The sequence below is a fragment of the Anomaloglossus baeobatrachus genome, chromosome 1 (assembly GCF_048569485.1).
Source record: "Anomaloglossus baeobatrachus isolate aAnoBae1 chromosome 1, aAnoBae1.hap1, whole genome shotgun sequence".
Lineage (NCBI taxonomy): Eukaryota > Metazoa > Chordata > Amphibia > Anura > Aromobatidae > Anomaloglossus > Anomaloglossus baeobatrachus.
In genome coordinates this window covers 13,752,830-13,871,970 of record NC_134353.1, presented here as the reverse complement: position 1 = coordinate 13,871,970, position 119,141 = coordinate 13,752,830, and the positions used below count along the sequence as shown (strand labels likewise).

Below are 119,141 nucleotides of genomic sequence, written 5' to 3'. Positions count from 1 at the left end.
ACACACTCCTCACATCCTGTATGGAGACACTAGTTACCTGCATTGCTCAGGTGGATTTTGGTCCATTCTTCCACACACACTCCTCACATCCTGTATGGAGACACTAGTCACCTGCATTGCTCAGGTGGATTTTGGCCCATTCTTCCGCACACACTCCTCACATCCTGTATGGAGGCACTAGTCGCCTGCATTGCTCAGGTGGATTTTGGCCCATTCTTCCGCACACACTCCTCACATCCTGTATGGAGACACTAGTCGCCTGCATTGCTCAGGTGGATTTTGGCCCATTCTTCCGCACACACTCCTCACATCCTGTATGGAGACACTAGTCACCTGCATTGCTCAGGTGGATTTTGGCCCATTCTTCCACACACACTCCTCATATACTGTATGGAGACACTAGTCGCCTGCATGGCTCAGGTGTATTTTGGTCCATACTTCCGCACACTCCTCACATCCTTTATGGAGACACTAGTCCCTGCATTGCTCAGGTGCATTTGGTCCATTCTTCCACACACACTCCTCACATCCTGTATGGAGACACTAGTCGCCTGCATTGCTCAGGTGCATTTGGTCCATTCTTCTGCACACACTCCTCACATCCTGTATGGAGACACTAGTCACCTGCATTGCTCAGGTGCATTTGGTCCATTCTTCCGCACACACTCCTCACATCCTGTATGGAGACACTAGTCGCCTGCATTGCTCAGGTGGATTTTGGCCCATTCTTCCGCACACACTCCTCACATCCTGTATGGAGACACTAGTCGCCTGCATTGCTCAGGTGGATTTTGGTCCATTCTTCCGCACACACTCCTCACATCCTGTATGGAGACACTGGTCGCCTGCATTGCTCAAGTGGATTTGGTCCATTCTTCCGCACACACTCCTCACATCCTGTATGGAGACACTAGTCGCCTGCATTGCTCAGGTGGGTTTTGGACCATTCTTCCACACACACTCCTCACATCCTGTATGGAGACACTAGTCACCTGCATTGCTCAGGTGGATTTTGGCCCATTCTTCCGCACACACTCCTCACATCCTGTATGGAGACACTAGTCGCCTGCATTGCTCAGGTGGATTTTGGTCCATTCTTCCGCACACACTCCTCACATCCTGTATGGAGACACTAGTCGCCTGCATTGCTCAGGTGGATTTTGGTCCATTCTTCCGCACACACTCCTCACATCCTGTATGGAGACACTAGTCACCTGCATTGCTCAGGTGGATTTTGGCCCATTCTTCCGCACACACTCCTCACATCCTGTATGGAGACACTAGTCGCCTGCATTGCTCAGGTGGATTTTGGCCCATTCTTCCGCACACACTCCTCACATCCTGTATGGAGACACTAGTCGCCTGCATTGCTCAGGTGGATTTTGGCCCATTCTTCCGCACACACTCCTCACATCCTGTATGGAGACACTAGTCACCTGCATTGCTCAGGTGGATTTTGGCCCATTCTTCCACACACACTCCTCATATACTGTATGGAGACACTAGTCGCCTGCATTGCTCAGGTGGATTTGGTCCATTCTTCCGCACACACACTCCTCACATCCTGTATGGAGACACTAGTCACCTGCATTGCTCAGGTGGATTTTGGTCCATTCTTTCGCACACACACTCCTCACATCCTGTATGGAGACACTAGTCACCTGCATTGCTCAGGTGGATTTTGGTCCATTCTTTCGCACACACTCCTCACATCCTGTATGGAGACACTAGTCACCTGCATTGCTCAGGTGGATTTTGGTCCATTCTTTCGCACACACTCCTCACATCCTGTATGGAGACACTAGTCGCCTGCATTGCTCAGGTGGGATTTGCCCATTCTTCCGCACACACTCCTCACATCCTGTATGGAGACACTAGTCACCTGCATTGCTCAGGTGGATTTGGACCATTCTTCCGCACACACTCCTCACATCCTGTATGGAGACACTAGTCGCCTGCATTGCTCAGGTGGATTTTGGCCCATTCTTCCGCACACACTCCTCACATCCTGTATGGAGACACTAGTCACCTGCATTGCTCAGGTGGATTTTGGCCCATTCTTCCGCACACACTCCTCACCTCCTGTATGGAGGCACTAGTCGCCTGCATTGCTCAGGTGGGTTTTGGCCCATTCTTCCGCACACACACTCCTCACATCCTGTATGGAGACACTAGTCCCTGCATTGCTCAGGTGGATTTTGGCCCATTCTTCCGCACACACTCCTCACATCCTGTATGGAGACACTAGTCACCTGCATTGCTCAGGTGGATTTTGGCCCATTCTTCCGCACACACACTCCTCACATCCTGTATGGAGACACTAGTCCCTGCATTGCTCAGGTGGATTTTGGCCCATTCTTCCGCACACACTCCTCACATCCTGTATGGAGACACTAGTCCCTGCATTGCTCAGGTGGATTTTGGCCCATTCTTCCGCACACACTCCTCACATCCTGTATGGAGACACTAGTCGCCTGCATTGCTCAGGTGGATTTTGGCCCATTCTTCTACACACACTCCTCACATCCTGTACGGAGACACTAGTCACCTGCATTGCTCAGGTGGATTTTGGCCCATTCTTCCGCACACACTCCTCACATCCTGTATAGAGACACTAGTCGCCTGCATTGCTCAGGTGGATTTTGGTCCATTCCTCCGCACACACTCCTCACATCCTGTATGGAGACACTAGTCGTCTGCATTGCTCAGGTGGATTTTGGTCCATTCTTCCACACACACTCCTCACATCCTGTATGGAGGCACTAGTCGCCTGCATTGCTCAGGTGGGTTTTGGCCCATTCTTCTGCACACACTCCTCACATCCTGTATGGAGACACTAGTCGCCTGCATTGCTCAGGTGGATTTGGTCCATTCTTCCACACACACTCCTCATATCCTGTATGGAGACACTAGTCGCCTGCATTGCTCAGGTGGATTTGGTCCATTCTTCCACACACACTCCTCACATCCTGTATGGAGACACTAGTCGCCTGCATTGCTCAGGTGGATTTTGGCCCATTCTTCCGCACACACACTCCTCACATCCTGTATGGAGACACTAGTCACCTGCATTGCTCAGGTGGATTTTGGCCCATTCTTCCGCACACACACTCCTCACATTCTGTATGGAGACACTAGTCGCCTGCATTGCTCAGGTGGATTTTGGTCCATTCTTCCGCACACACTCCTCACATCCTGTATGGAGACACTAGTCGCCTGCATTGCTCAGGTGGATTTGGTCCATTCTTCCACACACACTCCTCACATCCTGTATGGAGACACTAGTCGCCTGCATTGCTCAGGTGGATTTGGTCCATTCTTCTGCACACACTCCTCACATCCTGTATAAAGACACTAGTCGCCTGCATTGCTCAGGTGGATTTTGGCCCATTCTTCCACACACACTCCTCACATCCTGTATGGAGACACTAGTCACCTGCATTGCTCAGGTGGATTTGGTCCATTCTTCCACACACACTCCTCATATCCTGTATGGAGACACTAGTCGCCTGCATTGCTCAGGTGGATTTGGTCCATTCTTCTGCGCACACACTCCTCACATCCTGTATGGAGACACTAGTCGCCTGCATTGCTCAGGTGGATTTTGGCCCATTCTTCCGCACACACTCCTCACATCCTGTATGGAGACACTAGTCGCCTGCATTGCTCAGGTGGATTTTGGCCCATTCTTCCGCACACAATCCTCACATCCTGTATGGAGACACTAGTCACCTGCATTGCTCAGGTGGATTTTGGCCCATTCTTCCGCACACACTCCTCACATCTTGTATGGAGACACTAGTCACCTGCATTGCTCAGGTGGATTTTGGCCCATTCTTCCGCACACACTCCTGACATCCTGTATGGAGACACTAGTCACCTGCATTGCTCAGGTGGATTTTGGCCCATTCTTCCGCACACACGCCTCACATCCTGTATGGACACACTAGTCGCCTGCATTGCTCAGGTGGATTTGGTCCATTCTTCCACACACACTCCTCACATCCTGTATGGAGACACTAGTCACCTGCATTGCTCAGGTGGATTTTGGCCCATTCTTCTGCACACACTCCTCACATCCTGTATAAAGACACTAGTCGCCTGCATTGCTCAGGTGGATTTTGGCCCATTCTTCTGCACACACTCCTCACATCCTGTATAAAGACACTAGTCGCCTGCATTGCTCAGGTGGATTTTGGCCCATTCTTCCGCACACACTCCTCACATCTTGTATGGAGACACTAGTCACCTGCATTGCTCAGGTGGATTTTGGCCCATTCTTCCGCACACACTCCTCACATCCTGTATGGAGACACTAGTCACCTGCATTGCTCAGGTGGATTTTGGCCCATTCTTCCGCACACACTCCTCACATCCTGTATGGAGACACTAGTCACCTGCATTGCTCAGGTGGATTTTGGTCCATTCTTCCGCACACACTCCTCACATCCTGTATGGAGACACTAGTCGCCTGCATTGCTCAGGTGGATTTGGTCCATTCTTCCACACACACTCCTCACATCCTGTATGGAGACACTAGTCACCTGCATTGCTCAGGTGGATTTTGGCCCATTCTTCTGCACACACTCCTCACATCCTGTATAAAGACACTAGTCGCCTGCATTGCTCAGGTGGATTTTGGCCCATTCTTCTGCACACACTCCTCACATCCTGTATAAAGACACTAGTCGCCTGCATTGCTCAGGTGGATTTTGGCCCATTCTTCTGCACACACTCCGCACATCCTGTATGGAGACACTAGTCGCCTGCATTGCTCAGGTGGATTTGGTCCATTCTTCTGCACACACTCCTCACATCCTGTATAAAGACACTAGTCGCCTGCATTGCTCAGGTGGATTTGGTCCATTCTTCCGCACACACTCCTCACATCCTGTATGGAGACACTAGTCGCCTGCATTGCTCAGGTGGATTTGGTCCATTCTTCCGCACACACTCCTCACATCCTGTATAAAGACACTAGTCGCCTGCATTGCTCAGGTGGATTTGGTCCATTCTTCTGCACACACTCCTCACATCCTGTATGGAGACACTAGTCACCTGCATTGCTCAGGTGGATTTGGTCCATTCTTCTGCACACACTCCTCACATCCTGTATAAAGACACTAGTCGCCTGCATTGCTCAGGTGGATTTGGTCCATTCTTCTGCACACACTCCTCACATCCTGTATGGAGACACTAGTCGCCTGCATTGCTCAGGTGGATTTGGTTCATTCTTCTGCACACACTCCTCACATCCTGTATAAAGACACTAGTCGCCTGCATTGCTCAGGTGGATTTGGTCTATTCTTCTGCACACACTCCTCACATCCTGTATGGAGACACTAGTCGCCTGCATTGCTCAGGTGCATTTGGTCCATTCTTCCGCACACACTCCACACATCCTGTATGGAGACACTAGTCGCCTGCATTGCTCAGGTGGATTTTGGCCCATTCTTCCGCACACACTCCTCACATCCTGTATGGAGACACTAGTCGCCTGCATTGCTCAGGTGGATTTTGGCCCATTCTTCCGCACACACTCCTCACATCCTGTATGGAGACACTAGTCACCTGCATTGCTCAGGTGGATTTTGGCCCATTCTTCCGCACACACTCCTCACATCCTGTATGGAGACACTAGTCGCCTGCATTGCTCAGGTGGATTTGGGCCATTCTTCCGCACACACTCCTCACATCCTGTATGGAGACACTAGTCGCCTGCATTGCTCAGGTGGATTTGGGCCATTCTTCCGCACACACTCCTCACATCCTGTATGGAGACACTAGTCGCCTGCATTGCTCAGGTGGATTTGGCCCATTCTTCCGCACACACTCCTCACATCCTGTATGTAGACACTAGTCGCCTGCATTGCTCAGGTGGATTTGGGCCATTCTTCCGCACACACTCCTCACATCCTGTATGGAGACACTAGTCGCCTGCATTGCTCAGGTGGATTTGAGCCATTCTTCTGCACACACTCCTCACATCCTGTATGGAGATACTAGTCGCCTGCATTGCTCAGGTGGATTTGGCCCATTCTTCCGCACACACTCCTCACATCCTGTATGGAGACACTAGTCACCTGCATTGCTCAGGTGGATTTTGGGCCATTCTTCCGCACACACTCCTCACATCCTGTATGGAGACACTAGTCGCCTGCATTGCTCAGGTGGATTTTGGACCATTCTTCCGCACATACACTCCTCGCATCCTGTATGGAGACACTAGTCGCCTGCATTGCTCAGGTGGATTTTGGCCCATTCTTCCGCACACACTCCTCACATCCTGTATGGAGACACTAGTCGCCTGCATTGCTCAGGTGGATTTTGGACCATTCTTCCGCACATACACTCCTCGCATCCTGTATGGAGACACTAGTCGCCTGCATTGCTCAGGTGGATTTTGGCCCATTCTTCCGCACATACACTCCTCACATCCTGTATGGAGACACTAGTCGCCTGCATTGCTCAGGTGGATTTTGGCCCATTCTTCCGCACATACACTCCTCACATCCTGTATGGAGACACTAGTCACCTGCATTGCTCAGGTGGATTTTGGTCCATTCTTCCGCACACACTCCTCACATCCTGTATAAAGACACTAGTCACCTGCATTGCTCAGGTGGATTTTGGTCCATTCTTCCGCACATACTCCTCACATCCTGTATGGAGACACTAGTTGCCTGCATTGCTCAGGTGGATTTTGGTCCATTCTTACACACACACACACACACACACTCTTCACATCCTGTATGGATTGATTTTTTTGCCTGTGTAAATTGGATGGGTTGTTACCGACATCTGGTGATAAATTAACTTCAATTACACCTTTTATATATCTATATACCTGGATAAAGGTGTGTTAAGGTGACCACTTGACCAGTGCAGTGGATCAAGTGCATGCTTGAAAAATGACATCAGACACACACAGTCGGATATTCATCTTTCCTCGATCAGAGGTGGCCTAGAACTGAGTTTATTTCAACTGAAACATGCCTTTATATAAGCTAGGAAAGGGGCATGGTCGGCTCTACAGTGGGCATGCCCGGATGTGTTCATTGGTCAGTGGGTTGAACAATGTGTTAGTCCATGAGCTGATTGGTGGGCATCATCGTAGGCTGGTCTATGATGTCATCTGAGTGGATCTGCGGCGATGCTGATGGGCAGATCTATGACATCCTTTGCAATGATGCTGATGGGCAGGTCTATGATGTCATCGGGGGCCATCTTGGGTTCTCTGAAGACTGACTGGCTTATGTATAGAGAATCGATTTATTTGAACACACTTCTCACAGTGCTCTATGTCCAGAGGTTAATTAAGTATTTTATATAATGGCTCTCCTCAACAGTCTTATATTTTATATACACCTTTTCGAAACAATGTTTTCAACTTTTGATTTTCCGGCTCCATATCTCACCATCCTCTACAGCTTTGAGCGTCAGGCGACCTTCTTATAGACAATCATCTTGGCTTCTCAGACATAAATGTGACTTGCAGCTACTTAGCATATGATTAGTTATGCAGATTCTTCTCATGTCACTGCACTGTTACTGTTTTGCTCCTGAAAATCAAAATTGTAATTTTTATTATTTTGTTAGTATTTTGTAAATTCACTTTCGTCTTTCACCCCTCCTTAATCACTCTGGGCTCTTGATAAGATCCAGCATGTCTTCACTGAAATCTAATCCCAGGTCTCTTCTCCACGTTCCCAGTGTTGGTGTATACTGGTCAGGTCTCTTCTCCACGTTCCCAGTGTTGATGTATACTGGTCAGATCTCCTCTCCACGTTCCCAGTGTTGGTTTATATTGGTCAGGTCTCTTCTCCACGTTCCTAGTGTTGGTGTATACTGGTCAGGTCTCTTCTCCATGTTCCCGGTGTTGGTGTATACTGGTCAGGTCTCTTCTCCATGTTCCCAGTGTTGGTGTATACATGTCAGGTTTCTTCTTCATGTTCCCAGTGTTGGTGTATACTGGTCAGGTCTCTTCTCCACGTTCCCAGTGTTGGTGTATACTGGTCAGGTCTCTTCTCATGTCCCCAGTGTTGGTGTATACAGGTCAGGTCTCTTCTCCATGTTCCCAGTGTTGGTGTATACTGGTCAGGTCTCTTCTCCATGTTCCCAGTGTTGGTGTATACTGGTCAGGTCTCTTCTACACGTTCCCAGTGTTGGTGTATACTGGTCAGGTCTCTTCTCCACGTTCCCAGTGTTGGTGTATACTGGTCAGGTCTCTTCTACATGTTCCCAGTGTTGGTGTATACTGGTCAGGTCTCTTCTCCACATTCCCAGTGTTGGGGTATACTGGCCAGGTCTCTTCTCCACGTTCCCAGTGTTGGTGTATACTGGTCAGGTCTCTTCTCCATGTTCCCAGTGTTGGTGTATACTGGTCAGGTCTCTTCTACATGTTCCCAGTGTTGGTGTATACTGGTCAGGTCTCTTCTCCATGTTCCCAGTGTTGGTGTATACTGGTCAGGTCTCTTCTCCATGTTCCCAGTGTTGTTGTATACTGGTCAGGTCTCTTCTACACGTTCCCAGTGTTGGTGTATACTGGTCAGGTCTCTTCTCCATGTTCCCAGTGTTGTTGTATACTGGTCAGGTCTCTTCTACACGTTCCCAGTGTTGGTGTATACTGGTCAGGTCTCTTCTACACGTTCCCAGTGTTGGTGTATACTGGTCAGGTCTCTTCTCCATGTTCCCAGTGTTGGTCTATACTGGTCAGGTCTCTTCTCCATGTTCCCAGTGTTGGTGTATACTGGTCAGGTATCTTCTCCACATTCCCAGTGTTGGTGTATACTGGTCAGGTCTCTTCTGCACGTTCCCAGTGTTGGTGTATACTGGTCAGGTCTCTTCTACACGTTCCCAGTGTTGGTGTATACTGGTCAGGTCTCTTCTCCATGCTCCCAGTGTTGGTGTATACTGGTCAGGTCTCTTCTCCATGTTCCCAGTGTTGGTGTATACTGGTCAGGTCTCTTCTCTACGTTTCCAGTGTTGGTGTATACTGGTCAGGTCTCTTCTCCACGTTCCCAGTGTTGGTGTATACTGGTCAGGTCTCTTCTACACGTTCCCAGTGTTGGTGTATACTGGTCAGGTCTCTTCTCCACGTTCCCAGTGTTGGTGTATACTGGTCAGGGCTCTTCTCCATGTTCCCAGTGTTGGTGTATACTGGTCAGGTCTCCTCTCCATGTTCCCAGTGTTGGTGTATACTGGTCAGGTCTCTTCTCCACGTTCCCAGTGTTGGTGTATACTGGTCAGGTCTCTTCTCCATGCTCCCAGTGTTGGTGTATACTGGTCAGGTCTTTTCTCCATGTTCCCAGTGTTGGTGTATACTGGTCAGGTCTCTCTCTACGTTCCCAGTGTTGGTGTATACTGGTCAGGTCTCTTCTCCACGTTCCCAGTGTTGGTGTATACTGGTCAGGTCTCTTCTCTACGTTCCCAGTGTTGGTGTATACTGGTCAGGTCTCTTCTCCACGTTCCCAGTGTTGGTGTATACTGGTCAGGTCTCTTCTACATGTTCCCAGTGTTGGTGTATACTGGTCAGGTCTCTTCTACATGTTCCCAGTGTTGGTGTATACTGGTCAGGTCTCTTCCCCATGTTCCCAGTGTTGGTGTATAGTGGTCAGGTCTCTTCTCTACGTTCCCAGTGTTGGTGTATACTGGTCAGGTCTCTTCCCCATGTTCCCAGTGTTGGTGTATACTGGTCAGGTCTCTTCTCTACGTTCCCAGTGTTGGTGTATACTGGTCAGGTCTCTTCTCCACGTTCCCAGTGTTGGTGTATACTGGTCAGGGCTCTTCTCCACGTTCCCAGTGTTGGTGTATACTGGTCAGGTCTCTTCTCCATGTTCCCAGTGTTGGTGTATACTGGTCAGGTCTCTTCTCCATGTTCCCAGTGTTGGTGTATACTGGTCAGGTCTCTTCTCCACGTTCCCAGTGTTGGTGTATACTGGTCAGGTCTCTTCTTCACATTCCCAGTGTTGGTGTATACTGGTCAGGTCTCTTCTCCACGTTCCCAGTGTTGGTGTATACTGGTCAGGTCTCTTCTCCATGTTCCCAGTGTTGGTGTATACTGGTCAGGTCTCTTCTCCATGTTCCCAGTGTTGGTGTATACTGGTCAGGTCTCTTCTCCACGTTCCCAGTGTTGGTGTATACTGGTCAGGTCTCTTCTCCACGTTCCCAGTGTTGGTGTATACTGGTCAGGTCTCTTCTCCATGTTCCCAGTGTTGGTGTATACTGGTCAGGTCTCCTCTCCATGTTCCCAGTGTTGGTGTATACTGGTCAGGTCTCTTCTCCATGTTCCCAGTGTTGGTGTATACTGGTCAGGTCTCTTCTCCATGTTCCCAGTGTTGGTGTATACTGGTCAGGTCTCTTCTACACGTTCCCAGTGTTGGTGTATACTGGTCAGGTCTCTTCTCCACATTCCCAGTGTTGGTGTATACTTGTCAGGCCTCTTCTCCATGTTCCCAGTGTTGGTGTATACTGGTCAGGCCTCTTCTCCATGTTCCCAGTGTTGGTGTATACTGGTCAGGCCTCTTCTCCATGTTCCCAGTGTTGGTGTATACTGGTCAGGTCTCTTCTCCATGTTCCCAGTGTTGGTGTATACTGGTCAGGCCTCTTCTCCATGTTCCCAGTGTTGGTGTATACTGGTCAGGTCTCTTCTACACGTTCCCAGTGTTTTTGGATACTGGGTAGGTCTCTTCTCCACGTTCCCAGTGTTGGTGTATACTGGTCAGGTCTCTTCTCCACGTTCCCAGTGTTGGTGTATACTGGTCAGGTCTCTTCTCCGTGTTCCCAGTGTTGGTGTATACTGGTCAGGTCTCTTCTCCATGTTCCCAGTGTTGGTGTATACTGGTCAGGTCTCTTCTCCATGTTCCCAGTGTTGGTGTATACTGGTCAGGTCTCTTCTACACGTTCCCAGTGTTGGTGTATACTGGTCAGGCCTCTTCTCCACGTTCCCAGTGTTGGTGTATACTGGTCAGGTCTCTTCTCCGTGTTCCCAGTGTTGGTGTATACTGGTCAGGTCTCTTCTCCATGTTCCCAGTGTTGGTTTATATTGGTCAGGTCTCTTCTCCACGTTCCCAGTGTTGGTGTATACTGGTCAGGTCTCTTCTCCACGTTCCCAGTGTTGGTGTATACTGGTCAGGTCTCTTCTCCATGTTCCCAGTGTTGGTGTATACTGGTCAGGTCTCTTCTCCACGTTCCCAGTGTTGGTGTATACTGGTCAGGTCTCTTCTCCACGTTCCCAGTGTTGGTGTATACTGGTCAGGTCTCTTCTCCACGTTCCCAGTGTTGGTGTATACTGGTCAGGTCTCTTCCCCATGTTCCCAGTGTTGGTGTATACTGGTCAGGTCTCTTCTCCATGTTCCCAGTGTTTGTGTATACTGGTTAGGTCTCTTCTCCATGTTCCCAGTGTTGGTGTATACTGGTCAGGTCTCTTCTCCACGTTCCCAGTGTTGGTGTATACTGGTGAGGTCTCTTCTCCACATTCCCAGTGTTGGTGTATACTGGTCAGGCGTCTTCTCCATGTTCCCAGTGTTGGTGTATACTGGTCAGGTCTCTTCTCCATGTTCCCAGTGTTGGTGTATACTGGTCTGGTCTCGTCTCCACGTTCCCAGTGTTGGTGTATACTGGTCAGGTCTCTTCTCCATGTTCCCAGTGTTGGTGTATACTGTTAAGGTCTCTTCTCCACGTTCCCAGTGTTGGTGTATACTGGTCAGGTCTCTTCTCAATGTTCCCATTGTTGGTTTATATTGGTCAGGTCTCTTCTCCACATTCCCAGTGTTGGTGTATACTGGTCAGGTCTCTTCTACACGTTCCCAGTGTTTTTGGATACTGGTTAGGTCTCTTCTCCATGTTCCCAGTGTTGGTGTATACTGGTCAGGTCTCTTCTCCATGTTCCTAGTGTTGGTGTATACTGGTCAGGTTTCTTCTCCACGTTCCCAGTGTTGGTGTATACTAGTTAGGTCTCTTCTCCATGTTCCCAGTGTTGGTGTATACTGGTCAGGTCTCTTCTCCACGTTCCCAGTGTTGGTGTATACTGGTCAGGTCTCTCTCTACGTTCCCAGTGTTGGTGTATACTGGTCAGGTCTCTTTTCCACGTTCCCAGTGTTGGTGTATACTGGTCAGGTCTCTTCTCTACGTTCCCAGTGTTGGTGTATACTGGTCAGGTCTCTTCTCCACGTTCCCAGTGTTGGTGTATACTGGTCAGGTCTCTTCTACATGTTCCCAGTGTTGGTGTATACTGGTCAGGTCTCTTCTCCATGTTCCCAGTGTTGGTGTATACTGGTCAGGTCTCTTCCCCATGTTCCCAGTGTTGGTGTATAGTGGTCAGGTCTCTTCTCTACGTTCCCAGTGTTGGTGTATACTGGTCAGGTCTCTTCCCCATGTTCCCAGTGTTGGTGTATACTGGTCAGGTCTCTTCTCTATGTTCCCAGTGTTGGTGTATACTGGTCAGGTCTCTTCTCCACGTTCCCAGTGTTGGTGTATACTGGTCAGGGCTCTTCTCCACGTTCCCAGTGTTGGTGTATACTGGTCAGGTCTCTTCTCCATGTTCCCAGTGTTGGTGTATACTGGTCAGGTCTCTTCTCCATGTTCCCAGTGTTGGTGTATACTGGTCAGGTCTCTTCTCCACGTTCCCAGTGTTGGTGTATACTGGTCAGGTCTCTTCTCCATGTTCCCAGTGTTGGTGTATACTGGTCAGGTCTCTTCTACACATTCCCAGTGTTGGTGTATACTGGTCAGGTCTCTTCTCCATGCTCCCAGAGTTGGTGTATACTGGTCAGGTCTCTTCTCCATGTTCCCAGTGTTGGTGTATACTGGTCAGGTCTCTTCTCTACGTTTCCAGTGTTGGTGTATACTGGTCAGGTCTGATCTCCACGTTCCCAGTGTTGGTGTATACTGGTCAGGTCTCTTCTACACGTTCCCAGTGTTGGTGTATACTGGTCAGGGCTCTTCTCCATGTTCCCAGTGTTGGTGTATACTGGTCAGGTCTCCTCTCCATGTTCCCAGTGTTGGTGTATACTGGTCAGGACTCTTCTCCACGTTCCCAGTGTTGGTGTATACTGGTCAGGTCTCTTCTCCATGCTCCCAGTGTTGGTGTATACTGGTCAGGTCTCTTCTCCATGTTCCCAGTGTTGGTGTATACTGGTCAGGTCTCTCTCTACATTCCCAGTGTTGGTGTATACTGGTCAGGTCTCTTCTCCACGTTCCCAGTGTTGGTGTATACTGGTCAGGTCTCTTCCCCATGTTCCCAGTGTTGGTGTATACTGGTCAGGTCTCTTCTCCATGTTCCCAGTGTTGGTGTATACTGGTCAGGTCTCTTCTCCACGTTCCCAGTGTTTTTGGATACTGGTTAGGTCTCTTCTCCATGTTCCCAGTGTTGGTGTATACTGGTCAGGTCTCTTCTCCACGTTCCCAGTGTTGGTGTATACTGGTCAGGTCTCTTCTCCACATTCCCAGTGTTGGTGTATACTGGTCAGGCGTCTTCTCCATGTTCCCAGTGTTGGTGTATACTGGTCAGGTCTCTTCTCCATGTTCCCAGTGTTGGTATATACTGGTCTGGTCTCGTCTCCACGTTCCCAGTGTTGGTGTATACTGGTCAGGTCTCTTCTCCACGTTCCCAGTGTTGGTGTATACTTTTAAGGTCTCTTCTCCACGTTCCCAGTGTTGGTGTATACTGGTCAGGTCTCTTCTCCATGTTCCCAGTGTTGGTTTATATTGGTCAGGTCTCTTCTCCACATTCCCAGTGTTGGTGTATACTGGTCAGGTCTCTTCTACACGTTCCCAGTGTTTTTGGATACTGGTTAGGTCTCTTCTCCATGTTCCTAGTGTTGGTGTATACTGGTCAGGTTTCTTCTCCACGTTCCCAGTGTTGGTGTATACTAGTTAGGTCTCTTCTCTATGTTCCCAGTGTTGGTGTATACTGGTCAGGTCTCTTCTCCACGTTCCCAGTGTTGGTGTATACTGGTCAGGTCTCTCTCTACGTTCCCAGTGTTGGTGTATACTGGTCAGGTCTCTTCTCCATGTTCCCAGTGTTGGTGTATACTGGTCAGGTCTCTTTTCCACGTTCCCAGTGTTGGTGTATACTGGTCAGGTCTCTTCTCTACGTTCCCAGTGTTGGTGTATACTGGTCAGGTCTCTTCTCCACGTTCCCAGTGTTGGTGTATACTGGTCAGGTCTCTTCTACATGTTCCCAGTGTTGGTGTATACTGGTCAGGTCTCTTCTCCATGTTCCCAGTGTTGGTGTATACTGGTCAGGTCTCTTCCCCATGTTCCCAGTGTTGGTGTATAGTGGTCAGGTCTCTTCTCTACGTTCCCAGTGTTGGTGTATACTGGTCAGGTCTCTTCCCCATGTTCCCAGTGTTGGTGTATACTGGTCAGGTCTCTTCTCTACGTTCCCAGTGTTGGTGTATACTGGTCAGGTCTCTTCTCCACGTTCCCAGTGTTGGTGTATACTGGTCAGGGCTCTTCTCCACGTTCCCAGTGTTGGTGTATACTGGTCAGGTCTCTTCTCCATGTTCCCAGTGTTGGTGTATACTGGTCAGGTCTCTTCTCCATGTTCCCAGTGTTGGTGTATACTGGTCAGGTCTCTTCTCCACGTTCCCAGTGTTGGTGTATACTGGTCAGGTCTCTTCTTCATGTTCCCAGTGTTGGTGTATACTGGTCAGGTCTCTTCTCCACGTTCCCAGTGTTGGTGTATACTGGTCAGGTCTCTTCTCCATGTTCCCAGTGTTGGTGTATACTGGTCAGGTCTCTTCTCCATGTTCCCAGTGTTGGTGTATACTGGTCAGGTCTCTTCTCCACGTTCCCAGTGTTGGTGTATACTGGTCAGGTCTCTTCTCCACGTTCCCAGTGTTGGTGTATACTGGTCAGGTCTCTTCTCCATGTTCCCAGTGTTGGTGTATACTGGTCAGGTCTCTTCTACACGTTCCCAGTGTTGGTGTATACTGGTCAGGTCTCTTCTCCACATTCCCAGTGTTGGTGTATACTTGTCAGGCCTCTTCTCCATGTTCCCAGTGTTGGTGTATACTGGTCAGGCCTCTTCTCCATGTTCCCAGTGTTGGTGTATACTGGTCAGGCCTCTTCTCCTGTTCCCAGTGTTGGTGTATACTGGTCAGGTCTCTTCTCCATGTTCCCAGTGTTGGTGTATACTGGTCAGGCCTCTTCTCCATGTTCCCAGTGTTGGTGTATACTGGTCAGGTCTCTTCTACACGTTCCCAGTGTTTTTGGATACTGGTTAGGTCTCTTCTCCACATTCCCAGTGCTGGTGTATACTGGTCAGGTCTCTTCTCCACGTTCCCAGTGTTGGTGTATACTGGTCAGGCCTCTTCTCCACGTTCCCAGTGTTGGTGTATACTGGTCAGGTCTCTTCTCCGTGTTCCCAGTGTTGGTGTATACTGGTCAGGTCTCTTCTCCATGTTCCCAGTGTTGGTGTATACTGGTCAGGTCTCTTCTCCATGTTCCCAGTGTTGGTGTATACTGGTCAGGTCTCTTCTACACGTTCCCAGTGTTGGTGTATACTGGTCAGGCCTCTTCTCCACGTTCCCAGTGTTGGTGTATACTGGTCAGGTCTCTTCTCCGTGTTCCCAGTGTTGGTGTATACTGGTCAGGTCTCTTCTCCATGTTCCCAGTGTTGGTGTATACTGGTCAGGTCTCTTCTCCATGTTCCCAGTGTTGGTGTATACTGGTCAGGTCTCTTCTCCATGTTCCCAGTGTTGGTGTATACTGGTCAGGTCTCTTCTACACGTTCCCAGTGTTGGTGTATACTGGTCAGGCCTCTTCTCCACGTTCCCAGTGTTGGTGTATACTGGTCAGGTCTCTTCTCCGTGTTCCCAGTGTTGGTGTATACTGGTCAGGTCTCTTCTCCATGTTCCCAGTGTTGGTGTATACTGGTCAGGTTTCTTCTCCACGTTCCCAGTGTTGGTGTATACTAGTTAGGTCTCTTCTCCATGTTCCCAGTGTTGGTGTATACTGGTCAGGTCTCTTCTCCACGTTCCCAGTGTTGGTGTATACTGGTCAGGTCTCTTCTCCACGTTCCCAGTGTTGATGTATACTGGTCAGGTCTCTTCTCCACGTTCCCAGTGTTGATGTATACTGGTCAGGTCTCTTCTCCACGTTCCCAGTGTTGGTGTATACTGGTCAGGTCTCTTTTCCATGTTCCCAGTGTTGGTGTATACTGGTCAGGTCTCTTCTCCATGTTCCCAGTGTTGGTGTATACTGGTCAGGTTTCTTCTCCACGTTCCCAGTGTTGGTGTATACTGGTCAGATCTCTTCTCCACGTTCCCAGTGTTGGTGTGTACTGGTCAGGTCTCTTCTCCACGTTCCCAGTGTTGGTGTATACTGGTCAGGTATCTTCTCCACGTTCCCAGTGTTGGTGTGTACTGGTCAGGTCTCTTCTCCACGTTCCCAGTGTTGGTGTATACTGGTCGGGTCTCTTCTCCATGTTCCCAGTGTTGGTGTATACTGGTCAGGTCTCTTCTCCACGTTCCCAGTGTTGGTGTATACTGGTCAGGTCTCTTCTCCACGTTCCCAGTGTTGGTGTATACTGGTCGGGTCTCTTCTCCATGTTCCCAGTGTTGGTGTATACTGGTCAGGTCTCTTCTCCATGTTCCCAGTGTTGGTGTATACTGGTCAGGTCTGTTCTCCATGTTCCCAGTGTTGTTATATACTGGTCAGGTCTCTTCTCCACGTTCCCAGTGTTGGTGTATACTGGTCAGGTCTCTTCTCCACGTTCCCAGTGTTGGTGTATACTGGTCAGGTCTCTTCTCCACGTTCCCAGTGTTGGTGTATACTGATCGGCTGGGGGGGGGTGCGTGGCCTGGCTATGGAGGAGTGAGGACACACTTCATCTCGGCTGCCTAACCTGCCCTGGATAACAGCCGACTATACAGCACCCCAGGTCCCTGGCCCTGGAATATGAGCCACAGAAAGAGAGGGAGATTGGTCAGGCATCGGTCCTCTGAGGCTCAGACAGCTAGCAGTGGCATACAACGTTTTTTCACCAGGGCCTCAGAAGCTTCCTCCAGACAAGCTCCACCAAATATGGCTGCCAGCCTTCACAGCCACGAGGCAGCATACAGCCTAGGTGAGGCTCCACAGACCCGCAGCAGGTCCACTGATTTCCACCTGCGGTCCCACAGCGAGGGAATTTCCACCAGGGGATCAGCTCGGTCGGGAGACACAGTAGGAGGTTCAGGTATACCCCAGTCTCTGCCCTCCTTGGACACCCAGCACGGGAATACAGCCCTTGGAGAAGGTATAAACCTGTCAGCTCCAGTGATCCTCCTCCCCCCTCCTCCCCCTTGCAGCGAGGATGACATCAGTACTCCAGGAGGGGGCCTCAGAGATCCACAGCCCCAGCAGACATGTAACAGCTCCCTGGGGAGCCTTGATAATGGACCGGACATTGCACAGCCTCGGACATTGCACAGCCTCGGACATTGCACAGCCTCGGACATTGCACAGCCTCGGGACAAACAGCAAACACCAGCTCCTGCTACTGTTCCCCTCCACCTCTCTCCTGGCCCTTTACTGTGTACTGCTATCCAGGCTCAAAGCAGTTTAGCAGGGTCTACCCCACTTATCCTGGACTCAGAAGCACAAGGTACCAGTGGGGGATGGGAGGGTGAGAGTCTTGGGGAAATGATCCTAATAAATAGCCCTGCTGTGCCCCCTCCCCCTCCAGTGCAGAGTCTCGGGCATCAGCAGCAGGGGGCAACCACCTACACCAGGCCTGCAGCCCTAGCAACCACAGCAAGCTGTACTGATGCTGATAATTCATGTGCCTCACCTGTCTTGACTTCCCAGGGGATGGAAGTCCTGTCCGAATTAAAAGACCTCCGAGCCCGCATCAATACCATCCCCTCAAGGGAAGACATGGACATGATTGTAGCAAGGCTTGAAAAAGCGTACCGCGCAGAACTCTCTACTTTACGCGCCAATGTGCAGAAAATTGATAGCCAGGTCCAGGCTCAAGCCAATAAAATACAATCCATCCAGAGCGACGTTTTCTCTCACCAGCAAAGTCTAGATGCGCACGCTCAGCAAATACACTATCTCACAGAAGCATTAGATGATGCCGAGAATCGAGGCCGCCGCAATAATCTCAGAATCCGAGGCCTTCCTGAGGAGGTACCATAGTATCCTAGTTTTTAAGGTTGAAGGGAGACTCTAAGTCCATCTAGTTCACCCCGTAGCCTAACATGTTGATCCAGAGGAAGGCAAAAAAAAACCCCCAATGTGGCAAACAAGTTCCAATGGGGAAAAAATGTCCTTCCTGACTCCACATCCGGCAATCAGACTAGTTCCCTGGATCAATACCCTGTCATTAAATCTAATATACATAACTGGTAATATTAAATTTTTCAAGAAAGGCGTCCAGGCTCTGCTTAATGTTAGTAGTGAATCCCTCATTACAACATCATGCGGCAGAGAGTTCCATAGTCTCACTGCTCGTACAGTAAAGAATCCTCGTCTGTGATTATGATTAAACCTTCTTTCCTCAAGACGTAGCGGATGCCCCCGTGTTCCAGTCTCAGGCCTAGGTGTAAAAAGATCTTTGGAAAGGTCTCTGTACTGTCCCCTCATATATTTATACATTGTGATTAGATCCCCCCTAAGCCTTCGTTTTTCCTGTCTTGGTATTGCAGCCCCCCCATTCCTCTAATAATCTTGGTGGCTCTTCTCTGCACCCTCTCCAGTTCAGCTATGTCCTTCTTATATATCGGTGACCAGAATTGTACACAGTATATAAGTGCGGTCGCACTAGTGACTTGTACAGAGGTAGAACTATATTTTTTTCATGAACACTTATACCTCTTTTAATACATCCCATTATTTTATTAGCCCTGGCAGCAGCTGCCTGACACTGTCCACTAAAGTGAAGTTTACCATCCACCCATACACCCAAGTCTTTTTCTGTGTCTGTTTTACCCAGTGTTCTACAATTAAGTACATAATTATACATTTTATTTCCTCTACCCAAGTGCATGACCTTACATTTATCTACATTAAACTTCAATTGCCACTTCTCAGCCCAATCCTCCAATTTACATAAATCTCCCTGTAATATAAAATTATCCTCCTCTGTATTGATTACCCTGCAGAGTTTAGTATCATCTGCAAATATTGAAATTCTACTCCGCATGCCCCCAACAAGGTCATTTATAAATATGTTGAAAAGAAGCGGGCCCAATACTGACCCCTGTGGTACCCCACTATGAACTGAGACCCAGTCCGAGTACGTACCATTAATAACCACCCTTTGTTTCCTATCACTGAGCCAGTTTTTAACCCAGTTACACATATTTTCCCCTATCCCCATTATTCTCATTTTATGTACCAACCTTTTGTGTGGCACCGTATCAAAAGCTTTTGAAAAGTCCATATACACAACATCCACTGCATTTCCCTGGTCCAGGCTTGAACTTACCTCTTCATAGAAGCTGATCAAATTAGTTTGACAGGATCGATCCCTCATAAACCCATGTTGATACTCTGTCATAAGGTTATTTTTCTTGAGATACTCCAGTATAGCATCTCTCAAGAAACCCTCAAGGAATTTACCAACCGTAGAGGTTAAACTTACCGGTCTATAATTTCCCGGCTCAGTTTTTGTCCCCTTTTTGAATATTGGCACCACATTTGCTATGCACCAGTCCTGCGGTACCGACCCTGTTATTAAGGAATCTGAGAAGATTAAAAATAATGGTCTATCTATCACAGAACTCAATTCCTGTAGTACTCTGGGGTGTATGCCATCCGGGCCCGGAGATTTGTCACCCTTAGTGATTTCGAGGCGGCGGCGTACTTCCTGCTGGGTTAAGCAGGTAATATTCAAGGGTGAATTTATGGTATCACTGGTCATGTCATCTGCCATGGCATTTTCTTGTATAAAAACCGTAGAAAAAAATTCATTCAGCAGGTTGGCTTTACCCTCATCCCCTTCCACCATTTCACCAAGACTATTTTTAAGGGGGCCAACACTATCGCTTTTCAGTTTTTTACTGTTTATGTAGTTAAAGAATATTTTAGGATTATTTTTACTTTCTCTCGCAATGAGTCTCTCTGTCTCAAACTTAGCTAACTTAATTAGCTTTTTACATATTTTATTTAATTTTCTATAATTATATAATGTCTCATCACTACCTACCCTCTTTAATTCTTTTAAGGCTTTCTGTTTTTCTTTTATTGCTTCCCTTACAGCTCTATTTAGCCATAGGGGTTTCCTCCTATTTCTAGCATGTTTGTTCCCATAGGGTATATTTTCTGCACAAGCCCTATTCAGGATGCTCATAAAAGTCTCCTATTTGCTTTGTGTACTTTTATTACTTAGTACATCATCCCAGTTTATTGCACTAAGATCATCTCTGAACTGTTTAAAATTTGCTTTCCTGAAGTTTAGTGTCCTTGTAGCCCCTCTACTAGACATCTTACTAAAGAATACATGAAAACTTATTATTTTGTGATCACTATTCCCCAAGTAAAGCGCCATGGAATAAATGGCGCTATAATAATAAATAATAATAATAATAATAAGTAACCCCTAACTTGTATATTTGATATGCGGTCTGGCCTATTGGTTAGCACAAGGTCTAGTAGTTCTCCCCCTCTTGTGGGGTCCTGTACCATTTGTGAAAGGTAATTATCTTTCATTGTTATCAAAAATCTATTTCCTTTGCTGGAACTGCAAGTTTCTGTTCCCCAATTTATATCAGGATATTTAAAGTCCCCCATAATAATTACCTCTCCGAGACTCGCTGCTTTATCAATTTAGAGGTAGACTCCAGAGATCTCCCACGGGTTCTACAACGAGTGTTTAACAAAATTCTGGATGCTCCCCCTGCTAATGAGATAGAGCTGGATAAGGCTCACAGAGCTTTGGGGCCCAGATCGTCTGACACTAACCGTCCCCGGGACGTCATTTGCAGGATCCATCACTACGTGCAAAAAGAGGCCATCCAGCAAAAGCTCAGAGACAGCGCCTCAGCTCTCTTCCAAAAGGTCAAGCTCCAGATCCTGCCGGACCTATCCCGCCTCACCCTTCAGAGGAGACGAGCTCTAAGACCACTTCTGGATCTGCTTAGGGCACACAACCTCACTTACAGCTGGGGATTCCCGTTCCGCCTGCAGGTACGACATGACGGCCAAATGCATATTCTTCGTTCCCCTTGGGACATTGATTCCTTCACAGCGGCCCTCCGCATCCCGCGGATTGAGATCATGGACTGGCCGGGCATCCCTCTGGAGCCCGAGGGAGGCCTGCCGCGACATCGTTCCAGAGACCACCGTCAATGAGATAGATGAACTTTCGTGAAAAGAATCCCTGCTTCTCGGTTCCGTATAACTCTGGTTGTTTTCCTGAGTTATAGGGGGGGGGGGGTACTATCTCAGGGACTTTTCATTTTACAGTTTTGCCAATTGAGGTTGTGGCGTTCTACATTTGCCTGATTTTCACTGATGTCGATTAACTTTTTCTTTTAGGCTGTATGCTCTGCTGGTGTGTGGAGACTCTTATGCAGTATGAGCCCGGGAAGTCCAACTTGAGGTCCCCCTGGCCCATAAACTTGGGGACCAAGATTCGAATCTTGACAAGATGTCTTTCTCCTGATTCTCCCTTTCTCTATGCTTTCTCGCTCAATTCTGCTTCTGGGCCATGGCTAGTGGGCTTTCACTTCTGTATTGAACACCTTAATCCGGGGCAGCAAGGGGGGCCCCTCTCCCCTTGGTAGAAAGCCTAGCCCCCCACAGGGGTCCAACGTCTTTAGGACGTTTAACTTTTTTATCCCAGCTAGTGGACTGAGCCCATTAGTCCACATCTTTTTAGTGTTCTACTCTATCTCTACCTCCTCGATCCTCCTCTCATTTAACCTCTAATCCTTCCTTCTTTCCCTTTGTTTGTTTCCTGCTCTCTCCTCCTCCTTTGAATCCAATCTCCCTCCCTTTCCTCTCTCATCCCTCTTTTCTCTCTCCCACCCTCCTTGCCTCCCCCGTCCCTAGACTAAATACCTCATATCGTGGAGCAATGGCGCAGATTAATGTTGCCTCTTACAACACCAGGGGTCTCAACTAGCCTCGGAAGAGATCGCAAATTTTATTTGAAATGCACAAAAAACGGATCCACATACTTATGTTGCAGGAGACTCACTTCAAGGAAGGCCATCTCCCTGCACTGAAGGACAGGAACTACACCTCCTGGTTCCACAGCCACAACCCGGCTTCCAGGTCTGGGGGGGTCTCTATTACCCTTCACAGGTCTTTGACCCACACGATTGTGGATTCCTTGGCCGACCCCGGAGGTAGGTGTCTTTTTCTGAAATTATGCATTGGCTCCACCGTATATACAATTGCCAACTGGTATCTCCCCAACAGGGATCCCTCTCGGGCCTGCGCCTCTATTCTGTCCCGTCTGGCTGAATTTCCTGAGGGCGTGTTAGTAGCTGGTGGAGACTTTAACCTCACACTGGACCCAGACATAGACACCTCGTCAGGGCGTCATTTTATACCACGCAGAAAACTTAAGGCCCTTAAACGTGACATTCAAAATATGCAGTTGGTGGATGTATGGCGTGCCCTATACCCCACCACAAAAGATTACTCCTACTACTCCCCAGCCCATTCATCATATAGCCGCCTCGACATGATCCTCCTGAGCCAACATGTCCTGACGTGGCAGGTTGGAGCGTCTATTGGGAACCTTTCTCTCTCCGATCACGCCCCGGTCTTTGCTCACTTCACTCCTCCAAATAGCTCACAGCGCCCATGGACTTGGCGCCTCAATGAAAATTTGCTTAATGATCAATTGTGCTGTAGTGAAATATGGAGCCACATATCTGAATTCTTGGAAAATCATGCCAGCGACCCGACTCCTCTTCCGACACAATGGGAGGCGCTAAAGTGTGTAGTTCGAGGTTTATTAATTAAACATGGCTCTAGATTGAAGAAGGAGAGGTCTTCCCTTATCACAGAGCTCCTACAGCAAATTGCCTCTTTGGAAGCCGCACACAAGCAATCCCTTTCCGCCACGGTTTATGCGGACCTCACAAAGGCTAGGGAGGGGCTGAGGGACCTTCTCGATCAAAGGTACAGGAGACGAAGGGCCAAGTTAAGTCGATATTTATATGAGCATTCAGACAAGTGTGGGAGAGCCTTGGCTCGTTTTCTGCACCCCAGAAATGCTATTGGCCATGTTCCAAAAATCCAGACCAGGGGGGGGCCCCGACCCAAGATCCCATCCAAATTGCAAACCTGTTCCGTTCGTTCTATGATGACCTCTATAATTTGAAGGGGCAGTTTAGAGATTTCCAGTGTAAAGTTAACGAATATGTGCAGCAAACTGCACTTCCTCGGATCTCTGAAAGGGATGCGGTAGCCTTGGAAGAGGACTTTTCCACAGAAGAGATCCTCGCCATAATTAAAGCCTCCCCGAATGGTAAGAGTCCGGGTCCGGACGGATTTACCTCCAAATTTTATAAGATATTTGGTGACCAAATTGTCCCTTTCCTCACGAGGGTTTTTGGCTCTGTATCTGGAGACTCCCCCTTTGTCGCCCAGTCCCTAGAAGCACATATTAGTGTTCTACCCAAACCGGGGAAGGATCATTCATCTGTCTCTAACTACAGACCCATCTCCCTCATCAATGCTGACATCAAATTTTTTGCCAAGGCTCTCGCCAATAGACTGGCTCCACTTCTTCCCGGTATTATTCACACTGATCAGGTTGGCTTTGTATTGGGTCGTGAGGCCAGGGACAATACCAACAAAACCCTTATTCTTATGGCGCGGGCTAAGGCCAGAGGTCTCCCTACGTGCCTTCTCTCCATTGATGCAGAGAAGGCCTTTGATAGAGTCAGCTGGGAGTTTGTGATGTCCTCTCTGCGGCAGGTGGGACTGGGAGACAAATTCATTGAAAGGGTCTCTTCCCTTTATAGGAATCCCTCTGCCAGGGTCAAAGTCAATGGGTTTCTCTCATCACCAATTGCAATACATAATGGTACACGTCAGGGGTGCCACCTTTCCCCCCTACTTTATGTCCTGGTTATGGAACACCTTGCCGTGGCCATCAGAAACAATTCCAGTATCCACGGGATAGGGGTGGGGGGTGGAAAATGCAAGGCAGCTCTTTACGCAGATGATCTACTTCTGTTCATTTCACAGCCTCGCCTTTCCTTCCCCTCACTTATTCAAGAGTTTGAAAAATTCAGTCACCTCAGCAACTTTAAGGTCAATTACTCCAAATCCGAGGCATTAAACATATCTCTCCTTGATGCTGAGGAGGATCATATCAAGAAAAATTTCCCCTTCAAGTGGCAGGACTCCGCCATTACTTACTTAGGGATAACAGTCCCCATGGATCTCTCAAAACTATATCAGCTTAACTACCTTCCCCTTCTGAACAGGACAAGAAAGGATCTTACCTCATACAATAGTAAAAGACTATCCTGGTTTGGACGAATAAATGTTATCAAAATGGACATTTTGCCTGGCTTTTTGTACTTGTTCCAGACGGTCCCCTTGGTTCCTCCTGCGGCCTTTTTCTCCAGCCTGCAGTCAGTTATCACGTGCTTCGTGTGGGGAGGTAAGCACCCGAGGATAGGCTTCACTACCCTTTGCAGACTTAAAAGCCAGGGGGGGCTGGATTGCCCAACCTTAAACTCTATCATAAAGCGGCTCTACTGATGCGATTACTAGATTGGCAATATCATGGGGCCACAAAGCAGTGAGTAAGCCTAGAAGAAATGGACCACGAGATCCCCTTGCGTTACCTCCCTTGGATTAGCTCGGGCTCCAGGGGCCAGCCTCTCTCTGAGGCTGATCTCTTGAGGGCGACATTGAGGACGTGGGATTTAGAAACCAAAAGGGGTCGTCTGTCCAGGGGGCGCGGTCCCCTCTCCCCTATCTTTTCAAACCCAGATTTTGCCCCGGCAGTTGGGGCCGATGTTTTCCTATGCCGGAGGAGGAGCGGGGACGAGCGCTTCTTTCACATACTCCAGGGATCCCCATTGCCCACATACGACTTGCTCTCTGCCTCTGCCTTGGGAGGGGCCATACCTTGGTTTGAATACTTCCAGATCAGGTCTTTCTTGACCGGATCAGGCCGGGAGGCACTTTATGCTGCCCCCCCCTCCTCGTTTGAAAAGCTCTTTCTTTTAGAAGAGGCTCCGGGACATACCCTGTCCCTTATCTATAACCTTTTGATCCAGAAGGGGGATGTGGATGAGCTCAAATTTGTGAGGGGATGGAGTAGAGACTTGGGCGTGACTATCCGGGTTGAGGAATGGAGGACTGCTTTTCTTTTCACTCACAAATTTTCTAGGGCTTGTTCGGTCCAGGAAAAGGGTTATAAAATTCTCACCCGCTGGTACCGCTGCCCTCATGCTTTACACGCAATCTTCCCTTCAGTGTCAGACAGATGTTGGCGGTGTAATCAGGGGATATGTTGCATATATGGTGGAGCTGTAGCCTCATTAAGCCTTTTTGGAGTGGGGTCTTCTCGGCATACAATAGCATTAGTGGGTTGGCCCTCTCTGGTTCTCCACAAATCGCTCTCTTATCTATCCTACCGGGGTCTGTGAAATCTCAGAAAATGGGACTATTGCGGTTTTGCCTAGCGGCTGCCCGAGCCGTGATCCCCAGACACTGGAGGTCAACCCGTGCCCCCGCCTTGGATGAGTGGCTTGAGGAGATGGCCTCCCTTTACAGAATGGAGAGTCTCACTGCTGAAATTTAGGACGCTACTGAAAAATGTATTAAGATCTGGAGTCCCTGGGTCATGTTTTTGGATTCTCCGGACTTCAGGTCCCTCTTTGGGGCGAGTTGAGACTCTACCTAGATTTTCCCTGCTAGTTATTCCCGGCCCTTTCTTGCCCTTCCCCATGATCCTTTTCCCCGTCATCATTCACTTTGTCTACTTCCCTCTTTCTTTCTCTCTTTATTTCTTTTCCTTCGACTGACCATTATGTGCCTCTATGGTATGAAAATCTTTGCTGTTTATGGTATAGTTTATGGATTTTATACTTTTATAATGGTTCAAGACAGAATGATATAAATGTTCTTAAATGTTCTTTATTGTAATAAACTGTATATGGCTGCAATCATGCAAAGCCTTTCATGTTTCATTGCATTCTTGTTTTTTTTTGTTTTGTCTCTATTTGGGGGTTTGCCTTGGTCTGCAGCCCTGCTTATTGTAACCAACCTTAATTTTTCAATAAAAAAGAGATTAAACATATACGGATCGGCTGTCTTGGAGATGTATACATATTTTTTTCACCTACAAGTGTTGGATTGGGTTGAAGTCTGGGGACTGTGAGGACAATTCAGCTCCTCTACTTCATTGTCATTGACCCATTTCTTCTCCAATCTCGGCGTATGCTTCGGGTCGTTCTCCTGCTGGAACACTATGTCGTCCTTTTCATACACATAGTACTCGAGTGTATGAAGTAACTTTTCTTGTAGGATCCTCACATATAGCTAAGCATTGAGACCACCATCCATGCTGGTCAAGTGTCCAACGCCTTTGTAAGTGAAACACACCCATATCATCAGGCTTCTTTCACTTGACAGTTCCTTCAATTTCTTGATCCGTTAGCCCCTGTTTCCCTTGTTTCTTCCAGACCCATTTGCCCCCATCAAAGCTGTCTATTGAGTTTTTTCTCATCGCTACAAATCTCCCGCTTCCAATCTTCCACTTTTCATTATTCTTTGTAATCTTGAGCTGACGCTTCTTATGATGATATTGCACTCGCGGTTTCTTCACCTTTTTTCGGGTTACCATTCAAGACTTATGTAATTTCCGTCGCCCAGTGGTTGCATGGACGTCTGTGATCTTACTATTATGGAGCGTATGAGCCACCACCACTGCCGGGTGTTACCAGAGCTGATAGACCTTGTGATGAGCGACTTAGTGACTGATATTTTGCCTGGACGTCACCTCTTGGCTTTTGAATGGATGGACGGACTTCGTTTCTTATTCTTCCTCCTGTCATGACCTCACATGATGCAGTTTGGCAATATTCTTGGCCGAGACACCACTATCGATGAGCTGGGTGATGCAGTATCTCTCTTCTTGGGAAATCAACTTTATATATGAGATAGTCAAGATGATTGTCTATAAAAGGAAGGTCGTCTCCCGCTCAAAGCTGTAGAGGATGTTGAGATATGGAGCTGGAAAGTCAAACCCCTTTGCTCATCAGTATATATATATATATATATATATATATATATATATATATATATATATACACAGTTCACAGGTGTATCAATATAGTATATAACCCGCATAGACTCTCCTTCTATGACATACATGGATCTGTAGGACATTACCAGGTCACAGCGTCACCATGTGGTACCAGCCAGGTAGAAGACTTGTCCCTCATTAGCTTTGGTGACTCATGTCACTGATTACAGCTCAAAGGTTTATATTTATTATTAACAAGTGCATGTCCAATGTCATTGGGACTCAACTATATACCTGATAAGTCAGGGGGTCCACTATAATTCAGGGGGTCTCACCTATACATTTCATGATTCAGGTGGTATCAGCTATGAGTTCTATAATTCAGGGTTCTCAACTATGAGTCATATGTGTCAGGGGGTTTCAATCTCAACAGTTTCAGATTAGTCAGGGGATCTCAGCTACCAGACATGGGGTCTTAGCTATGCGTCATAATATTTTGGTCACGTGAGGCTTCTAAATTCTTTACAACAGAGAGTTACCATGCATAGAGTAATGGAGGTATGGATTTCCCGGAGCTCACTGTCTCTATTGTATGACCCCGAAAACATCCCGGACTACAGAGGAAGCTAAGTGGAGTTGTCGCGGGCGGAGGAGGGGACGCTGCGCTCTGCCACTGCTCGGGTCCGGATGCTGCTGCTGCTGCTCGGTGGTGGCTCGAGCGGTGGGCCGGATCCCGGGGACTCGAGCGGCGCTCCTCGCCCGTGAGTGAAAAGGGTGGTTTGGTGTGGTTTGGGGATATTGTCCGTGACGCCACCCACGGTTGTGGTGAGGTTGTGACACCACCGCTGCTCTGGACGGGGATCCCGGGAGCGATGACAGGGAGCAGCTTGGATGTTGGTTCTCCCCTCCGTGGGTAGGGGGTTTGGTTGTCCCGGGGCCCGGTGAGGGGTAGGGATGGATGGCAGGCGGATTACGGGCCCTGGTAACGTGCAGGGTCGCGGGGGCAGCGCTGTGCCGCACGGCACGGTGGTACTCACTCAGCCAGTAATTCACACAGAGTCTCTGGTCAAACAAACGGCTGGATGGACGGGTCCCACAGACGGCTGCGGTGTTTCTCCTCCCGGCAGGTTGATGGTGACTGCCTTTCCCTGCACCTGTGTAATGTACTAATGTACACGGTTCCAATGGGTTCCCACCAGTAACCCGCTCCCCAGCTTTAAAGGTTGCCAAAGGAGCCCCTTTTGCCCGCAAGCTCTGGCCCTGGGAACTGTAGCCTTGGCGGTGACTGTGTTTCCCTCTAACGGTTGGATTGTTGCCTTCAATCGGGACTTGGCTGCTGGGAAACCCAGGAGGTTCCCTTCGCTAACGGATTTGACAATTTCAGTGGCGACTCCTAGCCTTGTCGGGGTCCGTAAGCCCTGCCGGTTGGTGCTGGCTTCTCTTTCCGTACCGGTCCGGTACCGCCGGGCCACCGCCCATCCACGGTCCTTACGGCTAGCTCCAATAAGCGTCTTCTGCAGACGGTCACCACCGTCTGCCAACCTTGCTGTACCGTCCGGGCCACACACCCGGACGCTGTCAGACTGCTCAACTGCCACTTCACTTCACTCCAACTCTAAACTAATCTGCTTTTCCCGCCTCCAGGACTGTGAACTCCTCGGTGGGCGGGACCAACCGCCTGGCCCACCCCCTGGTGTGAACCTCAGCCCCTGGAGGGAGGCAACAAGGGTTTTTGTTTGACTTAGGTGTACCTGACCGGGATGTGGGGTGTGTTGATGTAGTTCCTGTGACGTCCTGGCTTGTCCAGGGCGCCACAGAGACTGTGAGGACATGGACTTTGTCAGTGCTTAGCAGGGGTTAAATTTCTTAAAATTCAGCCAGACATGAAGATAATTTGTTTATAAACAAGGGATAAGCCCCTCATTGTTTTTACAAGCCTCTTGTTGACTCATGTTATTGCCTTGGCTAATGAAGGCCAGACACACAGATAAATCAATTATGCGCACTTCCCATTGTATTACTAAGGGTACCGTCACACTATAGCGACGCAGCAGCGATACCACCAGCGATCTGACCTGGTCAGGATCGCTGCTGCGTCGCTACATGGTCGCTGGTGAGCTGTCAAACAGGCAGATCTCACCAGCGACCAGTGACCAGCCCCCAGCCAGCAGCGACGTGGAAGCGATGCTGCGCTTGCAGGGAGCCGGCGTCTGGAAGCTGTGGACACTGGTAACCACGGTAAACATCGGGTAACCAAGCACTTGTTACCCGATATTTACCGTGGTTACCAGCGCACACCGCTTAGCGCTGGCTCCCTGCAGTCGTAGCCAGAGTGCACATCGGGTTAATTTTACCCTATGTGTACTTCCGACTACACGTGCAGGGAGCAGGGAGCCGGCACTGGTAGCGTGAGAGCGTCTGACGCTGGTAACAAAGGTACATATCGGGTAACCAAGGAAAGGGCTTCTTGGTTACCCAATATTTACCATGGTTACAGCTTACCGCAGGCTGCCAGACGCCGGCTCCCTGCTCCCTGCACATTCAGGATTGTTGCTCTCTCGCTGTCACACACAGCGATGTGTGCTTCACAACGGGAGAGCAACAATAAAAAAATGAACCAGCGGTGTGTGTAACGAGCAGCGATCTCACAGCAGGGGCCAGATCGCTGTTCAGTGTGTGACCGAGATCGCTAATGAGGTCACTGCTGCGTCACAAAAACCGTGACTCAGCAGCGATCTCGCTATGTGAGAAGTACCCCTAAGTGAATTGCTAGATGTGATGTAACTTACCTGTCTCTCGCTTGTCTCTGGATATTTGAATATGGCTTGAAATCTAGCCAATAAGAGCCCAGTCTTTTCCACCAATCGCGAAGACCCCAATGGTCTGAAAGGAGAGCTCAGGGGTATAAGAAGGAGGACTGTCCATTGCCCAGAGAGACTCTTGCTACATGCTACCAATCTAGGATCTGCGGATCCGATTGGCAAGCCGAACCAGGATTATAATACTACATGGACCTCAGCATCGAATGCAAGGATTCGGCTGAGCTATCAAGAACTACCTAAGGAAGGAATCCAGCTTGGGACTATACAGTCACTGGACTACAGACTTTGCAGACCTCGGCCTGCTTCCTAATTCTGGCGTTATTCCATTCTCGGTGGGTGCCCGCCGAAAGCGGGGTCCTGCTGGATTGGAGTAAGTAGCCCTGAAAGCTCTAAGGCACGGACATTCCAATCCCTGGTGAGCCAGCGGAAGGGTGAGACTCTGTTGCCTGTTACATTTGTGTTTTGCTGGTTATGTGTTATGTGCTGTTAATTGTTTGGGGATCCAATAAAGTTTTAATATTGTGATTCCCTCACCCTGTGTTGTCTGAGTAGTGTTCCGCCCACGGTTAAGGAGTTCGGGCGTTCAGTTGGGATGAGCCCTGGGCCACGCTGTCTTTCTAAAGGCGGCCGGGCCAGCGGACGAGAACACCCACTGACCCCCGTGTCTCCACAATTGGTGGCAGTGGTGGGATACTACTCAGCCTGGTTTATCCAGGGGAGCTGCAGCGGACTGGTGTTCTCGGACACCGTCCAGGGCTCAACAACAAGGAAGGCACATAAACATACCTAGCGGGCCATAGGGGAGGGATTCAGGTTTCGGAAGCGGCTATGTCCAACCCCACCAGCTCAGCCATGGGACAAAGACAGGAGAGGAGTTACGGCCACAGCAGTAAATTGATGCTACAGGTTCTGTGCCAGAGGCAAAAGATTGACTACAGGGATGCTGACATTCGGTCGGACTTGATCCAGAAATTAGTCCGTCGGGATGCCCAGAATGATGCAGAGGATGATGAGGACCCCGCCGATATTGACCCAGAGGATTTAAACTATGTGCCACATCATGGATCTAGTGACAATTGGGAATCAACTTGGTCCCAAATAGCCCGAGCCACAGAGTTGTTGGCCGCATTGGGGCCTAAATCCTCAAGAGAAGAGAGGGCTTGTGTTCTGGAATTTGTTTATGGGGTTCCAGCTGCCGTACTGCTAACACCAGCCGCTCGAGAAGGATGGTCCCGCTACCCAGCAGAATCTGCACCAAAACAAAGGTCTACAAACAGAGCCTGTGACTTGCCCAATCTACGGCGCTGTTATACATGTAGGCACCTTGGACATATTGATAAAGATTGTCTCCAAAACCAAGGCCCCATGCTTGGATCCCATCTGCCAGCTCAGCCGGACAAGAGCCAGGGACTACGAGACACTGGTTCCTCCATTTCCCTGGTAAGCCCAGTTATTGTTTCCCCAGAAGACCATTTACCAGATTCCCAATTATCCATCTCCCTGGCAGAGGGCCAGCGCTCGGACATCCCTCTGGCATGTGTGCAGTTGGACCTAAGGACCGACCAGGGAGAGGTCGAGGTGGAGCTTATGGACAGCGTCCCCACACCAGTTATTTTGGGAAATGACCAGGGAGAGGTTGATATGAGACTTGTGGACAGCCTCCCCACACCTGGTATTTTGGGGACTAACCAGGAAGCGATCGATGTGGGACTTGTGAACAGCCACCCCACACCTGGTATTTTGGGGACCAACCAGGAAGCGATCGATGTGGGACTTGTGAACAGCCTCCCCATACCGGCCATTGTGGAGACTGACCACAGCAAGGCTGATGTGGAGCTTATGATCAGCATCCCACACCTGTTATTTTGGGGTCTGACCAGGAAGAGCTCCATATGGAGCTTATGGGCAGCCTCCCCACACCTGTTATTTCGGGGACTAACCAGGAGGTAATTGAAGTGGGGTTCATGGATGGCCCCACCAAGCCTGTTGTTTCGGATACTACACAGAGGGAAGTGGAAGTGGGGTTTGGGGATTACCTGCTCACACCAGTTATTTTGGAGAATGACCTAGGACAAGGACTATCCAGCCAGTTTGTAGCAGCCATCACCTACTTCCAAGCCAAGCAGGACCCTGATGTGGATCTTTCTAACAAGGATAATTCACATTCCCAGTCTCCATCATCCACTTCTGAGCCAACAACCATGAGTAAGCCTAACCAGACTGTGGCTATTGACTGGGGGAAGATTGATAGTAAGAAATGTATGCAAGCCCAACTCATGGATTCCACCTTAGTGCTTGTCCGCAATATGGCTGCTCAACCTGGGGGAGGTAATCAGGGGGTGGTGTATAGATGCGAGCCTCTGTTGCTGACCTCACCATCAAAAGGGACAATGCCGTCAAGAGGAGAAGGATGATCGGAAGCCTATCCTGTCTGGCTAATATTAAGAAGTGGGAGGAATGTGACGACATGGACTTTGTCAGTGCTTAGCAGGGGTTAAATGTCTTAAAATTCAGCCAAACATGAAGATAGTTTGTTTATAGACGGGGGAAAAGATCTCATTGTTTTTACAAGACTCTTGTTGACTCATGTAATTGCCTTGGCTAAAGGTGGTGTCACACACAGCGACGACGACAACGACGTCGCTGCTACGTCACCATTTTCTGTGACATTGCTAGCGATGTTGCTGTGTGTGACATCCAGCAATGAGCTGGCCCCTGCTGTGAGGTCGTTGCTCGTTGCTGAATGTCCTGCTTCATTTTTTCGTCGTCGCTCTCCCGCTGTGAAGCGCACATCGCTATGTGTGACAGCGAGAGAGCGATGAAATGAAGCGAGCAGGGAGCAGGAGCCGGCGTCTGGCAGCTGCGGAAAGCTGTAACCACTGTAGACATCGGGTAACCAAGGGAAGACCTTTCCCTGGTTACCCGATATTTACCTTCGTTACCAGCCTCCGCCGCTCTTGCTGCTAGTGCCGGCTCCGGCTCTCTGCACATGTAGCTGCAGTACGCATCGGGTAATTAACCCTATGTGTACTGTAGCTAGGAGAGCAAGGAGCCAGCGCTAAGCAGTGTGCGCGGCTCCCTGCTCTCTGCACTGTGACATGTAGCTGCAGTACACATCGGGTTAATTAGGTCACAGAAAATGGTGACGTAACAGCGATGTCGTTGTTGCTGTCGCTATGTGTGAACCCAGCTTAATGAAGGCCAGTCACACAGATAAATCAATTATGCAAATTCCCATTGTATTACTAAGTGAATTGCTAGATGTGATGTAACTTACCTGTCTCACCCTTGTCTCTGGCTACACGTGCAGGGAGCAGGGAGCCGGCATTGGCAGCGTGAGAGCGGCGGACGCTGGTAACGAAGGTAAATATCGGGTAACCAAGGAAAGGGCTTCTTGGATACCCGATATTTACCATGGTTACAGCTTACCGCAGGCTGCCAGACGCCGGCTCCCTGCTCCCTGCACATTCAGGATTGTTGCTCTCTCGCTGTCACACACAGCGATGTGTGCTTCACAGCGGGAGAGTAACAATAAAAAACTGAGCCAACAGTGTGTGTAACGAGCAGCGATCTCACAGCAGGGGCCAGATCGCTGTTCAGAGTCACACACAGCGAGATCGCTAATGAGGTCACTGCTGCGTCACAAAACCCGTGACTCAGCAGCGATCTCGCTGTGTGAGAAGTACCCCTAAGTGAATTGCTAGATGTGATGTAACTTACCTGTCTCTCGCTTGTCTCTGGATATTTGAATATGGCTTGAAATCTAGCCAATAAGAGCCCAGTCTTTTCCACCAATCGTGAAGACCCCAATGGTCTGAATGGAGAGCTCAGGGGTATAAGAAGGAGGACTGTCCATTGCCCAGAGAGACTCTTGCTACATGATACCAATCTAGGATATGCGGATCTGATTGGCAAGCTGAACCTGGATTATAATACTACATGGACCTCAGCATCGAATGCAAGGATTCGGCTGAGCTATCAAGGACTACCTAAGGAAGGAATCCAGCTTGAGACAATACAGTCACTGGACTACAGACTTTGCAGACCTCAGCCAGCTTCCTAAATCTGGCGTTATTCCATTCTCAGTGGGTGCCCGCCGAAAGTGGGGTGCTGCTGGATTGGAGTAAGTAACCCTGGAAGCTCTGAGACACGGACATTCTAATCCCTGGTGAGCCAGCGGAAGGGTGAGGCTCTGTTGCCTGTTACATCTGTGTGTTTTCCTGGTTATGTGCCATTAATTGTTTGGGGATCCAATAAAGTCTTAATATTGTGATTCCCTCACCCTGTGTTGTCTGAGTAGTGCATATAAGGAATAACGTTTGGAACTCCATTCTATGTCTGAACTGGGTGCAAAAACCTAAAAAAAAATCACTATATGGAGATAAGGTATGTACACCAGTGACTATGTAAGGGGAATACATGTAATAGCAGAAACTGCTGTGTGAATACTGACATGAAAAATCCAATAGCTATATGTAAGAGTGAAAATGTGAAAAATGGAATCTGCATTACTGCCATGAACATATGAATCAAGAGAAATTTAGCTACTGAATTGATCAATGCAATAGAGCCCCAACACTACGCCAAAGTATTTCTCTACGTTGGGGTCCCTAGCTTGTGTGTGTCCTCTCATGCAGTTAAAAAACTTACCGTGTATGGGACGCTGAGACCCAGGCTATTTATGCGTATGATATGGATTGGCAATAGGTGTGAGTGGGGAGGGTTCACAAACGAAAAACTACTAACAAATAGGAATAACGTTTGGAACACCATTCTAAGTCTGAACTGGGTGCAAAAACCTAAAAAAACATCACTATATGGAGATAAGGTATGCACACCAGTGACCATGTAAGGGGAATACATGGAATAGCAGAAACTGCTTTGTGAATACTGACATGAAAAATTCAATAGCTATATGCAAGAGTGAAAATGTGAAAAATGGAACCTGCATTACTGCCATGAATATATGAATCAAGAGAAATTTAGCTACTGAATTGATTGATTTGTGAACCCTCCCCAACCACACCTATTGCCAATCCACATGATACGCATATATAGCTGGGTCTCAGCTTCCCATACACGGTAAGTTTTTTAACTGCATGAGAGGACACACACAAGCTAGGGACCCCAACGTAGAGAAATACTTTGGCGTAGTGTTGGGGTCTGTTGCATTGATCAATTCAGTAGCTAAATTTCTCTTTATTCATATATTCATGGCAGTAATGCAGATTCCATTTTTCACATTTTCATTCTTACATATAGCTATTGGATTTTTCATGTCAGTATTCACACAGCAGTTTCTGCTATTACATGTGTTCCCCTTGCATAGTCACTGGTGTGCATACCTTATCTCCATATATTGACTGAGTAGTGTTCTGCCCACGGTTTAGGAGGTCGGCGTTCAGTTGGGATGAGCCCTGGGCCATGCTGTCTTTCTAAAGGCGGCCGGGCCAGCGGACGAGAGCACCCACCGACCCCCGTGTCTCCACAGAGACTGTGTGGAAGCTTAATGGGGACTGTGTGGAAGCTGAGTGGAGACTGTGTGGAGACCATGTAGAAGCCGAGTGGAGGCTGTGTGGAAGCTGAGTGGAGACCATGTGGAAGCTGAGTGGAGACTGTGTGGAAGCTGAGTGGAGACCAAGTGGAAGCTGAGTGGAGACTGTGTGGAAGCTGAGTGGAGACCAAGTGGAAGCTGAGTGGAGACCAAGTGGAAGCTTAGTGGAGACTGTGTGGAGACCAAGTAGAAGCCGAGTGGAGGCTGTGTGGAAGCTGAGTGGAGACCATGTAGAAGCTGAGTGGAGACCGAGTGGAAGCTGAGTGGAGGCTGTGTGGAAGCTGAGTGGAGACCATGTAGAAGCCGAGTGAAGGCTGTGTGAAAGCTGAGTGGAGACCATGTGGAAGCTGAGTGGAGACCATGTGGAAGCTGAGTGGAGACCGAGTGGAAGCTGAGTGGAGACTGTGTGGAAGCTGAGTGGAGACTGTGGGGAGACCATTTAGGAGTCGAGTGGAGACTGTGTGGAAGTTGAGTGGAGACCATGTAGAAGCCGAGTGGAGACTGTGAGGAAGCTGTGTGGAGACCGAGTGGAGACAGTGTAGAAGCCGAATGGAGGATGTGTGGAGACCGTGTGGAGACAGTGTGGAAGCTGAGTGGACACCGTGTGTAGACTGTGTGGAGACCGAGTGTGCATGGCTCACATCGAGGTGACTTCGGGAGACTCACAGCTTATTCAGCTAATATACAAGTGAATTATTTAATGATTTACTATGAATTGCTCAAAGGTGAACAGGTTTATTCCATGTGTGTGGTCATTTTTTTAAAATCAGGTTTCCCCCTGCTCACCCGTCTGTACAGGGGCCTGTCTCCTTCTGGGGTCCTCCATACTGACGTAGGAGGGTGATAACTTCTGGGGGTCAGTCTTTGCAGTGGGGCAGGTTCTCCCTGCAGCCTCTGTCCCTCAGGCCGGACTGATTATAGGGTTGTACTTCCAAACTTTCTTCCAGCACCAACACTAAAATATGGCGTCTATATACTGGAGCCAAACAGCACCCACATAACACTGCGGCGGATACAACAGCTGGCGATATTTTATACAACCTTCTGTGCTGCATGTGGTTGGTGGGGGAGCCCCTCCGGTAATAGCCCCTTTTGCCCCTTCTGGGATATGGACATGGAACAGGCTTCCTATTACTACATTTATTCGACTTATAGGAATTATCCAAGACTACAGCATTGAAGTCTGATCCTTCTAATGGGGCATTATTGTGTGATGGAGGGGGTCCGACCTCTGAGACCCCCACACTGTGCGTCCCTTCCCTTTATTCTTAGGCAGGTGCAGTGGTGAGTCCAATTGGGCAGAGGTTCCTTGCTGCTGTTGATCTCCCCATTATTTCCTGGAAAATGGACCTCTATTTATAAATATTTATGACCAATTTTAATAATGTCTACCCCCATGGAATCATCACAAGATCTTCTACTTGGTCATGTTGGCCATTGGATTGAATTGTATTTTGCTAACGGTTTGGCCAGACGGTGCGCATGGCTGCACGATGCCGATAAACCACCCTCTGCGACGGTGTCATGTTGCACTATCATGGTTCACTGTGAGCTAGCAGAGCTTTGGCTCATGGATGTCACACCGTCGCCGCACCGCCTGGCCATGCCCTTCTAGTCTGCCTTTTCCTCCTCACTCAAGTGACAGACGTTCCTCCTGATTTTTAGGATCTGACAACCCCTCTCGCACACCCTTTGATCCCTCTGAAATTTCTTACTTTGCACACTAAGAACACAGGAGTTTGTTATTTCCAGTGTTTAATGGTGAATAATAAGAATAATTTCTAGGAGCTCAGGTGCTTCCATGTCGATCTCTAGAATAACCTCCTAAGTCTTCTGCCGTTTCCGTACTTTTCACCTGTGGACAGGAAGGTCGTACTGGTAGAACAATATTGTAAAGCCGATGAGTTTTGCCACCAGTTCTGGGGCAAAGAAGGTTCTCATTCTCCTGAAACCCATCTTCTCATACAACCGCCAGGCATCAACTTGAGGGTATGAGGTCTCCAAGATCACCGCCTCACTGCCTCTCCTCCGGGCAAAGTCAATGACCGTCCTGCACAAGGCCTTGGCGATTCCCTGGCCCCGGTATTTTCTGGGAACAGACAGTCTCTTCAGTTCCACTTGTCTGTCTGCCTGGTGATGATTTGGTGGGATCGCTGCCACCATCCCTGCTATCTCTCCTGAAGACTCCGCCACCCAGAAGCAGTAACCATCTCTCTGAAGGTAATATTTCGGAATATCCAGCATGTCGTCGTCCAGACAGTGCTGAACATAGGACACATAGATCAACTTATGCAAAAGAAACACGAATCCTATGTCAATGATCAAAGCTAAAATGGAAACCAGTAATGACCCAGTGATCTGTGAGAAAAGAAGGAACGTAACCAAAAAGAAGGCCCAGACACGTGGGAGACGAAGTGAAAAGTGGAAAGCTTTGGCGGTATGTTCCTTTATGCCATCAGCAAAGATCTCTCGAACCTTCTCATAGTCAGAGTCCTTGTAGAGCCGGATCCGATATTCAGACATGATCTCCTGCAAGAGAAGGGGACATTAAATAACATAACAGTCATGTACCACAGAAGCCCACAGATATACATACATGGGTGTGCCCATACATTATACTGTCACATTGCCATTCAGTTTCCAGATATAAGTGAATGTAGAGACTACCACAGATGAATGGCGCCCACTGCGTATAGGTGTCATATGTTACCCTCAGAGGGTCATACTCTGTCCACTAAGTTAACGCTGCATGTTACCATGGTCTATGTCTACTATCCTCTTTTTGCAGAGAAGGGTGGACACATTAGTGACGTCTCCCCTATGTGTGGACCCTTCTCTTCTGCACATGTTCTCGTGAACTAACAAGCAGTCAGATATCTACAAATTCATATTGTCTCTTCAGGGAGGAGGAAGGAGACAAACTCTAGTGCCACCTATTGGAAGTAGCAATCCTAAAAGTCAAAAGTGACCCTTTAACGAGCCATTTCATATGACCTAGGATTGTTGCCAGATCAGAACCTCAATTTGCAGACATAGTGTTTTGGGGTGATTGCCCCTCATCAGTGCAAAGTATGAGATCTGACCTGGCTGTATGAGAAGCTATAGTGGGGTCTAAGGGGAACATTTTTGTCCTTGTGGAGACTGACAAACCAATTTGGCTGTCAGTGAGGAGGCTAATAGTTGCAGTGCTCCTCTGGGAAATATCCAAATTGTCTTTTCAAGGAGGAAGGAGATGAACTCAAAAATCTTAAGTCATATGAAAAGGCTTGTTAGGCCTAAGCCACACGGCGAGAAAATCGGTGCGAGTGGAGTGCGATAAAACATCACACTCCACTCGGACCAATTCTAGCCTGTGTGTTGTGAATGTTAGTTATGCTTTGGCTGCTGGGAGGCTCCCTCTGGTGGCCAGGAATGGTTTGGACTTGGACCAGGTGTGTTGTGCAATGGGTGTTTCCTTTGCTAACTCTCTGCTTATTTAAATCCTGGTCTGATAGCAGGCTATGCTGGATGTCAGTTGTTCTTTGTATCACCAGCCTGCTTCATTCTGCTCCATACCACATCTACCCCAGATAAGTGCTTGCTCTTTATTTATTGTTTGGTTCTTTTGCTCTTATCTGGGTTTGTCATTTTCTGTGGTTGTTTTCAGTTTATTTGCATGCAGGGATTTTCCCCCTCAGTTGCTTGGCTGGGGAACTCCCTGCAGTTCTGTTTGGAGTATAGCTCCTTTGGGTCCATGTGTTTGTGGCTTGTTGAATTTGTTATGATTCTTGTTTTCTGTTCATTGGTATGACAAAGGCACCTGGTATAGGACAGAGTTCAGATCGTGCGATCTGAGGGCCTTTTTGTACTATCAGGAATTTGGAATTTTGCAGGGTTTTACTCTGGCCACCATCAGTCCCTTTCCTGTCCTTTCCTATTTTAGTCAGTGGGGGCCTCACCTTTTGCTAATCCTGTCATCTACCTGTGTATTGTGTTTTCCTATATCACCGCAGTCTTTGAATGTGGGGGGCTTGCTATTCTTGTCTATTTTCTGAGGCAGAGAGTTATTCATCTTTCCTTCCTTTAGGATAGTTAGTTCTCCGGCTGGGTTCGCGGTGCACAGGATGTTAGTGCACCCCTCGGCTACTTCTAGTTGTGATGGTTAGTAAGGGGATGGCGGCCAGATTAGTTGCCAATGCTCTTGTCACCTTTTACCAATGATTTGTGGTGGTCTTCCATGGTTCCGGATCATAACACCTGTGTGTCAGCACACATGAGCGATTATTTTCTCAGCCCTAATTGGACCGAAAAAACAATCGCAGCATGCTGCAACTGTAATGCGAGACTCATTTCTCTCGCCCCATTCAAATGAATGGTGCGAAAGAAAAATCGTACTGCACTCGCGGTACACCGGTGTACCGTGTGTGCAGAGCGAGAATCGCAATAGCCAGCTACGAAGGAGAGAGGGAGAGAAATCCCTCCCTCCCCTCCGCAGCACCTGCCCGCCCCCCACAGCTGAGGTCCGCTCGCATGATCGGAACGCAGTCGCAGGGATACTAGCATGACACTCGGCTCCTGCTGTGCTGCCAGTGTGAGCCGAGTGTCAAGCGAGCATCGCAGTAGTGCCCCGTGTGGCCCCAGCCTTAAAGGGTCTCTTTTGACTTTTAAGATTGTTACTTCCATTAGGTAGCGCTAGAGTTCGTTCACTGGCGGCCAGATTGGTTTGTCAGTCTCAGCAAGAAGAAAAGTTTTTCCCTTATATCTTCAATTAAAACTAATGGCGTGAGACGCCTCTGTTGTTTAATTGTGTCTACAATCAGGATAAAGCAGACTGAATACAAGGTGCGCTGTCAGCAAAACTCACCCGTGTGTATCAGCTTGTACTGCAGATACTCCGAAAGTGACCAAAAAGTATAACAATCAGTGTAAGAATAACAGCATTACTAATAGTCAGTGCCATCTTTGTAGACAGATTGTTCTTCTGCGACTACCTCCCTACAGGGAATGGGGGTCTCTGTCAGGATGGGTGGGGGTATCAGCAATCAGAGAGATCAGTGCTGAGATATCACCTAAAATATATTACCTCCTAGGAAACCCCTAAATCTCCAGTCCACTTTATAAAAGCACCTATCAATTTAACTTTCAGTTGGATTATCTCCACTGCTGTCAGTCATTATGGATTGCTCCTTCTTGAAGTATCTGATATTCGTGAACACAGGTCTACACTGAATTCTTCTAATCCAGCAGTGTGAGCGTCCATGACACGGCGATACCGCTGCCTGATCACATTCTGTCCGCTTCTAATCCAGCAGTGTGAGCGTCCATGACATGGAGATACCCGTGCCTGATCCAGCAGTGTGAGCGTCCATGACATGGCGATACCCCTGCCTGATACTCACATGTGTGATTACATTCTGCCCAATATACGTTTATGCTCAAACCCTATAACACTGCCCTTCACTTCTCCAAACAAGTGACTCCTCTGACCTCCTCTCCTCACTACAGTGGGGATACAAGTATTTGATCCCTTGCTGATTTTGTAAATTTGCCCACTGACAAAGACATGAACAGACTATAATTTTAAGGGTAGGTAAATTGATGCGGTGAAGTAGTCCTGTGCCCTTAGCAGAGAATCATCCCCAAAGCATAATGTTTCCACCTCCATGCTTGACAGGGGGTATGGTGTTGTTTGGGTCATAGGCAGCATTTCTCCTCGTCAAAACATGGTGAGTTGAGTTAAGGCCAAAGAGCTAAATTTTTGTTTCATCTGACCACAGCACCTTCTCCCAATCACTTCAGACGGACAACTGCACATGGCCTTCTTCAGACAGGCCGCCTGCACATGTGCATTCTTCAGACGGGCCGTCTGCACATGTGCCTTCTTCAGACGGGCCGCCTGCACATGGGCTTTTTTCATACGGGCCCGCTGCACATGGTCCTTCTTCAGACGGGCCGGCTGCACATGTGCCTTCTTCAGACGGGCCACCAGCACATGGTCCTTCTTCAGACGGGCCGGCTGCACATGGTCCTTCTTAAGACGGGCCGGCTGCACATGGTCCTTCTTCAGACGGGGCGGCTGCACATGGGCTTTCTTCAGACAGGCCAGCTGCACATGTGCCTTCTTCAGACGGGCCGGCTGCACATGGACTTTCTTCCGACTGGCCGGCGGCACATTGGCTTTCTTCCGACTGGCCGGCTGCACATGGTCTTTCTACAGACAGGCCGGCTGCACATGGTCCTTCTTCAGATGCGCCGGCCGCACATGGGCCTTCTTCAGATGGGCCAGCTGCACATGGGCCTTCTTCAGACGGGCCAGCTGCACATGGGCCTTCGTCAGATGGGCTGGCTGCACATGGGCCTTCTTCAGACAGGCCGGCTGCACATGGGCCTTTGTCAGATGGGCTGGCTGCCCATGGGCCTTCTTGAGTAGTGGGACTTGCGGGCACTGCAGGGTTTTAAGCCATTATGGCATAATGTGTTATGAATGGTTTTCTTGGTGACAGTGGTCCCAGTTGCCTTGAAATCATTAACAAGTTCCCCCGTGTAGTTTTAGGCTGATCTGTCACCTTCCTCATGATCCTGGAGACCCCACGAGGTGAGATTCTGCATGGTGCCCCAGATCGATCGCGATTGACAGTAATTTTGTATTTCATCCATTTTCTTACTATTGCACCTGCAGTTGTCTTCTCACCCAGCGTCTTACTTATGGTTTTGTAGCCCATCCCAGCCTTGTGCAGGTCTATGGTCTTGTCCCTGGCATCCTTACAAAGCTCTTTGGTAGCCCATGTTGTAGAGGTTGGAGGCTGACTGATTAATGGAATCTGTGGACAGGAGGCTTTTATACAGGTGACAATGTAAGAGCCGTCTGTAATGCAGGTAACGAGGTGATTAGGAGCGTCTAATGTCTGTAGGAGCCAGAACTCTTAATGGTTGGTAGCGGGATCCAATACTTATTTATCTCTGCAAAATGCAAATAAATTTATATAATTTATACAATGGGATTTTCTGGATTTTATTTTGGATATTCTCTCACTGTTAAAATTAACCGACCCTTAAAATTATAGACTGTTCATGTATTTGTCAGTGGGCAAACTCACAAAATCAGCAAGGGATCAAATACTTATTTCCTTCACTGTATATGACAATCCTACACTGCTTACACTTCTCACTCCCTCCTCGGTCCTAAACTGCCGGCCACAATTACCAATGTCAGCGCTGACTACCGGGCCAAATACTCTCCACCATTGTACCAGGACACTTCATCCAATCCCCCAATATCACGGCTCCCCTTCCCTCCTGCACCAAGTTCACTTTCTACCTTTGAACTGGTCACAGAAGAGGTTACCAGGCTCCTCACATCTTCTCGCCCTATTACCTGCACCAGTTACCCTATTGCCTCTCACCTTCTTCACGCTTTCTGCCACCACTCACCTTACTTAAAATATATACAGTAAGCTCTCTCCTTCTCCCCTCATAATACCCCCAGCTAGATCTCCCCCTATCTCCTGAGGGGTTGAGAAGGCATAAGGGAAGTTTGAGGTGTCTGTCTCTGGTGAGAGTGGGAAGATCGCGGATGGCCACAATCAGACCGAGGAGGAAGCAGCCATCTTGAGCGCATGAGAGTGAGAGACGCCAAGGAGGAAGAGTGACGAAGCCATGAAGCTATGTACCTACCGGGGGCACTGAGGGTCCCTCTGCTCTGACCACATGGCCATCGGAGATAGTCTGTTGAGCAGAAGCCGAGGCCTCTCTGATGGAGATTCATGGTCCGGTCACAGTGGGTACTCCCCTATGGATATTGCCACATTCAGGTGAAATTGTGGGGTCTTTTTGTTAACAATTCCCCTTGTGAAACTTGGAAATCTGGGGTTAAAACAACATTTTAGTGGTAAAAATGTAATTATTTTTTGTACACCGCCCAATATTATAGTATTTTGTGACACCCCTGTAGTGTCAGTATGCTCACTGCACACCTGGATGAATTCATTGAGAGGTGTAATTTGTAACATGGGGTCACTTGTGGGGGTCTCTGCTGTTCTGGCACCTCAGAGGCTCTGCTAATGTGACATGAGACTCGCAAACTATTCCAACTAAATCTTTACTCCAATATGGCGCTTCATCCCTTCATTACCTTGCTCTGCGCCTCAAAAGTAGTTTTCAACCACATATGAAGTATCAGCATACTCAGGAGGAATTGCACAACAAATGGTATGGTTCATGTTTTCCTGTTGCCATTGTGTAAATGCATAAGATGGGGCTAAAGAAACAATTTTGTGGGGAAAAAGTAAAATTTTCATTTTTTCCTTCAACATTGCTTTGGTTCCTGTGAAGCACTTGAAGGGTTAATAATCTTCTTGGATGTGGTTTTGAGCAGTGTGAGGGGGACAGATTTTAGAATGTGGTCACTTTTGGGTATTTTCTGTCACCTCGGCCCCTCAAAGTCACTTCACATGTGATGTGGTCCCTAAAAAATGGTTTTGTAAATTTTGTTGGAAAAATTAGAAATTACTGATGAACTTTAACCCCTTGTAACTTCTTAACAAAAAAAAAAATTATATTTCAAAAATTGTTCTAATGTAAAGTGACGAGCGGGAAATGTGATTTATTAACTATTTTGTGTAACAGAACTCTTGGATTTATGGGTATACAAATTCAAAGTTTGAAATTTTCTATTTTATTTTCAAAATTTCCGATATTTTCACAAATAAACATAAAAAATATCGTCCTAAATTTACCACTGACGTGAAGAACAATATGTAATGAAAAAACAATCTCAGAATCACCGGGATCAGAAGCTCCAGAGTTATAACCTCATAAAGTGATACCGGGCAGAATTGAAAAAATTACCCGGTCATGAAAGTGAAAACAGGTCGGGGATGAAGGCGTTAAATACATCATCATAACCCCTTTACTACAAAAAACATCCCTGGAGCAGAAGTTCACTGCAAATTACAGACCGGTCTCTAATCCCCCTTCATCTATAAATGTAATTTATCAGATAATTCTCTTCTTGACCCTCTACAATCCGGTTTCGCTCCTTACACTCTACAGAAACTGCTCTTACTAAAGTCTCTAATGATCTACTAACAGCTAAATCTAATGGTTATATACTCCCGGATGATCCTCCTGGATCTCTGCTGCATCTCATAATGTGGATCACCAGCTCCTCCTCACTGTACTCTGCTCTATTGGGCTCAAAAACACTGCTTTCTCCTGGTTCACATCCTACGTCTTCTTCACTGGATCATGTGCCGGCTCTTCCTCCCCTTACTGTCAGTGTTCCTCAGGGTTCAGTCCTAGGTCCCCTCTTTTTACTGTCAGGGTTCCTTAGGGTTCAGTTCTAGGTCTTCTACTCTGTTGGCGTTCCTCAGGATTCCAGGATTCAGTCGTAGGTCCCCTCCTCTTACTGTTAGGGATCTTTAGGCTGTGTGCACACGTTGCGTTTTTTACCGCGGAAACGCTGCGTTTTGAACCGCAGCGTTTCAGTGGCAAATTGCATGCGTTCAGCTTTCCCAGCAAAGTGTATGGGAAAGCTGAAAAATCAGTGCACACGCTGCGTTTCTTTCCGCAGCATTTTGGATGCCAAAAATCGGTGCGGAAAGAAAAGCAGCATGTCACTTCTTTTGTGCGGTGTAGCTGCGTTCTCTCCCCCATTGAATCAATGATGTGGGGTCAGAACGCTGCTACACCGCATGGACCTGCTTTTTTGTTGCGGTCCGCGGGCTTTGTCGGCACGCCAGAACGCAGGCATTTACCTGGAAGTGAGGTCAAGAGGTTTCCTGTTGACCTCACTTCCTGGCAAAGCCCCCGGTGTCGCCAAAGTGCCCGCCGCGACCCCCGACCCCCCTCCCGAAAATCCAACATGGCCGCGCGCACAGTAGCGCACCGGCCGCCCTGCTCCTATGTTATCTGTCGCATGTGCCTTGAGACATGCGACAGAAAAATGCACCCAGGCCCTGCCCGTTCACCCCAATTCCCCCCGGTGTCATACATACCTGTCCGGTCGCAGCGCTGATCCCCCGCGGCTCCCTCCTCCTTCACAGCAGACGCCGGCCGGTCACATGTTCCGAGCAGCTGACAGCCAGCACTGTGTTCAGAGAGCTGTGCTGGCTGCTCGGCAGTCTGCAGCTGTGACCCGGGGAGAGTGGGTGCAGATTTTTGCACCCACTCTCCTCAAATGGAGGGTCTGCCCTCCTAGAAAATGGGGGATACGTTCCCTGAACGTGCCCCCATATTCTAGAAGGTCCAGAGGCGACGTGGGACATCCAAATGGATTTCTGCGGACCCATTTTTTTTATTAAATTGGAGAACAAGGGAATGATTTGGGGAGTGTTTTTTCTAATAAAAAATTTTTTGTTGTCTTTTTTTGCTTTGTTTACTGTCAATTAGTTATGTCGGGTGTCTGATAGACGCCGTGACATCACTAATTGCTGGGCTTGATGCCAGGTGACATTACACATCTGGTATCAACCCCATTTATTACCCCGTTAGCCAACGCACCAGGGCGCGGGATGAGTTGGGGCGAAGCGCCAGGATTGGCGCATCTAATGGATGCGCCACTTCTGGGGCGGCTGTGGCCTGCTATTTTTAGGCTGGGAAGAGTCCAATAACCATGGCTCTTCCCACCCTGAGAATACCAGACCTCAGCTGTCAGCTTCACCTTGGCTGGTGATCTAATTTGGGGGGACCCCATGTTATTTTTTTTTTATTATTTTTATTTATAAATAAAAAAAAAAAAACCTGGGGAACCCTCCAAATTGATCACCAGACAAGATGAAGCTGCCAGCTGTGGTTTGCAGGCTACAGCTGTCTGCTTTACCCTGACTGGCTATCAAAAATAGGGGGGACCCCACGCCATTTTTTTTTTTTGTTTTTGTGATAAAAACTAGGCTAGGCACCCTTTAGTGCCACATGAAAGGTACTAAAGGTGCCAGCTTAGAATATGCAGGGGGGGTGGGACGTTGTATATAAATTTGACCTCCATTGACGCTTTTTAGGCTGGATGCCCACAATCGGGGTTTGCAGCGTTTTGGGCGCAGATTGTTTTCCCTGTGTCCATGACGCTGCGTTGTGCAGTAGAAGCTTGAGGGGTGCAGATTCCAAAATGGGGTCACTTGTGGGGGTTTTCTGACATATAGGTACCCAAGTCTTAAAAAACGCACCTAAAAAAAACGCATGAAAAACGCATGAAAAACGCATGAAAAACACATGCGTTTTCGATGCGTTGTTTCTCAAAAAGCATTGTTTACTATTCTCCCCTCTGCCAGAGGGTGCGTTTTTTTCCGCGCGGAAAAAAAAGCAACGTGTGCACATACCCTTAATGTCCATTCCTAGATCCCCTCCTCATACTGGTAGGGATCTTCAATGTTCAGTCATAGGTCTCCTCCACTTACTGTCAGGGTTCCTCAGTGCTCAGTGCTACGTCGCCTCCTCTTACTATCAGGGTTCAGGCCTAGATACCCTCCTCTTACTGTCAGGGTCCCTCAGGGTTCAGGCCTAGATACCCACCTATGACTGTCAGGGTTCCTCAGGGTGAAGTCCTAGCCCTCCTCCTTTTACTGTCGGGGTTCCTCAGGGTTCAGTCTTAGGTCCTCTCCACTTACTGTCAGGGTTCCTCAGAGTTCAGTCCTAGGTCCCCTCCACTTACTATTGCCTCCGGTTACCATTCTTCCTGTTCTCTCCACAATGATGCACTGTCCTACATCTCCAACAAATTTTTGTTTACCACCCTACTTGTCCTCTCCACAGTTCTGCACCGCTCTACATCTCCTCGCTCATCTGTGTCTATCACCTGCCAATCATCTCTACAGTGCTGCACCACCCTACATCTCCTTCTTCATCTCTGTTTTTCACCTACCTGTCCTCTCTATCGTGCTACACAGCCCTGCATTTCTTCATCTCTATCACCTAACCATCATCTCTACAGTTCTGCACAACCCTACATCTCCCTCTAATCTCTTTCTATTACTGACCCATACTCTCTACAGTTCTGCACCACCCTACATCTCATTTCTGTCTATCACCTACCCATCCTCTGTACAGTTCTGCACCACCCTACATCTCCACCTCCTCATTTCTGTCTATCACCTACCCATCCTCTCTACAGTTCTGCACCACCCTACATCTCCTCCTCATCTCTATCATCCTACATGTCCTTTCCATTCAGCAACTGACCTAAGTCTAACATCCCCCATAATTCGAAATTCCCACTCCCGTTTCTACTAATTCTCTCATGCTGCACCAGTTTCCTGGAATGCACTACCCCAGATAATCTGGTGAATTACAGGTATCCATAGTTTTATCTCTTTAGACAGGCTTGTCACCTCACTTTCTCCCTTCCTAAATTTCCCTCAGAATCTGGTCCCTCCTATTCAACTGTTTCCACACACTCTGAGCTCAGTAGCACTTTGTATCTGTACACATATTTTCTGATGTAATGCTATTTGAATGCCCTATTTATTATACTGATCACTGGAGCGTACATGACAAGCACTTTATTTTTACCTTTTGAGTCCCCCAATTTCCTCACAGATTGTCAGTTTGTGATCAGGAGCCTCACTCCTCTTGAGAATTACTCTATAATGTCTTATTGTATTTGTGCATGAACACACTGAATTGTAATGTGATGTGAAATACGTTGGCAGTATAGAAATAAAAATTATTATCTCTTTACACTTCTGAGGTACAGTGATGGGATTTAATATTGCCCCATTGTATGAAATATGTCATTTGTCCTTATGGAAGAATCTTGTGTATCTATTATATTCTTATATGTTCTTTTTAATTTAAATAAACTCCCATTTAATACTTCTACCAAAGAAACATATGACATATGTGGAGTTCACTTAGATTGTCACTCAATTAGATTACTGCTGTTCACAATTCAGATTTACAGGTAATAGTCAACATCTTTAGTTTGACCAAAAATCCATTTTTATTCCTTCACATGGCGTCCTGATCACTCACAATATGTGATGACATTCTTGTCACTTTTCTGCTGTTCAAGGTACAATAATGGGGTCCAGTCTCGCCCCATGAAAGGGATTGATTTCATTGAAGAAGCTTGTCTATTTTATTTTGATATATTGTTACAAAATTGCATAAAACCCAAACGAATTCTTCAACAATCTCATAGTAAGTGATAGAAAAAAGGAGGTTCAGCACCAAAAAAGCATGCATAGGCATCTCTGAAACGCGTAAGGCGGGGACCTTATTAGGGCCACATCATGGGATATATTTGATTTTATCATGTATGTGATTTCTCAATAAAGAAGACAGAATTTTTTATGGAAAATGTTGGTGCTGTACCTTTCCTTTTTTCTATTTGACTTCTGGTAGCAGCCACATCCACGCACCTTGGGTCTGCAGAACTAACAGTGAGCTTTCTCCCCACCACTGTTTCCTTTGGATTACACATCATAGTAAGCGATGCAGGTTTGGTTTTCACATTCTTCAGCAGCAATGGAGCAGGAGTGTCCATGTGTGACCACTAGAGATGAGCGAACCGGTCGCGGTTCGGCTCGAGGTTGGTTCGCCGAACGGACCTCCCGTTCGAGTTCGGTTCGTCGAACGTTCGACGAACCGAACTCGAACTGCATAGGAAACAATGGCAGGCAATCACAAACACAGAAAAACACCTAGAAAACACCCTCAAAGGTGTCCTAAAGGTGACAAACAACTCAAACACATTGGAAAGTGACAAGGACATATACTCATGCGAAAACAAAACAGCTGGACAAGGAAAAAGAGGAGGACACACAGATATAGGCATGGCACGCCCTTCTAAAATCATGTAAAACACCGCAAGGTGACTCCAAGCGGAGTCTCCCTTTTTTCCAAAAATTGGGCCACACACACACCCACCCCTTCAGTGGCAGCAGTTGTGCCCTAGTTGTACACTTCACAGCTACATTTGCATCAAGCACATTCAAAAATACGCCATTCTTATCCGTCCCCAGGATGACACCGGGGTAGGTAGCAAAGTCTTTCCTGATCCCAGCTCTGTTCATCTTGGCTTCTTTTAAAAACAATGTAAGCAAGGGTTACTCCAAGCGGAGTCTCCCTTTTTTCCAAAAATTGGGCCCCACACACACCCACCCATTCAGTGGCAGCAGTTGTGCCCTAGTTGTACACTTCACAGCTAGATTTGCATCAAGCACATTCAAAAATACGTCATTCTTATCCGTCCCCAGGATGACACCGGGGTAGGTAGCAAAGTCTTTCCTGATCCCAGCTCTGTTCATCTTGGCTTCTTTTAAAAACACATCAAGCAAGGGTTACTCCAAGCGGAGTCTCCCTTTTTTCCAAAAATTGGGCCCCACACCCACCCACCCCTTCAGTGGCAGCAGTTGTGCCCTAGTTGTACACTTCACAGCTACATTTGCATCAAGCACATTCAAAAATACGCCATTCTTATCCATCCCCAGGATGACACCGGGATAGGTAGCAAAGTCTTTGCTGACCCATGACTTGTTCATCTTGGCTTCTTTTAAAAACAATGTAAGCAAGGGTTACTCCAAGCGGAGTCTCCCTTTTTTCCAAAAATTGGGCCCCACACACACCCACCCCTTCAGTGGCAGCAGTTGTGCCCTAGTTGTACACTTCACAGCTACATTTGCATCAAGCACATTCAAAAATACGCCATTCTTATCCGTCCCCAGGATGACACCGGGGTAGGTAGCAAAGTCTTTCCTGATCCCAGCTCTGTTCATCTTGGCTTCTTTTAAAAACACATCAAGCAAGGGTTACTTCCAAGCGGAGTCTCCCTTTTTTTCCAAAAATTGGGCCCCACACACCCACCCATTCAGTGGCAGCAGTTGTGCCCCAGTTGTACACTTCACAGCTAGATTTGCATCAAGCACATTCAAAAATACGTCATTCTTATCCGTCCCCAGGATGACACCGGGGTAGGTAGCAAAGTCTTTCCTGATCCCAGCTCTGTTCATCTTGGCTTCTTTTAAAAACACAGCAAGCAAGGGTTACTCCAAGCGGAGTCTCCCTTTTTTTCCAAAAATTGGGCCCCACACACCCACCCATTCAGTGGCAGCAGTTGTGCCCCAGTTGTACACTTCACAGCTAGATTTGCATCAAGCACATTCAAAAATACGTCATTCTTATCCGTCCCCAGGATGACACCGGGGTAGGTAGCAAAGTCTTTCCTGATCCCAGCTCTGTTCATCTTGGCTTCTTTTAAAAACACAGCAAGCAAGGGTTACTCCAAGCGGAGTCTCCCTTTTTTTCCAAAAATTGGGCCCCACACACCCACCCATTCAGTGGCAGCAGTTGTGCCCCAGTTGTACACTTCACAGCTAGATTTGCATCAAGCACATTCAAAAATACGTCATTCTTATCCGTCCCCAGGATGACACCGGGGTAGGTAGCAAAGTCTTTCCTGATCCCAGCTCTGTTCATCTTGGCTTCTTTTAAAAACACATCAAGCAAGGGTTACTCCAAGCGGAGTCTCCCTTTTTTCCAAAAATTGGGCCCCACACACACCCACCCCTTCAGTGGCAGCAGTTGTGCCCTAGTTGTACACTTCACAGCTACATTTGCATCAAGCACATTCAAAAATACGCCATTCTTATCCGTCCCCAGGATGACACCGGGGTAGGTAGCAAAGTCTTTCCTGATCCCAGCTCTGTTCATCTTGGCTTCTTTTAAAAACACAGCAAGCAAGGGTTACTCCAAGCGGAGTCTCCCTTTTTTTCCAAAAATTGGGCCCCACACACCCACCCATTCAGTGGCAGTAGTTGTGCCCCAGTTGTACACTTCACAGCTAGATTTGCATCAAGCACATTCAAAAATACATCATTCTTATCCGTCCCCAGGATGACACCGGGGTAGGTAGCAAAGTCTTTCCTGATCCCAGCTCTGTTCATCTTGGCTTCTTTTAAAAACACATCAAGCAAGGGTTACTCCAAGCGGAGTCTCCCTTTTTTCCAAAAATTGGGCCCCACACACACCCACCCCTTCAGTGGCAGCAGTTGTGCCCTAGTTGTACACTTCACAGCTACATTTGCATCAAGCACATTCAAAAATACGCCATTCTTATCCATCCCCAGGATGACACCGGGGTAGGTAGCAAAGTCTTTGCTGACCCATGACTTGTTCATCTTGGCTTCTTTTAAAAAAAATGTAAGCAAGGGTTACTCCAAGCGGAGTCTCCCTTTTTTCCAAAAATTGGGCCCCACACACACCCACCCCTTCAGTGGCAGCAGTTGTGCCCTAGTTGTACACTTCACAGCTAGATTTGCATCAAGCACATTCAAAAATACGCCATTCTTATCCGTCCCCAGGATGACACCGGGGTAGGTAGATAAAGTCTTTGCTGACCCATGACTTGTTCATCTTGGCTTCTTTTAAAAAAAATGTAAGCAAGGGTTACTCCAAGCGGAGTCTCCCTTTTTTCCAAAAATTGGGCCCCACACACACCCACCCCTTCAGTGGCAGCAGTTGTGCCCTAGTTGTACACTTCACAGCTAGATTTGCATCAAGCACATTCAAAAATACGCCATTCTTATCCATCCCCAGGATGACACCGGGGTAGGTAGCAAAGTCTTTGCTGACCCATGACTTGTTCATCTTGGCTTCTTTTAAAAAAAATGTAAGCAAGGGTTACTCCAAGCGGAGTCTCCCTTTTTTCCAAAAATTGGGCCCCACACACACCCACCCCTTCAGTGGCAGCAGTTGTGCCCTAGTTGTACACTTCACAGCTACATTTGCATCAAGCACATTCAAAAATACGCCATTCTTATCCGTCCCCAGGATGACACCGGGGTAGGTAGCAAAGTCTTTCCTGATCCCAGCTCTGTTCATCTTGGCTTCTTTTAAAAACACAGCAAGCAAGGGTTACTCCAAGCGGAGTCTCCCTTTTTTTTCCAAAAATTGGGCCCCACACACCCACCCATTCAGTGGCAGCAGTTGTGCCCCAGTTGTACACTTCACAGCTAGATTTGCATCAAGCACATTAAAAAATACGCCATAATTAACCGTCCCCAGGATGACACCACGGTAGGTAGCAAAGTCTTTCCTGATCCCAGCTCTGTTCATCTTGGCTTCTTTTAAAAACAATGTAAGCAAGGGTTACTCCAAGCGGAGTCTCCCTTTTTTTCCAAAAATTGGGCCCCACACACCCACCCATTCAGTGGCAGCACTTGTGCCCTAGTTGCAAACAGGATGTTTTGATTTGCATCAAGCACATTCCAAATCAACAAGCATTTACTCTCCCCAGGATGACACAGGGGTAGTAAATTCCTTCTGGATCCATGACTTGTTCATTTTGATGAACGTCAGTCTGTCCACATTGTCACTGGACAGACGCGTGCGCTTATCTGTCAGCACACACCCAGCAGCACTGAATACACGTTCAGAGACAACGCTGGCAGCTGGACACGACAAATTCTCCAAGGCGTAAGTTGCGAGCTCTGGCCATTTTTCTAGGTTTGAAGCCCAAAAGGAGCAAGGCTCCAGTTGCACAGTCATGGCATCGATGTTCATTTGGAGATACTCCTGTATCATCCTCTCCAGCCGTTGACTATGTGTCAGACTTGTTGTCTCTGGTGGCCTTGCAAAAGAGGGTCTAAAAAAATTATGAAAAGATTCCATAAAATTGCTGTTACCGGCACCAGATACGGTCCTACTGGTACGGGTAGACTGTTGAAGATGACGAAACCGTCCCATGTTTGTCAAGTTACAACTGGGAGATTCACTCCCTGCACCTGCACGGTTGTTTGGTGGAAAAGCGGATCTAAGATCGAGTAACAGCTTCTGCTGATACTCCTGCATACGTGCGTCCCTTTCTATGGCTGGAATTATGTCACAAAATTTGGACTTGTACCGGGGATCTAATAGTGTGGCAATCCAGTAGTAATCATCACTTCTAATTTTGACAATACGACTGTCATGTTGGAGGTAGTGCAACAAAAAGGCACTCATGTGTCTTGCGCAGCCATGCGGACCAAGTCCACGCTGTGTTTGTGGCATAGAGGTGCTACCCGTTCTTTCTTCCTCTGACATCTGACCCCAACCTCTTTCAACTGAAATTTGACCAAGGTCTCCCTCATCCGCTGAGTCTTCCATGTCCATGGACAGTTCGTCCTCCATTTCTTCATGTTCTCCTGCACCTTGCTCAACATTTCGCCTGCTACTATGCGCCCTTGTCGATCCCTGTCCCCCTTGGTCCCATGCCTGCCGCGTTGGTGATGATGAACGTCTGGACCTTGGTGATGTTGTTGTCCCTTGCGCATATGAATCCTCCTGTAGTTCCTCCCCTTCATGTTGTCCCACCCCCTGACTCCGAATAGTGTTTAGCGTGTGCTCCAGCATGTAAATGACTGGAATCGTCATGCTGATAATGGCATTGTCAGCGCTAAACATATTCGTCGCCATGTCGAAACTGTGCAGAAGGGTACATAGGTCCTTGATCTGAGACCACTCCATCAGGGTGATCTGCCCCGCCTCTGCATCTCGTTGGCCCAGGCTATACGTCATGACGTATTGCACCAGGGCTCTGCGGTGCTGCCACAGTCGCTGTAACATGTGGAGAGTTGAATTCCAGCGTGTCGCCACATCGCATTTCAGGCGATGAACCGGCAGGCCGAAAGACTTCTGGAGCGATGCAAGTCGCTCAGCTGCGGCGCTTGAACGGCGGAAGTGAGCAGACAGTTTTCGTGCCCTGTTCAGAAGGCCATCTAGGCCGGGATAGTGTGTTAAAAATTGCTGCACGACAAGGTTCAACACGTGAGCCATACAAGGTACGTGTGTCACCTTGCCCAGGCGAAGGGCCGCACCCAGGTTTGCAGCATTGTCGCACACGGCCTTACCAGGCTGCAGGTTGAGTGGAGACAACCATTTATTAAACTCGGACCGCAGAGCTGACCACAACTCCTCAGCTGTGTGACTCTTATTACCAAGACATGTCAAGCTAAAGACCGCCTGATGCCGTTGCGCTCTGCTGCCAGCATAGTAATGAGGGGTGCGTGATTCCTTCTGCGCAGTGAGAACGCTGGTGGCCTGACCAGGCAGGCTTGGGGCGGAGGTGGAGGACCCAGATGAGGTGGAGGATGCAGAAGCAGTGGCGGAACTTGGACAGACAGAGGATTGACACACAAGTCGTGGGGACGGCAAGACTTGTGCAGCAGACCCTTCACCATCTATCACCATAGTTACCCAGTGCCCAGTCAGCGACATGTAACGTCCCTGTCCATGCTTACTGGTCCAAGTATCGGTGGTGAAATGCACCCGTTCACACACAGAGTTTCTCAAGGAAGCGGTGATGTTGTGTGCGACATGCTGGTGTAGCGCGGGCACACCTTTCTTAGAGAAGTAGTGGCGACTAGGCATCTGGTACTGGGGCACAGCGACAGACATAAGGTCTCTAAAATCCTGTGTGTCCACTAGGCGGAAAGGCAGCATTTCGGTAGCCAACAGCTTACAGAGGGATAGAGTCAACCTCTTAGCTTTGTCATGGGTCGGAGGAAGTGGCCTTTTATTTGACCACATCTGAGGGACAGAGATCTGGCTGCTGTGTGTAGACGGTGTTGAGTAGGGTGTCCCTGGAAAAATGCAGGTTTGTGAGGAAAGTGCAGGCGGAGACATGATGTTGCCTTCATCCAACGTTGGTGCTATCGATGTCTGAGAGAGCTGTACACACTCACTTGTTTCCCCTTCCAAACCAACTGACGACCTTACAAGCAAACTGCCTGTTGCGGTTACAGTGGTGGAAGTTTTGCGTGGAAAAACAGGTGTGACAGCTGTCCCCACAGTCCTAGAAGATGAAGAGCGCGCGGATGCACTGGAAGGGGCGGGCGGTGGATGGTTCGCTCCGCTAGGCCGCATTGCAGCATGGTGAGCTTCCCACCGGGACTTATGATATTTAGTCATGTGACGATTCATGGAAGAAGTTGTCAAACTGCTGAGGTTTTGACCTCTACTAACAGAATCATGACAAATGTTACATATCACATGAGTTGGGCGATCTTTTTCGATGTGAAAAAAGGACCAGGCTAGGCAAGGCTTAGAGGCCATGCGACCTGTTGATCCACCCCGAATAATGCTCATAGGCAGAGTGGTGGCTGAGGATGCAGTTGTAGACGTGCTACCAGTGCTCCGACTCTGTCCAGGAAGGCGCAAGGTAACTTCGTCGTCGGTTGCATCCTCCTCCACCGCCTCTGTTGACCTCCTCGAGTGCCTGACTGGGGGTTGACAGTAGGTGGGATCTAGAACGTCATCATCAATTGTTGTGTTTGCACTCCCCTCCCCCTCAGACCGAGCCTCTTCTTGCCCTGACCGAATATTTAAGTTGTCATCCCAATCGGGTATCTGCGTCTCATCTTCATCAGTATGTTCCTCATTGTCTATAACCACAGGTGTTACAGTTTGTGACAAAGGGTCAACATTATGCTCAGAAACTTGGTCCTCACGGCCTGAATCAGAGTCACAAAGGTTCTGGGCATCACTGCAGACCATTTCCTGTTCTGTACTCACTGTAGCTTGGGAGCAGACCTCTGATTCCCAGGCTATAGTGTGACTGAACAGCTCTGCAGACTCAGCCATCTCAGTTCCACCATACTGTGCAGGGCTGATGGAGACTTCAGAGCTGGGAGAAATCAAGTGTGATTGGGATGACAACTCAGAGGACTGGTGTTTTTTGGATGCGGTACTTGAAGTGGCTGAGAGGGCACTTGTTGGACCACTTGAGATCCATTCAAGCATTTTCCTTTTTTGCCCATCATCTACCTTTGTTCCTCTTGTTCGTGTCCGTAAAAAAGGGAGCACATCGGATTGTCCACAATAAGTAGTAGACATCTTACTTTTGCTAGTAGATGGTCTATCTGCAGCAGATGATAATGGAGCTTTGCCACCTTCCCCACTGACAAAACCTTTTTTGCCTTTTCCACCACGCCTCTTCCCCTTTCCACCAGCATCTGTCATTTTGCCACTCATGTTGATTGCGACAAGATTGTGGACTGAAAATGTGGTAGTAAAAATTGAGAGGTGGTGAAGATTGCAGTGGTGGTCTAGCTTTATTAACAGCAGAATAATAAAGAATAAATATCCCTGACAATGTAACTTAGTTATAATTAGTTGGAGTGTGCAACGCAGGCAGACGTGCTGCAAATGTCTTGGCACTAGTGGGACTAAAGCAAAGTCCAATAGCCACGTATAGGATGCCACTAGGTACACTGAGTGTTTGCTAGTATAATGGCTTAGTTATAATTAGTTGGAGTGTGCAACGCAGGCAGATGCGCTCTGCAAATGTCTTGGCACTAGTGGGACTATAGCAAAGTCCAATAGCCACGTATAGGATGCCACTAGGTACACTAAGTGTTTGCTAGTATAATGGCTTAGTTATAATTAGTTGGAGTGTGCAACGCAGGCAGATGCGCTCTGCAAATGTCTTGGCACTAGTGGGACAAAAGCAAAGTCCAATAGCCACGTATAGGATGCCACTAGGTACACTAAGTGTTTGCTAGTATAATGGCTTAGTTATAATTAGTTGGAGTGTGCAACGCAGGCAGATGCGCTCTGCAAATGTCTTGGCACTAGTGGGACTATAGCAAAGTCCAATAGCCACGTATAGGATGCCACTAGGTACACTGAGTGTTTGCTAGTATAATGGCTTAGTTATAATTAGTTGGAGTGTGCAACGCAGGCAGATGCGCTCTGCAAATGTCTTGGCACTAGTGGGACTATAGCAAAGTCCAATAGCCACGTATAGGATGCCACTAGGTACACTAAGTGTTTGCTAGTATAATGGCTTAGTTATAATTAGTTGGAGTGTGCAACGCAGGCAGATGCGCTCTGCAAATGTCTTGGCACTAGTGGGACTATAGCAAAGTCCAATAGCCACGTATAGGATGCCACTAGGTACACTGAGTGTGTGCTAGTATAATGGCTTAGTTATAATTAGTTGGAGTGTGCAACGCAGGCAGATGCGCTCTGCAAATGTCTTGGCACTAGTGGGACTATAGCAAAGTCCAATAGCCACGTATAGGATGCCACTAGGTACACTGAGTGTGTGCTAGTATAATGGCTTAGTTATAATTAGTTGGAGTGTGCAACGCAGGCAGATGCGCTCTGCAAATGTCTTGGCACTAGTGGGACTATAGCAAAGTCCAATAGCCACGTATAGGATGCCACTAGGTACACTAAGTGTTTGCTAGTATAATGGCTTAGTTATAATTAGTTGGAGTGTGCAACGCAGGCAGATGCGCTCTGCAAATGTCTTGGCACTAGTGGGACTATAGCAAAGTCCAATAGCCACGTATAGGATGCCACTAGGTACACTGAGTGTGTGCTAGTATAATGGCTTAGTTATAATTAGTTGGAGTGTGCAACGCAGGCAGATGCGCTCTGCAAATGTCTTGGCACTAGTGGGACTATAGCAAAGTCCAATAGCCACGTATAGGATGCCACTAGGTACACTGAGTGTGTGCTAGTATAATGGCTTAGTTATAATTAGTTGGAGTGTGCAACGCAGGCAGATGCGTTCTGCAAATGTCTTGGCACTAGTGGGACTAAAGCAAAGTCCAATAGCCACGTATAGGATGCCACTAGGTACACTAAGTGTTTGCTAGTATAATGGCTTAGTTATAATTAGTTGGAGTGTGCAACGCAGGCAGATGCGCTCTGCAAATGTCTTGGCACTAGTGGGACTATAGCAAAGTCCAATAGCCACGTATAGGATTCCACTAGGTACACTGAGTGTGTGCTAGTATAATGGCTTAGTTATAATTAGTTGGAGTGTGCAACGCAGGCAGATGCGCTCTGCAAATGTCTTGGCACTAGTGGGACTATAGCAAAGTCCAATAGCCACGTATAGGATGCCACTAGGTACACTGAGTGTGTGCTAGTATAATGGCTTAGTTATAATTAGTTGGAGTGTGCAACGCAGGCAGATGCGCTCTGCAAATGTCTTGGCACTAGTGGGACTATAGCAAAGTCCAATAGCCACGTATAGGATGCCACTAGGTACACTAAGTGTTTGCTAGTATAATGGCTTAGTTATAATTAGTTGGAGTGTGCAACGCAGGCAGATGCGCTCTGCAAATGTCTTGGCACTAGTGGGACTATAGCAAAGTCCAATAGCCACGTATAGGATGCCACTAGGTACACTGAGTGTGTGCTAGTATAATGGCTTAGTTATAATTAGTTGGAGTGTGCAACGCAGGCAGATGCGCTCTGCAAATGTCTTGGCACTAGTGGGACTATAGCAAAGTCCAATAGCCACGTATAGGATGCCACTAGGTACACTGAGTGTGTGCTAGTATAATGGCTTAGTTATAATTAGTTGGAGTGTGCAACGCAGGCAGATGCGCTCTGCAAATGTCTTGGCACTAGTGGGACTATAGCAAAGTCCAATAGCCACGTATAGGATGCCACTAGGTACACTGAGTGTGTGCTAGTATAATGGCTTAGTTATAATTAGTTGGAGTGTGCAACGCAGGCAGATGCGTTCTGCAAATGTCTTGGCACTAGTGGGACTAAAGCAAAGTCCAATAGCCACGTATAGGATGCCACTAGGTACACTAAGTGTTTGCTAGTATAATGGCTTAGTTATAATTAGTTGGAGTGTGCAACGCAGGCAGATGCGCTCTGCAAATGTCTTGGCACTAGTGGGACTATAGCAAAGTCCAATAGCCACGTATAGGATGCCACTAGGTACACTGAGTGTTTGCTAGTATAATGGCTTAGTTATAATTAGTTGGAGTGTGCAACGCAGGCAGATGCGCTCTGCAAATGTCTTGGCACTAGTGGGACTATAGCAAAGTCCAATAGCCACGTATAGGATGCCACTAGGTACACTGAGTGTGTGCTAGTATAATGGCTTAGTTATAATTAGTTGGAGTGTGCAACGCAGGCAGATGCGCTCTGCAAATGTCTTGGCACTAGTGGGACTATAGCAAAGTCCAATAGCCACGTATAGGATGCCACTAGGTACACTAAGTGTTTGCTAGTATAATGGCTTAGTTATAATTAGTTGGAGTGTGCAACGCAGGCAGATGCGCTCTGCAAATGTCTTGGCACTAGTGGGACTATAGCAAAGTCCAATAGCCACGTATAGGATGCCACTAGGTACACTGAGTGTGTGCTAGTATAATGGCTTTGTTATAATTAGTTGGAGTGTGCAACGCAGGCAGATGCGCTCTGCAAATGTCTTGGCACTAGTGGGACTATAGCAAAGTCCAATAGCCACGTATAGGATGCCACTAGGTACACTGAGTGTGTGCTAGTATAATGGCTTAGTTATAATTAGTTGGAGTGTGCAACGCAGGCAGATGCGCTCTGCAAATGTCTTGGCACTAGTGGGACTAAAGCAAAGTCCAATAGCCACGTATAGGATGCCACTAGGTACACTAAGTGTTTGCTAGTATAATGGCTTAGTTATAATTAGTTGGAGTGTGCAACGCAGGCAGATGCGCTCTGCAAATGTCTTGGCACTAGTGGGACTATAGCAAAGTCCAATAGCCACGTATAGGATGCCACTAGGTACACTGAGTGTTTGCTAGTATAATAGCTTAGTTATAATTAGTTGGAGTGTGCAACGCAGGCAGATGCGCTCTGCAAATGTCTTGGCACTAGTGGGACTATAGCAAAGTCCAATAGCCACAGATAGGATGCCACTAGGTACACTGAGTGTTTGCTAGTATAATGGCTTAGTTATAATTAGTTGGAGTGTGCAACGCAGGCAGATGCGCTCTGCAAATGTCTTGGCACTAGTGGGACTATAGCAAAGTCCAATAGCCACGTATAGGATGCCACTAGGTACACTGAGTGTTTGCTAGTATAATGGCTTAGTTATAATTCGTTGGAGTGTGCAACGCAGGCAGATGCGCTCTGCAAATGTCTTGGCACTAGTGGGACTATAGCAAAGTCCAATAGCCACGTATAGGATGCCACTAGGTACACTGAGTGTTTGCTAGTATAATGGCTTAGTTATAATTAGTTGGAGTGTGCAACGCAGGCAGATGCGCTCTGCAAATGTCTTGGCACTAGTGGGACTATAGCAAAGTCCAATAGCCACGTTTAGGATGCCACTAGGTACACTGAGTGTTTGCTAGTATAATGGCTTAGTTATAATTAGTTGTAGTGTGCAATGCAGGCAGACGTGCTCTGCAAATGTCTTTGCACTAGTGGGACTATAGCAAAGTCCAATAGCCACAGATAGGATGCCACTAGGTACACTGAGTGTTTGCTAGTATAATGGCTTAGTTATGAGTTGGAGTGTGCAGAGGACAAGAGGGTACAGTGGCAGGATTGTGGTGCTCTGGGTAGAGGAATGGAAGCCTGCCTTTCTATTCCCTCCTAATGGTGAAATGCAGGGAGGAAATCCCTGACCTTGGCTACACAGACGCTGGCGCTGTTTTCAGGACCTGTCACCTTAACTCTGACCCTGCCGGTTTGAGCCCTTAAAAAGGACTGCTATAAAGTGCTCTCCCTAAGCTGTCTAACGCTGTGTATGCAGCGCATACAGCTGTATCAGCGATAGGACTCAAGACGGAGCTGCGACAGTGATGTCTGACACCAAAGACGCAGAAGGCAGATAATGGCGTCCGTGAAGAAAATGTCCGGTTTTATAATGCAGGGACATGTGACATGCAGATCCTATCACACATGCCGTTGCTTCTCTGGCTCAAAGTCCACTTAGCTGTGTGTGTGTCTGTGATTGGCTGACATGCTGGCCCGCCCCACAAGACGCGCGCGCTTAGGGAAGGAAGACAAGAAAAAAAAAAAAAAAAATGGCGATCGCCATTATAGAAACAGCAGTGATCTGAAGGCGCTGTTCACGCACACTATACACTGAAATGTGATAATAGTTTGATTCACAGAGTGACTTACACTATTACAGCAGAAACCAAGCTATGATTTAGCTGTTTTTTGGCTGCTAGAACCGTTCTCGAACGTTTCTAGAACTATCGAGCTTTTGCAAAAAGCTCGAGTTCTAGTTCGATCTAGAACATGCCCCAAAATCACTCGAGCCTAGAACTGGAGAACCACGAACCACGAACCGCGCTCAACTCTAGTGACCACCACCCTAAGGATAACTACTGAGCACCAATTATTCACCAACTATGAACCACTGTAGCAATAGAGATGTAAGAAATACTTCACTACCAGAGACAAATAATAATGCACCTCCAGGCAGATTGTGAAGGTTACATGACCATCAAGAATAAAGTTCAACAGGGAAATGATAACACGACTTAATCACTAATATTAATGAAACAAACAACCAGGCACAACATGATTGTGAGTGGAACACTTGGACTTTTTAGAAAATGACCCCCTCTACCAGACCACAGAGAATATCTATGAAGCCTCCAGCCCATCAAGGATCCTGGCTTCAGATTCCACTTTGTAAAAAGCTCAAAACCTCACAATGACACCGGCGCTTGTAATGAAGAAATATAGAATAAAATATTGGAAGACACTGGAAGATTTATCATTGTATCCTTGTGAAGTGGGGTACATAGGCACGAAGTGTCCGGACTTTGTGAAGTGGGGGACATAGGCTCCGTGTTTCCGGGCTTTGTGAAGTAGGGTACGTAAGCTTGGACTGTCTGTACTTTGTGAAGTGGGGTACGAAGGCTCAGAGTGTTCGGACTTTCTGAAGTGGAGTACATAGGCTCCGTGTTTCCGGGCTTTGTGAAGTGGGGTACGTATCGGAGTGTCCGGACTTTGTGAAGTGGGGTATGTAGGCTCATAGTGTCCGGACTTTGTGAAGTGGGGTACATATCGGAGTGTCCAGACTTTGTGAAGTGGGGTACGTATCGGAGTGTCCGGACTTTGTGAAGTGGGGTATGTAGGCTCATAGTGTCCGGACTTTGTGAAGTGGGGTACATATCGGAGTGTCCAGTCTTTGTGAAGTAGGGTATGTACCCTCAGAGTGTCCGGACTTTGTGAAGTGGGGTACATAGGGTCAGAGTGTCCAGACTTTGTGGAGCGGGTATGTAGGCTCGAAGTGTCTGGACTTTGTGAAATGGGGTACATAGGGTCAGAGTGTCCAGACTTTTTGAAGTGAGGTATATGGGCTCGAGGTATCCAGGCTTTGTGAAGCGGGGTACGTAGACTCGAAGTGTCCGGTCTTTGTGAAGTAGGGTACGAAGGCTCGAAGTGTCCGAACTTTGAAGTGGGGTATGTAGGCTCAAAGTGTCTGGACTTTATGAATTGGGGTATGTAGGCTCGAGGTATCTGGACTTTGTGAAGGGAGTATGTAGGCTTGAATTGTCCGGACTTTGTGAAGTGGGGAATGTGGCCTGGAAGCGTCCTACTCAAGGTGTGTATCACTGTGAAGCTGCTGGGATGTCATACTGGTAGGCCAGGATCCTGAAGTCTACGACTCTGCTCAGGAGCTTCGGATAGTAATAGTTATCTGTGAGCCTGAAGCCGAGCTTGTCATACAGTTTGCAGGCGTCTCTTTGTGGTAACGTGGTAGTCAGGACCACCGCCTCACACCCTCTTTTCCGAGCAAAGTCAATGAGCCTCCTGCACAAGACTTTGGCGACCCCTTTGCCCCTGTGCTGCTTGACCACCGAGAGTCGTTTCAGTTCCAGATGTTTTTCTCCTCCGGGGTTAGAAGAAGGCAGAGCGGCGATCATCCCCATGAACTCCCCTCTTGCCGACTCCGCCACCCAAAAGCAGTAACCGTCGCGCTGCAGGTAATATTTATCAATGTCCAGCATGTCATCAGAGAGAGCATGATTTATATATGATGTGTACATGTAACGGGCAGAAAACCACAGGGCGACTAAAGCCAGAGCAAATGCAAGGATGAGCGTAGTGATAGACATGAGGTTCAGCATAGGAAGGGTTAACATGGCCAATGCTGGAAGCCAAACGTGCGTCAGGCCCAGAGCGTGCCGAAAGGCTGTATTGATGTGCTCCTTAAGTCCACTGGCAAACAGGTCCCTGGCCTCATGGTAGTCAGAGTCCTTGTAGATTCGGAGAAAGTAGTCAGACATGTTGGCGCTCTGTAAGAAAGGAACGTAATACTTAAAGGGCCGGCTCATCTCATCTAAATATCATCGTTGGTCTATCACTTTTAATACACTTTGCATTCTGTTTGCTGTCACTGATCGGGAGTCTTCTTGTGAAGATCTGAAGGTGGGAAACCCATCTCGAGCTAAGTCTTGACGATCCTCTTTGAGATAACAAGCCTGGACCCTCGGCTATCAGAACAGGTGGGCATGAGTATGGCCCTATTCACGCCTGCTGTCGATCATTGCCTTACAGTCAGGTCTATGCTACGGGGCAATAAGACATGTATATTTTATCGTTGGCTATTAGTACTGCCTGTGAAACGCACATGATGGGGGCTTGTGAGTAGTTCCCGGGGACTCTATATATAACACCAGCACATTCACGCAGGAGGCTATAAGGGCAGTAACACAACACGTGTCTGGCCTCTACATATCAGGCCTCAGGAACATGGAGACTTCACAAAAACACAACCGATCAGTGTTACCATCTGATCTACAGATGCAATCCTCAGGAATACAGAGAATTGCCAAACTGCTTCACCCCCTTCCTCTCGTCTATGGGTCGGGATCCGGCTCCTGAGCTCTGAGCAAATACTTCTAGGTGACAAGCCCTGCCGATGACAATGAAGTGACCACGTACCTCTCCCTGGATGCAGGGGTCCCGGTCCTAAACCCTGCCCTGGAATGAGTAGCCCGGACCCTGAGAGTCGTAGTACCTGAGGCTCGGCCTCTTCTCTGCTTCCTCCCTGTATTTGATCTGCTTCCTCTCTGAAATCTGGGGCGTCTGCCAGAAAATTCTTTCATCAAGGAGGCCACAGGTCAATCAGCAGGAAACATGACGGATTAACCCCATAGAGACACGATGAACGTACACAACCAGAAAGAAGCTCTAAAGAAACCAAAAATCCACATCTGGGACAATTACATGGAGTCCTTCACTAAGGCGGGCTTTGCACACTACGACATCGCAGGTGCGATGTCGGTGGGGTCAAATTGAAAGTGACACACTTCCGGCATCGCATGCGACATCGTAGTGTGTAAAGGCTCGATGATACGATTAACGAGCGCAAAAGCGTCGTAATTGTATCATCGGTGCAGCGTCGGCGTAATCCATGATTACGCTGACGCGACGGTCCGATGTTGTTCCTCGTTCCTGCGGCAGCACACATCGCTGTGTGTGAAGCCGCAGGAGCGAGGAACATCTCCTACCGGCGTCACTGCGGCTTCTGTAGGATATGCGGAAGGAAGGAGGTGGGCGGGATGTTTACGTCCCGCTCATCTCCTCCCCTCCGCTCCTATTGGCTGCCTGCCGTGTGACGTCGCAGTGACGCCGTACGACCCGCCCCCTTAATAAGGAGGCGGGTCGCCGGCCAGAGCGACATCGCAGGACAGGTGAGTCCATGTGAAGCTGCCGTAGCGATAATGTTCACTACGGCAGTTATCACAAGGATATCGCAGCTGCGACGGGGGCGGGGACTATCGCGCTCGGCATCGCAGCATCGGCTTGTGATGTCGTAGTGTGCAAAGTGCCCCTAAAAGTCATCTTCACATTCCTCCCACTCAGGACACTTAGGGCTCATTCAGACGTCTGTACAGCTCGGTTCATCTCACTGATAGGTATCTCTCATGTTCAGTCGGGGGAGCCATGGCCAGTCTGTGCTTAAAGGGAACCTGTCACCAGATTTTTACCTATTAAACTAAAAGAATCCCCTTCTGCGGCTCCTGGGCTGCTTTCTATGAAGGTGCACCTTGGCCCTGACTCCCCTTCCAGACCCCAAAAATAACTTTACAAAACTTGACCCTTAGGTATGCTGATTACCTTGGTTGGCCAGATGGGCGGGCTCATTTTCTGCTCCTTAATCCCCCTCCTGCCACTGATCGCCGTCCTCCTTCCTTGATTGACGGGATGACGCCCTCCGTCATCCTCCTCGTAGCATTTTCAAATCTCGCGCCTGTGCAGTTAGGTCTGCTCACAAAGGCGCAGTTCGCTCTGCCATATCGCGGGCAGAGCAGAAAACAGCTGCCCTCGCTCGCGCCGGTGAGCTAAATGCACAGGCGTGAGATTATGGGCGGGTATGAGCATAGCGCTGGAGAGGTCATGCACAGCGCTGACCTCACCAGCGCCATGCTCGTACCCGCCCATAATCTCGCACCTGCGCATTTAGCTCACCGGCGCAAGTGAGGGAAGCTATGTTTTCTGCTCTACCCACGATATGGCAGAGCAAACTGCGCCTGCACCCGAGCCCTTACATGGATTCCTGCTTTAAATATGTCCTCCACTCATCCGACCACTTCAAACTAAGATAAACCTGTCCTCTGCCTTCTACATTACTCTGTGCTCCTCCTTCTAGACCTGTCCTCTGCCTTCTACATTACTCTGTGCTCCTTCTAGACCTGTCCTCTGTCTTCTGCATTACTCTGTGCACCTCCTCCTGGACCTGTCCTCTGCCTTCTACATTACTCTGTCCTCCTCCTCCTAGACCTGTCCTCTGCCTTCTACATTACTCTGTGCTCCTCCTCCTAGACCTGTCCTCTGCCTTCTACATTACTCTGTGCTCCTCCTCCTAGACCTGTCCTCTGCCCTCTACATTACTCTGTGCTCCTCCTCCTGGACCTGTCCTCTGTCTTCTATATTACTCTGTGCTCCTTCTTCTAGACCCGTCCTCTGCCTTCTACACTACTCTGTGCTCCTCCTTCTAGACGTGTCCTCTGCCTTCTACACTACTCTGTGCTCCTCCTCCTAGACCTGTCCTCTGCCTTCCACATTACTCTGTGCTCCTCCTCCTAGACCGGTCCTCTGTCTTCTACATTCCTCTGTCCTCCTCCTCCTAGACCTGTCCTCTCCCTTCCACATTACTCTGTGCTCCTCCTTCTACACCTGTCCTCTGCCTTCTACATTACTCTGTGCTCCTCCTCCTAGACCTGTCCTCTGTCTTCTACATTACTCTGTGCTCCTCCTCCTAGACCTGTCCTCTGCCTTCTACATTACTCTGTGCTCCTCCTCCTAGACCTGTCCTCTGCCTTCTACATTACTCTGTGCTCCTCCTTCTAGACCTGTCCTCTGCCTTCTACATTACTCTGTGCTCCTCCTCCTAGACCTGTCCTCTGCCTTCTACATTACTCTGTGCTCCTCCTCCTAGACCTGTCCTCTGCCTTCTACATTACTCTGTGCTCCTCCTTCTAGACCTGTCCTCTGTCTTCTACATTACTCTGTGCTCCTCCTCCTAGACCTGTCCTCTGCCTTCTACATTACTCTGTGCTCCTCCTCCTAGACCTGTCCTCTGTCTTCTGCATTACTCTGTGCTCCTCCTCCTAGACCTGTCCTCTGCCCTCTACATTACTCTGTGCTCCTCCTCCTAGACCTGTCCTCTGCCTTCTACACTACTCTGTCCTCCTCCTTCTAGACCTGTCCTCTGCCCTCTACATTACTCTGTGCTCCTCCTTCTAGACCTGTCCTCTGCCTTCTACATTACTCTGTACTCCTCCTTCTAGACCTGTCCTCTGCCTTCTACATTACTCTGTGCTCCTCCTCCTAGACCTGTCCTCTTCCTTCTACATTACTCTGTGCTCCTTCTAGACCTGTCCTCTGTCTTCTGCATTACTCTGTGCTCCTCCTCCTAGACCTGTCCTCTGCCCTCTACATTACTCTGTGCTCCTCCTCCTAGACCTGTCCTCTGTCTTCTGCATTACTCTGTGCTCCTCCTCCTAGACCTGTCCTCTGCCTTCTACATTACTCTGTGCTCCTCCTACTAGACCTGTCCTCTACCCTCTACATTACTCTGTGCTCCTCCTTTTAGACCTGTCCTCTGCCTTCTACATTACTCTGTACTCCTCCTTCTAGACCTGTCCTCTGCCCTCTACATTACTCTGTGCTCCTCCTTCTAGACCTGTCCTCTGCCTTCTACATTACTCTGTGCTCCTCGTCCTAGACCTGTCCTCTGCCTTCTACATTACTCTGTGTTCCTTCTAGACCTGTCCTCTGCCTTCTACATTACTCTGTGCTCATCCTTCTAGACCTGTCATCTGCCTTCTACATTACTCTGTGCTCCTCCTCCTAGACCTGTCCCCTGCCTTCTACATTACTCTGTGCTCCTCCTCCTAGACCTGTCCCCTGCCTTCTACATTACTCTGTCTTCCTCCTCCTAGACCTGTCCTCTGCCCTCTACATTACTCTGTGCTCCTCCTCTTAGACCTGTCCTCTGCCTTCTACATTACTCTGTGCTCCTCCTCTTAGACCTGTCCTCTGCCTTCTACATTACCCTGTGCTCCTCCTTCTAGACCTGTCCTCTGCCTTCTACATTACTCTGTGCTCCTCCTCCTAGACCTGTCCTCTGCCTTCTACATTACTCTGTCCTCCTCCTCCTAGACCTGTCCTCTGCCTTCTACATTACTCTGTGCTCCTCCTCCTAGACCTGTCCTCTGCCCTCTACATTACTCTGTGCTCCTCCTCCTAGACCTGTCCTCTGCCTTCTACATTACTCTGTGCTCCTCCTCCTAGATCTGTCCTCTGCCTTCTACATTACTCTGTGCTCCTCCTCCTAGACCTGTCCTCTGCCTTCTGCATTACTCTGTGCTCCTCCTCCTAGACCTGTCCTCTGCCCTCTACATTCCTCTGTGCTCCTCCTCCTAGACCTGTCCTCTGCCCTCTACATTACTCTGTGCTCCTCCTCCTAGACCTGTCCTCTGCCTTCTACATTACTCTGTGCTCCTCCTCCTAGACCTGTCCTCTGCCTTCTACATTACTCTGTCCTCCTCCTCCTAGACCTGTCCTCTGCCTTCTACATTACTCTGTGCTCCTCCTCCTAGACCTGTCCTCTGCCTTCTACATTACTCTGTGCTCCTCCTCCTAGACCTGTCCTCTGCCTTCTACATCACTCTGTGCTCCTCCTAGACCTGTCCTCTGCCTTCTACATTACTCTGTCCTCCTCCTCCTAGACCTGTCCTCTGCCTTCTACATTACTCTGTCCTCCTCCTCCTAGACCTGTCCTCTGCCTTCTACATTACTCTGTCCTCCTCCTTCTAGACCTGTCCTCTGCCTTCTACATCACTCTGTGCTCCTCCTAGACCTGTCCTCTGCCTTCTACATTACTCTGTGCTCCTCCTCCTAGACCTGTCCTCTGCCTTCTACATTACTCTGTGCTCCTCCTCCTAGACCTGTCCTCTGCCTTCTACATTACTCTGTGCTCCTCCTCCTTAATTTGTTCATTTCCTACTACATTACTCTGTGCTCCTCCTCCTAGACCTGTCCTCTGCCTTCTACATTACTCTGTGCTCCTCCTCCTAGACCTGTCCTCTGCCTTCTACATTACTCTGTCCTCCTCCTTCTAGACCTGTCCTCTGCCTTCTACATCACTCTGTGCTCCTCCTAGACCTGTCCTCTGCCTTCTACATTACTCTGTGCTCCTCCTCCTAGACCTGTCCTCTGCTTTCTACATTACTCTGTGCTCCTCCTCCTAGACCTGTCCTCTGCCTTCTACATTACTCTGTGCTCCTCCTCCTAGACCTGTCCTCTGCCTTCTACATTACTCTGTGCTCCTCCTCCTAGACCTGTCCTCTGCCTTCTACATCACTCTGTGCTCCTCCTTCTAGACCTGTCCTCTGCCTTCTACATTACTCTGTGCTCCTCCTTCTAGACCTGTCCTCTGTCTTCTACATTACTCTGTCCTCCTCCTTCTAGACCTGTCCTCTGCCTTCTACATTACTCTGTGCTCCTCCTCCTTAATTTGTTCATTGCCTACTACATTACTCTGTGCTCCTCCTCCTTAATTTGTACATTGCCTACTACATTACGTTTTGCGCCTCTCCTAGACTTGTCCTCTGCCTTTGACAGAATAAACCACTGCCTCCTACTACAGATCTTCTCTTCCCTTGGTAACAGAGACCTTGCCATTACCTGGATCTCCTCATACCTCACTTAGTGTCTCCCACTCGTGCACAACCTCTTCATCACAATCGCTCTCTGTTGGTGTTCCTCAAGGCTCTGTCTTTTCTCCATCTATATCATTAGCCTGTCCGGTGATGTCACGTCAAGTTCCAGAATTGGAAGTCGATCCAGCATCACTGAGGCGGGACCCAGTCTCCGAGAATGACTGGGCTGTGGTTACAAGTAAAATAGATCTTTGTACCGTGTTGGGCTGTGGTTGTGGTTTACTGACATTAAACACCCGGTGGAGTGTTGTGGGGCATCGGATGAGCCTTTGTTAGTCGGGTGGCTTCTTAAATCCTCAGTAATGGCCACAGCAGCTATGATATTTCTATCCATGGGGTTTGTTCAATAATATGAATAAACAGTAGAGGCCTCGGAGCAGCCCCCTGCAGGATGTTACAGCCCCCCGTAGAGTCATAGTCATCAGTCATATTCTCTTCTTCTCTTCTTGGACATAGTGCTCTATTCACAGTCATAATCGTGAATTTACATCATTAATTTCCAGACGTTATTAGTACTAAAAACCAACTCATTATGACGTAAGCCCATATTGGTTTTGCCTCTAATTATATATATATAGCACGGCCGGCCTTCTATTTATCAGATTTTAATCCGGTCCATCCTCCTCCAGATCCTAGAAGACGCCATTGAGGGAGGACACTCACCGTCGTGTGCGGAGACTGGTCACAATGTCACGATCTCCTGCATCCTGTGCACACGCTGGAGGTTACTCCGGCACAAGCACAGAGCGCCTTCTTGGAGAGCTGGCGCTTATTACGCCTCTCCCTGGCCGCGATCCTCATAAGGAGGGGACCAATATGGTGAAGGGCAGGAAAATGGGCAAAGAGCTGCTAACACCAGCGGGGAGGACAGTACAGCAAGGATGGATGAGGAATCTGCCTACACATGAAGAGGAGCAGGTGATCCACAAAACCGGAAGCGCTGAAGAACAAATCAGGTGGAAGGAAGGTTTATGGTGGGCTTTATAGTTCATCAAATCACAATGAGGTTAGAGCTGGAAAACCCTCCTAAATAGATCCCAGGTAATCCTGAGGGATCACAATGGGTTGTGTCAAAGGTTTGAGACTATTTGCAAGAACATTCAGCAGAAACATTTATCATCATCTCCCTCAGGTCTAAAAAGTGTTAAGGTCGTACGCAGGAGCTGTAGAGCAGCGCCCACTGGTTATATAAAGGGGGTCTCCTCAGCTCTGCAGCTGCCCCTGGGTTATATAATGGCAGCTGGTCAGTGGGTGTGGATCCTCCGATATCGTCCCCTAGTGGTTGGGGAATGGGACCTCCCCGCAGTAATGGATGGAGATTAGTTTGGATAACTGATATTTATAGGAATTCTCGGAATTAAAACCTTTGTCTAATAATGAAGGTGAACTGCAGCGAGGAGCTGGAGACCCGTCCACAGGGCAGGGGCCTCAGTGCACATTAACCCGGAGGTGCCTCGCCCCGATCTCTGTAGATTCTGGACTGTGAGAACCACAGGCGAGGGAGACTGCTCCACCCAGCGGGGGCTGGCTGAGACCCCTGCGGTGCGTGCACTGCAGAGAAAGACTGCTGCACTAAGGGGGCTGGCTGACACCCCTGAGGTACGTACACAGCTAAGGGAGACTGCTCCACCCTGGAAGGGCAGCAGACACCCCTGCAGTGCATACACAGCTGAAGGAACGGCACCAAGATCTACGAAGGGCTCCATAGGTCCCTCTTACCTTCTGTGCCCATCTACAGGCGGTCACATGCAATCCCCATCCAAACTCTGCCCTTATAGCTTACAGATATGTTTCTAGAATCAGGACAATGCAATAAAAATGAAATTCTATGAACATAAATGCAGAATATAAATTGGGTCAGAAGTTACCACAAAACAAAACCAAAAATGCACAAAGCCAGCGATTCAGAACCGGAGCCATGAGTGAAGTCCTACATACACTCCTATCCAGCAAGAGAGTACACCCCCACCATACCGAGCATCATCCTGCGAGTGCCTCCCAAGGAATTAGACCAGTCTGACCCCTCCTCAGCTGGAGAGCCCCCCACCATTAATATCAGCCAGAGATATGCCTCATACACCACATGAACTAATCCCCCGTACAGTCACCCTGCGTGTCCTTTCTCCATCATACAGCTGCACAGTAAGGCTGTGTACACACGCTGCATTTTTTATGCGTTTTTTTTCCAAGGCAGATTTGTCACAAAACCTGAAGCTTCCTGATGGCAGCAAAGTGAATGGGATTCCTGAGTCTTGTGCACACCGTGAGTATTTTCTCCCTGCAGATGGAGGGGCTACAGCTTGTGACCCTCTACCAATGGAGGGGCTACGGCTCATGACCCTCTAACAATGAAGGGGCTACGGCTCGTGAACCTCTACTAATGAAGGGGCTACAGCTCGTGACCCTATACCAATGCAGGGGCTACGGCTCGTGACCCTCTACCGAAGGAGGGGCTACGGCTTGTGACCCTCTAACAATGAAGGGGCTATGGCTCGTGACCCTCCACCAATGCAGGGGCTACAGCTTGTGACCCTCTACAAAATCTGGAGGTGGCTCATTGGTGAGACAGGTAAAGAAAATAAACCTCAGGCCCCAGAATAAAACATACCATTGGTAGACCACCCCATTCCCCGCTCTCCCTCCGTGCGGTGCTCTTACCTGCAGACGCGCGCCCTTTGCTCTGGGTCATGTAATACATACTGTACATTATATAATATCATATACAGCAAATGATTTACAGGGCGGCACAGTCCCAGGTACACAGCATCGCTGCTGAGAGGATGGGGTTCAGGGTTCACTATCGGAGGACACCATGGACTATGCTCCAAAAGGGAGTAGCACCAAGGGCAGACTGCAGGAGAGGCGTGCCCCAGGTGGAGGAACTACAACATCCAGCATGTGTCAGAGGAGAAGAGCGAAACAGTGAGTGCAGCTCTGGAGGGGGATACAGGAGGTAAGTTGCATTAAAAGGAATCTGTCACCATTTTGATATTATTACACTGTTAATCTGGGCATACAGGGTATAGAATGATGACGATGGTCTCACCTTTATGTCTCATATCAAACGCCTTGTAGTTGAAATATCATCTTTAATCACTTTAGGTACATGAGCTCTTCCAGGCTATGGGACGGATGCTGCCTGGAGGATGACTTCACCTCCAAAGCTTATCTAATATATAAAGGGGTGTGTGTGTGTGTGTGTGTGTGTGTGTGTGTGTGTGGTCGCAGCTACAGCCACAAAATTTTGCACACTCACACTTCTGAACCCCAAGAGCGTCATAGGCTATGTTTTGAGGCAAAATTTTAACTCCGCGTGTTCCAATTTACCAATCAATTTTGCCCCTATCTACATAATGGGGAAAAAGTGAAACGCAAAGTGTATCCGCACCGTCGCATTTACAATCCCATAATTTTGCACAGACACCCCATGTGACTCAGGGAACGTCGTAGACTATGTTTTGACAGGAAAATGTAACCCTGCGCTTTACAGTTACTCTCCAAAAAACATGCCTTCATTAAAGTAAATGGAGCCTGGAACTACAGGTTATTAGTAGGAGCTGTGACTGGTTGCTATAGGAACAAAAGACATTCATAGCATAAGAAGCAGACAGACAGAGAGACAGATAGAGAGATAGAGACAGACAGGGAAAGAGACAGAGAGAGACACAGACAGGGAAAGAGACAGAGAAAGACCTGGAAAGAGACAGACAGAGACAGACCTGGAAAGAGACAGATGGGGAGAGACAGACTGACATGCAGACAGGGACAGAGACAGGCAGACAGGGAAGGAGGAGACAGCCAGAGAGACAGACAAAGATAGATGGGGAAAGACACAGACCTTGATAGAGACAGACGGGGAAAGGGACAGAGAAATAGAGACAGACAAAGACAGGCAGACAGGGAAAGAGACAGACAGGAAAAGATAGACAAAGAGACGGGGAGACAGACCTGGGAAAGAGACAGACCTGGAAAGAGACAGATGGGGAAAGAAACAGAGATAGAGACAAAGAAAGAGACAGGCAGACGGGGAAAGAGACAGACGGGGAAAGAGACAGACAGGGAAAGAGACAGACCTGGAAAGAGGCAGACGGAGCACATTACTTGGCCAATTTAGTTAAATCTGTGTGGAATATCTGTGGTGTTAAAATATATGTTGTGAAATGCTTCTATTAGCTTAGTTTTTGCATTTTAATAATTACATTTCTATCTATGTGTTTTGTGGTGTTTGTGTGCAGAATACATTTTTGTTAATACATTCTATTTTGTTAACAGCAGTTATTAACCCGGGCGATGCCGGGTAGTACAGCTAGTTTTAAATAAAAAGGAGCATTACCAGTGATGTGTGACAGTCGCTCTCTGCAGAGCTGTGTGTCATTATAAGGCCTTATGTACACGCTTCGTTTTTAGGGTGTAGTTTGGGTCACCAAGCTGCATGCATTTCCTTCCCCAGAAAAGTTTATGAGATTTCATTTTTGCTGTGCGCACGTTTTTTTGGCTGCATCTTTGTGGCAACAGTAAAATAAATAAGAAAAAAAAAAAAATGGCGTAGAGTCCACCCATATTATGATATCACCACAGATAAAGCATAGGGATACAGGGTGCAGCCCCCAGCCATGCGCTTATCATGTCTGTGTATGAAAATAGGAGGAACTGCATGTGGTTTAACAAAAAAAAGACAAAAAAACAAAACCCACACTACATGCAGTTCCCACCTAATTTTGATGCCCGGCCAGGATAAAGCCCAACAGCTGGGGGCTGGTATTCTGAGTCTGGGGAGACCCATGATTATTGGGCCCCTCCAGCCTAAAAATAGCATCATGCAGCCGCCCAGGATTTCTTGCGTCCATTAGATGCGAGAACCCCAGCTCCTCTCGATTGCTCTGGTGCAGTGGCAATTGGGGTTATAAGGGGTTAATGTCAGCTCACAGCTGCCACTAAACCCTAGCTTAGTAATGGGGAGGGTCTATGAGAATCCTCAATACTAAATCTGTAAGTGAAAAGTAAAACTAACACCCAAAAAATCCCTAATTTGAAATAAAATACAAAAAACACCCTCTTTTACCCCCAAAACAACCAGGTCCTACATAATCTACATGAGGTCCCACGGCGATTCCAGCTCTGCTACATCTAAATTCACAGTGAGTGGTCATAGAACATGACTGCCGGCTGTGAGATTCAGGTAGAGACTGAGTGAGCCATGCGATCAACGGTGACATCACTCGGATTAACCACGGCCACAGCTGGAGGTTCTCATAGTCCTCCACCTGTGACCGCAGATAATCTGACCTCAGGGGGACCTCAATGAACTCAATTGAGGTCACTGAAGTCACCTGGGGTCAAGTTACCTGCAGTCACTCAGTCTCTGCCTGAACCTCACAGCGGGCAGTCATGTTCTATGACCACTCGCTGTGAATTTAGATGTAGCAGACCTGGAATCGCCGTGGGACCTCATGTAGATTATGTAGGACCTGGTTGTTTTGGGGGTAAAAGAGGGTGTTTTTTGTATTTTATTTCAAATTAGGGATTTTTTGGGTGTTAGTTTTACTTTTCACTTACAGATTTAGTATTGAGGATTCTCATAGACCCTCCCCATTATTAAGCTAGGGTTTAGTGGCAGCTGTGAGCTGACATTAACCCCTTATAACCCCAATTGCCACTGCACCAGGGCAATCGAGAGGAGCTGGGGTTCTCGCATCTAATGGATGCAGCAATCCTGGGCGGCTGCATGATGCTATTTTTAGGCTGGAGGGGCCCAATAATCATGGGTCTCCCCAGACTCAGAATACCAGCCCCCAGCTGTTGGGCTTTATCCTGGCCGGGCATCAAAATTAGGTGGGAACTGCATGTAGTGTGGTTTTGTTTTCTGTCTTTTTTTTTGTTAAACCACATGCAGTTCCTCCTATTTTCATACACAGACATGATAAGCGCATGGCTGGGGGCTGCACCCTGTATCCCTATGCTTTATCTGTGGTGATATCATAATATGGGTGGACTCTACGCCATTTATTTTTTTTCTTATTTATTTTACTGTCGCCACAAAGATGCAGCCAAAAAAACGTGCGCACAGCAAAAATGAAATCTCATAAGCTTTTCTGGGGAAGGAAATGCATGCAGTAATGGGGAGGGTCTATGAGAATCCTCAATACTAAATCTGTAAGTGAAAAGTAAAACTAACACCCAAAAAATCCCGAATTTGAAATAAAATACAAAAAACACCCTCTTTACCCCCAAAACAACCAGGTCCTACATAATCTACATGAGGTCCCACGGCGATTCCAGCTCTGCTACATCTAAATTCACACCGAGTGGTCATAGAACATGACTGCCCGCTGTGAGGTTCAGGCAGAGACTGAGTGACTGCAGGTAACTTGACCCCAGGTGACTTCAGTGACCTCAATTGAGTTCATTGAGGTCCCCCTGAGGTCAGATTATCTGCGGTCACAGGTGGAGGACTATGAGAACCTCCAGCTGTGGCCGTGGTTAATCCGAGTGATGTCACCGTTGATCGCGCGGCTCACTCAGTCTCTACCTGAATCTCACAGCCGGCAGTCATGTTCTATGACCACTCGCTGTGAATTTAGATGTAGCAGAGCTGGAATCGTTGTGGGACCTCGTGTAAATTACGTAGGACCTGGGTGTTTTGGGTTAGGGTTAAAAGAGGGTGTATTTTCTGTTTTATTTCAAATAAAGGATGTTTTGGGTGTTGGTGTTACTTTTCACTTACAGATTTAGTATTGAGGATTTTCATAGACCCTCCCCATTACTAAGCTAGGGATCAGTGGCAACTGTGAGCTGACATTAACCCCTTATTTATTTATAACCCGTCACCACTGATTGCTGCTCAGTCAGTGCCCGAATTGACAGCGTGCGGTCATGTTCCATGATCACATGCTCCAATTCAGAAGTAGCTGACATCATCGCTAGATCTCATAATGTTGGTTACGTCAGACCCTCAGGGCTATTTTTGGGGTTAATAAAGTGGTGAAAGTGTTTTTTTTTTTGTCTTTTAGTCCAAAGTTTGTGTTTTTTTTACTTTTGTGTTTATTTACTTTCCCTTACAGATTGGTAATGGGGGGTTGCGGGGCTTAGTGCCAGCTGTGGTACAACATTAACCCCTTATTACCTCGATTGCCACTGCACCAGGGCAAAAATCGGGAAGAGCGGGGTAAAGTGCTGGGGTTGTCACATCTAATGGATGATGGGGGTGGGGGTGCCGGAGCCCAATAAACATGGGACTCCCCTAGGTATCAAAGCTGGTGGGGTGGGAGGGGTGCAGCCATAGCTTTATCTGTGCATCATAATATGAGGGACCCTACACCAATTTTTATATAGATTTTTATAGTGCGACAGTGACTTGTAAACTGTGATTGGAAGCGCCAGACACGCTGTCACTCCTAGTGGGGGCGCGTCTGACTGCAACCAATCACTGACACCGGTGGGCAGGGGAAGCAGTGAATATGTAAGGAAGTGAACGAGTGACAGAGAAAGCAGTTAGAGCAGCGACGGTGACTCGGTATGTAGAATGCACTCGCTCTCCCCTTGAGTGCCGGATCTGCATCAATACCCGTGATTCCCTGAGAAGCCTGGCACTTGGTTGACTTTGAGCTCACAGGGGTTGAACTTTACAGTCCAGGTCCACCCACAAAAAAAATCAGAACACATGCATTGTCAACAGCGCATGCGGGTTTTGTTTTTTTTTGCTGCATTTGTGACCACAGCATGAAATTCTGTGGTCACCACAAAAATGCAGCATGCGGACACAGCCTGATACGTCTGAAGGAGCCTTAGCTTCTGTGATGGTGGAATATGGGGGATTGTGTATCGTGTTGTGCAGGTTCATATTTTAGGCGTGGTTCACGGTCCATTATTTGTATTCCTTGTGTGTACATTGTATTGTCTGTAGGTAATTACCCCCTGTAGAGCTTCTGTCCCTAGGTCTGGGGGATTATCATTCTGGGTGAGACTTACAAGAGAGAAGAAGCAAGATTGAACCTCTGAGGGAGAAGCTGACACCCCAGAGAAACTGTGAGAAACCCGGATTTCCCTGGAGGAGGACTGCTGGAGGATTGTGACTGATCCCCGAGACATTTATGCGCTTACCGGACTATATTTGTGTTTTTGGACTATTTTTACCCTCTGTATGGTGGATTATTTTATGGACAGTTTGATTTGCTTGGAATAAATATTCTTGGATTGTTCACTCATCTCGCTCTGTTGATTGTGTGATATGGGAGAAGGACCCTGTGACAACTGGTGGCAGCGGTGAGATCAATAGAGCGCAGCCCAATGGAGATCCACCCACAGAGTGAGTACAGACACTGGACCACATCCAGTCTACAGGAGAGAGCCAGAGATCTGGGCCTGAGCTACCAGGGACTGAGTAAAGTAGCCTAAAGGCCGCTTTACACACTGCGAAATCTGTACAGATATCGCCAGCGCGCGTACCCGCCCCAATCAGTTGTGCGACACGGGCCAATCGCTGCCCGTGTCGCACAACATCGCCCGGACCAGTCACACGGACTTACCTTCCCTGCGACATCGCTGTGACCGGCAAACCGCCTCCTTTCTAAGGTGGCGGTTCGTTCAGCGTCAGAACGACGTCACAGCAGCATCACTGAACCGCCGCCCAATAGAAGCGGAGGGGCGGAGATGAGCGGGACGTAACATCCTGCCCACCTCCTTCCTTCCGCATTGTGGCCGGGACGCAGGTAAGGTGAGGTTCCTCGTTCTTGCGGTGTCACACGGAGCGATGTGTGATACCGTAGGAACGAGGAACAACTTCGTTACTGCTGCAGTAACGATATTTAAGAATGGACCCCCATGTCACCAATGAGCGATTTTGCTCGTTTTTGCTACGATGCAAAATCGCTCATAGGTGTCACACGCAACGGCATCGCTAAAGCGACCGGATGTGCGTCACAAAATCCATGACCCCAACGAGATCACTTGAGCGATGTCGTAGCGTGTAAAGCCCGCTTTAATTGATCTACTGGTGGGTGCGAGCCAGTCCACCTCCTCCCAGATGTCTGGTGGACAGACGCTGAAAACGGTGATCTCTGCCCCAAAAAGCCAGTGGGTGGTGTGGTTGGCAGATGGCAGTTCTGGGCCCAGGTGGTATATCTCAGGAGTATAAAGAGGAGGCTGCTCGCCGAGCACTGCAGAGACAAGAAGCAATTGAGTCTGGCAGAGGTACTAATGTGAGTTGGAGTGTAAACCCAGCGATCCAGGAGCCTGTACGGATCACCTGGGCGGACTTCAAGCCATTTGATGAGGCTTCTGGAGGGGTTCTTCAAGGACTTTGAGCAGCAGTGTGCCGTGATGGAGGTTCCCCACTCTGACTGGATGCGTTTGTTAGTGGGACTCCTGAACAGAAGCAGAGGCTTATCACACCATTGACTCTCAGCGGAATCGGGATTATAACATTGTAAAGTGGACTATCCTGGATTACCATGCCATCACCTCAGACTCACATAGGGCACAGTTCCGGGACCTACCATGGACCACAGGGGGGAAAATCGTTTAGGATGTCTGCCCAAATGATGTCCCAGGCATGTCAGAGATGGCTGGAAGTGGAAGACGTTATGCAGGTATTTCTTATACAATTTCTTTACAAGTGTCCCTCAGAAATACGGGAATAGGTCAGAGAGTGCACGTCGCATACCTTGAATAGAGCTGCAGCCCTGGCTGATGAGACCCTTACTATCCGACCACAATGGAGGAGGCTTCTGGACAATAAGCCACAGCCTGCTCCCCGGCCCTCTCCAGTTATATCTGACCCTCTACCCAGCTGCAGGCCGATGACAACCACAGCTCACAATTCTGGGCCCCAACAGTTCCGACCACGCCCTGGGGGAATTACAGAGAGGCGATGTTATGGGTGCAGGCAACCTGGGCACCTGCAATCCAGTTATTCTGCAAGTACTCGGAGGGGCCCCCACGCACCTCCACCTCGTCCAGTTCATTTTGTACATTCCATCCCGCCTGAGGTACCTCTACCGGAGTGTACCGCTGACCCCTGCACCATAGATGCCCCTTTTGGTAGTGTATAGTCTCCGACCTATGGCACCAGGTTCTCCTACTGCCTTCTCTGAGGGAAAAGCTGATATTGTGGCCAGCACCCCAGAGACACTGTGAGAAACCCCAATTTCCCTGGAGAAGGACTGCTCGAGGAGTGTGTCTGATCCCTAGGACATTTATTCGCTTACTGGAGTATATTTTGGACTATTCATGTTTTTGGACTATTTTTACCCTCTGTATGGAGGATTATTTTATGGAACGTTTGATTTGCTTGGAATAAATATTCTTGGATTGTTCCCCCATCTCTCGCTCTGTTGATTGTGTGATATCGGAGAAGGACCACGTGACAACTTCAGCCTCCAGCTTGCAGGTAGACAGTGTTGCGATGAAGCAAGCTCAGGGAGCTGCAAACAAAAATGTGCTTTAAAGAAGACAAAATGTAATTTCTCCTGTTCTGTGTCAGTTACTATCTCACACTGGTAATGCACGTTTTATTTCTCTCTAGAGGCGGAGCTATCTTCCAGGCAGCATCCGCCCCATAGCTTGGAAGAGCTCATATACATAAAGCAGTAAAAGCTGATTCTTCCACAACAAGGCGCCTGATATGAGGCAGACAGGTGACTATTGTCTGCATTTCATACCCTGTATGTCCATATTAACAGTGTCAAAACATTTGTTAGGACTTTTCATAGAACTATTAGAAGCTTGAGAACAGATTGCTTCTTTTGGGAGGACGAGGAGAGGTTCTGTTGAAGAGCATTCACAACAGATGAAGCAAAGTTCTGAGAATTTATTGACATCTAGGAGATAAAAAACAGACAGAGCACATGAATCCATATAATAAGTGACATTATAAGTGACAGATTACAGACTCCCGCTGGACACACCAGTAATGGTCCCCTGAGTGCCGGTAGTGTAGCGGTGTCCTGGTACATCACATCACTTGGCTGGTAATACATCGTAGCGGTACTTGGAGATGGTGAAGTTGACCAGATGGCCGTACACGGTGGGCAGGACAAACTCCTTGTACTTTTGGAAGCCGACGCTCTCGTACATCCTCTGCGCCTCGCGCTGAACCATCAACGTATTCAGGATGACTGAGCGATACCCTCGCTGCCGGGCAAACCCAATGACCTCTCGGGATAAGGCCTTAGCGATGCCGAACCCCCGGAAGTCCTTCCTCACAGACATCCGTTTCAGCTGTAGCTCCTCTCCATCCTCATCTGAAGGCTTTGCTGCAACCGTCCCGACCACCCTGTCCTCAGCCTCAGCCACCCAGAAGTGGGTGCCCGAGGCCTCCATATAGGTCTGCTGGATGTCCAGCATGTCTTCCTTCAAGCAGTGGTCGATGTATAAGCTCCAAAAATATCCAAGAATATGGCGACCCAAGGCCAACAAGAGGGTGACTGCCAAGACGGGAAGGATGAGGGACTTAGAGCTGAGGAGCAGGGACATGAACATACAAGCCATGGCCAACAGGACCCAGGACCGCGTCACCACATGGATACAGATGCCGGGGACGTACTCACTCATTCCGTGAGAAAACAGATCCCGCACCTCCTCATAGTCCGAGTCCCGGTAACTGCGTATCCTGTACTCCACCATCTCTGCCTGTAAAGAGGAGAGAGGGGTCAGATATGTACAGAAGATATACAGGTCAAGAAGCCACGTCCCACCACACAATGCATCCCTCCCATACACACTGTGTCCACCATATGGAGAAGAGTAATGCACGTCTCCAAGTCCCACCCAACATCATGGGACAACGTAGAGGGCAGGTGGTGAGCTGCCCCGACATCAGGGTCTGACCTGACACAGTCTTCTCTGCTCAGTCACCACAACCCCTTCACATAACAGACCACTGCCCCTCCCCCATAAACTTCCTCCCCACAATCACCGAAGAAGAGCTTGCACGTCTTCTCTCAAAAGCGCACCTCACCACCTGCACACTTGACCCCATCCCATCTCCTCCCCACTATGCTTATTCCAGCCTTAGCCCATCTTTTCAACCTATCTTTAACGACTGGTACCTTCCCTTCTGCCTTTAAACATGCAACAGACACGCCTATCCTAAAGAAACCTTCCCTCGACCTAACCTCTACTACCGGCTATCGCCCCATAGCACTACTCCCGTTCACCTCAAAACTCCTGAAACAGCACGTCCATGCTGAACTTTCCTCCCACCTCTCCTCTAACTCTCTTTGACAATCTACAGTCCGGCTTCCGTCCTCATCATGCTACCGAAACTGCCCTGACTAAAATCACGAATGACTTACTTACTGCCAAAGCTAACAACCTCTTCTCTATACTCCTACTTCTAGACCTATCCTCAGCCTTCGATACTGTCAACCACTCCCTCCTATTGCAGATCCTCTCTTTCCTTGGTGTCAAAGATGTCGCCCTCTCCTGGATCTCTTCATACCTTTCCAACCGCACTTTTAGTGTCTCCCACTCCCACACAACCGCTTCATCCCGCCATCTCTCTGTCAGCGTCCCTCAAGGCTCTGTCCTGGGACCCTTACTTTTTTCTATCTACACATTTCACCTGGGACAATTCATAAAGTCCCATGGCTTCCAGTACCACCTATATGCTGATGATACTCAGATCTACCTCTCTGGCCCAGATGTCACATCTCTGCTGTCCAGAATCCCGAAGTGTCTATCTGCTATATCCTCCTTTTTCTCCTCTCGCTTCCTAAAGCTCAATGTGGCCAAAACTGAACTGATCATCTTTCCTCTCTCTCACCTACACTCCCTACCTAATCTACCTATTACAATAAATAACATCACGCTCTCCCCAGCACCCAAAGTTCGCTGCCTCAGAGTGACCTTTGACTCTGCCTTGTCCTTCATACCACACATCCAATCCCTCACCACCTCCTGCTGTCTCCAACTCAAAAATATTTCCAGAATCCGTCCTTTCCTCAACTCGCAAGCTACAAAAATGCTAGTGCATGCTCTCATAATCTCCCGCCTTGACTACTGCAACATCCTCCTCTGTGGTCTCCCTGCTTACACGGTCACCCCTCTCCAGTCCATCCTTAATTCTGCTGCCCGACTGATCCACCTCTCGCCTCAATACCTCCCTGCAAGTTCCTCCACTGGCTCCCAATCTTCCACTGCATCCAATTCAAACTACTAAGGCTAGTTTCACACTTGCGTTCAGCGCATTCCGTCACTATGGAGAATAGCGCAGTCCGTTAACGCACTGCGCTATTCTCCATAGAGTTGTATGGACGACGCACTGTAATGCAAGTGTCTGCGTTGCATCCGCTGGACGACGCAGCGTCGTTATTTTGACGCTGCGTCGGGCGGATGGACCGCTGCATGTAGCGTTTTTCTGCGCTTGGCGGAGTGTCAAAAAAACGCAACCTGCAGGAATCAGTTAGGCGTCCGTTTTTATAATGGACGCCTATGGTGGCGGATTCCGTTAACGCAGCTGTCTTTACACACCTGCGCATGCTCAGATGTGTAAAGTCAAGGGAAAAAAAAAAAAAAAAAAAAACTACAACGGATTGCGTTATTTTGTACGATCTGTAGCATGCGTTGTGCCACTATATGCAACGCATCCATTGCATGCGTCACACAACGCAATGCTACGGATCCCGTCCAACGCAAGTGTGAAACTAGCCTAACACTGCCCTAGAAAGCTGTGCATAATCTGTCTCCTCCGTATATCTCGGAACTAATCTCCCACTACACTCCAACATGTCACCTCCGGTCCTCCCAAGATCTCCTTCTCTCCTCCTCTCTCATTCGCTCCTCACGCAACCGACTCCAAGACTTCTCCCGAGCATCCCCAGTCTTCTGTAACTCGCTACCTCAACACGTCAGACTATATGCTACCCTTGCAAACGGAACCTGAAAACCCATCTGTTCAGAAATGCCTGTAATCTACAATGACCTCACTGCTTCACCACCGTGCGGAGCTGCCGCCCCACCTACACCCCACCTAATGTCTCCTCCCCAAAATCCTATCGAATGTAAGCCCGCAAGGGCAGGTCCCTCTACCCTCTGTACTAGTCTGTCTACTGTAACTTGTGTATGTATTCTGTATGTAACCCCTTCTCATGTACAGTCATGGCCAAAAGTTTTGAGAATGACACCAAAATTATATTTTCACATGATCTGTTGCCCTCTGGTTTTTAATAGTGTTTGTCTGATGTTTACATCACATACTGAAGCCTGCTGCCATTGCTAAGCTAGCTCGCCACTGCTGGTAGTCCGATCCCGCAGCTGAAACAGTAAAGATACGGTCCTAGCGTTTGCTGCTCCTTCTTGGGTGCCCTGGAGCCTTTTTGGCAACAATGGAAGCTCTCTCCTTGAAGTTCTTGATGGTGCGATAGATCACCAAGTCTGGTAATAACCTATTCATTACTCTCTAGCATCTGCCTCTCCGGACCCTCAGACAGTGAGGGCAGTGTGCTGGAACCGGAAGAATTGTTACATACTCCGTGCTCAGTCCCCACATATCACAGGGAATGTAACACACCTGGTTATATGTATAGATAGAGATACACACACACACACCTCTATGTCCCTGTTCATCCCATTTCTCAGAATCCGATCATTCATCTCTATAAACTTTGGACCAAGAATTTATGTTCATTCTTTTTAACATGTCCCCACAGTATACACAGCGCGCACAGGTCACACACACACACACACGGGTCGTATACGGTAGATACACAGTATATACAGCGCAGTACAGGTCGTATACGGCAGATACACAGTATATACAGCGCAGTACAGGTCGTATACGGCAGATACACAGTATATACAGCGCAGTACAGGTCGTATACGGCAGATACACAGTATATACAGCGCAGTACAGGTCGTATACGGCAGATACACAGTATATACAGCGCAGTACAGGTCGTATACGGCAGATATACGATGTACAGGGCAGTACAGGTCGGATACTGGAGATATACAGTGCACAGGGCAGTACAGGACAACACAAGTCATACAGGTAGGTGCACGGTATATACAGGAGACAGCTGCACATGCCTCCCCGCACCGCTCCGCCCTCTCACCTCTTCGGGATGGTTTCCGTTGCTTCCGGCCCCGTTCAATGACGTCATCGCTTGTGTCACGTGACTGCAGAAGCGCCATGGTCTTTTATGCAGCCTAGTATCGACAGCGGTAGGCGCTCAGCACTGACCGGGCTACGGCTGCCGGCGAGATCCTCCAGGTAAAGTGTCCGTTGCCTAGTAACAGCTCCGTTCCCGGTAGTCAGTGCGGGCACCGGCACCTACATGGCGCTGATGGGCGCAAAGCTGGAAACTTTCGTACACAGGACAGATCTCGAGTAGGCTGACATCAGCCAATCACAGCTCAGCTTCTAAGTCACCACCCTCTGTGACAAGATAAAAGCTGCAATGTGATTGGTTCTTGCACAGCTGTAGGGATATAAAAGCTGCATTGTGATTGGTTGTATGTTCCTGAGGTAAGTTATAAGCTGCACTCTGTATGTTGCTGAGGTAAGTTATAAGTTGCGCTGTGATTGGTTGTATGTTGCTGAGGTAAGATATAAGCTGCGCTGTGATTGGTTGTATGTTGCTGAGGTAAAATATAAGCTGCAGTGATTAGTTGTATGCTGCTGAGGTAAAATATAAGCTGCAGTGTGATTGGTTGTATGTTGCTGAGGTAAGATATAAGCTGCGCTGTGATTGGTTGTATGTTGCTGAGGTAAAATATAAGCTGTGGTGTGATTGGTTGTATGTTGCTGAGGTAAAATATAAGCTGCGCTGTGATTGGTTGTATGTTGCTGAGGTAAGATATAAGCTGCGCTGTGATTGGTTGTATGTTGCTGAGGTAAAATATAAGCTGCAGTATGATTGGTTGTATGTTGCTGAGGTAAAATATAAGCTGTGCTGTGATTGGTTGTATGTTGCTGAGGTAAGATATAAGCTGCAGTGTGATTGGTTGTATGTTGCTGAGGTAAGATATAAGCTGTGGTGTGATTGGTTGTATGTTTCTGAGGTAAGCTATAAGTTGCGCTGTGATTGGTTGTATATTGCTGAGGTAAGGTATAAGGTGCGCTGTGATTGGTTGTATGTTGCTGAGGTAAGATACAAGCTGTGCTGTGATTGGTTGTATGTTGCTGAGGTAAGAAACAAGCTGCACTGTGATCCCGCTCATTATCATTGTCTGTATATCAGTTTTGGATCCGCAGCCGTATTCGCCAACAGAAAGTTCAATTTTTAGGTTTTCTGACATCTCCTGATTTCCAGATGGATCAGTATAAGGACCATGCGGTTTTCGAGAGGGATCCTCCGAAAAATCTGGAAGCCTTGGTTTCTTGGGTTTGCCAACTATTATCCAAAATGTATCTGGAATTTCCCATCTATTGTCATCCCTCTCACGGATGTTACTGGGAAAAGTGTAGACTTCTCTAGGTGGTTGGACCCTGCCCGCCGGGAATGTCTTCCTTGAAGGAATGCTTTGCCACATCCCCTGTGCTCATTCAGCCCGATGTCTCACTACCCTTTATTGATGAGGTTGATGCATTCGAGGTGGGGGTCGGGGCTGTGTTCTCTCAGGGGTCGTCTCCTGGTAAATGGCAGCCGTGCTCCTTTTTCTCAAAGAAATTGTCTGCCGAAAGGAACTGTGATATTGGTAATGGGGAAGGTTTGGCCATTAAGTTGGCTTTTTTTGGAGTGGGCAGCTCATCCTGTCATGGTGATTACAAGCATAAAAATTATTATTATTATTGTTTATTTATAGAGCACCATTGATTCCATGGTGCTGTACATGAGGGGGTTACATACAGAATACATATACAAGTTACAATAGACAGACTAGCACAGAGGGAAGAGGGCCCTGCCCTTGCTGGCTTACATTCTATAGGATTATGGGGAGGAGACAGTAGGTGGGGCAGCAGCTCTGCACGGTGGTGGGGCGGCAGCTCTGCGCGGTGGTGGGGCGGCAGCTCCGTACGGTGGTGGGGCGGCAGCTCCGCACGGTGGTCGGGCAGTGAGGTCATTGTAGATTATAGTCATTTCTGAACAGATGAGTTTTCAGGTTCCGTTTGAAGTTTGCGAGTGTAGTAGATAGTCTGACGTGTTGAGGCAGTGAGTTCCAGGAGACTGGGGATGCTCGGGAGAAGTCTTGGAGTCGGTTGCATGAGGAGCGAATGAGAGAGGAGGAGAGAAGGAGATCTTGGGAGGATCGGAGATTACGTTTTGGAGTGTAGCGAGAGATTAGTTCGGAGATATATGGAGGAGACAGATTATGCACAGCTTTGTAGGTCAGGTTTAGTAGTTTGAATTGGATACGGTGGAAGATTGGGAGCCAGTGGAGGAACTTGCAGAGAGGAGAAGCAGGGTGGTATTGAGGAGAGAGGTGGATCATTCGGGCAGCAGAATTAAGGATGGACTGGAGAGGGGCGAGCGTGTTAGCAGGGAGACCACAGAGGAGGATGTTGCAGTAGTCGATGCGGGAGATTATGAGGGCATGCACTAGCATTTTTGTAGATTGAGGAAAGGGCGGATTCTGGAAATATTTTTGAGTTGAAAACGGCAGGAGGTGGTGAGGGATTGGATGTGTGGTATGAAGGACAGGGCAGAGTCAAGGGTCACTCCAAGGCACCGAACTTTGGGTGCTGGGGAGAGCGTGATGTTATTAATTGTAATGGATAGATCAGGTGGAGGGTACAGGGGAGATGGAGGAAAGATGATCAGTTCAGTTTTGGCCACATTGAGCTTTAGGAAGCGAGAGGAAAAGAAGGAAGATATAGTCGATAGGCACTCTGGGATTCTGGACAGCAGAGAAGTGACATCTGGACCAGAGAGGTAGATCTGAGTGTCATCAGCGTATAGGTGGTACTGGAAGCCATGGGACTTTTATGAGTTGTCCCAGGCCAAATGTATAAATAGAAAAAAGTAAGGGTCCCAGGACAGAGCCTTGAGGGACGCTGACAGAGAGATGGCGGGATGAAGAGGTTGTGTGGGAGTGGGAGACACTGAAAGTGCGGTTGGAGAGCTATGAAGAGATCCAAGAGAGGGCGAGGTCTCTGACGCCAAGGGAAGAGAGGATCTGTAGTAGGAGGGAGTGGTCAACAGTGTCAAAGGCTGAGGATAGGTCTAGAAGTAGGAGTACAGAGAAGTGGTTGTTAGCTTTGGCGGTAAGTAAGTCATTTGTGATTTTAGTCAGGGCAGTTTCAGTGGAATGATGTGGACGGAAGCCGGACCGTAGGTTGTCAAAGAGAGAGTAAAGCCTGCTTTACACGGTACGACCGATTGTGCGATTTCACAATCGATCGTACCCGCCCCCGTCCTTTTTGCGTCACGGGCAAATCGCTGCCCGTGTCGCACAAAGTTAGTAACCCCCGTCACACATACTTACCTCTCGTGCGACCTCGCTGTGGGCGGCGAACGTCCACTTCCTGGAGTGGGAGGGACGTTCGGCGTCACAGCGACGTCACACGGCCGCCGGCCAATAGAAGCGGAGGGGCGGAGATGAGCGGGACGTAAACATCCCGCCCACCTCCTTCCTTCCACATAGAGCCGGCGGCGGCCGCGGGAGGCAGGTGAGCTGCTCATCGTTCCCGTGGTGTCACACGGAGCGGCGTGTGCTACCACGGAAACGATGGTCAACTAAATTAAACGATATTATGGAACCTAGCGAGCAGTACCCGACTCACGATTTGTGAGCGATACTGCGTCGCTAGGAGGTGTCACACAGGCCGGCATCGCCAGCGATGCCGGATGTGCGTCACAAAATCCGTGACCCCGACGATCTATCGCACGATAGATTGTCTGGTGTAAAGCAGCCTTTAAGAGGAGAGGTGGGAGGAAAGTTCAGCATGGACGTGCTGTTCCAGGAGTTTTGAGGCAAGTGGGAGTAGTGATATGGGGCGATAGCTGGTAGTAGAGGTTGTATCTCCAATCCGCTAAACATCTGAATCCTAGACCAGCTAGGTGGTGTTTATTGTTTAACAGTTTTAATTTCATTTTCACTTACCACTTTGGAGTTAAGAACGTCAGAGCTGATGGTTTGTCCTCCTGGAGTTTCCCTGTGGGAGGTAGTTCTGATGACTCTGTTCCTATTTTACAAGAGGGGGATGGCCATTTCCACCATGATCTCCACCTCAGACCTTGAGGGTGAGGTATTGAAGTCTCAGGGGGATGTCCCTACTGCTTATCCTTCTGGGAAATTATTTGTTCTTCTGTAGCTGCACCTCAAAATTTTAGGAGAACATCATGACTCTGTTCTTGCTCATCACCCTGGAAGTAAAGTGACATTGGACCTCCTTTTTCATTGTTTTTGGTGGCCAAGGTTACATCACAATGTGGTGGATCTTATGTTTACCTGTAATGTTTGTGCACGTTCTAAGGGTACCGTCACACTACACGACGTACTAGCGATTCCGACAACGATATGACCTGGTCAGGATCGCTGGTACGTCGCTTCCAGGTCGCTAGTGAGCTGTCAAACGGTCAGATCTTCCAAACGACGCAGCAACGATGCGGCGACCCATAACGACCTGTACAACGATATCGCCGGTCGCTGGGACCCTGTCACATAGCACGATTCAAATCTTGATTAGTAACATAGGCATGCATCTACATTGCCTTTTCCGCGCCCCCTCTGCTCTGATTGGTGGTCGTAACTGCGTTGAGACTGGGCGGCCTTGCCATTATAGCGCCTCCATCCTTTGTTCTGGTTTGCAGATCGCAGTAGAGTCCTCCGGGCTGTGACTTCACATCGTTTCATCTGTTCTTCATCGGTTCTTCTGACGTTTGTACACTGCACGGTAGTAGGCATCGTTTTGGGGTCTCAACTGCATTTCCATTTTTACTTTATTTATAGGACACCTCTCAATTTTTTGCTATTAGGGTACTTTCACACTTGCGTTGGACGGCTTCCGTTGCTATCCGCAGCCTTGAGGAATTACGGTAACCGTTGCAGGAAACCGTTATATTCCTCATAGACTTCTATTAGCTACGGATAGCAACGGATGGTCTTGCATTGCATCCGCCCCGCGGCGCATCAGTTGTTTTGCCGCTGACCGTCAGTGAGCGTTGGGCGGATGGAACGCTGCATGTAGCGTTTTTCTGCACTTGGCGGAGTGTCAAAAAACGCAACCTGCAGGATTCCGTCGGCGTCCGTTGTTTTTATAATGGACGCCTATGGTGGCGGATTCCGTTAGAATCCGTCATTTTGACGGATTCCGTTAACGCATCTGTCTTTACACAACTGCGCATGCTCAGATGTGTAAAGTCAAGGAAAAAAACCTATAACGGATTGCGTTATTTTGTACGATCCGTAGCATCCGTTGTGCCACTATATGCAACGCATCCGTTGCATGCGTCACACAACGCAATGCTACGGATCCCGTCCAACACAAGTGTGAAACTAGCCTCATAGCCCTATTCGACAGTGCAGTCATGCTTCTATACTTGCAAGCTATTTGTGTACATACCGTGTTTTTCCAAAAATAAGACCTCCCCCAAAAATAAGCCCTAGCAGGGATTTTCAGCATTTTCGGAGAAAGGCTTAAATATAAGCCCTCCCCCGAAAATAAGCCCTAGTCCCGGATCAATAATGAAGTGTCCGTGCAGCTAAAAAAGATACAGATACTGCAGGACACTTCATTATACACAGCGGCACCCGGCAATCACTCACCAGACGCCGAGCAGAGGACCTGCAGTGATCACACACCAGCACACATCAGCTCTCACACACACACACACACTCAGATGTCACACACACACACACATACAATCAGATGTCACACACACACACACAATCAGATCTCACACACAAACATCGGATCGCGCACACACAGTCAGATCGGACACATAATCAGATCGCACACACAAACATCGGCTCACACACACACATCGGATCGCACACACATCGGAACGCATACACACTCACCTCATCCAGTGACACCGATCTCTTCTCGCCGGGAGAATCCTGAGAGGCAGTGCGGTGCAGCGCGACGAACAGGACCTGCGGCCGGACACGTGACTTGCTCTCATTCTCTGCTGCCGTAAGTGCTGGATGTGATGTGATGTGTGTCTGCAATCGGCTGTGTGTGTGTGTCTGCGATCGGCTGTGTGTGTCTGCGATCGGCTGTGTGTGTCTGCGATCGGCTGTGTGTGTCTGCGATCGGCTGTGTGTGTCTGCGATCGGCTGTGTGTGTCTGCGATCGGCTGTGTGTGTCTGCGATCGGCTGTGTGTGTCTGCGATCGGCTGTGTGTGTCTGCGATCGGCTGTGTGTGTCTGCGATCGGCTGTGTGTGTCTGCGATCGGCTGTGTGTGTCTGCGATCGGCTGTGTGTGTCTGCGATCGGCTGTGTGTGCCTGCGATCGGCTGTGTGTGCCTGCGATCGGCTGTGTGTGCCTGCGATCGGCTGTGTGTGCCTGCGATCGGCTGTGTGTGCCTGCGATTGGATGTGTGTGCCTGCGATTGGATGTGTGTGCCTGCGATTGGATGTGTGTGCCTGCGATTGGATGTGTGTGCCTGCGATTGGATGTGTGTGCCTGCGATTGGATGTGTGTGCCTGCGATTGGATGTGTGTGCCTGCGATTGGATGTGTGTGCCTGCGATTGGATGTGTGTGCCTGTGATCGGATGTGTGTATCTGTGATCGGATGTGTGTGTCTGCTATGTGCTGTATCTGTGATCGGATGTGTGTATCTGTGATCGGATGTGTGTATCTGTGATCGGATGTGTGTGTCTGCTATGTGCTGTATCTGTGATCGGATGTGTGTATCTGTGATCGGATGTGTGTATCTGTGATCGGATGTGTGTATCTGTGATCGGATGTGTGTATCTGTGATGGCTGTGCGTGCCTGCGATCTGCTGTGTGTATCTGTGATCTGCTGTGTGTATCTGTGATTGGCTGTGTGTGCCTGCGATCTGCTGTGTGTATCTGTGATCTGCTGTGTGTATCTGTGATTGGCTGTGTGTGCCTGCGATCTGCTGTGTGTATCTGTGATCTGCTGTGTGTATCTGTGATTGGCTGTGTGTGCCTGCGATCTGCTGTGTGTATCTGTGATCGGCTGTGCGTGCCTGCGATCTGCTGTGTGTATCTGTGATCGGCTGTGCGTGCCTGCGATCTGCTGTGTGTATCTGTGATCGGCTGTGCGTGCCTGCGATCTGCTGTGTGTATCTGTGATCGGCTGTGCGTGCCTGCGATCTGCTGTGTGTATCTGTGATCGGCTGTGCGTGCCTGCGATCTGCTGTGTGTATCTGTGATCGGCTGTGCGTGCCTGCGATCTGCTGTGTGTATCTGTGATCGGATGTGTGTATCTGTGATGGCTGTGCGTGCCTGCGATCTGCTGTGTGTATCTGTGATCGGCTGTGCGTGCCTGCGATCTGCTGTGTGTATCTGTGATCGGCTGTGTGTATCTGTGATCGGCTGTGCGTGCCTGCGATCTGCTGTGTGTATCTGTGATCGGCTGTGCGTGCCTGCGATCGGCTGTGTGTGTCTGCGATCGGCTGTGTGTGTCTGCGATCGGCTGTGTGTGTCTGCGATCGGCTGTGTGTGTCTGCGATCGGCTGTGTGTGTCTGCGATCGGCTGTGTGTGTCTGCGATCGGCTGTGTGTGTCTGCGATCGGCTGTGTGTGTCTGCGATCGGCTGTGTGTGTCTGCGATCGGCTGTGTGTGTCTGCGATCGGCTGTGTGTGTCTGCGATCGGCTGTGTGCGTCTGCGATCGGCTGTGTGCGTCTGCGATCGGCTGTGTGCGTCTGCGATCGGCTGTGTGCGTCTGCGATCGGCTGTGTGTGTCTGCGATCGGCTGTGTGTGTCTGCGATCGGCTGTGTGTGCCTGCGATCGGCTGTGTGTGCCTGCGATCGGCTGTGTGTGCCTGCGATTGGATGTGTGTGCCTGCGATTGGATGTGTGTGCCTGCGATTGGATGTGTGTGCCTGCGATTGGATGTGTGTGCCTGCGATTGGATGTGTGTGCCTGCGATTGGATGTGTGTGCCTGCGATTGGATGTGTGTGCCTGCGATTGGATGTGTGTGCCTGCGATTGGATGTGTGTGCCTGCGATTGGATGTGTGTGCCTGCGATTGGATGTGTGTATCTGTGATCGGATGTGTGTGTCTGCTATGTGCTGTATCTGTGATCGGATGTGTGTATCTGTGATCGGATGTGTGTATCTGTGATCGGATGTGTGTGTCTGCTATGTGCTGTATCTGTGATCGGATGTGTGTATCTGTGATCGGATGTGTGTATCTGTGATCGGATGTGTGTATCTGTGATGGCTGTGCGTGCCTGCGATCTGCTGTGTGTATCTGTGATCTGCTGTGTGTATCTGTGATTGGCTGTGTGTGCCTGCGATCTGCTGTGTGTATCTGTGATCTGCTGTGTGTATCTGTGATTGGCTGTGTGTGCCTGCGATCTGCTGTGTGTATCTGTGATTGGCTGTGTGTGCCTGCGATCTGCTGTGTGTATCTGTGATCGGCTGTGCGTGCCTGCGATCTGCTGTGTGTATCTGTGATCGGCTGTGCGTGCCTGCGATCTGCTGTGTGTATCTGTGATCGGCTGTGCGTGCCTGCGATCTGCTGTGTGTATCTGTGATCGGATGTGTGTATCTGTGATGGCTGTGCGTGCCTGCGATCTGCTGTGTGTATCTGTGATCGGCTGTGCGTGCCTGCGATCTGCTGTGTGTATCTGTGATCGGCTGTGTGTATCTGTGATCGGCTGTGCGTGCCTGCGATCTGCTGTGTGTATCTGTGATCGGCTGTGCGTGCCTGCGATCTGCTGTGTGTATCTGTGATCGGCTGTGTGTGCCTGCTATCGGATGTGTGTGCCTGCGATCTGCTGTGTGTATCTGTGATCGGATGTGTGTATCTGTGATGGCTGTGCGTGCTTGCGATCTGCTGTGTGATCTGCTGTGTATATCTGCGATCTGCTGTATGTGTGTCTGTGATCGGCTGTGTGTGTCTGTGATCGGCTGTGTGTGTCTGTGATCGGCTGTGTGTGTCTGTGATCGGCTGTGTGTGTCTGTGATCGGCTGTGTGTGTCTGTGATCGGCTGTGTGTGTCTGCGATCGGCTGTGTGTGTCTGTGATCGGCTGTGTGTGTCTGTGATCGGCTGTGTGTGTCTGTGATCGGCTGTGTGTGTCTGTGATCGGCTGTGTGTGTCTGTGATCGGCTGTGTGTGTCTGTGATCGGCTGTGTGTGTCTGCGATCTGCTGTGTGTGTCTGCGATCTGCTGTGTGTATCTGTGATCGGCTGTGTGTATCTGTGATCGGCTGTGTGTATCTGTGATCGGCTGTGTGTATCTGTGATCGGCTGTGTGTATCTGCGATCGGCTGTGTGTATCTGCGATCGGCTGTGTGTATCTGCGATCGGCTGTGTGTATCTGCGATCGGCTGTGTGTATCTGCGATCGGCTGTGTGTGTCTGTGATCGGCTGTGTGTATCTGTGATCGGCTGTGTGTATCTGCGATCGGCTGTGTGTATCTGTGATCGGCTGTGTGTATCTGCGATCGGCTGTGTATCTGTGATCGGCTGTGTATCTGCGATCGGCTGTGTGTAATCTGCGATCGGCTGTGTGTGTCTGCGATCTGCTGTGTGTATCTGCGATCGGCTGTGTATCTGCGATCGGCTGTGTGTATCTGCGATCGGCTGTGTGTGCCTGCGATCGGCTGTGTGTATCTGCGATCGGCTGTGTGTATTTGTGATCGGCTGTGTATCTGCGATCGGCTGTGTGTATCTGCGATCGGCTGTGTGTGATCTGCTGTGTATATATGTGATCTCCTGTGTGTGTGTGATCTGCTGTTTGTGTCTGGGATCTTCTGTGTGTGTGTGTGATCTGCTGTATATATCTGCGATCTGCTGTGTGATCTGCTGTATGTGTATCTGCGATCGGCTGTGTGTATCTGCGATCGGCTGTGTGTGCCTGCGATCGGCTGTGTGTATCTGCGATCGGCTGTGTGTATTTGTGATCGGCTGTGTATCTGCGATCGGCTGTGTGTATCTGCGATCGGCTGTGTGTGATCTGCTGTGTATATATGTGATCTCCTGTGTGTGTGTGATCTGCTGTTTGTGTCTGGGATCTTCTGTGTGTGTGTGTGATCTGCTGTATATATCTGCGATCTGCTGTGTGATCTGCTGTATGTGTATCTGTGATCTGCTGTGTGTATCTGCGATCTGCTGTGTGATCTGCTGTGTGTATCTGCGATCTGCTGTGTGATCTGCTGTATGTGTATCTGCGATCTGCTGTGTGATCTGCTGTATGTGTATCTGTGATCGGCTGTGTGTATCTGTGATCTGCTGTGTGTGATCTGCTGTGTGTGTCTGGGATCTTCTGTGTGTGTCAGCTAGCAGCAGGGTAGGACGGCGTGCAGCACCGACCGGAGATCACAGGAGGACCTGGGAACCACGCAGACGTCCTGGTCTGGTGAGTATGAGTCTCCTGGGAAGTGGGGGTCTACTTTTTTGGGGGATAAACTTACCCTCAACCGTGTTTCTCCAAGAATAAGACCTCCTCCAAAAATAAGCCCTAGCGCTTTTTTGGGGGGCAAAAAAAATATAAGACACAGTGTCTTATTTTTGGAAAAACACGGTACTAGGGATGAGCGAATGTATTCGCCACTATTCACTATCCGACGGATAATAGGGTATTCGATGTATTCGGTATCCGACGAATAAAACTGTATTCACTACGATACTTTCATTTTCATTTCTGACTTCCTGGCGCCTTTTTTCCAGCCAATGAACACAGCTGATGTTGCTTGCCCTCACAGTAACGCTGCAGCCATCTTTGCTGTGGTGTTACTGTGATTGGCTTGGCTGCACAGCGTCATAGTGGGTATATAAGGCCGCGGCCATTTTGGGTACACATGCGTGATGGCAGAGACAGCGGTGCACGTGGTTCGGGGGGGAGACCGGCTACTGTAATTGTTCCTGCTTCAAAAATGCAATAGATTTTTAGCTTTGTAAAGATCGAGAGCGGAATCGAGATAACACAATCTTGTGTCCGCTGTTGATCTTTACAGCAATAGGATGCGGCGGCGAGTGGCTGTAGCATAAGACAGTTAATAAACAGTATCATTTTACTTACCGTTTTGTCACGTCATTGCTGCGAATGGGTCAGTGGCCTTTCGTGACGTCATAGGCACGTGACCAGCCCGGTGTGAATGTTGTAATCGCATTGGTTACAGACCGGTCACGTGCCTTTGACGTCATGCAGGTTCTGTATACTCAATGCCACAGCCAGTGAATAGTGACGCTGGAGATAGCGTCACCGTTGCTATAGTAACCCGCTCGTTAGGTTACTATGGCACAGGGAGCATCAGCATGAAGAAGACAGAAGACCTGGAACGTTTCAGGGGTGAGAGGGAGTAATAAAGATGAGTCCCTAAGTGTGGCTGTGTATTTATTTCTAATAAAGTATTTTTTCTCTTTAGTGTCTTTTTTTTTTTTTTTAACTCTTTTATTGGAGATTGTTAATGGCTAGGTCAAACTAGATCTGACCTAAAGCATCTCGGGCTTAATGTGGTCACTGTATGGCGATAATACTCATGTGGTACTACTCATGTGCATGTGGGCACTGTATGGTTAGCACTGTATGCTTTAGGCCTAAAACACACTTCCACAAAATAAATGTCCGTATGATACGGTCCGTTTTTCGGGTCCGTGTTCCGTTTTTTTGGGGCGTTTCTCCGGTACGTATGGCATCCGTGTGATGGCGTATGCGAGCCGTGTGTGCATGTGGAATGTCCGTAGTGACATAAAATACGCACGTGCGCTGTCCGTTTTATAAAGGCCCGCAATCTTACCCAATTAACGTTGTTAATCATTCATCATGAGATCCTGGTGTTGTTGTTTGCCATCAATTGACCTGATAGATTGGTAACAAGTGTTTCAGATTTTGTGATGAAAAATGGACACGGACGATACGTGCTGAACACGGACATACTCCGTGTGCGGTCCGTGCCGGCACGGACCCATAGACGAAAGCGGGTCCGTGCCTGCGTGCTGCCGGCCAAAAACGGACATGTCATCCGTGTAGAAAAGCGCACACACGTACTTACGACACGGACACACGTTCCGTGTGATTTTACGTGCGTGTGCCATCTACTATTGAATAACATGGGCCTCCGTGTGTACATGTCTCCGGTACGTGCAAATACGTACCGCACACTTACAAAAAAACGGATGTGTGTTGCGTGTCTTACTGAATTCAGCATATAATTATGAGCAGGCCTAGTAGGCGGTGTAATGGGCTGGATGCATCTATACAGATGCAGAGATATAATGAATGAGTGATTAAACTATTTTTTTGGTTTTTTTTAAAGCAGCTTAAGGGTGCTTTACACGCTGCGGCATCGCTAGAGATCTCGTTAACGATGTGACACGCCAGATCGCATCTGCGATATGCCGAGATCGCACATAGGTCGTTTTTATCGCACCAGTCACATGTGCGATCACGGCAAATCGCATCTGCGATCTGGTGTGTCACATCGCTAACGAGATCGCTAGCAATGTCGCAGCGTGTAAAGCACCGTTTACACAGCAGCAGACATAAAATTTAAGTTGTTTTTTTATAACAACTGGAAAACTTGAAAAAACATGTTTTAAACAAAAACATAATATTAGTGGCTGCCTCCCTGGTGTTAGGACGCCACAAACCTTGCCAGCATCACGCCATGCTGTGCAACTGCTTCTGCCAGTGTCTGCTGTGACGCCATCATCCTCCTGTGTGAAGCCAGGAGGTCTTCTAATGTAGGCATTTCTATGGAGGGAATGGTAAAACTTAACAAGGCTAATTATGTTTATACATATAATTTAGAGGTACATGTTTTGTTGTTTAAAACTTGCGGTTTTGGTTTTCCTCCTTGTCAGGTAATGACGGGCTGAGGTTCCACCCGAATCCTCTGGCATCACCATCTAGGGAAAGACAAAACACTTCATAGTACATGACAGCCCTAGCCTAGCCAAGTTAAATGGACCTTGTTTTATCTGCAAGAATTACCGGAAGGCAAGCCTGCAACCAAGTCACAGAGTGATGCTGGCGAGACTGCAGGTGACTCCTGCTGGGGTTCCGGGTCTGCAGGTGGCTCCTGCTGGGGCTCCGGGTCTGCAGGTGGCTCCTGCTGGGGTTCCGGCTCTGCAGGTGACTCCTGCTGGGGTTCCGGCTCTGCAGGTGGCTCCTGCTGGGACTCCGGGTCTGCAGGTGGCTCCTGCTGGGGTTCCGGATCTGCAGGTGACTTCTGCTGGGGTTCCAGCTCTGCAGGTGACTCCTGCTGGGGCTCCGGGTCTGCAGGTGGCTCCTGCTGGGTTTCCGGGTCTGCAGGTGGCTCCTGCTGGGGCTCCGGGTCTGCAGGTGACTCCTGCTGGGGTTCCGGCTCTGCATGTGGCTCCTGCTGGGGTTCCGGCTCTGCAGGTGACTCCTGCTGGGGTTCCGGCTCTGCAGGTGACTCCTGCTGGGGTTCCGGCTCTGCAGGTGACTCCTGCTGGGGTTCCGGCTCTGCAGGTGACTCCTGCTGGGGTTCCGGCTCTGCAGGTGACTCCTGCTGGGGCTCCGGCTCTGCAGGTGACTCCTGCTGGGGCTCCGGCTCTGCAGGTGACTCCTGCTGGGGTTCCGGCTCTGCAGGTGACTCCTGCTGGGGCTCCGCAGAGCCGCCATATACTGCGTTAACCGCGGAGCCGCCATATACTGCGTTAACCGCAGAGCCGCCATATACTGTGTTAACCGCGGAGCCGCCATATCCTGTGCTAATTGCTGACCCCCTGACCTGCCATATACTGTGTTAACCAATGAGCCGCCATATACTGTGTTAACCAATGAGCCGCCATATCCTGTGATACCCGCAGAGCCGCCATATACTGTGTTAACCAATGACCTGCCATATACTCAGCTAACCAATGTTAACACCACTCGCCACGATGCGGCTGGCTCAGTGACCGGATGCTGGCAATGCGGTTGCTGGATCTGTACCGCAGATCTGCCAGCTTCTTCCGTATTTGGGTACTGGAACGCTGCACCCCAAACCTTTTGGATAGGCCCCGACTGATCCTCTTTAGCACAGCCTGCTTGTGGAGGACTGGATGTTCCTGGTGTTCAGCACAGTCATAATCCCTGCTGTCCACCTCTCTAATCAAGTATTGCACCTCTGCATCCCCCCAGGGTGTTGAACGCATTCTGGCCGCCGTATTACCGGACTAGGCCGCAGCATCGACATTGAACCCGCCCACCACGAATCTGCGCCACCCAATAGAATTGTAGCGTTGACGTAAGGGAGGAGCGACAGCTTAAAGGATGCTAATGCATCCGCGAAGGGAGTGCCTTAATTTCAAATGATAGATTTTGTCTGCCGGAGACGCTGCTGCGTTCAATAAGTGACTCCTCATCAATACAGCGTCTCTGGGCAGACGGGAACGTGGTTATGTTGCTTGTTTAATTATATATCTGTATTTTAGCTAGATAGATATCCACGGAATATAATTGTTGGCCACTGCTGCGTTGTCATTCTGTGATTGGGCGACCTTGTCATAAAATAAAGGCAGCGTAGTAGGGCTTCCATCCATTCCATTGTCCTAGGTGCGTGCATCTCTGGATTGTCTTCCGCGTCCCCTTTTGAGTCGCTAGTGCGTTCTTATTTGTGAATCTAAACCATCTACTTTGAGGTCTTAAATTAGGATCTTTGTAGCGTTTTTGTTATAAGTTTAATATTATATTTTATATTTTTTTATAGGATTATATGTATTATATATTTGTAGCTATCAATTATATGCAATCATAACTCTCTTCTACTTTGTGGCCATGCTTGTACACTTGCAAACTATCTGTGTGCATAGGCTTTTGCATGGGCAGCCATGTTATGGGGTAGGTTCCCGTCTGCAATTCTACATTTTGGGCATGCTTCTATATGTGCAAACGCCCGTACTCTGGGCCTGTCTTTGTCCACATACTAGCGTCAGTAGCCATGTAGTTACAATGTTAGTTACATGTATGCTCACTGTGTGTTTTTCTTAATTTCAGATGTCTTACAATAGTGAGGAGTTTGTTCGTGAGCTCATTGAGTTGTATCGGACCCTGCCCTGCCTTTGGCTTGTGAAATCGCCTGACTACTCTAATAAACATAAAAAAAGGAAGGCGTATGAGAAATTGATTGCCCTATGTAGGCAGCATCATCCCTGTGAGAAGGTGGATGTGAGCATGGTTCGGAAGAAGATCCAGGCCCTCCGTACTGTGTATAAGAAAGAGCTCAACAAGGTCGAGAAGTCGAAGAAGTCTGGTGCTGGCACAGATGGCGTTTATGTGCCCTCACTGTGGTATTATGACTTACTGGACTTCACCCGCAACCAGGAGCTACCACGGGCATCATTGTGTTCATTCGAGCCGACCACGGAACAAGACCCAGAGATCCAGACTGATTCCCCTGATGGAGATGTAAGTACCTTCTGTGCTTCCCGGTGAACAGCATTGAAGCTTTGTATGCACAGGTCATTGATTAACTGTGTAGTCTGAAAAAGTGATTGCTTAAAGGTCAGTATAGTACACTCCTTTGCGAGTTTAGTCCCACTCCGTTCTCATACCGTTCAATGTCATGTAATATCTTATAGTACTTGTGCCACCCCCCTCCTTTTTACCATTGCATGGTATATCTAATGGGGTATCATTTCTGTGAAGGGGTGCAGATTTATGTTTTTGAAAAATGTATGGGTTTAGCTTAAACATTTAATTTTGTGTTCCCGCAGCACTGTCACCAAGCTCTCTCGACACAAACAAGTGTCGACATCCCGAGCCATCAAGTTAGTGTGGAGGAAGGTAGTGGGGAGGCAACTGAAGACAATGCGCCCTCAACTCTACCAGAGCCACAGCGGCTAAGTAGTCAACTAAGAAGAAAGGCCGCCACAGCATCGTCATCGGAAGAGTTAATCTTTTTGGCAAACCGCATTTTACATAATCAGGTCAACGCCGGCATGGACTTCTTTGCCAGCTTGACTGCTGATCGACTACGGAAGTTGGATGCCACACAAAGAAGCCATGCCGAAAGAATCATTCTTGAGACGCTAAGTCAAGCAGCAGCCGGGAACCTGGATGAAACGACAACTCTGAGTAGTAAGGCTCCAGGTTCACAATATTCATGGCCACAAATGCCAGACACACTTCATAGCCCACCAGTGCGGAGGATCGGGCCTCCGCAAAATGTGTGTGTGCCCCCCAGCCCTGAGTGTTCCTTTTTGCCATAATCCTTCCTTTTGCAGCTAGCTTCTCCGCCCAGGCAAGGATATGCCAATTCGAGCAACCACTATCAATCATGATGTGTAGTGACGTTTTAGCTCTAGTTATTCTGAATTTTCCTGTTACTTTCCGTTTAATTTCTTCATTTAATTGTTTGTTTATAGCTAATTTTTTTTTTTTTTTTTTACTAATAAAATGTTTTTCGTTTCTCACTTGTCGCATGGTTGGCTAAATTCTTGATTCTTGAGATAGCTATAAGCAGACCTTCTAGGTTGTGTAATGGGCTGGGTGCATCTATACAGATGCATAGATATAATGGGTGTGAGCAGGGTTGGACTGGGGAGTCTGGAGCCCACCATGGTAATTGACTAGGGGCCCACCTTTCAGCTGCATTGATTTCTACACACTGTGGCCACATGCATTACTGGGGTACACATATACTGCTGGGGGGGGGGCACACTGCTGGAGTGCTACAGTGGTGACACTTGTTTCTATGGGGTTTTTTAAAAGAAGCTTACACAACAGCCGATTTAAGCTGTAAAGGGCCATTTACACGCTGCAACATCGCTAACGATATGTCGTCGGGGTCAGGGTGTTTGTGACGCACATCCGACATCGTTAGCGACGTCGCAGCGTGTAACACGTATGAGTGACCTTAAACGATCACAAAAGTGGCAAAAATTGTTGGTATGTGAGACGTTGTTCACTTACCAAAAATCGTTGCCTATTCAGTAGCGAGGTTTTGTTCTACTTGCGGCAGCACACATCGCTATGTGTGACACCACAGGAACGAGCAACATCCTCGTACCTGTGGCCGGCCGCGATGAGGAAGGAAGGAGGTGGGCGGGATGTTCATCCCGCTCCCCTCCGCTTCTATTGGGCGGCTGCCGTGTGACGTTGCTGTGACACCGCACGTACCGCCCCCTTAGAAAGGAGGCGGTTCATTGGCAACAGCGACATCGCAGGGAAGTTAAGTCCGTGTGACGGGTGTAAGCGATGTTGTGCGCCACGGGCAGCAATTTGCCCGTGACGCACAATCAGCGGGGGCGGGTACGCTCCCTAGCGATACCGATATCGCAGCGTGTAAAGTACCCTTTAGCCTTTTTTATGGTTTGTGCTAATTTGGGAGTACCACCGCTGCAGTTGGGAGTACCCGGGGGCGATTGAATGGGATAGGCAGGTGTTAGGACCCTCCACAGGTAGGGGGATGCCCTGGGACTCGGTGATGGTGTAGAGGGGTGCTGTGCGGAGCGTAGGGATCACTTTTGTACTCCCTCAGTCCACAAATCTGACACCGACAACTGGGTAAACCAAAGTTCTGGACACCGCTGCCGCTGAGTGGAGCTAGTTCGGGTCCCGTCCCCGATGGTGTTGCCTGGTGATCCGTGACCTGCCTCTTGGCACTAAGTTACTTCTCTGTTGTTCCCGGTAGTGTGGAACTAGCCGGGTCCCGCTCACCAGTATGGCTAACTGTGGGAGCTTGCTCTCAAGGTTCAGGCTTTGGATTTTCTTGACCGTTTTTGTGGAAAGTCCTATCCCCCTCGTTGCGCTAGTACCCCGATTTTGGAGCGAGTGGAGAGCGGATCTTGAAGGCTCCATTCTCGTCGGGTCAATTGTCAGGTTGCCTGAAACTACTCCCTGTCCTAGAGTCCACGTACCCCGTCGTGCCCTGGTCCCAGCCCGGTGATGGTGCAAGGCCGCCGGCTGTCCTCCTCGACAGGTCCGTGCCCCTTGCCCCACGATCGCCTGCGACCGGGGGGTCCAGCTCCTATTAGGCCCAGACCACAGTCTGTCACCTAGTACTTCCAAGGAGCCCGGCTCCTAACCTCCTCTCTCCTGCACTTCATTCACCTACTCTTGACACTCCTGACCTCCCCTTAAACAACCCCCCAAGTGGGCGGCCCTATTCCACTCAGGCCGTCTACTGGTGGGTGTGGTGCAGAGTTTACCTAGGACTTTGACTGCTGTTGGCAACACCATTAGTTGGGGACCCGTAACCGAGGAGGTGGATATTGCACAGAAGGGCTGTTGCGTTCAATAAGTCGCTTGTCATCAATACAGCGTCTCCGGGCAGACGGGTTTGCTGTTGTGCTGCTGGTTTAGTGAATGGGATAAATATGTAAGCACACTTGTGTGTCTTGGAGTATGTAAATGTATTTGTGTGTGTCCGAATGTATATGTGTATATGGATGTATGAGTATACATATGAGTACTGTATACGTATGTTTGTGTGTATGGCTGGAGTCACACTGGCGTGAAATACGGCTGAGTGCAATGCGAGGAATGCGGAGAATCGGATCACAGTCGCATGACACTCTCCTCCCGCTGTAAGGAGAGTGGGAGCCGGGGGTCATTGGCATAACGCATCCGATGTTCTTGCATCAGATGCCTTATGCAAGTTTGACTTCAGACTAAGGATGTATATGTAAGCACGGGGCTCCGTGGGTGCTCTCGTCTGCTGAACCGGCCACCTTTAGAAAGACAGCATGGCCCAGGGCTCATCCCAACTGACCGCCGATCTCCTTAACCGTGGGCGGAACACTGCTCAGACAACACAGGGTGAGGGAATCACAATATTAAGACTTTACTGGATCCCCAAACAATTAACGGCACATAGCACATAACCAGCAAAACACACAAATGTAACAGGCAACAGAGTCTCACCCTTCCGCTGGCTCACCAGGATTTAGAATGTCCGTGCTTCAGAGCTTCCAGGGCCACTTACTCCAATCCAGCAGCACCCCGCTTTTCGGCGGGCACCCACCGAGAAAGGAATAACGCCAGATTTAGGAAGCTGTCTGAGGTCTGCAAAGTCTGTATCAGGTGACTGAATTGTCCCAACCTGGGTTTCCTCCTTAAGTAGTCTCTGGTTTTGAAGTCCATGTAGCCAAGTATTCCTCTAGTCGGAGCCAAAGTCCCTAGACCGAGTCCACAAGGTATCCTGGTTCTGATCCTCTAGCCAGCTCCTAAGAGCTTAGACTGGATCATGCAAAATCCATCAACAACCCATGAGAGTCCATGTCATCACATTCCTCCCCCTTCTTATTAGCCAGACAGGATAGGCTTCCAATCATCCTTCTCCTCTTGACGGCATTGCCTTTTTTAATGATGAGGTCAGCATCAGAGGCTCACATCTATACACCTCCTCCTGATTACCTCCCCCAGGTTGAGCAGCCATATTGCGGACAAGCACTAAGGGGTTCTTTGCACACTACGACATCGCAAGCCGATTCTGCGATGCCGAGAAGGGATAGTCCCCGCCCCCGTCACAGCTGCAAAATCATTGTGATAGGTGCTGTAGCGAATATTATCGCTACGGCTGCTTCACATGCACTCACCTGTCGTGCGACTTCGCTCTAGCCGGTGAACCGCCTCCTTATTAAGGGGGCGGGTCGTGCGGCGTCACTGCGACGTCACACAGCAGGCGGCCAATAGGAGCGGAGGGGCGGAGATGAGCGGGATGTAAACATCCCACCCACCTCCTTCCTTCCGCATTGCAGCCGGGACGCAGGTAAGGTGGTGTTCCTCGCTCCTGCGACTTCACACACAGCGATGTGTGCTGCCGCAGGAGCGAGGAAAAACATCGGACCATCGCGTCAGCGTAATTATGGAATTCGCCGACGCTACACCGATGATACAATTACGACGATTTTGCGCTCGTTAATCGTATCTTCTAGGATTTACACACTACGATGTCGAGAGCGACGCAGGAAGTGCGTCACTTTCGACATGACCCCACCGACATCGCACCTGCGATGTCGTAGTGTGCAATGTACCCATAAGGTGGGGTCCATGAGTTGGGCTTGCATAAATTTCTTACTATCAATCTTCCCCCAGTCAATAGCCACAGTCTGGTTAGGCTTACTCACGGTTGTTGGCTCAGACGTGGATGATGGAGACTGGTAATGTGAATTATTCTTGGAAAAGATGTTAGAAAGATCCACATCAGGGTCCTGCTTGGCTTGGAAGTGGGTGATGGCTGCTACAAACTGGATAGTCCTTGTCCTAGGTCATACTCCAAAATAACTGGTGTGAGCAGGTAATCCACACGCCCCACTTTCACTTCCCTCTGGGTGGTATCCGAAACAACAGGCTTGGTGGGGTCATCCATGAACCCCACTTCAATTTCCTCCTGTTTAGTCCCCGAAATAACAGGTGTGGGGAGGCTGTCCATAAGCTCCATATGGACTTCTTCCTGGTCAGACCCCAAAATAACAGGTGTGGGGAGGCTGTTCATAAGCTCCACATCAGACTTGCTCTGGTCAGTCTCCACAATGACAGGAATGGGGAGGCTGTTGACAAATCCCACATCGATCACTTCCTGGTTGGTCCCCAAAATACCAGGTGTGGGGAGGCTATCCACAAGTCTCACATCAACCTCTCCCTGGTCATGTCCCAAAATAACTGGTGTGGGGATGATGTCCATAAGCTCCACCTCGACCTCTCCCTGGTCGGTCCTTAGGTCCAACTGCACACATGCCAGAGGGATGTCCGAGCGCTGGCCCTCAGCCAGGGAAATGGATAATTGGGAATCTGGTAAATGGTCTTCTGAGGAAACAATAACTGGGCTTACCAGGATAATTTAGGAACCAGTGTCTCGTAATCCCTGGCTCTGTATGTCACAGACCTTGACCGGCTGAGCTGGCAGATGGGCTCCAAGCTTGCGGCCTCGGATTTGGAGACAATCTTTATCTACAGTATATGTCCAAGGTGCCCACACACATGTATAACAGCGCCGTAGATTGGGCAAGTCACAGGCCCTGTTTGTAGTCCTTTGTTTTGGTGCAGCTTCTGCTGGGTAGCGGGGCCATCCTTCTCGAGTGGCTGATGTTAGCAGTACGGCAGCTGGAACCCCATAAACATATTCCAGAACACAAGCCCTCTCTTCTCTTGAGGATTTAGGCCCCAATGCGACCAACAACTCTGTGGCTAGGGCCATTTTGGACCAAGTTGATTCCCGATTGTCACTAGATCTATGATGTGGCACATAGTTTAAATCCTCTGGGTCAATATCGGCGGGATCCTCATCGTCCTCTGCATCATTCTGGGCATCCCAACGGACTAATTTCCGGATCAAGTCCGACCGAGTGTCAGCGTTCCTGTAGTCAATCTTTCGCCTCTGGCACAGATCCTGTAGCATCCATTTACTGCTCCGGTCGTATCGCCTCTCTTGTTCTTGTCCCATGGCTGAGCTGGTGGGGTTGGACATTGCAGTGTCCGAACCCTGAATGCCTCCCCTATAGCCTGTTGGGTATGCTTATGTGCCTCCCTGGTTGTTGAGCCCTGGACAGAGTCCGCGAATACCAGTCCGCTGCAGCTCCCCTGGGTAAACCAGGCTGAGTGGTATCCCACTGCTGCCACCAATTGTGGAGACATGAGGCTCAGTGGGTGCTCTCGTCCGCTGAACCGGCCGCCTTTAGAAAGACAGCATGGCCCAGGGCTCATCCCAACTGACCGCCGATCTCCTTAGCCGTGGGCGGAACACTAATCAGACAACACAGGTTAAGGGAACCACAATATTAAGACTTTATTAGATCCCCAAACAATTAACGGCACATAGCACATAACCAGCAAAACACACAAATTTACCAGGCAACAGAGTCTCACCCTTCCGCTGGCTCACCAGGGATTTAGAATGTCCGTGCCTCAGAGGTCCCAGGGCTATTTATTCCAATTCAGCAGCACCCCGCTTTCGGCGGGCACCCACCGAGAAAGGAATAGCGCCAGATTTAGGAAGCTGGCTGAGGTCTGCAAAGTCTGTATCAGGTGACTGAATTGTCCCAAACTGGGTTCCTCCTTAAGTAGCCTCTGGTTTGAAGTCATGTAGCCAAGTGTTCCTCTAGTCGGAGCCAAAGTCCCTAGACCGAGTCCACAAGGTATCCTGGTTCTGATCCTCTAGCCAGTTCCTAAGAGCTTAGACTGGATCATGCAAAATCCATCAACAACTGGTGACTTAAAGAAGTCCCTTTTTATAGCCATAGCCTTCCCTTTGGATACACTGGGCCCTTATCGGATTGGTTGTACAAGATTGCTTCTCTTATTGGATGAATTTCAAGCTGCATGGATAATGTTCATTTAAATGATGTGGATAGAAAGACTGAGGATATTTACATGAAGTCTGCAAGTCACAGACTAGACAATGGCTACTAAGGTAATATACATTAGATTAGCAATACACAACTACATTACAATGAATGCTCAGAAGGGTCTGGAGAATAGTTTAGCAAACATGAGTTAACACACAAAAGAACAATACGTCTGGCTGAATGTTAAGAAACTTTAACCCATGAGAGTCCATGTCGTCACAAGCGTGTGTATATATAGTAATGTATATCAATATGTATGTGTATATGTGACGCCCCTGGACTATCAGGTCATCACAGGGTATTGCACAATCTGCCCTCCCATGCAGTATCCACCTCCCTCTTGGTTATAGGTCCCTAACCAAATGGTGGTGCCTACATCAGCTACTCAAATTCTAGATACACCCTGCACCACACCCACCAGACACACCAGTGGATTGTTTGAATGGAACAGAGTCGCCCACCTGGGGGGTCAGGGAGGGGAGGTGAGGAGTGTAGTCAGTAAGTTAGTAGAGAGTAGAAAGTAGCTCTCGAGCTGTGAGGAGCTCTGAGGAGGTCCGGAGCTGGGACTCCCATAAGGAAACTGTCTAGGGGGCAGACGGTGGTCTGGGCCTGGAGTAGTCGCAGGGGATCGGGGCAAGGAGCTTGGGTCTGTCGAGCAGGACAGCTGGCGGCCTTGCACCAGCACCGGGCTGGGACCAAGGCACAATGGGGTATGTGGACCCTAGGTCGGGGAGTAGCTACATGCAACCCGAGGGGTACTAGAGCAACGAGGGGGATAGGACTTTCCATTCAAAAAGGTCCAGAAAATCCCAAGCGTGAGCCCTGAGAGCAAGCTCCCATACTTAGCCACAGTGGGGAGCGGGACCCGGCAAGTTCCATACTACTAGGACCACCAGGAAGTAAACTTAGTGCCAGGAGGCAGGCCATGGATCACCAGGCAGAACCATTGGGGACGGGACCCGCCCGAACTAGCTCCCCTCAGCGGCAGCGGTGTCCAGAGATTTGGTTTACTCGGTTGTCGGTGTCTGCTTAATGGACTGAGTAAGTACACGAGTGATCCCTGCATCCCACGGCCTTATCCCCACACACTGAGCGCCGGGGCATTCCCCTACCCGTGGAGGGTTCTAACACCTTGCTGCCCCGTTCCATCATCCCCGGGTACTCCCAACTGCAGACGTGGTACTCCTAATTACCACACACAACAGATGGCGTCACAAACTCTATAATCCCTTGTAAATACCCCCTTCATTTGAGCGGCCGCACGACCCCCGGGTCCGGAGACCCTCGAGCCACTGAGAACGGCTGCTGGCATGGGGATGGCACATATATGTGTGTATCGGTATAGCGCCAGTGCAGAAGTGAATGCTGCGTGCATAGTCCTTACTAATCAAAGAATAACAAACAAAGCTCTTGCAATCTCCTAGTTTGTACGCTTTATTACACAAACATTACAAAGATGAAAGCACAATATAAATGTCATCAGGAGGCCACTATAAGATCTGATGCTGCCAAGTAACAGCACCAGGGCCATTAAAATAGTGACAGTAGTTCTCTCGCCAGGTCTTTGTATCATTGGTGTTTCTGCCGTGTCCAAAAGGCTGAAGGCCTGCAATCGCGGGACTGTGTTCATGCCAATTGCCGAGCAGCACTTCCCCACTTATTAGGTTCACAGAGTCCACGAAGCCAGACGGACAGTGGCTATTAGTATCACGCCGGCGAAGGAAGTTATGAAGCACACAACAGGCCAAAACAATTGAGTCTATTGATTCTAGCTCATGTTAATGGGCGTGTGGAAAACTCTGAAGCGATTGGCCATGATACCGAAGGCATTTTCAACTACCTGGCGTGCCCGTGACAATCGGTAATTGAAAATGCGTCTTTCCTCCGTAACTTTTTTGGGGGGAACGGTTTTATAAGATTGGGATGAAGCGGGAAGACTTCATCGCCAACAAAAACAAAGTTAAGGTTGCCTGTGGTCTCTGAGTTGGGAGGCAAGTGCAGGTCACAGTTGTTCAAACGCTCGCCAAAACGTGTATACTCTAGAACACCCCCATCGGAAACCCTGCTGTTCATGCCAACACCAACAAATATAAACTCGTAATTAGCGTTCACCAAGGCCATCAGGATGACACTAAAATAGCCCTTATAATTAGAGAAATATAGGTGTTAGGTGATTGAGTTATACGGACATGTTTCCCATCCAAAGCCCCTCCACAGCTAGGGAACTGCCAGAGCTGCTCAAAATCTAAGGCAATCTTTCTCCATTCCTCCTCCGTGTTGGGAAACTGAATGTAGCTGCGTAGACAGCGGAAAATTGCATTACATGTCTCCGGAATTAAAACGCTGAGCAGGGGCCGTGAAATGGCTGAAGAAAAATGTAACTCTTGCAGTGAGCGCCCAGTGGCCAGGAAACGCAGCGTGACGGCCAATGTTTCGTCTACCGGGGCAGCAGCGCGCATCGCCGTATCCTTCTGTTGAAAAGTGGCGTAATTCTTTCCAGTAACAGTTTGAAGGATTCCTCTGACATCCGTAGATAGTTCCTGAAATCGTGAGGATTGTTCTCCTGCAGCTCTCTAACCAGTTGCATGTGGGACAATTCGGACCTCCTCTGCAGCCACTCTCTGGTCCACATGCAACGCTTTTGTTTGGAACGCCTCTTCTGTGCCTTATCTTCTCGCCGAGCTGCCTCAAGCAGCAAAGCAGCCACAATACTGCACTCCCCATTGTTCATGTTGTGCAATCTAGGGAAATGAAAATGAAATGGAAAATATGAGAATAGTTGCAATAAAATAATAACGCTATTATTATTACTGTACATGCTAAAATAAACGGAAAAATACGTACTGTATGGGTGTGTGCACACGAGACCCCCTAAAATGACTGATCATGCAAAAGCATGTACAGTGGTACCTTGCTTAACGAGAACAATCCGTTCTGGGACTGTGCTTGTTAATCAAGGTACTCGTTCAGCAGAGCAAGATTTCCCATAGGAAGTCATTGCAATGCTGACGATCCGTTCCACAACTTCTAAAATGTCCCATCCTGGTCCCCTATTGTGTCATTCCACACACGCACAAACACACACAAACTCACACAAACACACAAGCACGCATGCACACACACACATATTATATGCTCACCTTACCTTCCGTTCCATCGCCGGTCTGCTGGGACTTGCGGTTCTCTGGTACGGGGCCGGGCTGTGTAACGCGTTACCATAACGATGAGGCAGGAACTTCCCGGCCAGAGCGCTGACGTCAAAGGCAGAGCCGCTTGCCTCTGATTGGCCAGCGCTCTGCCTTTCATTAGCGGTGACAGGAAGTTCCTCCCTCGTCGCTATGGATGCAGATACACAGCGTGGACTGGAGCGGCGCGGCGCACTACAGCACCCAGGAGGCCGGTGATGAAACGAAAGGTAAACATATTATGTTATATTATATGCTCACCTTACCTTCTGTTCCATCGCAGGCCTCCTGGGTCTTGTAGTTTGCCGCGAGGACACCGCTATGTACCCGGGAACTACAAGAACCATCAGACCAGCAGTGGAACGGAAGGTAAGGTGAGCATAATACTGTATGTGCGTGTGTGTTTGTGCATGCATGTGTGTGTTTGTGTGTGTTTGTGCGTGCATGTGTGTGTTTGTGTGGACTGCAAGTGCGGGTCAGAGTGTGGTGGATGGACGAAACCGGAAGTATGTGAGGTGAGAATTTCGCTCGTACAGCAAAGCTTTCTCGTAAAGCGGGTTACAAATTTACAGAAAGCTTTGCTTGTATAGCGAAATTCTCGTTAAGAGGGTTACTCGTTAAGCGAGGTACCACTGTATACAGATAGAAGCCAAGCCCTCCCACCATTTGCTTGCCAGTGTAGAAGCATGAACACAGGGTTGAATGGGACAATGATAGTAGATAATTGTTAGGTGTCATATAAATGAGATAATATTATGAAAACGCATTTGAGACCCCAAACGATGCCCACCTTGCAGAGTACAACTCCCAGAAGAACTGTTTAACGGATGAAGCGATGCAGAATGGACGGTATTACAATCTGCTGCTACACGCGGTCCGGGACAAGTGAATTCAGCCCTCTGAAATGTACTGCGATCTACAAGCCAGAACAGAGGATGGAAGCCGCCAATCCGATCGCAGTAGCAATCACCAATCGGAACAGAGAGGGCGCGGAAAACAACGAAGATGCACGCCTACGTGAGTCTCGAACGAGGTCGTTGGGTAAGATGTCAAACACACCGATGCGTGCTGCCCTGCGGGAAACCGACGACCAAAAAATGAACCAGAACAGTGTGTAACGATCGGCGATTTCACAGCAGGGCCAGATCGCTGCTCAGTGTCACACACAGCGAGATCGCTAATGAGGTCACTGCTGCGTCACAAAACCTGCGACTCCGCAGCGATCTCGCTATGTGAGAAGTACCCTTAAGACATCGCATACTTGCCTGTCCTCATCTCTCCTACCTTTGGCTATACTTCAAAGACCATAGACACACTTCATTACCGACCTTCCACCGTCCGTAATTTTAATGGTGGTGGATGTTTATGAAAAAAGCTCACTTCATTGCTTTACCTGTGCTTACTAATGCAAAAACATGCCTCAAGTATCTCAATTGTGAAGCTTCACGGGGTTCGTTCCGATGTGGTGTCAGATCTGGGGACCCGGTCTGCATCTAAGTTTTGTAAGTCCTTTTGTTCTTGTTTGGGGCTGCATTTATCCTTTTTCTCAGCTTTTCGTTCTCAATCGAACGGCCAGACCGAGTGCTTAAATCAGAGTTTAGAGATGTACCTTAGATGGTTTGTGTCTGAGAATCTGGAAGATTGGTCATCTTACTTTCCTTTGTAGAGTTTGCGTTAAACAGTTGTCATAATGAGTCCACTGCTAAGTCACCATTTCTTGATGCATATGGTTTTTACCCTCGTTCTGTACTTTTAGTAGAGATGGGTATTCGGGGGTTCCTGAGGAGGAACAGTTTTCTTCATCGCTCTTTTCTGTGTGGAAAGGGTAACAAAACCATCTGAAGTCTATGGGAGACAGATATAAATGTGCGGCTGATTAAAAAATAAACCCAAACGTTCATCAGGTCCGGACCTGTGTGTGAATGACTACATTTGGCTGTCCACCAGAAATATTAAATTGAAAATTTCATCTTGGAAACTGGGTCTTGAATTCATTATGCCCTATAAGGTGGTCACCGTTATTAATCCTGTGGCTTTTTGCCTTGAGTTACCACAAGCGCTTACAATTCACAATGTATTTCAAAGATCATTGCTCAAGACATATGATGCATCTTCTGAACCATAACCTTTACCGCTGCCTCCAGTGATTGTTGACAGTAATTTAGGGTTTCAGGTGACTAGGATTGTTGAGTTCCATTTTGTTTGCCGCTAACTCCGAAACGTAGTACACTGGAATGGATATGGCCCGGAAGAAAGGATCTGGGTACCAGCATTGTAGTTAATTCCAGTAGGTTGGTGCAATCCTTTCCTGCATCTGATTTTGACAAACCTGGCCCTGAGGGTCCATAAGCCCCTCATAGAAGTCATGAGTGTGTTACAGCCTGATATGAGTTGGGATCAGAATGTCACACCGTTTAGTTGGTAGTAGGACCTCTTAAGTCCTAATTGGAGTTTATTTAATTCTATTTGGTGTGAAAGATTTGAAGGTTTGTTTCTATCCTTCTGTGATTGACATGTAGTTGTTAAGGAGTGATGTCACCATGCCTAAGTTGACTGGGAAGGAACACGGTCTAATGCAGGCTTTACACGAGACGATCTATCGTGCGATGCATCGTCGGGGTCACGGTTTTCGTGACGCACATCCGGCATCGTTTGCGACGTCGTCTCATGTTACACCTCCGAGCAACGCTGAATCGGTCACAAATCGTGAGTCGTGTATACGTCACTTATTTTTAAAAAATCGTTTATTTTTCATGGCGCCAGTTGTTCATCGTACCCAGGGCAGCACACATCGCTCCGTGTGACACCCCGGGAACGGTGAACACAGCTTACCTGCGTCCCACGGCTCCCGCCGGCAATGCGGAAGGAAGGAGGTGGGCGGGATGTTTACGTCCCGCTCATCTCCGCCCCTGCGCGTCTATTGACCGGCGGCTGTGTGACGTCGCCAAACGTCCCTCCCCCTTCAGGAAGTGGATGTTCGCCGCCCACAGCAACGTTGCCCGGCAGGTAAGTACGTGTGAAAGTGGGTTAATGACTTTGTGCGTCACGGGCAACTAATTTCCCGTGACGTACAAATGACGGGGGCGGGTGCGATTGCTCGTGCAATCGCACGATAGATCGTCTCGCGTGAAGCCCGCATTACTCTAACTAACCTTCAACGCATCCCATTATGAACCTTCCCAATTGCTAGGGTTGAAGTGTCAAATACCTTAGAAAATGAGAAGACCTGTCCCTAGGGTACCTGACTCTTTTCCCATTCCCAAAACCTGACACATAAAACTGGGCCAAAAATACCTTTGGTTTGAATACATATAGAGATTTAAGGGAAATCTGTGAGCAGGTATTTTCTAAGCAATCTGAAGAACGCATGCTGCTAGGGTTAAAACAAAGAATTCAGGGATGCCTGTCTTGTCAAGGTCTGATCTATTGTTCATTTCCTATGTTTAGGCATCAGGATTTATCATTGCTCGGACTACAATGTGAGGCGCACGGCTGTCCGGCACTCCTCCTCCTGTGATTGACACCTCACTGTCAATGCTCATTGTCTACTGACAGCCTGGTGTGGGCGGGACTAAGCTCTGCTACATGGCTAAATCTAAACATTCTGGTTGCGTCAGAACGGCTGCACCCAGTAATCTAAGTGATAGATCATTAGATTCAGGATCTCTTTGCCTATATCATGCTACTCTCAGATGAGGTAGCAAAATCCTGCTGACAGATTCCCTTTAACCCCTTCACCCCCGGGCCTGAAAACACCCTTCTAACTTAGCCATTTTTTTTTCAATTCTGCCTAGTGTCACTTTATGAGGTTATAATTCTGGAGCTTCTGGTCCCAGAGATTCTGAGATTGTTTTTTCGGACATATTGTACTTCATCAAAGTGGTAAATTTAAGATGATGTTTTTTTGCGTTTATTTGTCAAAATATCGGAAATTTGGTGAGAATTTTGCAATTTTTAAACTCTGAAATTTAATACCCATAAATTTGAGAGTTCTGTCACACAAAATAGTAATAAATCACATTTCCCACATGTTACTTTACATCAGTGCAAATTTTGAAACATAATTTTTTTTTTGGTTCGGAAGTTAGAAGGGTTCAAAGGTCATCAGCAATTTTTCATTTTTCCAACAAAATTTATAAATTCATTTTTTGGAGATTATATCACATGTGAAGTGACTTTGAGAGGCCGAGGTGACAGAAAATATCCCAAAGTGACCCCATTCTAAAAAGTGCAACCCTCAAAGTGCTCAAAACCTGATCCAAAAAGTTTATTATCTCTTCAGGTGCTTCACAAGAACCAAAGGAATGTGGAGTGGAAAAAAAAAATGAAAATTTGACTTTTTTATACAAAAATATTACTTTAGCCATAAAATTTTGCATTTTCACAAGGGTATTCGGAAAAAATGCACCATATATTATATTTTGCAATTTGTCTCGAGTAAGCTGAGACTTCATATGTGGTGGAAGTCAATTGTTTTGGCGCACGGCAGGGCTCTGAAGAGAAGGATCAGCATTTGAATTTTTGAAAGCAAAATTGTCTGAAATCATTAGCGGATGCCATATTGAGTTTGGAGATTCCCTGAGGTGCCTAAACAATGGAGCTCCCCCACAAGTGACCCCCATTTTGGAAACTAGACCCCTCAAGGAATTTATCTAGATTATTGATGAGTACCTGGAACTCCCGGGGGCTTCACAGAAATTTAAAACATTGAGCTGTGAAAATGAAAAAAAAACAACACATTTTTAACCTAAAAAATGTTGCATAAACGCCAAGTTTTTCAAATTCACTAGAGTAACAGGAGATAATGAACCATACATTTTGTTGTGCAATTTCTCCTGAGTACACCAGTACCCAATATGTGGTTGAAAACTACTTTTGAGGCACAGTACAAAGTGAAGAAGGGAAGGAGCTCCATATTGGAGTGTCCATTCAGTTGGAATGGTTTGCGGATGCCATGTCACATTTGAAGAGACTCTGAGGTGCCAGCAGAAACCCCCCACAAGTGACCCCGTTTTACAAACTACACCCCTTAATGAATCATCCAGGGTTGAAGTGAGCATATTAATGCTACAGGTGTTATACTATTGGGCGGTGAACAAAAAATAATTACATTTTTACCACTAAAATGTTGGTTTAACCCCAGATTTCCAATTTTCACAAGCAGAAGAGGTAAAAAAAAAAGGTCCCATCATTTGTTACACAATTTCTCCTGAACGTGGCAATACTTTACGTGACTGTACAGTACTGATTGGCCGCACCGCAGGGCTCGGGAGGAAAGGAGCACCATTTGATTTTTGGAGCAATTATTTTCCTAGAATAGTTTGCAGACCCTTTAAGAGCCAAAATAGAAGAAATCCCTGTCAAGTGACCACATTTTGGAAATTACACCCCTCTGGGATTTTATCTATGGGTGTAGTGACGAGTCTCTGGAAAACACCCATGGTGTTAAACAATGAATGTTGCAGTAAAAATTGAAAATAAGCCCTTGTTGTGCCCAGTACATTGTAGTGCCCGTACATCATGCCCAGGTCGTGCTTCTGTAAACCTGCACACAACAATGCCAGACATGTGAATGCTAACTGTGGCTTAGGCACATTGTTGGGCTCAGAAGGGAGGGGGCATTAGGATTTGGGAGCACAGATTTTGCTGGTTGTTTTTTTTTTGAGGTAGGGGGGAGCCATAGCGTTTTTCAAGAGCCTTTGTGCTACCAGTAATGTGGAAGACCCCTATATTTCCATTAACCGATGACGAACTTGAGTAGGAACTTGAGTTTTTGTGGGTTGAGTTGAATGCTATTTGGTGGCGATTTTAGTACAGAACATTTTGTATCTGTTCCCATTTATCCTGTGCTCTATGCTGAGCGCTTACATCAGTGTTTCCATCTACATCTCCGAAATATGTGATTCAGGTGAAGTCCACAACTAATCCATTCACTAATGAGGCAGCAGAGTTACTACAGACTCTGGCCTCTGTTCAGCAATGTCCGTCTATTCAAAGGTGTCAAAACTGTTGATGACCGCACTTTTGTGCACACCTAAAAAGAGGCCTAAAAAGACGGACACCACCAGAACACAGGACAGACGTGAGGTCAAAGTGACTCCCTCTGCCTCATTATAGGGAATTTTCATTTGGGAATTTTGTCTGAATCATGTTTTTCAGAGATTTAAGGTCCATGATCTGGACACGTTGCGTCCTGGGCACAGTGAGTCTTCTCCTGCGGAGACACAAGTGTTCTTCGCAGGAGATCGCAGCTGCCCGTGCCCACTATCGGGGTTTGTTGTACTGTGGAATTTCTCTCACTTTTCCCAGCTGGGGACATTTGTGTCTCCGCAGCATAAATTGACAAGCTGCATCTAGGGAAGTTGCACCGTAGGTCAGTTTACGCTGCGGAGAAAAAAAGCACAGTGGGCATGGGATTTCTATAAATCGATCCACTTTGCTTGTAGTGTACAACGCAGCAGTTTTGACTCAGCGAACACACTCTGCTTCCAAAATGCTGCTATTCCTGATTGTGGGCATGCACCCTTCCGTGTAATCCCTGGTGCAAGCTCTCACTGTAGAGCTCAGGATAAATATGGGCCGTGCCGTAACGCGATCTGTTAGAGGCAGAATGAACAAATCAATATTGGTTGAAGAATTGACTTTATTTATTTTTTACGTCCTTCGCAAAGATTAATCTGCCCAATTCCAGCCTTGCTGAAGCTTCCCCTGATCATCACCGATCCTCCACCAAATTTCACAGTGGGTGCAGGACACTGTGGCTTGTGCGCCTCTCTAGGTCTCCGTTTAACCATTAGACGACTGGGTGTTGGTCAAAGCTGAAAATTAGACTCATCAGAGAAGATTACCTTAAGGCCGCTCTACACGCTGCGACATCGCACAAGCGATCTCGTTGGGGTCACGGAATTTGTGACCCCAATGCTTTAGCGATGTCGTTGCGTGTGACACCTATGAGCGATTTTGAATCGTCGCAAAAACGGTCAAAATCGCTCATCAGTGACATGCCCCCGAATTCTTGAATATCGCTGCTGCTCGGTGTGCGAAGTTGTTCGTCGCTCCAGTGGCAGCATACATCGCTATGTGTGACACCGCAGGAACGAGGAACCTCACCTTACCTGCGACCGGCGGCAGTGAAGAAGGAAGGAGGTGGGCGGGATGTTACGTCCCACTCATCTCTGCCCCTCCGCTTCTAATGGGCGGCGGTTCGGTGACGCTGCTGTGACGTCATTATGACGCTGAACGAACCGCCCCCTTAGAAAGGAGGCGGTTCACCGGTCAAAGCGACGTCGCAGAGCAGGTATGTGCGTGTGACGCTGCTGTAGCGATAATGTTCGCTACGGCAGCGATCACACGATATCGCATGTACGATGGGGGCAGGTGCTTTCGCGCTCGACATCGCTAGCAATTGCTAGCGATGTCGTAGCGTGTAAAGCGGCCTTTACTCTAGAAATTGGGCAGATTATACTTTGCAACGGATGTATGAATAAAGCTGCATACAAGGTTATCCTGGAAAAACAGCTGCTTCCTTCTGCTCAGGCAATGTTCCCCAACTCTGAAGACTGGTTTTTCCAGCAGGACAATGCGCCATGCCACACAGCTAGGTCAATCAATGTGTGGATGAAGGACCACCACATCAAAACCCTGTCATGGCCAGCCCAATCTCCAGACCTGAACCCCATTGAAAACCTCTGGAATGTAATCAAGACCAAGATGGATAGTCACAAGCCATCAAACAAAGAAGAACTGCTTACATTTCTGTACCAGGAGTGGCATAAGGTCACCCAAAAGCCGTGTGAAGACTGGAGGAAAGCGGCCAAGACGCAGGAAAGCTGGGATTACACATCATGGATATTCCACAAAATATTGATTTCTGAATCTTCCTGAGGTAACACATTATTAGTAATGTTGTGTGTAAATGATTTTGCACTTGTTTTCTTTGCATTATTTGTGCATTGTTCTGTTATTTTCACCATTTCTCATTTTCAGAAAATAAATACAGAATTTATTGCTTAGAAATTCGGAGACGACGTCAGTAGATTATAGAATAAAAGAACAATTTACATTTTACTCACAAATATAAAGAGGAAAATCAGAAAAACTGACAATTGTGCAGCGGAGTCTTCATTGTTGCCAGAGCTGTGTAATATATATATATATATATATATATATATGGCATTTCTCATTCTATATCTGCACATGTATATATCTACATATAGTTACACTATTGATATGTATTTTTCATTATATTATTTGTCTTTTTTATATACACAAAGGAAAGGGAAAGGAATAATACTTATCTGTATATTGTTAAAGTCGTGATATATCAGCGCTGTTATACATTTGATAATGTTTCGCTAATACGGTATATAGATCGATCATGATGAGAGACAGTTAGTAATGTATTTACGTTATTTCTCCTGCTGTTTGTATATAGATCAGCGTATTTTTCCCTTTACCATATACAGTCAGGGCCAGAAATATTTGGACAGTGACACAAGTTTTGTTATTTTAGCTGTTTACAAAAACATGTTCAGAAATACAATTCTATATATAATATGGGCTGAAAGTGCACACTCCCAGCTGCAATATGAGAGTTTTCACATCCAAATCGGAGAAAGGGTTTAGGAATCATAGCTCTGTAATGCATAGCCTCCTCTTTTTAAAAGGACCAAAAGTAATTGGACAAGGGACTCTAAGGGCTGCAATTAACTCTGAAGGCGTCTCCCTCGTTAACCTGTAATCAATGAAGTAGTTAAAAGGTCTGGGGTTGATTACAGGTGTGTGGTTTTGCATTTGGAAGCTGTTGCTGTGACCAGACAACATGCGGTCTAAGGAACTCTCAATTGAGGTGAAGCAGAACATCCTGAGGCTGAAAAAAAAGAAAAAATCCATCAGAGAGATAGCAGACATGCTTGGAGTAGCAAAATCAACAGTCGGGTACATTCTAAGAAAAAAGGAATTGACTGGTGAGCTTGGGAACTCAAAAAGGCCTGGGCGTCCACGGATGACAACAGTGGTGGATGATCGCCGCATACTTTCTTTGGTGAAGAAGAACCCGTTCACAACATCAACTGAAGTCCAGAACACTCTCAGTGAAGTAGGTGTATCTGTCTCTAAGTCAACAGTAAAGAGAAGACTCCATGAAAGTAAATACAAAGGGTTCACATCTAGATGCAAACCATTCATCAATTCCAAAAATAGACAGGCCAGAGTTACATTTGCTGAAAAACACCTCATGAAGCCAGCTCAGTTCTGGAAAAGTATTC

The 119,141-nt window shown here is 48.4% G+C and overlaps 4 protein-coding genes across 5 annotated transcripts; 1 reads left to right on the top strand and 3 right to left on the bottom strand.

Moving 5' to 3' along the window:
• Positions 1 to 37,263: 37,263 nt before the first annotated feature.
• On the bottom strand, positions 37,264 to 72,108 carry LOC142303877 (putative N-acetyltransferase camello). 2 transcript variants are annotated; one of them, XM_075345721.1, is made up of 2 exons: positions 72,085 to 72,108; positions 37,264 to 38,068 (listed from the first exon to the last, which is right to left on the bottom strand). In XM_075345721.1, the coding sequence occupies exon 2, from the start codon at positions 38,060 to 38,062 to the stop codon at positions 37,391 to 37,393; it is 672 nt and encodes a 223-aa protein (XP_075201836.1). In that variant the 5' UTR covers positions 38,063 to 38,068; positions 72,085 to 72,108; the 3' UTR covers positions 37,264 to 37,390. The 2 variants fall into 2 exon arrangements, with proteins under 2 accessions (XP_075201836.1, XP_075201829.1); XM_075345714.1 differs by lacking the exon at positions 72,085 to 72,108 and adding an exon at positions 64,215 to 64,270.
• LOC142303874 (N-acetyltransferase 8-like) lies at positions 61,938 to 64,283 on the bottom strand. Its single transcript, XM_075345699.1, has 2 exons — positions 64,139 to 64,283; positions 61,938 to 63,489 (listed from the first exon to the last, which is right to left on the bottom strand). The coding sequence occupies exon 2, from the start codon at positions 63,478 to 63,480 to the stop codon at positions 62,803 to 62,805; it is 678 nt and encodes a 225-aa protein (XP_075201814.1). The 5' UTR covers positions 63,481 to 63,489; positions 64,139 to 64,283; the 3' UTR covers positions 61,938 to 62,802.
• An 8,105-nt stretch (positions 72,109 to 80,213) lies between the features above and the next one.
• LOC142303869 (putative N-acetyltransferase camello) lies at positions 80,214 to 84,825 on the bottom strand. The gene is made up of 2 exons (XM_075345684.1): positions 84,480 to 84,825; positions 80,214 to 81,054 (listed from the first exon to the last, which is right to left on the bottom strand). Exons 1-2 carry the CDS (start codon positions 84,525 to 84,527, stop codon positions 80,383 to 80,385), a joined length of 720 nt encoding a protein of 239 aa, XP_075201799.1. The 5' UTR covers positions 84,528 to 84,825; the 3' UTR covers positions 80,214 to 80,382.
• LOC142303862 (uncharacterized) lies at positions 84,542 to 100,767 on the top strand. The gene is made up of 3 exons (XM_075345671.1): positions 84,542 to 84,637; positions 99,399 to 99,809; positions 100,118 to 100,767. The coding sequence occupies exons 2-3, from the start codon at positions 99,399 to 99,401 to the stop codon at positions 100,610 to 100,612; spliced, it is 906 nt and encodes a 301-aa protein (XP_075201786.1). The 5' UTR covers positions 84,542 to 84,637; the 3' UTR covers positions 100,613 to 100,767.
• Positions 100,768 to 119,141: the final 18,374 nt, after the last annotated feature.

Excerpts from the sequence above, each read along its gene's own strand:
- LOC142303874 (XM_075345699.1), bottom strand. The coding sequence starts at position 63,480 with ATGTCTGACTACTTTCTCCGAATCTACAAGGACTCTGACTACCATGAG.
- LOC142303877 (XM_075345721.1), bottom strand. The coding sequence starts at position 38,062 with ATGTCTGAATATCGGATCCGGCTCTACAAGGACTCTGACTATGAGAAG.
- LOC142303869 (XM_075345684.1), bottom strand. The coding sequence starts at position 84,527 with ATGACGTCATTGAACGGGGCCGGAAGCAACGGAAACCATCCCGAAGAG. Across the intron at positions 81,055-84,479 it reads ACGGAAACCATCCCGAAGAG|GCAGAGATGGTGGAGTACAG; the intron begins GTGAGAGGGCGG and ends TCCTCTTTACAG.
- LOC142303862 (XM_075345671.1), top strand. The coding sequence starts at position 99,399 with ATGTCTTACAATAGTGAGGAGTTTGTTCGTGAGCTCATTGAGTTGTAT. Across the intron at positions 99,810-100,117 it reads CTGATTCCCCTGATGGAGAT|CACTGTCACCAAGCTCTCTC; the intron begins GTAAGTACCTTC and ends GTGTTCCCGCAG.